A 144,179-nucleotide genomic window follows, 5' to 3' on the forward strand; every position below is an offset into this window, starting at 1 on the left:
TCCCTCACACCAAATATAAAACCCTGGCCCACACCCACACACCAAATATAAAACCCTGGCCCCCTCCCACACACCAAATATAAAACCCTGGCCCCCTCCCACACACCAAATATAAAACCCTGGCCCCCTCCCACACACCAAATATAAAACCCTGGCCCCCTCCCACAAACCAAATATAAAACTCTGGCCCCCTCCCACACACCAAATATAAAACCCTGGCCCCCTCCCACACACCAAATATAAAACCCTGGCCCCCACCCACACACCAAATATAAAACCCTGGCCCCCTCCCACACACCAAATATAAAACCCTGGCCCCCTCCCTCACACCAAATATAAAACCCTGGCCCCCTCCCACACAACAAATATAAAACCCTGGCCCCCTCCCACACACCAAATATAAAACCCTGGCCCCCTCCCACACACCAAATATAAAACCCTGGCCCCCTCCCACACACCAAATATAAAACCCTGGCCCCCTCCCACACACCAAATATAAAACCCTGGACCCCTTCTGAACACCAAATATAAAACCTTGGCCCCCTCCCTCACACCAAATATAAAACCCTGGCCCCCTCCCACACACCAAACATAAAACCCTGGCCCCCTCCCACACACCAAATATAAAACCCTGGCCCCCACCCACACACCAAACATAAAACCCTGGCCCCCTCCCACACACCAAATATAAAACCCTGGCCCCCACCCACACACCAAATATAAAACCCTGGCACCCTCCCACACAACAAATATAAAACCCTGGCCCCCTCCCACACGCCAAATATAAAACCCTGGCCCCCTCCCGCACACCAAATATAAAACCCTGGCCCCCTCCCACACACCAAATATAAAACCCTGGCTCCCTCCCACACACCAAATATAAAACCCTGGCCCCCTCCCACACACCAAATATAAAACCCTGGCCCCCTCCCACACACCAAATATAAAACCCTGGACCCCTTCTGAACACCAAATATAAAACCTTGGCCCCCTCACTCACACCAAATATAAAACCCTGGCCCCCACGTGAACACCAAATATAAAACCCTGGCCCCCTCCCTCACACCAAATATAAAACCCTGGCCCCCCTCCCACACACCAAATATAAAACCCTGGCCCCCTCCCACACACCAAATATAAAACCCTGGCACCCTCCCACACACCAAATATAAAACCCTGGACCCACCTGAACACCAAATATTAAACCCTGGCCCCCTCGCACACACCAAATATAAAACCCTGGCCCCCTCCCACACACCAAATATAAAACCCTGGCCCCCACACTCACGCCAAATATAAAACCCTGGCCCCCTCCCTCACGCCAAATATAAAACCCTGGCCCCCTCCCACACACCAAATATAAAACCCTGGCCCCCTCTCATACACCAAATATAAAACCCTGGCCCCCTCCCTCACGCCAAATATAAAACCCTGGCCCCCTCCCACACACCAAATGTAAAACCCTGGCCCACTCCCACACACCAAATATAAAACCCTGGCCCCCTCCCTCACACCAAATATAAAACCCTGGCCCCCACCTGAACACCAAATATAAAACCTTGGCCCCCTCCTGAACACCAAATATAAAACATTGGCCCCCTCCCACACACCAAATATAAAAACCTGGCCCCCACCTGAACACCAAATATAAAACCCTGGCCCCCTCCCACACACCAAAAATAAAACCCTGGCCCCCTCCCACACACCAAATATAAAACCCTGGCCACCTCCCACACACCAAATATAAAGCCCTGGCCCCCACGTGAACACCAAATATAAAACCCTGGCCCCCTCCCACACACCAAATATAAAACTCTGGCCCCCACGTGAACACCAAATATAAAACCCTGGCCCCCTCCCACACACCAAATATAAAACCCTGGCCCCCTCCCACACACCAAATATAAAACCCTGGCCCCCTCCCACACACCAAATATAAAACCCTGGCCCCCTCCCACAAACCAAATATAAAACCCTGGCCCCCTCCCACAAACCAAATATAAAACCCTGGCCCCCTCCCACACACCAAATATAAAACCCTGGCCCCCACGTGAACAACAAATATAAAACCCTGGCCCCCTCCCACACACCAAATATAAAACCCTGGCCCCCTCCCACACACCAAATATAAAACCCTGGCCCCCACGTGAACACCAAATATAAAACCCTGGCCCCCTCCCACACACCAAATATAAAACCCTGGCCCCCTCCCACACACCAAATATAAAACCCTGGCCCCCTCCCACACACCAAATATAAAACCCTGGCCCCCTCCCACAAACCAAATATAAAACCCTGGCCCCCTCCCACACACCAAATATAAAACCCTGGCGCACTCCCACACACCAAACATAAAACCCTGGCCCCATCCCACAAACCAAATATAAAACCCTGGCCCCCACATGAACACCAAATATAAAACCCTGGCCCCCTCCCACACACCAAATATAAAACCCTGGCCCCCTCCCACACACCAAATATAAAACCCTGGCCCCCTCCCACAAACCAAATATAAAACCCTGGCGCCCTCCCACACACCAAATATAAAACCCTGGCCCCCTCCCGCACACCAAATATAAAACCCTGGCCCCCTCCCACACACCAAATATAAAACCCTGGCCCCCTCCCACACACCAAATATAAAACCCTGGCCCCCTCCCACACACCAAATATAAAACCCTGGCCCCCTCCCACACACCAAATATAAAACCCTGGCCCCCTCCCACACACCAAGTATAAAACCCTAGCCCAGTCCCACACACCAAATATAAAACCCTGGCCCCCTCCCACACACCAAATATAAAACCCTGGCCCCCTCCCACACACCAAATATAAAACCCTGGCCCCCTCCCACACACCAAATATAAAACCCTGGCCCCCACCCACACACCAAGTATAAAACCCTGGCCCCCTCCCACACACCAAGTATAAAACCCTGACCCCCTCCCACACACCAAATATAAAACCCTGGCCCCCTCCCACACACCAAGTATAAAACCCTAGCCCAGTCCCACACACCAAATATAAAACCCTGGCCCCCTCCCACACACCAAATATAAAACCCTGGCCCCCTCCCACACACCAAATATAAAACCCTGGCCCCCTCCCACACACCAAATATAAAACCCTGGCCCCCTCCCACACACCAAATTTAAAACCCTGGCCCCCTCCCACACACCAAATATAAAACCCTGGCCCCCTCCCTCACACCAAATATAAAAACCTGGCCCCCTCCCACACACCAAATATAAAACCCTGGCCCCCTCCCTCACGCCAAATATAAAACCCTGGCCCCCACGTGAACACCAAATATAAAACCCTGGCCCCCTCCCACACACCAAATATAAAACCCTGGCCCCCTCCCACACACCAAATATAAAACCCTGGACCCCTCCCACACACCAGATATAAAACCCTGGCCCCCTCCCACACACCAAATATAAAACCCTGGCCCCCTCCCACACACCAAATATAAAACCCTGGCCCCCTCCCACACACCAAATATAAAACCCTGGCCCCCTCCCACACACCAAATATAAAACCATGACCCCCTCCCTCACACCAAATATAAAACCGTTGCCCCCTCCCACACACCAAATATAAAACCCTGGCCCCCTCCCACACACCAAATATAAAACCCTGGCCCACACCCACACACCAAATATAAAACCCTGGCCCCCTCCCATACACCAAATATAGAACCCTGGCCCACTCCAGACCACCAAATATAAAACCCTGGCCCCCTCCCACACACCAAATATAAAACCCTGGCCCCCTCCCACAAACCAAATATAAAACCCTTGCCCCCTCCCACACACCAAATATAAAACCCTGGCCCCCTCCCACAAACCAAATATAAAACCCTGGCCCCCTCCCTCACACCAAATATAAAACCCTGGCCCCTTCCCTCACACCAAATATAAAACCCTGGCCCACACCCACACACCAAATATAAAACCCTGGCCCCCTCCCACACACCAAATATAAAACCCTGGCCCCCTCCCACACACCAAATATAAAACCCTGGCCCCCTCCCACACACCAAATATAAAACCCTGGCCCCCTCCCACACACCAAATATAAAACCCTGGCCCCCTCCCTCACACCAAATATAAAACCCTGGCCCCCTCCCACACACCAAATATAAAACCCTGGCCCCCTCCCACACACCAAATATAAAACCCTGGCCCCCTCCCACAAACCAAATATAAAACCCTGGCCCCCTCCCACACAGCAAATATAAAACCCTGGCCCCCTCCCACACACCAAATTTAAAACCCTGGCCCCCTCCCACACACCAAATATAAAACCCTGGCCCCCTCCCACACACCAAATATAAAACCCTGGGCCCCTCCCACACACCAAATATAAAACCCTGGCCCCCTCCCTCACACCAAATATAAAACCCTGGCCCCCTCCCACACACCAAATATAAAACCCTGGCCCCCTCCCACACACCAAATATAAAACCCTGGCCCACGCCCACACCCCAAATATAAAACCCTGGCCCCCTCCCACACACCAAATATAAAACCGTTGCCCAGTCCCACACACCAAATATAAAACACTGCCCATCTCCCACACACCAAACATGAAACCCTGGCCCCCTCCCACACACCAAACATAAAACACTGGCCCACTCCCACACACCAAATATAAAACCCTGGCCCACTCCCACACACCAAATATAAAAACCTGGCACCCTCCCACACCCCAAATATAAAACCCTGGCCCCCTCCCACACACCAAATATAAAACCGTTGCCCAGTCCCACACACCAAATATAAAACACTGGCCATCTCCCACACACCAAACATAAAACACTGGCCCCATCCCACACACCAAATATAAAACCCTGGCCCCATCCCACACACCAAATATAAAACCCTGGCCCCCTCCCACACACCAAATATAAAACCCTGGCCCCCTCCCACACACCAAACATAAAACACTGGCCCCCTTACACACACCAAATATAAAACCCTGGCCCCCTCCCACACACCAAATATAAAACCCTGGCCCCCTCCCTCACACCAAATATAAAACCCTGGACCCCACCTGAACACCAAATATTAAACCCTGGCCCCCTCCCACACACCAAATATAAAACCCTGGCCCCCTCCCACACACCAAATATAAAACCCTGGCCCCCTCCCACACACCAAATATAAAACCCTGGCCCCCTCCCACACACCAAATATAAAACCCTGGCCCCCTCCCACACACCAAAAAGAAAACCCTGGCCCCCTCCCACACACCAAATATAAAACCCTGGCCCCCTCCCACACACCAAATATAAAACCCTGGCCCCCACGTGAACACCAAATATAAAACCCTGGCCCCCTCCCACACACCAAATATAAAACCCTGGCCCAGTCCCACACACCAAATATAAAACCCTGGCCCCCTCCCTCACACCAAATATAAAACCCTGGCCCCCTCCCACACACCAAATATAAAACCCTGGCCCAGTCCCACACACCAAATATAAAACCCTGGCCCCCTCCCACAAACCAAATATAAAACCCTGGCCCCCTCCCACACACCAAATATAAAACCCTGGCCCCCGCCCTCACACCAAATATAAAACCCTGGCCCCCTCCCTCACACCAAATATAAAACCCTGGCCCCCTCCCTCACACCAAATATAAAACCCTGGCCCCCTCCCACGCACCAAATATAAAACCCTGGCCCCCTCCCACACACCAAATATAAAACCCTGGCCCCCTCCCTCACACCAAATATAAAACCCTGGCCCACACCCACACACCAAATATAAAACCCTGGCCGCCTCCCACACACCAAATATAAAACCCTGGCCCCCTCCCACACACCAAATATAAAACCCTGGCCCCCTCCCACACACCAAATATAAAACCCTGGCCCCTTCCCACACACCAAATATAAAACCCTGGCCCCCTCCCACACACCAAATATAAAACCCTGGCCCCTTCCCACACACCAAATATAAAACCCTGGCCCCCTCCCACACACCAAATATAAAACCCTGGCCCCCTCCCACACACCAAATATAAAACCCTGGCCCCCTCCCACACACCAAATATAAAACCCTGGCCCCCTCCCACACACCAAATATAAAACCCTGGCCCCCTCCCACACACCAAATATAAAACCCTGGCCCCCTCCCACACACCAAATATAAAACCCTGGCCCCCTCCCACACACCAAATATAAAACCCTGGGCCCCTCCCACACACCAGATATAAAACCCTGGCCCCCTCCTGAACACCAAATATAAAACCCTGGCCCCCTCCCACACACCAAATATAAAAACCTGGCACCCTCCCATACACCAAATATAAAACCCTGGGCCCCTCCCACACACCAAATATAAAACCCTGGCCCCCTCCCACACACCAAATATAAAACCCTGGCCCCCTCCCACACACCAAATATAAAACCCTGGCCCCCTCCCACACACCAAACATGAAACCCTGGCCCCATCCCACACACCAAATATAAAACCCTGGCCCCCTCTCACACACCAAATATAAAACCCTGGCCCCCTCCCACACACCAAATATAAAACCCTGGCCCCCTCCCACACACCAAATATAAAACCCTGGCCCCCTCCCTCACACCAAATATAAAACCCTGGACCCCACCTGAACACCAAATATTAAACCCTGGCCCCCTCCCACACACCAAATATAAAACCCTGGCCCCCTCCCACACACCAAATATAAAACCCTGGCCCCCTCCCACAAACCAAATATAAAACCCTGGCACCCTCCCACACAGCAAATATAAAACCCTGGCCCCCTCCCACACACCAAATATAAAACCCTGGCCCACGCCCACACCCCAAATATAAAACCCTGGCCCACGCCCACACCCCAAATATAAAACCCTGGCCCCCTCCCACACACCAAATATAAAACCCTGGACCCCTCCCACACACCAAATATAAAACCGTTGCCCAGTCCCACACACCAAATATAAAACACTGGCCATCTCCCACACACCAAACATGAAACACTGGCCCACTCCCACACACCAAACATAAAACACTGGCCCACTCCCACACACCAAATATAAAACACTGGCCCGTCCCTGCACACCAAATATAAAACCCTGGCCCCATCCCACACACCAAATATAAAACCCTGGCCCCCTCTCACACTCCAAATATAAAACCCTGGCCCCCTCCCACAAACCAAATATAAAACCCTGGCCCCCTCCCACACACCAAATATAAAACCCTGGACCCCTCCCACACACCAAATATAAAACCGTTGCCCAGTCCCACACACCAAATATAAAACACTGGCCACCTCCCACACACCAAACATGAAACCCTGGCCCTCTCCTGCACACCAAATATAAAACCCTGGCCCCCTCACACACACCAAATATAAAACACTGGCCCCCTCGCACACACCAAATATAAAACCCTGGCCCCCTCCCACACACCAAATATAAAACCCTGGCCCACACTCGCACACCAAATATAAAACACTGGCCCCCTCCCACACACCAAATATAAAACAGTGGCCCGGTCCCTGCACACCAAATATAAAACCCTGGCCCCCTCCCACACACCAAATATAAAAGCCTGGCCCCCTCCCACACACCAAATATAAAACCCTGGCCCCCTCCCACACACCAAATATAAAACACTGGCCCCCTCCTGAACACCAAATATAAAACCCTGGCCCCCTCCCACACACCAAATATAAAACCCTGGCCCCCTCCCACACGCCAAATATAAAACCCTGGCCCACCCCCACACCCCAAATATAAAACCCTGGCCCTCTCCTGCACACCAAATATAAAAAAACACAGATATAAAAACAGAGATAAAAATCCTGTGGTCTCCTCTACATTGGAGAGAACAAACGTAAACTGGGCGACCGCTTTGCAGAACACCTGCGGTCTGTCCGCAAGAATGACCCAAACCTCCCTGTCGCTTGCCATTTTAACACTCCACCCTGCTCTCTTGCCCACATGTCTGTCCTTGGCTTGCTGCATTGTTCCAGTGAAGCCCAACGCAAACTGGAGGAACAACACCTCATCTTCCGACTAGGGACTTTACAGCCTTCCGGACTGAATATTGAATTCAACAACTTTAGGTCGTGAGCTCCCTCCCCCATCCCCACCCCCTTTCTGTTTCTTCCCCCTTCCTTTTGTTTTTACCAATAAATTATATAGATTTTTCTTTTCCCACCTATTTCCATTATTTTTAAATATTTTTAAATCTTTTATGCTCTCCCCACCCCCACTAGAGCTCTACCTTGAGTGCCCTACCATCCATTCTTAATTAGCACATTCGTTTATATAATATCACCAACTTTAACACCTCTGTGTTCTTTTGTTCTGTTGGTTGTGACATCTTTTGATGATCTGCTTCTATTACTGCTTGTTTGTCCCTACAACCACACCCAACCCCCTCCACTTCTCTCTCTCTCCTCCAACCCAAACCGCCCCCCAAACAACACACCTTAAACCAGTTTATATTTCATCCCTTTCCTGGACTCACTCAAGTTCTGGCGAAAGGTCATGAGGACTCGAAACGTCAACTCTTTCCTTCTCCGCCAATGCTACCAGACTTGTTGAGTTTTTCCAGGTAATTCTGTTTTTGATTTACGAAATATAAAACACTGGCCCCCTCCCACACACCAAATATAAAACCCTGGCCCTCTCCTGAACACCAAATATAAAATCCTGGCCCACTCCCACACACCAAATATAAAACCCTGGCCCCCTCCTGAACACCAAACATAAACCCTGGCCCCCTCCCACACACCAAATATAAAACCCTGGCCCCCTCCCACACACCAAATATAAAACCCTGGCCCCCTCCCACACACCAAAAATAAAACACTGGCACCCTCCCACACACCAAATATAAAACCCTGGCCCCCTCCCACACACCAAATATAAAACCCTGGCCCCCTCCCACACACCAAATATAAAACCCTGGCCCCCTCCCACACACCAAAAATAAAACACTGGCACCCTCCCACACACCAAATATAAAAACCTGGCCCAACCCCACACACCAAATATAAAACAGTGGCCCCCTCCCACACATCAAATATAAAACCCTGGCCCCCTCCCACACACCAAATATAAAACCCTGGCCCCCTCCCACAAACCAAATATAAAACCCTGGCCCCCTCCCACGCACCAAATATAAAACCCTGGCCCCCTCCCTCACACCAAATATAAAACCCTGGCCCCTTCCCTCACACCAAATATAAAACCCTAGCCCCCTCCCACACACCAAATATAAAACCCTAGCCCCCTCCCACACACCAAATATCAAACCCTGGCCCCCTCCCACACAACAAATATAAAACCCTGGCCCCCTCCCACACACCAAATATAAAACCCTGGCCCCCTCCCACACAACAAATATAAAACCCTGGCCCCCTCCCACACAACAAATATAAAACCCTGGCCCCCTCCCACACACCAAATATAAAAACCTGGCCCCCTCCCACACACCAAATATAAAACCCTGGCCCCCTCCCACACACCAAATATAAAACCCTGGCCCCCTCCCACACACCAAATATAAAACCCTGGCCCCCTCCCACACACCAAATATAAAACACTGGCCCCCTCCCACACACCAAACATAAAACCCTGGCCCCCTCCCTCACACCAAATATAAAACCCTGGCCCCCTCCCACACACCAAATATAAAACCCTGGCCCCCACCCTCACGCCAAATATAAAACCCTGGCCCCCACCTGAACACCAAATATAAAACCCTGGCCCCCTCCCACACGCCAAATATAAAATCCTGGCCCCCTCCCTCATACCAAATATAAAACCCTGGCCCCCTCCCACACACCAAATATAAAACCCTGGCCCCCTCCCTCACGCCAAATATAAAACCCTGGCCCCCTCCCTCACGCCAAATATAAAACCCTGGCCCCCTCCCACACACCAAATATAAAACCCTGGCCCCCTCCCACACACCAAATATAAAACCCTGGCCCCCTCCCACACACCAAATATAAAACCCTGGCCCCCTCCCACACACCAAATATAAAACCCTGGCCCCCTCCCACACGCCAAATATAAAACCCTGGCCCCCTCCCTCACACCAAATATAAAACCCTGGCCCCCTCCCACACACCAAATATAAAACCCTGGCCCCCTCCCACACACCAGATATAAAACCCTGGCCCCCTCCCACATACCAAATATAAAACCCTGGCCCCCTCCCACACACCAAATATAAAACCCTGGCCCCCTCCCACACACCAAATATAAAACCCTGGCCCCCTCCCACACACCAAATATAAAACCCTGGCCCCCTCCCACACACCAAATATAAAACCCTGGCCCCCTCCCACACACCAAGTATAAAACCCTGGCCCCCTCCCAAACACCAAATATAAAACCCTGGCCCCCTCCCTCACACCAAATGTAAAACCCTGGCCCCCTCCCACACACCAATTATAAAACCCTGGCCCACTCCAGACCACCAAATATAAAATCCTGGCCCCCTCCTGCACACCAAATATAAAACCCTGGCCCCCTCCCTCACACCAAATATAAAACCCTGGCCCCCTCCCACACACCAATTATAAAACCCTGGCCCACTCCAGACCACCAAATATAAAACCCTGGCCCACCCCAACACACCAAATATATAACCCTGGCCCCCTCCCACACACCAAATATCAAACCCTGGCCCCCACGTGAACACCAAATAGAAAACCCTGGCCCCCTCCCCCACACCAAATATAAAACCTTGGGCCAATCTCCGCACACCAAATATAAAACCCTGGCCCCCTCCCTCACACCAAATATAAAACCCTGGCCCCCTCGCACACACCAAATATAAAACCCTGGCCCCCTCCCACACAACAAATATAAAACCTTGGCCCCCTCCCACACACCAAATATAAAACCCTGGCCCCCTCGCACACACCAAATATAAAACCCTGGCCCCCTCCCACACAACAAATATAAAACCTTGGCCCCCTCCCACACACCAAATATAAAACCCTGGCCCCCTCGCACACACCAAATATAAAACCCTGGCCTATGCTACTGTATCAAAGTAAAATTTTGAAAAACATTATACAAGAGAACTCTAATGGTATATTACACACACTCTCGATTTTGAATGATTGAATTATTTGAAATAATATGTGACCTGATATTTTAATTTTTTTTAGGCATTGATTCCTTTTATTTAATTAGTTAATGATGGTATATGATGTCATGGTTGGTATATGATGACTTGGAAGATCAGATAAAGAGAAGGAAAGCAACTCAATACTTGGGAGATGATTCTTAAAGGGAAGCTTTAACACCCAGTTTAAGATGTAGACTGTGCGAGGAAGAAAATCATAAAGTCCGATTTCATAATAAATTTGTTGGAGTTAAATGGTGAGCGAATGAATAATTGTGCTGTTTTGGTTACACAGTTTGAAAATCCAGGTGGCACGATTAAAGCAGCCAAATCAGAGAAATTGAACTAAAAGAGTGGTAAAATGTGAATTTGAGTCATCCACACAGAATCCTGAGGAAATGCAGCGTTTGAATGTTTAATCCAAGTGTTTCGAACATCAGCAGCCGGCCGTCCAGCAGGTGACAGCAGAGTTCCTGAGCTCCACCTACTGGTAATTCAAACTCTTTATAATACACATATTTGTGCAGGAAAGAGAATAAGAGCAGGTTTTATAGTTTTGAGGGTAGTGTCACTTGGACGTGTATTTCCATGCAGTTGCTTTGTTAAATATTTTAGGACACTCTATTTGCACATTGCAACAGCCTATACACTTTAAAAGTAATTAATTGGCTGTAAATTGCTATGGGACATCCTGAGGTCATGAAATGCACTTTGTAAATGCAAGTCATTCTTTTGTTTCTTCCATTGTTTTTACAAGTCTCGTGTGAAACAGGCTGTTAAAGTAGATAATATTAAGTAAACAACAACAGGTGAGCATTGTTCTGCAAAAGGAAGGAAGTCTCCCCCTTTTACTTCCATAAAGGGAACATCTGGGATCCAAACTGAGCACACAACACGTTTTGTATTTCATCTCCCCTTCCCAAACACCGAAGGACCATGGGAAAGAGAAATTAACTGATGAGAATTATTTTTAACTACAATTTCCCTTTGTATTTTGCTTCAATGAATGCTGGTTCAAGTAGGAAATGCAGATTTCAGATTACACACAAACAACACTCAAGAAGTGAACTGCTCTGGAGCTGATAAACAGTGGCCGACTTCACAAGGAACAAAGTTCCAAACTTATTAAAAAGTGTCCCAGTTTTTAAAAGTGAAAAGAAATACAGGGAATAACACAGCAGTCAATTCGTAGGTTGTTGCCCAACCTGTTGTGCACGTCTGGCATTCCTATCCTTAGCTATCATTTTGAGTTTGATGAGCATTTTATAATCCCCCCCTTTCTCTTTGTAGTTCTGCCCATTATGCCACTGCAACTCTTTCTTCTGAGCAGCGGTGTCTCATTCATGAGCCCCCCGAACTGATCTGCCGATGTTCAGTCCAAGGAAACATCAGGGAGGGAATTTTCCCAGGTAAGGAGAGGTAGGCTCGGGGAGTTAAATCCCCCAATAGTCACATTGGGTCAGGATCCCAACATCATCCCACCCACTTCCAGGTTCTGCCCGGGTGGGTGTTTGGTGAGCATGGAACCCACTTGGAGGTGTCAGATTAGTAACTAAAATATATTAATAGGTAATTAACTCCTACTTTAACCAACTATTCAGGCCTTGACGGGCAATAGATCTATTTGCCGAGCTGTGTGGAATTCACAGAGGTGAGTCCACAGCACGGAGAGCTGAAACTGACAGGCTGGGAAGGCTTTGATCAGTTAAACGGAAGAGTTCCAGCCACGGCCAGGTGAGAGACTGCTGCTCACAACACGTCTTCTCAGACAGTGCACCCACTGCTTGATAGGCAATTGCTAACTTCTTGGAAGTCAGTTTAGTCTATCTTGCATGTCACTGAGCCTCAGCCGCACTTTCCTACTGCCAGCCCTCACCATAGCATGGGAGCAGACTATACAGCTCTTGCTTGCACTCTGCTGAAAAGCAAGCAGAGCTCTAGTCTGGCTTACGTGTGATTCCAGAACCACAGCAATGTGGCTGACTCTTAAATGCCCTCTTAAATGGCCCAGGAAGCTATTCAGTTCAAGGGAAATTAGAGATGGGTAACAAATGATGGCTTTGCCACAATACCCACATCCCATGAAAGAACTAAGAAAAAACAGCAAGAGCATCATTGAGAACAGCACCAGCTGCCTTCTCCTTGATCACATGTCTCTCCATAGGGCACAGAGGATGGACACAGGGAATCAGTTCCAAGGAACAGGGTCTAAAGCCAGAGGATCAGCTCTCTCAATATGCCTGAGCACAAGGGTCTTAGGAGGTTCAGGTTTTCACGGCAGGTCATTGCTGATATCAGCAGACTTCTGGAACAAGACCTCCTTCCCAGCGGCCAGGTAACCATGTATTGCCAGTGGTCATCGAGGTGCCTGTGCTGGAGGACTACCCTCAGGGTCTCTGCCTCTCTCTGAAGTTGTGTGTTCCCTTCTCCTGCATGGAGAGAAAGCAGAGGGGTAAGAGTGCTAGAAATGGCTTGCATAGAGAGGAGATGAGTGACTGTGAGGCATGGGTGAGAGATGGCAATAGCATGAGGTGGGTTTGAGTGTTGGCTGTTCAGATGGGGATGTGAGGTGCCTGGAGGAAGAGGAAGGAGTGGAGTTGTAAGGTTTGTTGGTCTGAGGAGTGCTGTGCAGGAGAATGCTGGAGAAGTCAGAGTGTGGGACTTGGCAGCTGAAGTTGTTAAACTACTCACCTTTCCCAACTTCCAGAGTTCATGGATCCTCTTGGTGCCCTGTCTCCAGGTTGGAGGGAGCACAATCCTGTCGCTGACTGAAAACAGAAAAGGCTGGAAAAACGCAGAAGGTCTGAGAGAGAAACAGAGTTAACATTTCAAGTCTGTATGACACTTCTTCAGAGATTTAACCTGTTGCTGACTTCCTCAGCCATTTCCTTCTACAACTGCTTGGTTGGGGAGGTTTCCTTTACCTCCCGTCCTTGGGTAATCTAACCTCACCGCAGCCCCTCCCATCCCACAGCAGGATCTCCGGGTAAGAGTGAAGGACCTGGGGAGCTGCCGTCCCAGGTCTCAGTTCCAGAATCGTAATGCTGCAGCCTCAGGAATCCACGTCTGGTTCAGTCTTTCTGAGATAGGCAAGGGTCCCTTTAATTCAAAACCATTCCCTTTTCAATGATTTTGAAAGGAAATTGGATGGACACTGGAGAGAAATAAACTTGCAGGGCTACGGGGATAGAACAGGGGAATGGGACAGACTGGATTTCTCAATTGAGAGCCGCAAGGGCTCAAAGGCCTCCTCCTGTGCTGTAATACTGACTCTACCGGCAGTGTTTAATGGAGGTGATGGGGAACTCGCCCACTGGCTGGAAAGCTGGCGAAAGTCCCTCTTTTAGAGGAAGGCCCACAAAATTAAATGCCACTCAGACACTTAACTGGACTGCAACGGACCCTGTTCCGAGATCAGGGGCCCCAGGGGTGGAAGTCCTGCCTGTCGAGAGTAGCTTGGCCAATAAGAGACTGGCAGCTCTATTGAATGGCAGCACCACAGGGGAGACGATAGCTGCTGCTGGTCCCACACCCCCCCCGAGGCCTAGTGTCCTTGCTGGATCCCATGCCACAAGTGAGTGAGGGTAGGAAGTAGGGGGTTGGTGGTTGCAGGGTGGGGATCACCGGGGAAGTGGGTCAGCAGCAAGCGGAAGGGGTGGCTCTGATTAGGCCCCACCTCCTTGATGCTAGGTCCCTCAATCAGGAACTATGTACCTTTGAATGAGGGCCCCACCCTGGGAACCTGCAAGCAACCCAGCACCCAACACAAGTTTGTTTCTCATGCTCCACCAGCCTGCCTGCCACCAACTTAATCAGGGTGGAGGAGGATAGACACTTCCCTCAGAGTCCCCAACCACCACCTTCCTACCTGATTAAATGCCCCTGCCCCCTGTCCCCACCACCAAACTTGCCTTGGGGGAGGGCATTAAAGCTCTTAGACTCTGTGACTCTTTGATAAATCGAGCCCGTGACCCCCATTCATTCTCTGATTGATTGGGAAACCCGGGAGCAAGATCAGTTTATCAGCTGATGAACCATCAGTTTAAAAATCTACCCATCCAATCTAGCCACCATGCACTTGGCAGACAGCTTATTTATAACGTGATTCAAAATATTAACTTCACAGGCACTCCTTCCTGACTAAATAGTTGTGTCCCTGTGCACTCATCTGGTTACTATTGTCATGACAGCGAATCATAGCCCTGAATTACTTATGGACATATTGAACTGTTTTATAGAAGACGTGTTTTTTTTAAAAAAATACATACAAACAAAAGCTGGCTGAGAATGCCACGTCACCACTTTCTGGAAAATTCCTGTGTGGATTATACTTGACTGAGTAGTCCAGAGAGACCATGGAATGTCGCAGCTAAAAAGGTGTTAAGGCCCACTTTAACTGGAGACACTTGAAAGGAAGAGGTGCAATGCAAAAGACTGAACTTTAGTCTCCTGTGGTTGCAGAGACAATGGAGACTAATTATCACATCTCAGAGTTATATATCAGGATGTGGAAATGATTGAGTTGAAGAAAGCAGATTCTAGGTGAAAGACATGTTTGTTTTTTCCCTTCCAGGAATACACAAGAAAAGGGGTTAAAAAGCCAGTTGCAAACCTGATCTGTGCGTTTTAGTTCTGGTGTGCTAGTGTGTGTGGTGAAGGTCACAGCAGAACAGCAACTAGGCATCCCTGCAACTTGCAGGTAAAAGTCCCTCTCTCTCTGTTGCTGTAGGTAAGTCAGCAAAGCCCCGGTCAAAGAGGAAACAGGACAACTCCTTTAGCTGACCTGCAGAGCCAAGTGTGTCCAAACCAACTGCTCAACTGCCAAAGTCAGCTCCACTGGAAACACCCAACTTTACAGCCATAGCGTTTCGCCATCTACTCCACATGGACAAGCCAAAGACTGATTCGCATATCTTTTCAAACTTCTACTTTTGGACTCAACTTCTCATTTTTGATCTCTGTTGCATTTTTATTAAGTTTTTCTTGGGTCTTTAGTAATTAATAAACTTACCCTTTCTTTGACTCAAGAAAGCCTAGTTAAATTGACTCCTTCTAAAACATAAATGCATTTGGATAGGGAAAAGGTATCCATGAGGGAAGGGGTCCCTTTTAAATTTAACCTTGTTGTGACCAACTGAGGGGGTTGAATAAAGAAGAGGAGCCAGTTCATTCCTCCTCACCTGGGAGCATAACAAAATTGGGGTCCCAATCGAGGTATCTCGTTCAGCGTCATAACAAACTGGGGGACCTCACGCCTGGGGACTGGTTGTAACACTCTGCAGCACACCAATCCACAGGACCCTATTAATTAATCCGGGATATAAGTAATATGCATGTGCTATCATTTTAAAGTACATGGAGGAAAGTCTATGACAGGTTTTTCAGTAAATTTAATAAGTCTATCCAGTTTATATAAAACTGAATTATTTATGTAACCTAGTCATGTGCACCAGCAGATGTAAAATTTGCTCTGTATTCATGCAATTATTGTTATTAATTAATTGCTAATAGAGCCATGGATGGTAGAATCAGAGAAGGATACAACACTCAAGGAAGCCTTTCATCCCATCATGCGTGGGCCAGCTCTTTGAAACAGTTATTCAGTTAGGCCCACGTCTCTGCCCTTTCTCAATTGCCCTGCAAGGGTTTCTCCTTGCACATATTTACCTAACAGCATTTTGAATGCTACTATTGAATCTGCTTCCGTTTCCAGATCAAAACAATTCACTGCATAAAAATATTCTCCTCTTCTCATCTCTGGTTTTTTTTGCCAATCACCTTATATCTGTATCCTTTATCAACCCTTCTGCCACAGGTTCTCTTTAATTACTGTTCATGATTTTGAATATCATTATTAAAACTCCTCTTAGCCTTCTCTGCCTTAAGGAGACCAAACAGGATTTCTCCAATCCCTGAAGTCTAGTAAATCTTCTCTCCACATCCTCTGAGACCTTGATATCTTTCCTAAAGTGTGGTACTCAGGATAGGACACTATACCCCAGCTAGGGCCTAACAAGTGGTTTATATGTTTTATGATGTTTAGGATAACTCCCTTGCTTTACTCTGTGTTTATAAAGCCAAGCAACCTGTATAACTTTTAAACAACCGTCTCAACTTCAAAAATTTGTGTACATAAAACCCAAGGTCTCGTTGCTCCTGAACCCCCTTTAAAACTGTATCATTTAATTAATGTTGCTCATTCTTCCTGCCATTATGCATGACTTGACACTTCTGTGCATTAAATTACACCTGCCATGTGTCTGCCCATTTCACCAGGCTATGTCCTCCTGAAGTTGGTTACTATCCTCCTCATTGTTTACTAACTTCCTGAGTTTTATCCACGGGTTGAGGCGTACCTCTCATTCAGCAGGCCAATATGCCGGCTTTCACTTAATTAGCCCACCAGCCTCCCACCAGGCTCGGGACAGAAAGCCCTGCTTGGGGATCTCCTGATGGTAAGACTGCCGATTTTGTTTGTGGTGGACAGGGGCTCTCTCGTGAGACCCTGAATGAACTGTAAGGAAGACCTGAGATCCTACGTATCAGGATCACATATCGCTGTCCTTCCATTTGACTTGGGGTGTTGTGTCAGAAAGGCTGACAACTTTGTGACTGTGAAAGTCACCAGAGTTAAAATTCATGGCTTAAAGATCAGATTCGAGTGCACGGGGAGTGGGGTGTGGACTGCACATGCAGTTAACATGCATGTAGGCAGCTGCCTACTGATTTTATTAATCTAGGCATGCAGCCATCACTAGCTGTGCAAGTCATTGGCCGCACATCTATTGCAGATCCAACAATCAGGAGTCTGCGACATCACTGTAACAGCACCTTTTAGAGTGTTGTGGGGTGTTCTCTCCACACAGAACAAGGAAAAACTTGGTTAAAAATTAGCTGAAGGTAGGTGCAAGGGGAGGCGGGTTCAGATTTCTCCCATGCTGCACTGGAGATCTTGGTGTAGGCAGGAGGAGGAGCATCCTCTTCAAGGGACCAGGAGGGACATCCTCCTAGAGGGTCAGGAGGAGGGAGATCCTCTTCATCCCAGGGGGTTGGAAGTCCCCTAGGCATTTTTTTTCCCAGACAGTAGGAAAAGAAATTGCCAAGTATGCCAAGGTTAAGTCCATTGCACCCAGAACTTGGCTGCAGTGCCATAAGAAATCTGATGATATAACTGAGTTATTACAATGAGAAGCTGTTCCACTTACATCCTCATTTATAACAACACTGACAGTGGGTGCAAAACTCCCCTCCCCAACTACCCTTTGTTTCGAGTTCACAGAATCACAGAAACTGGTTTAGTGTAGAAGGAGGCCATTTGACCCATGATGTCTGCACCGGCTCTCTGAGCGTTTTAACTTGATGCTAATCTGCTGCCTTTTCCCCATAACCCTGCACATTGTTTCTATTTAAATAATCATCTAATGCCCTCTTGAATGCCTCAATCGAACCTGCCTCCACCACACTTCCAGGCTGTGCATTCCAGACCCTGAACCACTTGCTGTGTGAAAAAGTTTGTTCTCACCTCGCATTTCAAAGGCAGCAGTACTTCTTAATGTCTTTCTCAATGTGAAGCCTTTATTGAAATGATGTAAAATGACATCTTACAGAGAGATTGCCTCGTGGCAGAGGTCACATGAATACAGCAAGCTAGGTAAGACATGTAGTAATGTTGCACTTCAAAACCCAAACATCCTTCGCTCTACTACAATGACTGCACCACTCATCATCACACCTTCCTCATACTCCCGCACTCACCATTATTACACCCTCATTTACCTAATACTCGCATAAAGAAAGAAAGACTTGCATTTATATAGCACCTCTCATGACCCCAGGACATCTTAGAGTTCCATGCAGCCAATTAAGTACTTTAAAGTGTAGTCACAGTTTTAATGTTGGAAATATAGCAGCCAATTTGTGAACAGCAAGCTCCCAGAAATATCAAGCGATGATCACCAGCTAGTCTGTTTTTCAGCGATGTTGATTGAGGGATAATAAGATAATAATTGCGCTTCTTCAGTATAGTGTCATTGTACCTTTGTGCCCACCTGCAAGGGCCAATAGGCTCTCGGTTTAACATTTCATCTGAAAGATGGCATCTCAAAGAGTGCAGCTCTTCCTCAGTACGGTACTGGAGTGTCAGTTTCGCTCTTTGTGCTCAAGTCCTGGAGTGGAACTTATGGCAATCTGAGGTGCAATACAACTTTAAAAGACTGTGAGCAGATTGACCATGCTACTGTAAGACCCAATAGCTGTGTAGCGCAGGCTATAATTTTAATGTTAGTCTAGAGTAGGGCCTGTCTGTAGAAGCACACATCATGTTAGTGCTCTGCTGTTGGTGTAAATAAATAGTATGTGCTTCATTTCATATTGGTCTCTGCGTCTGCAGTATGTTGTAATTGACTCGCCTGCCAACAGATAATTATGCAACCAGTTCACAAGCAAAGCGACTCCACAGTAAAACATAATAGATCTTGAACACAACCTTCTGACTCAGAGGCTAGAGTGTTACCAACTGAGCCATGGCTGACACTGTCACCATGACAACCAGGTTCTCCAAACACCTCACAAAATACTCACTAAAACATCTCCTTCTTACTTGCAGGAGGAGGTGGGGCACTATACTAGACAGCTAGCTGGAACCAGAGAAGGATGAGTCTGTACCCATATCCTCCCTAGAAGAGACCATGCTAGCTACCTTGGAAAGGAACTTTGTGAAACCGATTTTTGGCCTTCTCACCGTATTGTCTGCTCACACCACCTAACACGCCCGACGCCAGTGGGCACGGACAATTCCGACAATAGAGTCCTTTCATGGAATATTCCAATGGTTTAATACTACAATTTTACAAATAAACTTCATTTGGTTTCATCACATTGTTTAACCCTCCTTGTGCCCTAATCCAAAAATCTCTCTTAGTTGTCACATGGGTGCAGCTGCTGCAAAACATTATGAAGTTCTTGAGATGGTGATAGCTCTTTTCTCAAGATACCCATGACCTGAGATGAACATGGGATATGGGGAAGGATGACTCTTTGTCATGAACTCTGGAAGCCCTGGTTCTACAAAGCTGATGAAGCCATGATCAACCTGTACAGTCCTCTGGACAGGCCACACTTTGAGCAATCAGTCCTGTTTTGATTGACATGACCCAAGGGAGACATTCACGCGTCAGTGCAGGAAAAAGCTACAAGACTGATGCCTAGGGGTAGAATGTCGGCTGAGTTTTCCTGATCTCCCACTATAGCAGTGGTGGAAGATACCAGGATCAGCCATGATTTCAGTGAATGGTGGAATAGGCTCAAGGAGTTGAATACATACTCCTGTTCTTATTAATTGGCTGAATCCCTGCGGATACAGTCTTAGCTGCTTTATGTCATTACTCCGAGGTTTCCATCAATCTTCTGTCAAAGTTAATGGTGGACGAGCAGGAGAACCCAGCAGAAATTCCAGAGGCTAGTGCCAAAACTGAGTTATGAAGAAAAATATGGCCATTCCAGCCTGGAAGTGATCATCATACAATGATAGAAAAACCCAACAGGGAAGGAGGCCATTTGACCCTGCATGCCTGTGCAGATATATATATAATTGTAACAGAAATGACCAGCGAAATTATGAAGTTGGCTTTGGTGGGGGGGGGGGGTGGTTTAATATTTGCTTCTCGATGAATAAGTCCCACATGTAAAAGCTGCCACATGAATAAACCTGACAACCAATGATGCTGTGTTATGAATAGCATTAGGGATGTTTTCAATAGAAAAATAATCTTTTGGCCCATTTGATTTCCCAGGCAATCTCTTGAGATTTACTAATCTTCCTACCAATTTTTTAATGCCTAATAAATGAAAGGAAGTAACAGAGGAAACAGCTGCCTTTAGGGGCGGGGATATGGAACTCAATTTAAAGAGACAGTCCTTCCTACTCAGGCCGTGCTTTTAAAAAAACCTTATGAACAAAACAATCAAAATGACACAATGATTGAGTTCATATACCTCAAGAAGCACAGTGTTTTTAGGAAACATCCTTGCTTGAACTCATACAGCTCTTTGTTCATGCATTGCAGCTTATCTCACTGAGGGTTCAGCAACTGAACTTATAGACTGGGTCATTACCTTGCCTGAAAGAAGAGCAAATCTCTGCTGACTGCTCTCATAGAGTTTGATGGACATCCAGCCAGGATGCCCAGCACTGGGGAAGTGGCATGAAGAAGGCCTCAAGGAAGGTGACATCATCTTAAGGTGTTTACGTATTCTTCCCAAGTCCCTTCAAAGGACTGAAGACGTGCCAGAGAGGAGACGGGCACTGGCAGTCACTGTATCGTTGGAAGTTGCTGCAGCGGCTGCAGAGACATCACGTGGTTCTGTACCAAGTGCAATCAGGCCATGACCATCTCAAAATGTTCACAGCAGCTTCTATCGCTCAGGGAGGACCAACACAACCTTAGGTTGATGTACAGGACAAGTAGACATTGCAGGGACACCGAGTGGACCCACACATCACACCTGACCATTCCAAATAATACTTAGTAAATGGGAAGCTTTACATTTCTCCTTTGTATGTTGTACGTTGTGTGTATTTTGAGTTTGCTTGAGGAGAGGTAATAGCAGTGCTGGGTAGAGGACTGAAAGATAGGAGAGCAGCTGGAATGCAGGGAATGGACACTGTCCTCTTGGTTCTGCAATGTGTGACTGCCCATAAGGAAGACCAACGTTAGCCACTAATAGGGGGGCCCATCATTGGAAATAGTTCGGGATCATTTCCACCAAGGTTACCTGCCATAACTTCACCAGAAGGCCCAGGGAAACAGCATAAATGGTGAAGTTATGAAAGGACAACCAACCATGTGAAAGAATATGGAAATTTGCTCATCCTACACAGCAGTTCCACATCCATTTTTCTGTTTGTACATTATTTCTACCTGTCTCCTTCCTCCTTGCCTTTCTCTCTCCTGTAGGACTGCACAGCATAGGCCTCCACTCCCATCTGCTGCCCGCTCACTCCCTTTTGGAAGCCAAAATGATGCTGCTGTTGCACTCAGTGATGATCTTGCTGACTTTGGTTAAACTGTAGAGCGGCATCATACCAGAGCATTCAGTGTCCTAATGGTGTGCTCCTGAGAAACTCAGGCACTGCCTACGCTTTCATTGTACTGCATTCTACCTCTGGGACTTCGTCAGTCACAGCTGCCAAGGGTGTTATAACAGCCATTCATCGAGCCCAACCCTAATAATAACAACATATAGAGCGTTGCAGAATAAAAACATCATGGCTGCTTCCAGGGTAATACCATCAATGTGGAGAGGTCTCAGTTTGCATTATAGATTGGTATCCCTTTTTTAATTTGTTCATGGGATGTGGGCATCACTGGCTGGGCCAGCATTTATTGCCCATCCCTAGTTGCCCTTGAGAAGGCGGTGGTGAGCTGCCTTCTTGAACTGCTGCAGCCCATATGGTGCAGGTACACCCACAGTGCTGTTAGGAAGGGTTTTGACCCAGCAACAGTGAAGGAACGGTGTTATATTTCCAAGTCAGGATGGTGAGTGACTTGGAGGGGAACATCCAGGTGGTGGTGTTCCCATCTATCTGCTGCCCTTGCCCTTCTAGATGGTCATGAAGTGTTTAGAAGGTGCTGTATAAGGAGCCTTGGTGAGTTCCTGCAGTGCATCTTGTAGATGATACACACTGCTGCTACTGTGCGTCAATGGTGAAGGGAGTGAATGTTTGTGGATGGGCTGCTTTGTTCTGGATTGTGTCAAGCTTCTTGAGTGTTGTTGGAGCTGCACTCATCCAGGCAAGTGGGGAGTATTCCATCACACTCCTGACTTGTGCCTTGTAGATGTGGATAGGTTTTGTGGATCCAGGAGGTGAGTTACTAACTGCAGGATTCCTAGCTTCTGACCTGCTCTTGTAGCTACAGTATTTATATGGCTAGTTCAGTTCAGTTTCTGGTCAATGGTAACCCCTAGGATGTTGATAGTGGGGGATTCAGTGATGGTAATGCCATTAAATGTCAAGGGGCGATGGTTTGATTCTCTCTTGTTGGAGATGGCCATTGCCTGGCACTTGTGTGGCACGAATGTTACTTGCCACTTGCCAACCCAAGCCTGGATATTGTCCAGGTCTTGCTGCATTTGGACATGGACTGCTTCAGTATCTGAGGGGTCATGAATGATGCTGAACATTGTGCAATCATCAGCGAACATCCCCACTTCTGACCTTATGGTGGAAGGAAGGTCATTGATGAAGCAGCTGAAGATGGTTGGGCCGAGGACACTACCCTGAGGAACTCCTGCAGTGATGTCCTGGAGCTGAGATGACTGACCTCCGACAACCACAACCATCTTCCTTTGTGCTCGGTACGGCGCCAACCAGCGGAGAGATTTCCCCCTGATTCCCTTAACATACACATAGCAGTTAGTATGGTGCACTTGCGGCTACATGGGTTCCATTTATAACCTGGATCCTTAAGAAGCCTGACAACTGATAAACCTTCCATTTCCTTTCCAACGGGTGTCTTCTTTCCACTGAGAACAGGATAAAGGTATTTCTCTAGCAAATTGGCATCAGTCATGAGTTCTAGACATGAATTAATTGTGAAAAAGTTAAATACTACCAATACTGGAAGAAAAGCAGAAAATGCTGGAAATACTCAGCTGTTCTGGCAGCATTTGTGGAGAGAGAAACAAAATTCACATTTCACGTCATTCAAACTGGGACAAATAAATTGTAGACTGGCTTGTCTGGCAGATATCCCCTGTGGCCTTAAACAACAGGGCTCAATGACAAAGGGCAGAATCGTTCCAGATTTATACTAGGTGCGGTAGCGAGTGGGTAAAACAAAGTTTTACCCCCCAGCCATGATGGCGGGTTTTCAAGCCGCATCGTTCCAAACCCAGCACATTATTTATGCAGTCCCGGGAAACACGCCGTTCTCATTCCCCCTCCAGTCATCATCTCGCCAATCCATCACACCGGCCACCATATTTATAGCCCAGCTGTGCACACACATCTCAGTGCTTCCAGCCCATAACTGCTGCAGGGAAGGTGTCCACGAAAGGAATAAAGACTCCAGCCCCCAGGTTTAGCAACGTGTCACTGGAACGCCTTTTGGATGCCATGGGCTCCTGCCAGGGGTCTTCCACGCCCACTCTGGCCGCAGGATGGTCAGCAGCGTAACCAATCCGGCTTGAGAGGCAGCAGCAGCTGTGGTCAGCACCAACACCCTTCAGAAGAGGACAGCCACCCAGTGCCACGTGCGGATGAATGATCTCCTCCGTTCCACCAGGGTAAGTCATTCTCCTCATCACTCTCAACTCACACACTCCCAAACCCATCACACACCCACAGGGCCCTCACTCACTGCCAGTGCAAGGGTCATCACCATTCACTCTCTCACACACATTGACATTGTCCTCATCCTGTCCATGGGACCACTCACCACCCACACAGGCCAGGCACATTTATCATCTGGCCTGGCAGGCATCCTGCTTATACTCTCTCCATCTGTATCCATGCAGAACAAGCTGGCACACAACAAGAGGGAGAGGTCACAGACGGGTGGAGGAATGCCTGAGATCAAGGTCCTCACAGACTTTGAAAACAGAGCCATCCAGCTGGCCGGCGATGACCGGGACCGGTCCTGTGCTGACAGTGAGGTCAGTGCTGCTCAACCAAGTGAGGGTCCAGCAGTGCAACATCCATCAGACAACCATGCTGTGAGTGATGTGTCCTGTTTCACAGGCCACTGCCATGCACTAATTATCCCTCCTTGTTTTCACAGACACATCTGGGAAACAGCCGACAGAGTCCATGACCCAGGGTCTCCAATCAAGCCCCAAAGAAACCTCTGAAGAGGAATCTGGAGGCACCTTCCCTGAACTCCCATCACAGCGTCACCCACACCCTCCACCAGCGCAGAGACACACACCTCGGTGGGACATGGCTTTAGAGTAGCCTCAGGATCACAATCTGGTGAGCACATCGTACTTTCACAGCAATAGAGGCAGGGACTTCTCAGGTGTCCAGCACTTGGAGGGCTGCTGGAGGCCAGAAATTTGCAGTGTCCGAGTCAGATGACGACCCTCTGGACTCGGTCATGTCTCAGTTGCAGGAGCTGCAAAGACAGGCTCGGGAACATCAGGAAGGGATGTCCGCTGCACTCCTCAGATTGCAAGGCACGATGGAGGAGTCTGTCCACCTTCAGCCTGAGGTGATAGCGCCGGCAATGCCAACGCACCGAGGTCAACACTGGCAGGATGGCAGCCACTGGAGACCTTGGTCCAGGATGTCGCTCCTGCACTGCTGCTCGGGCTCAACTCCATCACTTCTGCCATAGTTGGCCTCTAACAGTGCGTATGTGAGAGGAGTGCAGGGCAGCTCGATCTCACTCCAGCCACCCCTTCTCCTCAAGGAGTAAGCCAGGGGCCCCCAGGCACCCATAGGGAGGAGGATCAACAGGTGCACACACTGGGGCCATCCATCCAGGTGATTCTGGGAGTATCCAGCCCATCCGAATCCCCTCTTCCTGTGGTATCAGCAGCTCCAGCTCCACAGGCCAAGGAGGGAGCCACTGGCACACAGCAGGACCCCAAAAGCAGGCCGGGGCCCTCCAGGTCTCAGCCTCCAGAAGACGCCCACCAAGGGTGTTGCAGTCAGCAGGCTGCCCCCACCTCCACTGTGGGTGTCTGGGGAGCAGCAAGATGTAGCAGCAGGGCTAGGAAAATTAAGGAGAATTAGTTGCACAGCCTGGGTATGAGTGTTAATCACTTGTACATATTGTTCACCATTGTAAATAAACTCCCAATAATGTCTCCCTGCCTGTGGCTCCTTGTTCTGATGAGCAGTGTTCTCATCACTCAGATGTGAAGCCTTTCTGTACAAGATAAAGGCAGGTATCTCAGTCCAGGGCCTCTTCCCCGTGCTCTATGCAACCTTCAGACAAACGTACTGATGCCTGCACCTCGATGGTGCTGGTCATTGCTGCCAGAATGTTGTGGGCAGGCATCACAGACTTCCCTCGTTCTCTCTGTGTGCTCTCAGCATCTTTAATGTGGGGCTGTCACCCATCTCTTCAGCATCTGTAACTAGTGGCGCTGTGCTCCTGAAGGGCTCAGGTGCTGAAGGCAGACAGAGGATCAGATGCTTCTAAAGTTTCATGGCTGCATCTCTATGATATGACCCTGATCACAAAGGGCAAACGAGTTGCTCTCAGCCAGACAGGAGTCAGAAATTCGCAGAGGCTGTGTGAAGATCTATGGAAAGTCTGCACTGCATGTTGTCATCATCCTCCTGCAATCGAGCGACTGTTGGGGCCTCCACTGTGTCTCCATAACAGGAACATTATCACAGAGGGTATGTGCATTGCCATAAGGCAGACTGAAGTCAAACATTCATAAATACAATGTGAGGATCTATGGTGTCACCTCACTGCATGTCATCGTCCTCCACAAATCTAGCAGCTATGAGCACCTCCCGAGAACAACTGCCTCATCTGGCCAGAGTGAGGGCCTTATCCCCTTCATCGTCGTCCACATCCTCTTCGTCAGAGAAGACCTCCAGCTCTTCCATCTCCTCCTCAGCCAGCTCCCCACCCCATTGCAGTCCCAGGTTGTAAAGGGTACAGCAGGCGACAATGTTGTGTGACCCCCTCTGTGGACGATATTGCAGGGCTCCACCAGACCGGTCCAGGCACTGGAACCGCACCTTCAGCATCCCGATGGTCTGCTCCACCAAGTTGCAGCATGAGCCTCCTTATAGTGTTACTCTGCTGCAGTCTGAGGTCGCTGCACGGGTGTCATGATCCTGATGTACTCCTCCTGCAGTATGAAAGAGAGAGACACGTGGGTTAGCATGGGTGTTTTAAGAATCTGTCCTAGTTAAGGATGAAAGCCCCTTAATACATCCTGGAGAGTGCTGGACACCACTTGGATGTCCAGAGTGTAGTGCGCTGCATTGGCTGCCCGAAACCCCACCCACCTCCCCCCCACTCCACTTTGCCCATTGGACTGCAGGCTGTGCTCTCAGCTCAGGCACAGGCATTCTCCTAACCCACACTGCAAGGCTGTACTGTGAGCTTGAACCATGGGGGAGACTGGTCCACACTGGGATGATGACATTGCAAGGGGCTGTGAGCACCTCCACCAGTGACTGCTCCATGGCTTTAGCAAGGAGATTGTACAATGTGCCCGGTCGTCCAACTGTTCTGCAGTTCACTAAAATGCTCATGACTTTGCAGTCTGTGCCAGCGGGGGGAGGTGAAAAGCTCTGGAACATTTGGTGGCTCTTTGATGCCTCTGTGTTGCTTGAGTGGGCAGAGAAGCTAGAAACCCGACTTCAATCAGATCAATGTGGCTGCGCCTGAACTGTCTCAGCTGCAGTGGAATGGTCACTTTATACAAGGTGTCCCCGATGTGTGCCCGCTTCCCTCACCCACCCTTCCCCCCATCCCAAATGCTTGTGCGCTATAGTCAATGGCAGGGCCACCCTTGCACCCCCCCCCCCACCCCCACCCCCACACCCCCCCCCCCCCCCCACCCCGCACAAGTCACCTCACCGGCAGGGCTGCCCTTGGCCCCCCCCCACCCCCAAAACAAAGTCACGTAAACCACAAGGGCTGTCCTTAACACCACCCCGCCCCCCCGAAACTAGTCACCTCAACTGCAAGGCAGCCCTTGCCACCACCCCCCCCCACTCCCCACAAGTCGCCTCACCGGCAGGGCTGCACTTGATGCCCCCTCAACACTCCTCAAACTTGAAGTCCAACAGGCGACCCTGGTGGGTGATGTGCAATGTTATTGTGCACTCACCTCCGAATTCCCCTCAAAGTGCAGCCCGCCAAGTGCACGCCTTTTATATGCTGTCGTGAAACACATCGGCTGGCAATCCCACCAGATGACCCAGCAGAGGCGACAATTCCCCGGCAGTCTGGCCTAATGTGCATCGGTACTACAATGAGGTTCCTGACATCTGATGGTGGGAAACACAGACCAGCGTGGGCGGGCTGAGTGGACGATCGCGAACTGGCTTCACCCGGTCGTGAAACCGATTGCACCATATTGTCCGCCCACGCCGCTGACCGTGCCTGACGCCGGGGGACACAGAAAATCCCAGCCATGCCCTAGTGATTGTTATTGCTTTGGAAGGAGTCATCCTAGTCATTAGCATGTGTGTAGATAAGATTGCAGCAGTTACTTATAGTTCAGTCACTGGCTCTCTTCCTAATGGAGGCATTGATATGTTTGCTCTGGTATTTCCAGGTAAGATTAACTGGGCCAGTAAGTACAGGCATTTGAGTATTAGGGGAAGTGACTTTTGAGGTAACTTCAGGTTTGAAATTGTGTCTTCATGAATTGGGCCTCCTATTCCAATTCATGGTTAGCTATGTTTTGTACTGGAGTAGGAATTGGTTTTAACATGAGGGAATATACTCCCTGAGGTACAGACTTGAAAATATTACGCCTTTATGAATTGTTCTCCACATCCAATTGACCACAACTGTATGGAATAGCCAAAGGGAACTCTCACCTTCCCAGCTTGGTTATCTGCACCTTGTTCAACTGTAGCAATTGCCAAGAGTTCAGCAAAGTGCATCTTACCTGAATTGTTGTTTTCCATAATGACATTCCCATGTAATTGTCCACAGAGCTTTGGATATAACTTATATGTGAAGTTCCTTTCCAACTAATATTGTGCTCCCTACTCTTGCCCAAATCTGCACTAACATCTATGAATAAAGATACAAATGACCTGACCCAGGAAATTTGAGTGTGTTTAAGACATTACCACCCAACTGGAACCAACACCAACTTTTAACCTTTCAGATATCACTTGCCCCTTAAAGCTTAAACATTTTAAGCAACTACAGAATAAAGCAATCCAAATCAAAAATGTCCTAGTTCACTCATGATGTTCAATAATTCAGAAGTGTTAACTTGCTCGGTGTTGATTGTACCTCAAACTTTTTACAGTATAAACACAACAAAAATTTGCATCTTTAACTGAAGCACCCAGAAGAGACTGTGATTAATGTTTCAGGATCACATTCTGTAGCTCCTCAACACAGGTCACTCCAAGTTGTAAGGGTGCACCAATATTTCCGTATTATCTACCAAAAACAGGAACAGTTTTATCAAAGAAAGATAAAAGTATATTTAGCTCGGAAATACTTTTTACAAAATGTCAAGCAAACCTTAACAGGAAGGTGGGTGGTATTACTACCTGTACAACCTCGTAAATCTGTATTTCTCCTAATTTCTAATAGTCAGTGTAAGCAATTTAATAATTGAATGTGTTCACTGATCAGAGCACAGAATTTCAGGCCCTGATTTCATTGATTTCCACACCAACCACCAACATCCCCCACCTCCCAAACCCCACTCCAAACCCCACCTAACCCCTAATCTGGCAGAAACAGGTTCAAGGGCTCCTACACACCTTACTCGCTCTCCCCCATCGCCTCTCTTTAAAATCAGACATTGATTGTTTTTATTCATTCATGGGATGTGAGCTTCACTGGCTGGGCCAGCATTTATTGCCCATCCCTAGTTGCCCTTCAGAAGGAGGTGGTGAGCTGCCTTCTTGAACCGCTGCAGCCCATGTGGTGTAGGTACACCCACAGTGCTGTTAGGAAGGGAGTTCCCAGCAACAGTGAAGGAAAGGCCGATATATTTCCAAGTCAGGATGGTGAGTGACTTGGAGGGTTGCTTCCAGGTGGCAGTGTTCCCATCTATCTGCTGCCCTTGTCCTTCTAGAGGATAATGGTCACGAGTTTGGAAGGTGCTGTCTAAGGAGGCTTGGCGAGTTCCTGCGGTGCATCTTGTAGATGGCATATACTGCTGCCACTGTGTGTCGGCAGTGGAGGGAGTGAATGTTTGTGGATGGGGTGCCAAACAAGCCATGTGACTCTGGTCTCGAGGACAATTAATGTGACCCAAACCTCTGCTTGTTTTGATCAAGGGAGGACAGTATATGTGTAAGGTGCATGTTCCATGCTAAGCCAGAGTTTAACTTGATTAAAACTTTAAGAAAGCCTTTACAAACTGAACTAGAAGTAAGTAAATGGCTGCTGTTGGTTGATTATGCATTGCCAACTCTGTATTGTATTTGGACAGTGTTAGTTCCTGGCAATAAGATGAAAATGCCACTATAACACTGCTACGTTATCCAGCGTTCAGGGCATGAAATTAGTCTATGCCAACAGGGTGAGACTGACTCGTGATGAATCAGCAGCAGTTTCTAATTGCTGTATTTACCTGCTCTTGTTTGGTACAGTGTTGAGCAAAAGAAAAAGAAGCAAATTGGGCAATATTTGTATAAAATGTAGAACTTGGTGTATATTGAGATGCCATCATAGGACAATCTAAACTGCTACTTCAATCACAGATGTCTGTTAAATGATAAAAGCAAAATACTGCGGATGCTGGAAATCTGAAACAAGAACAGAAAATGCCGGAACAACTCAGCAGGTCTAACAGCATCTGCAGATCGAAGAACAGCGTTAACGTTTCGAGTCCGTATGACGCTTTTTCAGAGCTAAAGAGAAGTCAAAATATGATGCAATTTATACTGTTTAAGGGGGGTGGATCAGGTGAAGCTGGATAGAAGGCCAGCAATAGGTGGGGGAAAAGGAGAGATTGACAAAGACGTCATGAACAAAAGGTCAAAGGGGATGTTAATGATAGTGGTACGGGCTAAAGGAGGTGCTGATGTGGCATTAAGGTCAGAAAGCAGAATGTGATAATAGCAGGACAAGGGTAAGCTGTCTGGAAACAACAACATGAACAAATGACAGATGGCCCCTGTGGGGGTGGGGTGGGGGGAGGGGATGGTGTAGGAAAAGGATTGAAAATTGGATAAAAGATGGGGATAAAGCAAGGAATAAAAAAGAAAATAAAAATAAGTGGTTAAAAATCAAAATAAAAAAATAAAAATGAATATTGAAAAAAGGGATAAAAAAGGGGGTGGGGATGGAGGAGAGAGTTCATGGTCTGAAGTTGTTGAACTCAATATTCAGTCCAGAAGACTGTAAAGTGCCTAGTCGGAAGATGAGGTGCTGTTCCTCCAATTTGCATTGGGCTTCACTGGAACAATGCAGCAGGCCAAGGACGGACATGTGGGCAAGAGAGCAGGGTGGAGTGTTGAAATGGCAAGCGACAGGAACGTCTGGATTATGCTTGCGGACTGACCAAAGGTGTTCCGCAAAGCAGTCACCCAGTCTGCGTTTGGTCTCTCCAATGTAGAGGAGACTGCATTTGGAGCAACGAATGCAGTAGACTAAGTTGAAGGAGGTGAAAGTGAAATGCTGCTTCACCTGAAAGGAATGTTTGGGCCCTTGGGCGGTGAGGAGAGGGGAAGTAAAGGGGCAGGTGTTGGACCTTCTGCGTTTCCATGGGAAGGTGCCATAGGATGGGGATGAGGTGTTGGGGGTAATGGAGGAGTGGACCAGGGTGTCACAGAGGGAAAGCTCCCTACGGGCTGCTGATGGTGGTGAGGGGAAGATGTGTTTGGTGGTGGCATCATGCTGGAGTTGACAGAAATGGTAGAGGATGATCCTTTGAATGAGGAGGCTGGTGGGTGAAAAGTGAGGACAAGGGGGACCCTATCATGGATCCAGGAGGGAGAGAAAGGTGTGAGGGCGGATGCGCAGGAGATGGGCCGGACACGGTTGAGGGCCCTGTCAACCATTGTGGGTGGGAAACCTCGGTTAAGGAAGAAGAAAGACATGTCAGAGGAACTGTTTTGGAAAGTGGCAAAATCAGAACATATGCGACGGAGGTGAAGGAACTCAGAGAATGGGATGGATTCCTTACAGGAAGCGGGGTGTGAGGAGCTGTAGTCGAGGTAGCTGTGGGAGTCGGTGGGCTGGTAATGAATATTGGTGGATGTCTATCACCAGAAATTGAGACAGAGAGGTCAAGGAAGGGAAGGGAAGTGTCGGAAATAGACCTTGACAAGTTGATGGAGGGGTGGAAATTGGAAGCAAAATTGATAAGTTTTTCCAGGTCCAGACGAGAGCATGAAGCAGCACCGAAGCAATCATCGATGTACTGGAGAAAGAGTTGTGGGAGGGGGGCCGCAGTAGGACTGGAACAAGGAATGAACTACATACCCCATAAAGAGACAGGCATAGCTGGGGCCCATGCGGGTACCCATAGCCACACCTTTTTTTTGGAGAAGTGAGACGAGTTTAAGGAGAAATTGCTAAGTGAGAGAACAAGTTCAGCCAGACAGAGGAGAGTAGTGGTGGATGGGGATTGTTCGGGCCTCTGTTCGAGAAAGAAGTGGAGAGACATCCGACCATCCCGGTGGGGGATGGAGGTGTAGAGGGATTGGATGTCCATGATGAAGAGGAGGCGGTTGGGGCCAGGGAACTGGAAATTGTTGATATGATATAGAGCATCAGAGGAATCGCGGATGTAAGTGGGAAGAGACTGGACAAGGGGAGAGAGAATGGAGTCAAGATCGCAAGAAATGAGTTCCATGGGGCAGGAACAGGCTGACACGATCGGTCTGCCGGGACAGTCCTGTTTGTGGATTTTGGGGAGGAGGTAGAAGCGGGCTGTCCAAGGTTGGGAGACTATGAGGTTGGAAGCTGTGGAAGGAAGATCTCCAGAGGAGATGAGGTCAGTGACAGTCCTGGAAACAATGTCTTGATGATCAGTGGTGGGGTCATGGTCCAGGGAGAGGTAGGAGGAAGTGTCTGATAGTTGGCACTCAGCCTCTGTGAGGTAGAGGTCAGTGCGCCAGACAACAACAACACCACTCTTGTCAGCAGGTTTGATGACAAAGTCAGGGTTGGACCTGAGAGAATGGAGTGCGGCAAGTTCAGAGAGAGACAGGTTAGAGTGGGTGAGAGGAGCAGAGAAATTGAGATGCCCGATGTCACGCCGACAGTTCTCAATGGAAAGACCAAGGGCAGGTAAGAGGCCAGAAGGAGGGGTCCAGGTGGAGGGAGAATACTGGGGGTGGGTGAAAGGATCCGTGGAATGGTGGGAGGACTCCTGCCCAAAGAACTGAGCCCGGAGACGAACGTGTTCAGCATCGTGCCGAGCCTGAAATTCATTCAGGTGAGGGCGTAAGAGTATGAAACTGAGTCCTTTGCTGAGCACTGAAGGTTCAGCATCAGAGAGGGGAAGGTCAGAGGGTACGGTGAATACACAGCAGGGACTGGGATTGGAAGAAGGGATGGGGTCAGAGGGACAGGAAGGGGTGGAGGGTCCTGGGTGGGCGGTGGTATCAATGAGTTGTTGGATCTTGCATTCCTTAGCATCTGAAAGGAAGAGACAAAGTTTCTTGTTAAGGTATCAGATGAGGCGAAGAATAAAATGAAATGGGGACAAGGACAACTTTGAGATAGGGTGAGTCAGTGCTGCTGGAGGGAGAGATCAAGGTCCACTATCCTCACCCCCTTTATATCCCTTTTTCAATCATCAGTTTTATTTTTTATCCACTTATTTTTATTTTTATTTGTTTTCATTTTTATTCATTGTTTTATCCCCACCTTTTATCCTATTTTCGATCTTTTGTCCCCACCACCGTCTCCGTCCCCCACCCCACCCCCACAACAGTCATCTGTCATTTGTTCATTCCAGAGTGCTTACCTTTGTCCTGCTTTATTACATTCTGCTTTCTTATCTTGATGCCACCATCACCACCTTTTTTAGCTCTTACCACTACCATTAACACCCACTTTGTCCTTTTGTTCATGACACCTTTGTCAATGTCTCTTTTGCCCCCACCTATTGCTGGTCTTCTATCCAACATCACCTGCTCCACCCCCCTTAAACAATATAAATTTCATCACATTTTTACTTCTCTCTAACTCCACAGAAGAGTCATACAGACTCGAAACAACTCTGTTTTTCGCTTCACAGATGCTGTTAGACCTGCTGAGTTTTTCCAGCATTTTCTGTTTTTGCATTTGTTAAGTGATATTGGAAGTGCTAGACTTGGAATATGCACTCAAACCTCAGCTCAGAGCTGAAATAAGAATATGCTGTCATTGATTCTTTTTTTTTAAATATAAAGAAAGGTATTGACACCTTACAAATTAAGATTTTATTGAAATTATTCTATCCAGAAATGTTGTTATTAGATAAAATGTGGTTGACTGACATTCTCTTGCCACCCTGTCTAACAGTTTATGACTGGTTTCTACAAATACCATGATGATGCTGTCAGTCTTTGCCTCTACAATCAGCATGTCTGCTCTTGCATGCCAATTTATGATGGCAACTTGGTTTTAATCAACACATCCACGTGATAGCGCCATTAAGGCCCCTCCCTAATATAGAAACTCCTTCGCTTCTAATTAAACCATGGCCCTTTCTTCTCCTCCATCAAGATTACAAGTCTCTCACAATTGTGCTCTGAATGTAATGGAGCCATTGTAGAAATCCAGATAATAGGTTCCAAGGACCCGCAGCTGGTTTCTGACGTGCGTAACTGACTTCAATTATTCCTCTGCCTCTCAGCTCAATTGACTTGGCCCTGGTTTATAAACCTCCTCCGTTCAAGTGCTGCTGCGGAATAAGCAGTGGCACAAAGAAAGTTAAGTGCACAGAACGGTGATAAGTGAGAAAAAGATGTAGAGATAATTGAATAAGGTAAGCTGATAAAATGTAACAGAATGAGGACAATCAAAAAAGAAAATCCAGTAAGGAATGCAGCAATAGAAACTTAAACAATCAAAATCACCAATTTATCAGTTTGGATGCTTTAGTGAGAAGGTTGATTAAAACTAACACTCTGTGGCACTGATTCAGTTCAGAAGACCATGCACAGGCTGCCACCTATAGCAGACACCAGATTGGACACAGGTAAGTGCCAGATCTGATTTTTTTTTTAAATATAGCATATTAAATGTCATTCTGAAATAAATCACATTGCCTGTGACACAAAAATTATAAACTACCCTTTAGTAATAGTTTGATACATATCTCAGCCAGGTCACATCTTCAAATTTTTTATGGTTCTCTACCCGTATTTCAAACATATCTGGAGATATAAAGGTGAGAATGATGAAATGATTAAATGTTTTCTGTTTCTTTGATTAGAGGTTAGAACAATAAATCTAAACAGATCGATATGTTTTCTTAGAGAAGTATAAAAAAGTCAACAAATGGGTCCAATAGATGATTTCATTAAGAATGTTCTGATGAATTCCTCCAATGGTTCAGCAAGATTGCAGAGTGATATAGATCACAAAGGTCTAAGATTCAATCTTTTATCTATGCTGAATTAGCTGATCTCAGTCAGTGTGACATTTCAGGTACTACAATCGAATACCTTCATCCCCCCACCACCCCCCCCACCCCCCACCCCTCCCTGCGATTGGAATGGGAATGCCAGCAACCCCTGCTGGAAAGTGTGGTGATGCCTCCTTTGGTTGAACAGCCAACAATCACTGGCAAGGCACATGTAGTTTTTGTCAGGTAACAGTCACAAAAGCTTATTTAAGACCGTCTGAATGTTGCTGCTTTTTCCAGAACTTAGGTTACATATTCCTCTATTGTCTCCAAAAACTTGATACCTGCGTCTCTCAGATCCTCCAATCTACGCAGGGCTGGACACAAGGTCTAACATCTATTTCATCTGGTCATCTCTCCTAATAGGTAGCATTCACTTTGGAGGAGGAAAATGAGGCAGAAAGCACAATTATATCCCTCAGAATCAACCACACAGGAAACTAGGGAAATCTCAGAGGAACGCTATATTTAAGAGTCCAGAAATCAAGCTACGAGAGCCACTGGCTATTGGAAAAGCAGTGTGACAGCACCGAGGCAGTGCCCTCCCTATAGCTGCTGACCTGCTTTCACCTGGCATGGAGGCTGCGTCTTCCCAGCTCAGGTCTGTGTGAAAAGGCAATCAGTGTGCCAATGAATGTAAAAGGACATCAGTTTACATTAATTAGGCTTCTTCTACCTGCTGATCAACAATAAAATATTGGGTTAAGTTACAGGTTTGAGTAATCAGGGAGAAATACAATAAAAATGTTTCACTACTTCTCCTGAAATGAAGGAGCGTGATCTTGTTTAAATGTGTTTCTTTGTTACAGGTCATTCATTGTAAGTAATGTTGTGCGATGTTGAGTACTGCATGTCACACAACCAGGGCCAACCTTGTTTCACAGCCTGGGAATGGTCTGGTCCTGGGTGCAAAGCAGAGGGAAAAAGTGACCTGAAAACCATGTAATTAATTGGATCTCTGGTTTAAATTCTTCTGGGATGTCTCTGGTTTCCCATTTAGTTGAGGCTGGAGGGATATAAAAGGGCTTTCCATCTGAATTTGCTCCTCCAGCTGTTTTTGGGTACCCATTAGAAAGGATGATCAGAAGGAGTGGGTACTGGACCCTGTGCCCAGGCCTCTTTAGATCAGAGGAAAACTCATGGAGGTGATGAAGTTAAGTGTCACCTTTGTTCTGTGGTGAAGAGTAACATTCTAAGCAATAGAGACCTTCTGATGGCTGTTTTTGGACAATAGACATTATCAAACAGGGGCATCCAGCAGGCCTCAGTCCTATTCTCCTGCTTATTCATCTATCCTTCCTACTGTTGACAATTAGTACGGTCAGTTATTCATTCACAAGATGTGAGCATTGTTAGCAAAAGCAATGTTTATTGCCCAACCCTATGTACCCTTGTTCCTCAGGGATGATGTGTCCAATTGTTTGATAACCTTTGGATAGACAAATACCTGGAACATGCACAGAAGTGGCTTTACAACTCTGTTAAAATTCTACCCCATTCCCCACACCCACCCACAGACAAACACAAACAGCCACAACCTCTGAGCTCCGCAGTGTCAGATTTGGAGGGGACCCCAAAGATCACAGAATTGTTACGATGTAGAAGGAGCCCATTCAGCCCATCATGTCTGCACCAGCTCTCTGAGCATTTTAACTTAGTGCCAATCTCTTGCCTTTTCCCCGTAACCCTGCACATTGTTTCTATTCAAATAATCATCCAATGCCCCCTTGAATGCTTCAATTGAACCTGCCTCCACCACACTTCCAGACAGTGCATTCCAAACCCTAACTACTCGCTGTGTGAAAATGTTTTTTCTCAGCTCACATTTGCTTCTTTTACAAACACTAAAACTGTACCCTCTGGTTCTCGATCGGGTACAGCTTCTCCCAAACTATTCTTTCCAGGCCCCTCGATTTTGAAAACTTCTATCAAGTCTCGTCTCAGCCTACTCCTCTCCAAGGAGAACAGCCCCAACTTCTCCAACCATTCTCGTAAGCCCCTCCTGCACTCTCTCCAATGCATTCACATCTTTCCTATAGTGTGGCGCCCAGAACTGTACACAATACTCCAGCTGAGGTCTAACCTGTGTCTTATATAAGTTCATCATAACCTCCCTGCTCTTATACTCTATGCCCCTATTAATGAAGCCTAGAATACTGTATGCTTTAGAAACAGTTCTCTCCAGCTGTCCTGCCACCTTTAATTACTTATGGACATATAAACCCAGGTCTTTACTGTCTCTCTATGTCTTTATACCAAAATGCATCATCTCACACTTCTCTGCATTGATCTCTGCATTCATCTGCCCCCTATCTGCCCACTCCACCAACTTGTCAATGCCCTTTTGAATTTCCAAACTATCTTCCTCACAGTTTACAATTCTCCCAAGTTTTGTATCATCTGCAAACTTTGAAATTGTCTCCTGCATACTAAGATCTAGATCATTTATATATATCAAGAAAAGCAATGGTCCCAATACCAACCCTTTGGGAACTCCACTACCAACCTTCTTCCAGCCCGAAAAATACTGATTCACCATTAGTCTCTGTTTCCCATCCCTCAGCCAATTTTATATTCATGTTGTTACTGTCTTTGTTACTGATCGATGACTTTCCTCACAAGTCTGTTGTGTGGCACTGTATCGAATGTCTTTTGGAAGTCCATATACACCACATCAATGGCCTTGCCCCCATCAACCATCTCTGTTACCTCTTCAAAAAACTCCAGCAATTTAGTGAGACACAATTTTCCTTTAACAAATCCATGCTGACTGTTCCAAATCAATCCACATTTTTCCATGTGACTATTAATTTTATACAGAATAATTGTTTCTAGAAATTTCTCCACCACTGAAATTAAACTGATTGGCCAGGACAGATCTTTCCAACCTTTTTGAACATGGAATTAATGTTTGCAATTCTCCAATCCACTGGCACGTCCCCCAAATCAGGGAACATTGAAAGATTATTGCCAGTGCCTTTGCAATGTCCACTCTCACTTCCTTCATTATTCTTGAATGCATCTCATCTGGTCCCAGTGCCTTATCAGCTTACCCAAAACCTCCTCCTCATCAGTTTTAAACCCTTCTAGTGACTGAGTTTCCTCCTCTGTCACCATGACCTGGGCAGCATCTGCCTCATAGGTAAAGACAGATGCAAAGTATTCATTTAACACCTCAGCCATGCCTCTTGCCTCTATGTGTAAATCCCCTTTTTGGTCCCTAATCAGCCCTACTCCTTCTTTTACCACCCTTTTACTACTGATGTGCTTATAGAATACTTTGGGATTTGCTTTTGCGTTAACCACCAGTCTTTTTTCATAATCCCTCTTTGCTTCTCATGTTTGCTTTTTCACATCCCTTCTGAACCCCCTGAACTCTGCCTGGTTCTCGATTGTATTTGCACCTGTCGTAAACACACATTTTCTTCTTTAACTTAATTTCTATCTCCTTTGTCATTCAGGGAGCTCTGGATTTGTATGTTCTATCCTTCACTTTTGAGGGAACATACCTTGACTGTACCCAAACCACCTCCTCTTTGACAGTAGCCCATTGTTCAGCTACTGTTTTTCCCACCAACCTTTGGTTCCAGTCTATCCGGCCCAGCTCCGTTCTTGCCCCATTGAAGTCCGCTCTCTGCCAGTTGATTATTCTTACTCTGGATTGACCAATGGCATTTTCCATCATCATCCTAAACCCTATGATACAATGATCACTGTCCCTTAAATGTTCCCCCAGTATCACTTGATCTACTTGGCCCATCTCATTCCCAAGAACCAGGTCTACCAGTGCCTCCTTTCTTGTTGGTCTGGACACATACTGCTGTAGGAAATTCTCCTGAACACAATCTAGGAACGCTTGCTCCTCACTGCCCCTTACACTACCACTACCCCAGTCTATATACGGGTAATTAAAGCCCCCCATTATAACTACTCTATGATGTTTACACCTCTCTGTAATTTCCTTGCAGATTTGTTCCTCTATATCCTTCCCACTAGCTGGTGGTCTCTATATTACACCAAGAAATGTAATGACACCCTTCTTATTCCTTAGCTCTATCGATTCTGTCCTTGAATCCTCTGACACATCCTCTTTCTCCAGTACTGCAATACACTCCTCAACCAAAAACATCACCCTTCCTCCTTTTTTCCCTTTCCTATCTTTCCTGAACACTTTGTAACCAGGAATATTTAACACCCAGATCTGCCCTTCCTTAAACCAGGTCTCCATCATCTCCACAACATCATGATCCCATAAAGCAATCTGTGCCTGTAACTCCCCAATTTTATAACTATACTCCGTGCATTCACTTATATGCAGTGAAACCCTGATTTAGACTTCATTACTTGCTCCCTTATTCCAACTCTATTAACTTACTATTCTCTAGTTTAGTGCTATCTGTTTCTCCCAGCATTCTGTGTGCACCCTGGTGTTACTTTCTAATCTCCCCTCCTGGTTTCCACACCCTTGCTGAGTTAGTTTAACCCCCCCCCCAACAGCACTCTCAAAACAACCCGCAAGGAACTCAGTCCCAGCTGTATTCAGATGTAACCCGCCCGGCTTGTACAGGTGCCATCGCCCCCAGAGCTAGTGTCCCAGGAATCTAAAGCCCTCCCTCCTGCACCATCTTTCCATCCAGGTATTCATCTGTCTTATCCTCCTATTTCTGTACTCACTTGCATGTGGCACTGAGAGTAATCCAGAGATCACTATTTTGGAGTTCCTGTTTGCTCATTTTATACCTAACTCCCTAAATTCCGATTGCAGGACCACATCCCCCTTCCTACCAATGTCATTAGTACCAATGTGGACCACGACCTCTGGCTGTTCACCCTCCCACTCAAGAATGTCCTGCAGCCATTCTGTGACATCCTTAACCCTGGAGTCACGTTGACGGCTGCAGAAATGCCTGTCCACTCCCCTAACTAAAGAATCCCCTATCAGTGCTGCCCTTCCGCTCTTCTCCCCCCCCCACACCCTGTACAGCTGGGCCACCCATGTTGCCATGGGATTGGCTCTTGCTGCCCTCCTCCAAGGATCCATCGCCCTCCCCAATAACCAGGATGGGAAACCAGGTAGTGAGCCGGACCTCTGGAGACTCCTGCACTACCTGCCTATTTCTCTTGGACTGCCTGGCAGTTCACATATTCCCTATCTGCCTGCTTGCCCCTAACTTGCGGTGTGACCACCTCTCTGAACGCACTATCCACGTAGTTCTCTGCCTCACAGATGCGCCTCCGTGATTCCAGCCGCTGCTCAAGCTCTGAAATGTGGAGCTGCAGCTTGTGCAACCGGTGACACTTCCTGCACATGGGCTCCTCTGGGTCACGAGAAGTGTCCACAGCTTCCCACATGTTACAAGACAGGCATTCTGCTTGGCTGAGCTGCTCTGCCATACCTTAAACTTTTAGTTCACTTTTTTACTTAAACTTTAGTTAATTTTACCTACTTTAACTTACTTTAGCCTTACTCTTGTACTATTAACTCTAAACTGGAGATTAGTAGAAATTTTTCTCCCTTACCCACAAATCAGCTCCCTCTCCAGTACCTATAAATACTTACTTTCCCTGTGCTGGTTTAGAAATTTACATTTCTGTACCCATGCTGTTTTCAATCTCCTCACCATCTCTCCATTCGCATTGTTTTATCCCCTGAACTCTCGCTGTTTTATCTCCTGAATTCTCCCTGTTTTATCCCCTGAATTCTCACTGCTTTATCCCCTGAACTCTCCCTGTTTTATCCCCTGAACTCTCCGTTTTATCCCCTGAACTCTCGTTGTTTTATCCCCTGAACTCTCCCTGTTTTACCTCCTGAACTCTTGCTGTTTTATCCCCTGATGTTGGATCCTGGTCACCAGTTTGTTGGGACTTAGGGATTCGGATCCCAAAACAAACATCCCCCTTGTTTTGTGATGGCCAAGTTGATACAATAGACAGAGTTGATCAGCAGACAGTTCTTAGGTGGAACACATTCTGTTTATTTACAAGGGTACTCAGCAGCTACACCTGTGTGCTTTCAACTCAAACCCTGTCTCCGTACTTCTGACTACTAACTCAGACAACTGACTACAGTGGTAGCCCATGCTACTCCTCTATTGGTTACATAAAATCATGTGATTTCCTTTATAACATCCCTCTTAAAGGTATACTACACATTACATAAAACCATAATTACCACACCTGAGCTCTCGCTGTTTTATCCACTGAACTCTCGCTGTTCAGGGGATAAGTCAAGCAAAAACTCATTTTAATTGGACCTACTAAATAAACCTTACCTAAAGTACAATTCCTTCTTTATTCCAAACCTTTTGAATAGAATAAACTTTAAGCACTTACTTACACACCAGGTACTCAGCAAACAGCTAGCATCTTCCCCAACCAGTCAAATTACTTCTTTCCTGTGATGTCACAATGTGGTTTTTTTTTTCAATTTCTTTTTGGACTCAGCGCGGGCCGGTTCTGAACAGCTGACAGGTCCAGCTCTCCGACTGCTCTTCCCCAAGGTGAGTGATGGGGAAAGATGGGCTGGCGAATCCCTCTTGGAAGTTCCCAGGTAAGAGTTTGCACGGCAGTTGCCCAGAATTGCACACTTCCTCTGGACAATTGCCCGAAAATAAGGTTTAAATCGCAAATGTCGGATAGTTCTGCCAGGGTTACACCAATAGTTACTCAGAAAAAGTTAGAAAAATTAAAACCTCTTCTAACTTCTAGGTAACTATTGCAAACACCCAGACCAACCCCATGGGTCTCCCCCCACATTCCCGATACCCCCCCAACTGGACTGCCAACACACCCCCTACTTCAGGTTTGGTTTAATTGGCCTCTGGGTGGGAAGACCATTCTCCATCGTTCCCATTCAAAGTTTGATCGGGTGGGGTGGGGGTCAGGGCAGCAGTGGAATCTTCACCCCGGACTCTCACACCCAATCAAACGGTCTCACTTGCCTCCAAACTCACCTCCAAAGGAGGAAGGAGGGGGTGGGGGTGGGGGGGGGCATTAAATTTCATCCAATGTGAACGGAATACATGAAAGTAAACGAACATATTCAGGATCAGTGTTTTTAGATTAGCACTGCGGAGGGGACAGTATCAATAATATTATAGGCAGGAGAGACAAAAGAAAAGTTGCCTTCAGAGGTTAATATTTTTCTCAGCTGAAATGAATGACCTGTCAACCTTTCTTTATTAATGAAGTATATAAATGCTGCTTTTGGGCTTCAAAAGAACATGTCTTTCCTGTGTGCCAATACTTATTTCCAAAGGAATAAGTCAATAATTGTTGTGATATTGTCCTTCCGGAAGTTATTTCTATACTGAGAGAGGGAATTCCATTTACAATGTATCAGAGGATTTGTGTGAATAGGAAGGGGGCAGGCAGGTGAGCACAATATTTGTATTCTCTCAGCTTACCCCTGAGACCCAGTCTGGTTTATTGTTCATTACAGTTTTATTATAGACCCAGTTAGACACTTGTGACAAATATGAGAAAGCAGTTTGGTGGGTACAGCTGGATGACCTGACAGTCGAGGTTCCCACACTTCGAAGGAAACCGAGTCTCTATATCCATAGACCTGGCCTGAGGAAGCGGCTGCAGGCACCGAGGGACAGGCTGTCTAGGGATAACGGGGACAAATGTGCCAACTATAATTAAACTTTTATTGTGTAACTGTTTGCTTAAAGCTCTAGTAAGGAGAAGTGACCTTGATGCCAATTGTGACAATAAGGGAATAACTGCCTCTTGTCCCAGCAGTTTGCAAAGTGCAAAGTAAGAGAAGCTTGGGCCAGAAACTCTTAACAGTTACAGTAGGTTTTTTTTTTCTGCACAGCTGTACAATGTGAAACGCAGGAAAAGGATTTTCCTTCTGGATTTACTGATGCCCAAGATTACTCCTGGTGGTGTATATATATATATATGCTATTAGGGCACAGGTCAATTCCAATAAATTAGAACTGAGTGTAATTCTGTTAATTGTACAATGTACTACACAAAGCACATTTCCTCTTGCTAACATAGGGCTCGTTGCTACATCACTCAACATTTCAGAGGACACACAGAAGGCACCAAGTTTTCCGAAGCCCGGACCCATTATGTGCCATGTGTTGGGTATAAGAGGAGTAGCCCACCTATCAGCCTATAGATGAAGAGCTGGAATGTTCAGTAGGTTATAATACTGACTTTCACCCTCTAAAACTGGAGCTTGGATCCAATTCAGACTCGCAGGGCAGAATTTTCCAGTCCTGCCATTGACGGGTTTCATGGTGGCTGGGGGCAGAAAATTCAGAGAGAGGCCAAAAATCTGAATTCCGCCTCCGGGAAATCAATAAGGAACTTACCCTCATCACTTCCGTGCAGGCTGACGGTTGGTCGGTTTTCCCGCTGGTCCATGTCGGTCATATCATTTGCAAGCGTTACCATGTCATGAACACTCATTAAAAATGCTACTTGCCAGAATGCATTCCCCCTCCCAATTACATGTCACACCAGCAGGAAGTTAGACCGGTCTAAATCAGGATCGGATCTAAGTGGTGTGCAGCTGTCCACCCTCACTTTGCTCGTGACTTCGAGGTGATTCAAAGCCTACCTGCAACCTCCAGCTTCACATCAATGCCAGTGTTACACTGGTGGGAGTGGAGGTTTGGTCTGTTCACCGTGTTCCACCATACTCTGGGAGGGTGTGTTCTGTGGGTCTCAGGCGGGGCTGCACTTTGAAACAGAGATCAGCACTGCAACCAGGGTTGGTTGGGGTATAGAGGGAAGGATGATGGAAGACATGGGGGGTCAATGGGCTATGGTAGTGTTAACTGGGGGGGGGGAGAGAATGATGGCAGACAAAGGGGGAGACTGAGGGTGGGGAAGCTGGAGACCTACATGGAGGACTAGAAGGCAGACACAGATGGGACTGGATGGGGAATGAACTGTTTGAATGGGAGGGGATGCACGCAGACTCCAGAATACGAGGGGTGGGGGGTTGTGTTAGTGTGACACAAGAGCTTTCTGTTGCACAGAGACCCATGGAGGTGGGGGAGGGGAAAGGCTTGCACATTGTGAGAATGGATGTTATTTTAAAAATATTTTGGGGTAATATTGTGCTATTCTGTAAAGAAGGCTGTGTGTGTGTGTGTGTGTGTGTGTGAGAGAGAGACTAGTTTAATTAGACAGAAGACAGTCAGACTGCAAGGTTTAAATCAGCAAAGGTTAAAGGTATTAAATGGTGAGGTACAAGTAAATAGGTTAGAGCTAACATTTGTATTTTTAGATAGGTTTGGAAGTTCTTTGAATTTCAAAGGAAAATGTTTGCACATTGCAGGAGTTCATAGGTAAACAATTAGTGGCGATATCATATTTTTTTATTGACCCAAAAGCAAAGACAAGATAGAAACATGAAAAATCTTTTATTTGGAAGGGGTTGATTTTCAAAGGGGTGTGAGAACAATGGGTTTAAAGATGAAAGAGGAAAAACATATTTAAGGAAAAATTGAAAGCTGTATGGGAGTGACCATGTGAGATCTTGAAAAGTGGGCTGTGTGAAAACAGACCTGTGAAAAAGCAGTCTCTAGCAGCCCCAGAGAAATATTTGGTTGTTCCAGAAAACAAGGTTTTGTTACAAGCCTTGCATTTCCATTGTCATGTGAGAGGGAGAGAGAAGTTTGTGAAATACCTCCCTTATATTTCATTGTCATGTGAGAGGGAGAGAGAAGTTTGTGAAATACCTCTTTTATAGCAACCTAGCCTTGAGGTAATATTGCTGGATGTTTTATAGACTAAGAATCTATAGGGACTGTTACCTGAAAAGGGTGTTTATTTGTGAGTCTAACTAAGTAGACGTCTTTTGGGAAATGTTACAAGACTAAATATAATTGCATAACTTGTGTGTTTAAGCTTTCCTTTCTTTTGTGGAAGGAACAGTGTTCCATTAGGCTATGTTTGCCAAGATAATCTGCTTACTATAAAACAAATTGAGCAAATTATTAGCTGTAGCTAAGTGTTAACTACCTGACGACACAGTGTGAATGTTCATCTTCACTGTGAGGGCAGTAGTATCAATGGATTGAAAATCGGGCGGCTCCTATAACAGGCAGGTCATCCACACCACTAGATTACTGCCCATGTGGTGAAGACAAAAATTTACCCTTTTAAAAATTGCAAAGTTAAGGAGTAAGAAAAAAATGAACTATTTTCACTCAAGGGATAGTTGAGTCTTTGTGACACCATTCACGTGTAAGTTGACAACGACCAGGTCAACCTCCCCACCATCTCTCCCAACTCTTCTGCTGCTTTGATATGGTCAAGTTGCTTGTCTGACACCCAACCTGGGATGAGCAGCAATTTACGCCGGTTAACTAAAAATGGAAAATGCTGGAAGTACTCGAAGGTGATGTAGCACCTGTGGAGAGAAAGAGAAAAAAACAGAGATAACATTTCAGGTCAATGAAATATCACCAATTCTGAATCTGCTTCTCTCTCCACAGATGCTGCCTGACTTGCTAAGCATTTCCAGCATTTTCTGACTTTAATTCAGATTTAGTTCATGAGTTTGCTTTCATACTTCAGTTAAACACCGGGAAGACTGAAGCCATCATCTTCGGCCCCATTACAAACTCTGAGCTACTGGTGCCACCCTGCACTCACCTACCACCACCCCCACCCTGCCCCATCTGCTATTGTCTGACAACAATGACCTGAGCTGAGCTTCTGAACCCAAAACCTCTTCATTGCCAAGACCACATACCCCCACAACCATAAAATATCTCCTGATAGAGCCTTCCCTCAGCCCATCTGCTGCTGAAACCCTTGCCTATTCTTTTGGCACCTTCAGTTTCTTTTATTCCAATGGATTCCTTCCATCCTCCACCTTCAGATCACCCAAAACGCTGCAGACCGTATCCTAATTTGCGCCAAATCCCATCCACTTACCAACATTGTCTTTGTACCTACGCTGGCTCTTGGTTCCCCAATGCCTCCAATTTAAAATTCCCATCTTCTTAAATAAATTCTTTCATGGACTTGTCCTTTCCTATCTCTGTAACATTGGCCCTCCTCCCCACCGAACCCTTTGTCCTATTACGGACAGGGTAGAGATGGTAGGATGGTCTTCCATTTTGCACCACTTGGACTAACTGTAACAAGATGTGTTTTAAAGAAGTGTTTGAACAGTTCAGGTGCTGTGACTTTCAGGAACAGACACTAAATAGGATTTCTTGTAAGTTTTAAATAAAAAGAAAGAATAAATGCTTATTCCCCAATGCCGGAAATGTAATCACAACGACATTCACACACGACAAACACACAGACACATTAGTTCTCACAATGGTAGCTGGAAACGTTGCAGGCCTGATGACTCACTTTTGGTTCACTGAAGACAAGGGAGATTGGGAGTTCCTGGCGATGAATTTGCAGTGGCTTACTCTTGGCCACAGGAGTTTTCGGGCTTGGTTTTTGCAAATCAATAGGGAAAAGGATAGCTCCACGTTCTCTGCCTATTAGGCTTCTATGCAGGGTCTTTTCTTTTGCTGGGTGAGATTTCTTCCCTCTGTGGTCTCTATCTAACAGAATGGCCAACCTGAGCTGCTCAAGATCTGAGTGTTCCTTACCAGAATTTAGGTTCTGTCATGCAACCATGGTAATGGTGTTCCCATTTTCCACATAATTGGTTCCTAACAATGTCAGCATGGGCATACAATGGGATTTGAAACTTGGCCACTAGCAACTTCTTGTGGTAGAATGGTTTTCTTCACATCCATCTTTGTGGAATTTCAGTTTGCAGCCACTAAGGCTGGGTGGTTATTGTGTAACACTTTCTATAAGCATCTAAACAAGAGTAGCTTCAAGTCTGCAGCAGAGAGCTATTGCATTTTTATTATCCTAACAAAGGAATCTCAAAAAGGGCATTTACGTTTTAATATCCTGACCATACAAGCTACTTCTAGAACCTCAGGCATTTTCAGGCAAGGGGGAAGGCCACTGGACTCCATCTGTCAAAATAAATTGTCCATTTTCATTCTGCTTTTTAAAAGTAAAGTGTTCACCTTTTCATAAATCTGCAGATCCCCCCGACGTGTGCATGACAGTTCCTCTAATACTGGTTTCTTTCCTTTCTAGGATGGGAATTTGTAACTATGCCTTTAGCTACCTAGGCTCCAAGCTGTGCAATTTCCTCCCTAAATCCCTTTGCCTTTCAGCCTCCCTTTCCTCCATTAAGACCCTCCTTAAAATGAATTTCTCTGACCGAGCTTTTAGTCACCTATCCTAATGATTCATAATTTACTATCAAAATAACAGGGAGGCTAATAACCTTGCCGTTATTTATACATAAATACAGATACTTCAGCTGAGGCTCGATGCCCATTTGTGAAAATCCTAAAGTTACCATCCAAGATGGATCACTATGCTGTTAGCTTCACAACAACTGCATCTCACACCTGGTTCACCACTGAAGTGGATTGAATATCATTAAGTTGCTGCAGTTACACAGTAGATACAAGTTAAACTTGTCAGTAAAAGTTAGTGTTGGTCTATAGCGATGATAACAGCTTGTTTTGAAGCCATTTAAGGTCTTAACATATTTTGTTAAACCTGGATTAGTCGTCATAGGCTCTTCAATGGTGTTCTAATTCCTGATTACTGTCAATCCAACACCTGGCATCGCAAATTTATTATTACAAGTGTAAAGCATCACTCCTTCAGATTTTAGCTGTTGGATATTTTTAATCGTGACTTTTTTAAAAATATTTTCCTTTCCCTCAGTCTATTTCTCTCTCTGTACCTGATTTGATATTGAATTCATCCACTGTCATTTACACTTTCTTTTTAGTCCGTGTGTTGTTCATTTCACGATTTTTCAACCTGATTGGTTAAGGAGAAAGACAATTGTTTGCCCTGTTCACTGAGGCCACAGAAGCCTGATTTTCTTCACCAGTACAGTATCAATGGGAATTTCCAGCAATGCTGGCACAAAGTATTGCCAAGATTAAATAAACAAAGGCAAGTCTAACTAATAGCAGATCTGTTACATAGACTCTAATTTGCTGCAGGAGTATATTATCTCTTTCATTGACTCAGAGTCCATTTTTGTCTGATTGCACGTCCATGAAGTGAATTGGGATATTTTTCTATATGAAAGACATTCCATAAATGTGAGTTGCTATTATTGTTGAACAGGTTTTTGGGATGATCGCCAAACTGGACAGTGTAAGTAGATTCAGAAAATAATTTTTGGACAGAGAAAGGATTGGTAAGAACGTGGGTAAACAAGATGGGTTTCTGAATAAGGAACACAGCTGTTGGCCTTTTTCTGTTCCTAACCATTCTTATTAAAGTAAGAGGAGCATCAGATATTATTTTAATTTAACTCCTTTTATCTTTTGGTGGAATTTTGCAGGCTCTTTTATGCTGTAGCCGAATGTAGTTATTGATGCAATACACCACCTTTAAGAGTAACAACTTGTCTCTGTTAATTTTACACTACAAGTTTCCTGGGGTGAATTCCAAACCCAGTGCTGGCTTTTCTTTAGCAGTGAGTGTAGAGGGGCTGGGACCATTGATAAGTTGGGTAGGAATCAATCAAAATAATTTACCGTCCCTAAGAATGATTTAAGTTCAGAAGTGTTCTTCGGTGCAGGTGCCTCCCTGATTGCATTAACCTTGTCTTCAACAGGGTGTAACCCTTGGACATCTACCCAGTGGCCCAAAGAAATGACTTCATTTGCCTGAAAAGTATACCTTTCCTTCTTTAGGCACACTCTTGCTTCTAAAAATCGTTTCAGGACTTCTTCCAGATTAACCAAGTGTTTAGTTTCCGTGAATCCAGTTATTAGTACATTGTCCAGGTAGACCACAGCTTGAGGTAATCCTTGTACCTCCATCGTCCTTTGGAAAATGGTAAAGGCCAAAGAACTACCGAAGGGCAGGCGTCTCTATGGATTTGGCCATTATGGGTGTTTATGGTCACAAATTCTCAGGAGGCATCATCCAGTTCCCGTGGCTGATACACGTGACTCATATCTAGCTTGGTATGCGTTGTCCCACCGGCTGGTTTGGCAAAGCGGTTTTCAGTCTTGGGAATAGGGTGCTTTGTTGGCTGTTAGCTTACAGTTCCCACAGATCCAAACGGCCTGATCTGGTTTAAAGACAGGGACTATAGGTGCTGCCCACTCTGAGGACTAAACCGCTTTTATGACACCCAACTCTCTAGCCAGTTCAACTCATAGTCAACCTGCTCTCTCAGAGCATATGGCAACAGCGTTGCTTTCAAGAAATGAGTAGTTGCTTCTGAGTCAACATAAATCTTGGCTTGTAGGCCTTTGATTCTCGCCAGCTCATCCTGGAAGATGGTGTCATTTTTTTTTTTAGCAACTCTAGCAGGGCTCCTGCTTGCAACTGGAAGATTTCAGACCAATTTAATTTAATTTCTTTCAACCAATCAAGATCTAAAAGCCTTGGTCCTTCGCCTTCTACTGCCATCACTAGTAGTTGTGCTGTTTGGTGTTCATAATAAACAGGTACACTGGTAATACCTTTACTCGGATTGCTTCATCATTTTCAACTTGGCAGAAGTTTGTTCCAAAGTTAATTGTTGAGCACCTTTATTTAAATATCTGAAAGTGTGTTCTCCTACTACAGTGGTAGCAGCACCATTGTCTACTTCCATTTGTAAGGGTTTCCCATTCACCTGTAAAGTGATAGTAATCGGCATCGTCCCCCCTTCTTTCATGTTTAATTACGAATAAATGTCAGAATTGGTTGTTTCTGCTTCTTCCATATTATGTATTTCATTTGACTTTGTTTTTTTGCCTGGAAGCCTGTTTTAATTTTGCGTTTCAATATGTGCCCTCTTTTGTAGCAAAATTTGACTCTACCTCTTTAAATCGGCAATCGTTAGGAGTATGATTGTTTCTAAGTCAATAACAATTAGGTTTTGAATTTGCTGCTGAGCTGGTTCCAATAAATTTTTGGTTAGCGGTGACTGTTTCCCGCTTTGCAGTGGACTCCAGGCTTTTCACGCCACTTTTCACTGACCGCTAGGAAAATGATGCTGCTTTGAGCAGCTTGAGTCGTCTGTGAATCCCGTCCAGCACTTTCCACCACAAGAGCTACATCTAACGCTTTCTTAAAATCAAGATCCACTTCAGCTAGCAATCTTCACTGAAAAGCATCATCTTGCACACTATAAACCAATCGATCCTTGAGCATATCATTCAGGGTTTCACTGAAATCACAATATTCTGTTTGTTGCTTTAATTTCACCACGTATATAGCAATGGTCTCCCCCGGGGCTCGAATCCATGAATTGAACCTCAACCTCTGCATTGTGACTGAGTGTTTGGGTTGAAAATGTCCCTCAACGAGGTCTACCAATTCATTGAAGGTCTGCAAATCGTGGGCACTGGGGGCTGTCAAGCTTCCAATTAGATTGTAGGTCTTGGTCCCACAAATACTTAGGAGAATTGCTCTCCTCCTTTCCTCCCCCATGGCTTGAAAGTAGAACATGAGACATTCTATATGTTGAGACCAGTCATCTGTGGCTGGCTCACAGGGATTGATGCTGCCAAATTGTGGCATCTCGGATTAGTATATATTCCTTTCTTTTACTTATCTTGGATACTCAGAATCGCTGGGTGAAGGACAACGCCAGGTCTGATTTATCCTCGTCACCAGTTTCTTATAGAGTTGATTTTCCAGGCAAATGTACCTGATGGAAAAACTTATTTATAAGGCAGCAGCAACAACTATATGCATGCATCAAGTTCCATAACTGAATAAAGAGTTCCCTCCTAAATGTTCCCCGGGCTACCAACTGATTGTAACTTTAAGAATAATTTTGTGTAAACCAATCCTACGTTTATCAAAACTATAATTAGGGACAGTGTGTACCAGCCTAACAACAGATACATAAACCAGAAGCACTTTCAAGCACCCGACATTGATATTGCTTCATTTTAATGTGCTTAAAATTGCACAAGCTTTGAGGGGTCATTTTTTGGAGGGAACCTTGTCCTTTGCCAGTGCCAAGACTTAACGGAATGTGCCTGTGAGGTTTGCCACTGCCGGCACTTACTCAGGAACCGTCCCCCCAAAAAACAACTAGTCATATAATTGAAGCTTCACTTTCTGAGGATATTGTAATTACATGACTTGCATTTACTATGAAAACTATTATCCAGACACCTAGTACACTCTGCAGCTTTCAACAGCAACATGCCAGCAATGAAGGAAATGAAAATTTACCTTATCAACCAAAAGAAATTCACATAATTCTTTAAAAATAGATATTAAAATTAGCAAAGAATTAGGACAGCCACATCTTGCCATCCCAAAGCCTGATAGATTTAGAATAACATTGTGTCAAGTCTGAGATTATCCTTTGTAATCTCACCCTGAATCAGGCAGGATAGTGATAAAGAATTAAATAAAATTCAAGCACTAAAGCCTACCGCCAACTCATTGTCCGACTCTGTGTCCTTGGTCCAACCATCTTCAGCTGCTTCATCAATGATCTTCCTTTCTTCATAAGGTCAGAAGTGGTGATGTTCGCTGATGATTGCACAATGTTCAGCACCATTCGCGACTCCTCAGATACTGAAGCAGTCCATATCCAAATGCAGCAAGACCTGGACAGTATCCAGACTGGGCTGACAAGTGGCAAGTAACATTCACGCCACTCAAGTGCCAGGCAATGACCATCTCCAACAAAAGATAATCCAACCATCACCCCTTGATGTTCAATGGCGTTACCTTCACTGAATCCCACACTATCAACATCCTGGGGGTTACCTTTGACCAGAAACTGAACTGAACTAGCCATATAAATACTGTGGCTACAAGAACAGGTCAGAAGCTAGGAATCGTGTAACAAGTAACTCACCTCCTGACCCCCCAAAGCCTGTCCACCGTCTACAAGGCACAAGTCAGGAGTGTGATGGAACACTCCCCACTTGCCTGGATGAGTGCAGCTCCCACAACACTCAAGAAGCTTGACACCGTCCAGGACAAAGCAGCCCGATTTATTGGTACCCCATCCACAAACATTCACTCCCTCCACCACTGACACACAGTAGCAGCAGTGTGTACCATCTACAAGATGCACTGCAGGAATTCACCAAGTCTCCTGAGGCAGCACCTTTCAAATCCATGACCACTACCATCTAGAAGGACAAGGGCAGCAGATGGATGGGAACACCACCACCTGGAAGTTCCCCTCCAAGTCACTCACCATCCTGACTTGGAAATATCTCACCGTTCCTTCACTGTTGCTGGGTCAAAATCCTGGAACTCCCTTCCTAACAGCACTGTGGGTGTACCTGCAACACACGGACTGCAACGGTTCAAGAAGGCAGCTCACCACCACCTTCTCAAGGGCAATAAATGCTGGTCTAGCCAGCAACACTCACATCCCATGAATCAATAAGCAGCTGACTGCTACTTGTTTCTTCTTCCCCCTCTATCACATAGAGCAGGGTCTATGGATTTCCCTCCCATCCACCTGTGTCATTGACACCTCCCAGGTCGGCTGTAAGGAAGGTGGAGTTGGATGCTGTGAGTGGCAGTAATGACTGCGAGGTTGCCTCATGGAGAGAGAGCCTTGTAATCGCCTTCAGTTCCTTGATTTTGCACCCTCACCGTGCTCAGCGCATAGTTGCTGAAGGCCCTAGCCAACGCTGAGGCCTTTGTTGGTAAAAGTTGTCTCCAATCTTCAGAGTGTCTTTGCCCCTTTAAAGTACACTCTCCAGCTTTTCTGATGCTGCAGCATTCTCACCAGTGCAGCACCATCATGATCCTACTTTTAGCACTGGCAATCTCCCTCTTTGTGGCTGGAACTTGCCAGACATTACAGGGAGACAAACCTCTCTGTTTTAAAACATAATTTTGGCTGTCCTGTTTACATTTTAGTTCTTTCTGACCAGCTGACTCAAGAATTGCGTGCGTGATCACCTACACAAGTGAAGCAGTAACTTTGGGACATAAACTTTGCAATATTGCAATGTATGAACCACCTTCGGGATCACAGATTACCCCACCTATCATCACCCAGAGGATTATTTCAACAGATCTTACAGCTGCTGTGCTTATTATACATTCCGGTTGAAAGGCACTCTGCTGTAATATTGGGCTTACAATCCACACAATATTTTCTTGGTGTTAATACAGTATTACATTTTGAATGTCTAATCTTTTGAAACCAGTAGTACTGATTTCAACAAATATTCCTCAGATACTGTTCACTGCTGGGACATGACAGAAACTAGACGGATACGCTGGTTAATGAGGGGGTTGTTGGTTGCTGTACTGCCACCCAGTGATCAGATCAGCTTATTGAAAAATTTCAGTAAACTGTGAATTCCTTTCACTGCGATCTTCCCTTGGAGAATAGGGTGAAGCAGTGGAAAGATTCCGGATCTGACGGAAAACTCCTTCCATGGCCATTACTATTTTTACACCAGGCCTCCAACATCCTATACAGGAGGTGTGGTTTTAAGGCCTCCGAAAACCCATAGTCAGGGGGGAGAGCAATATTACGTCTACCTGGTGGGAAATTGACATTGGCCGCCCGTTTTTGGATCCGACTTTATTTTACTTTGCTTTGAACTGAATGGAAAGTTAAATGCCCTTGTTTTAGTCAGTCCTTTTTGCAGGAGCGAATGAGAGTGCTGTGGAGTATACAATAGGGATATTTTTTGTTTTGTAGGCCGTTTAGAAAGGGCACAGATTGCTTGGTACGTTCCCATTTCTAGATGGAGATTGCACAGCATATGCTTCAACTGGCATGAGTCTGCGAGCTATTGCACATTTTTTGGTGGGGGGAGGTTACATCTCTAACGTGTCAGTGAGTTGCACTTTCCTATCTTTGGCAAAAATGACATTAGTTTGTGCACCTGATGAGTCAATCCCAGGAGACAAAGGGGAGAATTTTTAGGTTGGCGAGCGGGGGCGAGGCCTACTCCCTGACGTGTAAAATGATGCGGGATGGCATCGAGTGGAACTCCCAACCTCACCCCGCCTCATCTCTATTTTCAGGTCGGTGGGGGTGCAGCCGAATCAGCTGTTCACCTGCCGACCTGTCAATGGCCAATTGAGGCCATTTAAAAAGTCATTAACCTCATCAGCGGAGCTGCCCGTCCAACCTCAGGGTTGGTGGGTAGGCTGGGAGACCTGGCGGGCTTCAGAAAAAACAGGAAAGCCCATCCACGGGCAGCATGAGGTTTTCTGAGGGCTTTTAAATATTTAATAAAAGTTTCAGTAAAATTGATGAACATGTCCCAACTCATGTGACAGTGTCACATGACAGGGGGCCGTGTCAGGGAAATGTTGTCATCATTTGCTTACCATTTTTAAATTTGGAGCTGATTCTCCCTGAGGCAGCACTTAGCCTCAGGGAGATCAGTGTGCTCTTTCGCACGTGCTCTTGGCTGAGGGAATCCACCCCCCCCCCCCGCTCGCACAGGGAGCGCATAGTCTTAATTGGCCCACCCTTGTAAAATGGCGACACGCCCCCGATCAGGGGCGCCGATCGGAGGCGCGTCTGCCCACGCCCACTCCTGCACCATGATGGGAAAATTGAGTTGAGGTCTGGGAGAAGTTCAGTCTTGCTCGTGGCCTTCATGAACCTCAGAGTGTTGACTGGAATGGAAGAAAACTCACCTCTGTCGGGTCAAAGTCATAGCATAGATTAAATCCATTTTACATCCATTTTAAGCTAGTCTGTCAAACTGTTAAATAACCTCCAATGATGGTATCTCAGTCTCGCTCCTTTGGTCATATTGGCATGTGTCCTGTGGGTAATCACTGTGGCAATCTCAGGGAACAAACAATTACATACATCTCCATCAAAAGACACTAAAACTCCAAACTCAGATGACCTTAAGCACAGAATGGAGATCCGACACAAGGAACAAAGCATAAACAGCACAAATTCAGCACAGAGGGCAGCTAAAGAATAGGATCTTCATTGCAAAATGAAGACACACAGAGATAGTGAGAAAGAAACCCATATCAGCTTATTGTGTCACATAACAGCTAGTTCTGTTACATAAACTTGTGATTAATGATCTGTTACATTAAAGGTTTTTCCTACAAATGAAGAGTTAATCGAGGCTCAAGAACATTTTAAACTACCTAATACTCCAGTCTGTACCATTTCATCTTGCAGAGCTGGATTTGTTTATTTTGAATGGGTAGCTGTTACACCTTGGGGTTTGTTTTACTTCCCTCCCCCACTTCTTCCCAAAGAGGCTGCAATTGTACTGGCCCTAGTTGTGCCAAATGTTCTTGTCCCGGACCATTCATGTGGCCCAGGACAGCCCCCAAAATGGACCTGTTCCAGGCCTCAGAGATCTTCAGCTGTGACCACCAGCCTCAGGGCCTCCTGGCTGCTGCAGGATAGCAATAACCAGTAGGTATTAAAACATGTTAAAGCTTACCTTGGGACTTCTCTTCAGCCTGTTGCTGGGTGACACAGAACCAGTCCAATCTGGTCAAAGGCCAATGTCAGTTTATCAGACCAACCTCTATCTGTCCATGCTAGGAGGCTGGGGATTCAGGCTTGCCCTCCTGCGACCATACTTACTTGACAGTGAAGGGCCCACAGCTTTACAGATTTAGGCCCAAACCCATTTCAACCTGTGAACCTTGACGCTTCCATGATCCTTGCCGACCGATGACAGATTTTTGGAACTCATTTATTTCAATCAATGGTGAAAATAGTGGGCAGCTGTGCCTGAATTCCAACGTGTGCATCATATTTCAGGAATTTTCAATATGTCACCATGGAGAAGTTTATCACTGAGCTGCACTTGAGTTCACAAGCCTAACGGAAGTAAGATGTTACACCCTGAGCTGAAGGCCAGAATACTAGGGCTCAGTTTCTCACAGTCACAGTCATAAAGAAAGTAAGAAAACTCTGAAAGTAGGAGTGGAACAATCCACCAGCATGACAGAAAGAGATAGAAATTGGTTATTATGTACAGAAAGCAGGGTGAAACCAAGTGGAATAAGTGAGCTTTGATCACAATCAGTGCTCTATGTTAATGTGTATTTAAATAACAATTAACAATTCATATCTGGTGGCTTCTCACCAAGTGTTCACTCTGTCCTCCTTGAGCTAGATTGAGAAAATTCATGAGCAAAAGACATGACGTTCTGGTTCAGATCACAAGGAGGTGCTGTTGTTACATCCTCAGCTTATGCTGCAGTATAACTTGCTATGGGACAGTGTGCACTAACATAAGGGTAAATGATCCAGAGTGATTGACACCACTAATCTCAAAAAGGTGTCTACAACAGACCACAATTTGTAATGATGCATGTGCACTGAAGCCATCCAACTTGAAACATGAAGTTAGAAGATTAACCCTAAGGACCCTTTAAGAAAAATCTAACTAAAAAATGACTTGATGACTAATGATAGTTAGTGTTGGAGTTGAAACTTTGCAAGGAGGGACAGAAATATTTGTTCTGGGATTTGAAAATAAACACAACTAAGATCAGCAACTCATACAATAAAGAAATCAATACAATTGCTATTTTTTGCAGTTCGGTTATTCGTAACTAATTTAATCATTTTTATATGTTGGCTTTACTAATAACTGTGTCGTTGTTTGGAAGACGAGAATAAAATAAATAATGGGCTGAATTGTGAAAGTGGGTCTGCCGGAACCCTGCTGAAGTGTAATATCCGGTCTGATGACATCAGGTCACGGACCCAGCATCATCACACCAGTCTGAGTTATAGGAAGGTGGACAATCTGTAAGGAGTAAGAGGCTGTGAAGGGAAGGCAACAGAAGGCACTCAGATGCGGTTGAAAGCTGTACCTTGCCAAGATTTACAGGGTGAAAATGTCATCTCTTCAGATGTCGGACCGACAGTGTCCCCACGGACTTCGCCTTTCTTGAGAGACTGTCGCATCCCCTGTGTGACATGCTTTCCCCTGAGGTCACCTCCAATTGTTTGGGTGGCCACTCGATGGCTGTGGCATTAGAAGTCACAGTTGCATTGATTGAACTTCTTATGGTCAACTGTGGAGAGCCGAGTGCGATCACCCAGCTCACAGCACATCATTGCACAAAGGTATTCATGATGTTATATTTAGGTGTGCCCATCAATATATCTCCTTCACAACCAAAGACTTTGCAGCCATGGCTGGTTCGCTAAGAATGCAAGGGATCATTGATTGTACCCGTGTAATCATTAAAGCACCAGCAGGGCAGCCAGGGGCTTTTACAAACTGCAATAGGTACCATCCCATGTGCAGATTGTGTGGGGCCATCATCACCGAATCATGCAAGCATGGGCAAGGTACCTAGGAAGCAGCCACAACTCAGATGTCTTCAGACTCACAAGTGTTATGGATTGTTTACAGGCCTGGATGCATTGGATAGTTGGCTGCTCGGGGACAAAGGTTACTACCTGGAGAGGTGGCTGATGACTCCAGTCTGAAGTTCTAGGACAGAACCTGAGCACCATTATAACGAAAGCCACACAACGACCAGGCCCATCAGTGAGATGAAATTAAGATGCCTGGATAGATCTCTCCAATATGCACCAGTCGGAGTCTTCCTCATGGTAGTTGTCTGCTGTCTGCTTGTCTGCTGTTGTAGTTGTCTGCTGTAGTTGTCTGCACGGTAGTTGTCCTGCTGTAGTTGTCTGCACGGTAGTTGTCTGCTGTCTGCTGTCTGCTGTCTGCTTGTCTGCTGTTGTAGTTGTCTGCTGTAGTTGTCTGCACGGTAGTTGTCACGCTGTAGTTGTCTGCATGGTAGTTGTCATGCTGTGCGCTGAACAAATTGGCCCTCTAGAGAGGGGAAACACTTTCAGAAGAGAAGTCAAGGGAGGACCGGCCCATTCCTCCTGATGAGTCAGAGGAAGAGGAGGCTGAGCCACAGGGAGCAGACAGCCGGAGCTCAAATACCCAGAGGTGCGTGGTATCTGCGCTGGTGCCGGGTACGGGGTAAGAATATGACACTGTGCCCTCTGAGGCATTCTCTTCCTCCTTAGAGGTTAATGTTAGTCTTTCAGGGCTAGTGCCAGCAACTGCCAATGTTGTACCTAGGTAGGAAACAGAAGAAAAGAGCGTTAGGGGTATTTTCAACCTCCAAGGTGAGTGCACTGAGACACACTTCCTAATTGCAAACACTTGAACCATTGGGAGAGATGACTCAGTATTTGAACCTTACACCATTCAACATAGATTCACACCTTCCCCCCAGTACAGGAAAAGCCTCAAAGTCAAAAACCATCAATCCTTCATTCCTGACAGTTTGCCCAGTGTCATGCACCCTGCTCACCACACCCACCCCCCCACCACCCCTTCCCAACACTTCCCCCCCACCCCCCAGCCCTCTTAACTCATCCGTTGGATGTTGAACAGAAGTACCACCCCGGGGCCTTCCTCCTATCTCATCTCAACTGATTGGCCGGGCCAATCATTGGCTGCCAACTGCAGCATCAATGGGAGTCAATATGGCCGGATTTGGAAAACCACCTCTGGTCCTCCTTCTCTCCCTGGCATTATGGGCCCTCTTCTCCTGCAATTAAAGAGGGATATTGTAATGATGATGATGCTGTGCTACAATCATACCTTCCAATGTATGGCCAAGATGTACCCTATCGGCAGCACATTTTTCTCAACGTTGTCTGCCAACTATGTGTTGCATTCTACACACCCCCTCCCTTCGTAACCCACGTAGCCATGCAAAGTGGCATGTGTGTGTCAGGCCACCTTACACACTTGGTTAACAAACAAGGCAGTCCAATAACGGACCAAGAACACAATCTTCCATAGATGTCCAGCCCCTGAATGATGATAAACTCACCCTTGCAGTTCTCAGAAGGTCATTGAGGCATTTGCAGCAGATTCTCTGGATGACCCTAAGGCTGCTCACCTCCTCTGCGATCTCCGCCCAGGCTGCTTTGGTCAGGCTGGGAGGTCTCCTCATCCCATCAGCGGGCAGACATGAGGACCTCCTGCCTGTCATTTATAGCCTGGAGGAGGGCACGCAGGACGTCATTGTCAAACGTTTGGCCATCTGTGGAGAGACACAGACAGTTAGCAGCCTGATGTTTGATAACTCCCTAAATACTTGATATTCCCCAGGGTTATGGGTCAGCTGCATTACAATGCTATTTGTTCCCTGACAAAGGTCCTGATTGCTTCCCAGCTAGAAGGACAATCACACACATTTATAAATCATCATTTACCTACTGCAATGGTTAAAATAAATTCAAAATCTCCAACATAAAGTTTTGATGCACCCACACAATGTTTCCTGGTGCTGCTGCCACAGTCCCAGTGTCTTCATTATCCGATTGGGCACGCTGCACACCATCTCCCAAAGCTCCCCACCAGGCGCCATTAATTGGCCATCATACGTATTATTTGACACATTTCAAAGGCAGAGGAGGGAGTCGGTGGTCCTCTGACTTCTGGAACCGACCCCCCCACCCCCTCCAAATGCTGACTTTTAAAATGAATCTACCAAAGCACATTCGGAATACCGAACAATGTTTTAAGAGATTAACTGAAAAAGAATTTATTTTACCTGCTTTTATCAATCTGTAAATTATAAATCCAGCATTCACTGAAGATTCAATGCATGGCCTAAAAATCACAAAAACAAAATCATGGATTTCTTATAGCATTAATCATTTGATTTTACATTCCGGAGAACCTAAAGACTGTCAACTGGATTTGCGGAGAGGGAGAGAGAGGGAAGAGTATCATAAATGACATTATATCTGTTTTGAACCCCATCTTTATTTAAAAATCACTAAAGCTCTTGTCTATTATGAAGAAGCCTACTTCTGGGAGGAGTTGACTGGTCCAGTGCACAGCCTGCATTCACTTCAGACTGATGGGATGCAAATCTCCTTTGTCTGCTAACTGCAAAATGTGTTTACACAGTTTTACACCAGTTCCTAGTGGACACATTCCTATAGTACGAAATTGCCCCTAATTTGCCCTAAATTGGAAATATCATCGAGAAAGGCCGTGTGCTGGCACATGTGGGAAATGGAGAAAATGTCAAAAACATTGCTAGCAGATTGACTGACAGGCAAAGCTCCTGCCAGGAGTGTAAAATATACCAAATTAAGACACCAGGAAGATTTTGTGCCAGAATGAATTGAAGCACTGTTCTTTTCCCACAGACATCATCTTCCCATAATGTCTGTCATTTCTGTGTCCGGTCTATTCCAAAGTAATAGCAAGAACAATTTAAAAGCAGTGAGCTGTAAGACAGAGCGGAAAGAGCAAAGCAGGTAGGGGCTACATACATATTGTCATTCTCGGGTATATCTAAATCTTTATTTATCATTATTTTGCTATATTTTCCAGTTTATGTTCCATAGGAATATAGGAACAGGAAATAGGATATTCAGCCCCTCAAGCCTGTTCTGACATTCAATTAGATTATAGCTGACCTGCATCTTAAATCCATTTACCTGCCTTTGATCCATATCCCTTTATACCCTTACATAACAAAAGCCTAATAACCTGTGTGGACAATTTCGATTGACTAAGCCTTTTGGAGGAGAGAATATCAGGTTTTCAAGACCCTTTGCGTCACTCCAGCCAATGCTTAGTGCAGAGCTGACCACCAAGGAGCAAACCATCGTCCCACAAGGTGGATGGCTGCCAAAGAGTTGTGTGGAAAAGTACTTCCCGATTTCCTCCTGAATGGCCTGGATCTATTTGTTCCACCTTGTTCTGAATTTACCCACCAGTGGAAATAATCTCTCTGAACCTACACTGTCAAAACTCTGAGTCATTTTAAGATCAGTGGGAGTAATGAGGCACAGAAGAATGGAATTGGCACATATTGGCTGGAGTTTTACACCCCAGCTTCCTCCCCGAGACCGGGCTGGGAGGTGGAGGAAGTGTAAAATTGGGTGGGATGGCAAGAGGTGCCGTGCCGGTTATCTTCCTGCCACTGCTGACTTACCAAAGGCAGGGTAGGTGGCTGGTGGAATGCTCAGGCCAATTGAGGCCCATCAGTGGCCAGTTAAGGGCAACTTTACCAACGGTGAATAGGCAGTAAAATCTGGTGGCCTCCCTGTGGGCTTGTGTGGTGGGGGTTCCCTCCTGAATGGGCATCCTGTGATCCATGACCCCCACCCCCACTACAGCAGCAAGTGCTGCCCCCACTGGACCAGTTCCACATGCCCTTGCGATCACCACCTTGTCTGGCCAGGGTGTGCCTGGTTGGTCCTGGCAATTCCTGAACATACTTACCTGCACTCCAGGTGTTGACAGCTGCTGCACCAGTGTCTGCTTGTGTCCAAGTAGTGACCACTATTCCCAGTGCCTTGGTGAGGGATTGGCCAGAATTTTACAGCCCGTGGGCTGAATGGACGTGAAATAGCGCAAGATGACGGGCGAGCGTCCTGACATCATTGCGTACTCACGCTCGGTGGGAGACAATTAAATTCATTAACGATGCAACTAACAGCGATTTGACTCGGGCCCATCCACATTTTCGATTGGCGGGTGGGCCGTTCTCCCTGGCCGGCAGCATTCACATTTTTGCTCAAACCTTGATCTAGAGCGGGGAAATTAAAATAAAGAGAGATATCTGGGGACTGTGTTTTTATGAGCTATGCTTTCAGGTGTTTGACTGTGCTGCATGAGGATATCTTGCAGCATTTTTATCGTTTCCTTTACCCTGTGGAGGTCTGCAGCTCCCTGGGGGCAGCTTCCTGTCTTCAGGGAGCTCACTAGAAGCACTCAGTTAGGTCAGCGCCCACCATCCTACCACCTCCGCCAATCAGCACTCAGCATTTCAGCATGTGTTTCATGCTGGCTGGCCGCTAATTGGCTGCTAATTGGCCAATAATTGGCTGCTAATTGGCCATTATATGGCCACTGATTGACCAATAATTGGCCAGCCAGCATGAAATCGCGGTCAGGGGCTGATCACGGCCAGAGGCCCATTTCTCATCCACTCCCAGGCCCGCTGATCGGGCACACCCACGAACAAAAAAATTCATGCCCATGTCTCCAGGGAATGAGTCCAGGCCTCTGGATTACTGGTCAGTCATTGAACCACTTACTATTGTACCCCATGATATACTTGTCTGTACATTTGGCTTGCAGCTCTTTTTGATTTAAGAAGTCCATAACATTTCAATCAATTCAAACATTTTCTGAAAAATATTCTCAGCATGTCTTCTGACTGAAGTCATCACAGAGGGTTAGATAGGCCAGTACTGAGCCATGAATATTCAGGAGCACATTGACATGCAAAGGTTAACATTCAGGGATTTTGTGACCGGTCCAGTCTATATTTCAATTTAGGGCAGAATTCCATGATTATTGTTTTTCTATCTTCTGAGTAGGGATGGTTAAGTGTGAAAATCTTATAAACCTACAATGTGTCATCATGTTTGTTCACTTATCCTTTTCCTATCAATAAGCCTGTTTGTCAATTTATTACCTGAGCTGCTGACTAGTGCAGTGCTTCTCCTGCCCCATTTCAAGGTCCATGTGATATAAGCAGTGGCTGAAATACAGTAACAAGGAACAAAAATACAAAATGCTGGAAATACTCAGCAGGTCTGGCAGCATCTACGGAGAGAGAAAAACCGAGTTAGTGTTTCAGGTTGTGACCTTTCATCAGAACGGAGGGGAGGGATTTTCCCCTTGTCGGGCGGGTACGATGGGCAGGCTCGGGAGTGGTCCTGCTTCAGTCTGCCACCCGCGATCAGGCCCTGACCACAACTTCACGCTGGTTGGCCAATGAGCAGCCAGTGTGAAACAGGCGCTGCTAATCTCAGCGTTGCCGAGGGTGGGGGTGGGGGGGCCAGGGGAACGAGGGCTGAAGCGTGCGCATGCCCATGGGGGAGTGCACTCTGACTGCTCCCTGAAGGCACTGAGCTGCCTCAGGGAGCGGAAGATTTTTAACCTGAAAAATAAAAGATCTTACATGTGAGATAAACATGTTGCTGCATGTGACTCAGTCACATGAAGAGGGACATGTAGAAGAGGAAGCTGGAAAACTCTTGTGTTTGTTTTAGTCACCGTTGGAAACCTCATCCAGCCCGTGGATGTGGTTTCGTTAAAAATACAAAGGCTTCTTGCCCATCGTACCCGCCTGACAAAGGGGAAAATCCCTCTCCTCTGTTCTGAAGAAAAGTCACAACCTGAAACACTAACTCAGTTTTTCTCTCTCTGTAAATGCTGCCAGACCTGCTGAGTGTATAGATTAATTTGAGTGGTCAGTGAAGGTTATAAAACTGGAGCTCCCACTTGAACATTAAGGTGTTACGATAGATTGAGAGCACTGTATGATTCATTTCGGAAGAGGTTTGCCCTGTATTGCAGCTGTTTTATAGCGAGCTGAGCTAAAGTAATCAGCAGCCCCAGTGGTTCCAACAGAGGGGTCAAAGTATCAGAGTATGTTGCTGGAGGTTTACTGATGTGATTCTCCTTATAAAAGGTTTGTAAAGGATTGGTTGTATGGCCAAGGTGTCATCCGGGGACTTACCCAGGATTGTGATGAAACGGAAGAAATGACCACTACTAATGTGGCTAGAAGTGCAGAAGATTATGTTACGTCTTTGGGCCTTTACTCTTCATACTTTTCAGACATTGATCAGTTCAGACTACTCCTATAGTTAAGTCCTCTTTCTCTGGGACTCCACCTCCACCTTCCCTATAGCTAGATGATTTGTAGTAAGCCCAGGGATTTAATAGGACTCCTTGTTACTGTACCGAAAGCAAAATACCGTGGATGCCGGAAATCTGAAATAAGAACGGAAAATGGAAATATTCCATAGAGCTGGGAGTTAACTGGTGTCTCCCATCTTCTGCCCTATCACAACCTTCACTCTTGTTCTCTTTCCCACCCTCTCCCATTTCACCTTCTTAAAAGCTGTTACATTTCCAACTTTTCCCAGGGCAGAATTTTTTGTCTCGTTGGCGAGCAGGTGCCCAACCCAAATGGGAGTGAAACAGAGTGTGATGAGGTTGGGTGAGCGCCCTGACATAACTGCGCACTCTCGCCAGCGTCAGCGGGCACGCGTTGAAGGCAGCAGTGTGCCCACTGACAATCAAGAAGCTTATTAAGGCCCTTAAGTGATTGATAAGGTTGGATTTTTTGCTGCCTCAACAAAGAGTTAACAAAACTGAGGAGACCTCGTGGTCCCAGGTTGCATGCATCAAGGAAGAATATGTCTTAGGCCAAAACATGGAATCCGCTCATTCGACAGACCAGTTTGGTCAGCCGGAGTTATACATTCAGCTTGCAACAGAATGATTCCTCTATGTGTTGTATCTTTTAGAGGTAATTTCTGCAAATGCTTTAAACACGTAATCACATTAAGAAGCCTGAGGTATTATTTTCCCTCCGTTGGAGTTTTGAAGCTGACTGATTTCACTTCAGAAGTTCTGAACTAGAATCTCATATAAAGCATGGAACTGAATCAAGTTTTCAACTGTCTTACAATTATTCAGAGATTGATTTCTACTTGTCAGCCCACAATTAATCTTAAAACTAAGCTGACCTTAATAGGCTTTCTTCAGTATTTGCATAAGTAGCTTCTGCGATAATGCAACGAGGCAGATTTTCTGCTCCCCTCCCCACCCCACAGCTGGACAGGAACACCTCACCCAAACTGCACCTACTGCTTTCCAGTCACAGGGTAGTTAGGAACTGCTGCAAAGTGTAGCTCACAATCAGTCTGGAAAATCTTCTCACACTCCCAACTCAATTCCAGAACAGTGGGATCAAATAAGGTCAGCTGGACTTAATTCCTGTGCCCAGCCCATTAGACTCGAGCATCATTGTCATCAGGAGTGGTCTGATGAAAACCATCCTGAAATATGTGACCTTCTCGAAATAAACAAGCAGCCTTCATTGCCTGACAGAACAACCCAAGCTCACAAGGCAGCATTCCAATAGCTCAAGGCTGATGCACAAAAGCAAATCTGGAAGAGAAAGGACATATGGTGGGAAGAGAGCCTGAGAAGGTCCACCAACATGCTGACTATCCTGACATGCAAAGCTTTTTTTGAAACTACCAGGGCCATCCATAGACCAAGAGCAAATGGACAAAATTCCTTTGCTCACAGGATTGTGTTTCTCTTCTTTAGGATGACAATGCCATCCATCAACACTGGGAGGAACATTTCCAACAATTCCTCAATCATGAATCTACAGTGGCAGCTAATACTCTCCAGACCATAACAAAAACAGAATTACCTGGAAAAACTTAGCAGGTCTGGCAGCATCGGCGGAGAAGAAAAGAGTTGACGTTTCGAGTCCTCATGACCCTTCAACAGAACTTGAGTGAGTCCAAGAAAGGGGTGAAATATAAGCTGGTTTAAGGTGTGTTAAACAGACCTTGTTGTAGAATCCATGGATGAACCACTATCGCTGGGAGAGCTGCAACAAGCAAATAGATAAAAAACAACAAAGTCTGTGGTCCAGCTGGGATTCCAGCTGAGGTGTTCAAAGCCGATGGACTTTTGGTCACAAAAAGTCTCCATTCACTCATCCTATAGATCTAGGAGGAAAAAGAACTCCCCTGACTTCAGGAATGAGACAATTGTAATTATCTTTAAGAAGGAAGATAAATCATATTATAGAAACTATCAAGGTATTCCCTCTTGTCCAAAGCAGAGTCAATCCTGACATGCATTCCCCTTAATCCCCTTCTTCCTGTGGCTGACAAAATCCTTCCAGAGACAGAGTGTAGTTTAGACTTTCCAGAGGAACCTTTGACATGGTTCTTGTTGCCAGACAAATCCAAGAAAAGTGTCAAGAACAACACCAGGAAGCCTTCATTGCATTCACCAACCTGACCAAAACAAAAGCAAATCATGAGCCTCTGTGGATGTCTAAAAAACTTCATCACAATCCTGCAATTGCTTCATGATGTTATGACCACCATTGTGTTGAGTAGGAGATCTGAAACAGACACCTTCAAAATCTGGACTGGGGTCAAGCAACACTGTGTGACAGCGCCCATACTGTTTACAATCTATCTGACAGTAGCTATTCACCTCATCAAGGTTCAACTGCCCTCTGGTATGTCACAAAAACATGCATTATGCCAAATAATGATTTTTAATCCGCTGTCTGGAAAACTGAACCAAACTTTTAAAATCAGAGACTTTTAAAACACTGGATAAAGTGTAACTTGGGCTTGCTACACAGATAGCTACCTTAATTTTCATCACTGTGCCCTCCACATTGCAAACCACTGAGATGGAGACACCATGTCTGCAAAGACCTATCAAGGACAATGACCTCAGGCGAATATGAATGAGCCACAACATCTGTCTCCATTTAGCAAAGCATCAAGTCAATCACCTGGGATATTCAACACAGGGTTGCCAGGCATGAACTGATTAAGTTACAAGGGGGAATACACTAGTTATTGCCATGTTTGAATCACTAAGTGTTGGTCATGTGATAGAGTCACTCTGTGTGTTTAAACCTCTGCTCTCTCAGCAGTAGCAGGACAAGCAGCTGAGACACAGGCAAGAGAAGAACCAAGTGGGCTCTCTCCTCCCACTCTATCTCTCCCACCCTGTTGCAGTCAAGTGAGGAAAGGAAAAAGAGGGGAGCCATTTGACCCCTCCTCACCTGATCCTAACAGAGGTTAGTATTAAATACTGCCTAAGTGGAAAACTCTTTAACCTCAATCACCTCTGTGTCAAAACTAAACCGACCATCATTGACATACCTGATCTACAGTTTGTGGAATACTGCAGTGCAGATGCCCACTCTGCACCAGTTGTGTAAGCCACTCTCAATATCTTCAATTCTGCACACAAGAAACTCAGCCTGCCCTTGAATGTTGCCCAAACAAACTCATGTATCAACCCAAATTTGGTCCGCCAAATATTCCACCCCCACTTATATGTTGAAGGATGGACTCTAGATTATTTTGAGCACTTCCCATTCCTTGGCGACCATCTCTCTCAAAAGGCCACCATTGACCAGGAGATCCTACACTGGATCAGCAGCACCAGCTCAGCCTTCCACAAACTTCAACAAAGGCATCCACAAGTCAACAGAAGTGAACAGTGCAGTTGTCACCATCAAACTCCTTTTACTGAGTGTGACCTGGATTACGTATCAGCGACACATAAGAACACTAGAGAGATTCTATTAGCAATGCCTCTGCAGCATCCTCCAGATTCATCGGGGGGATTGTTGAGCAGACACTAGTTCCCTTCTTGAAGCCAGCTCTACAGCATTCAGACTAAACTCGTGCAAAATCAACACTGATCGACTGGACACTGCCCAGACGGCTGAAACCAGGTTCTGTTTTCTCAACTCTCACATGACTAACATTCTGGGGAGGACAAAGAAAACGCTTCAAAGTCACTCTGAAGTTCTTGAAGTGTGGAAGCATTGACATGAGCGACAGGGAGGAGCTTAGTACCAGTTGTTCAGAATGGCGACAGCTTGTCCATCAAGCTACATCATGCACCGAGTCCCAATGCCTTAATTATGAGGCAGAGCAGCGGTGAGGAAAGAAAGAAAGGGAAGTCAACCCTGCACATTGGATCCCACTAACTTGTGGATATCCAGCCCCATGTGCTCAAAGATCTGCAGGTCAGGAATCAGCCTGTTCAGTCACATGAAGAGCCATAGCAGAAACCCATGACCCTGAGTAGATGTTATCCTCGAATCAACAGACACCCGACGATGAGGAACTGCTCTTCCCAAGGCATTGATGTCGGCCTTGCACTAGCAAAAGGGGCAGGTAAATGAGGTCCAATTGCAGCATCACATCAGGCCAGGGAGCTTAGGACCTTCTGCCTGACAATGTGGATTGGTAGCAATGTGGTCTCAATCCAATGTTAAAGTTCTGGCAGTTTCAAGTCTTTCACCTGCCTCTGGACCCCACAGAATAGAGGACAGTGCGTCAGGCCACAGCGTCTGCTTTGGATGCCCCTGCCCTCAGGTGCCCAGCAAATGCAAAAACAGGGAAATGAGGCAGAAAAATGGGAAGAACCTTTCCTACCCCATTATTATAGCTGCGACTGCAGTTGCAGGCCCAAGTCCCACAACTAGGGCAATGTCGAAATCCAAGGGCCCAGGGAAAATGGATGGAGACTTGGTGATCAGAGTTTGTGGACAAGCGATGGAGCAGGACGTTAGTCCAAGCCATTATTTAATGGCAGAGGTGCTGCTGCATAATGTGGTTGCTGGGAGGGTTCCCCAGTTTCCTAGGGCACCATCTCCTGAAGGCAGTGTTTGTGACAGGAATTGGGAGCTGCAATCATCACCAGTGACTGCTGTAACCAGATTGCCAGTACCAGATGGACTTCATCCTAGGGTCTTAAAAGAGGTGGCTAATGAGGTAGTAGATGCATTGGTGTTAATTTTCCAAAATTCCCTCAATTCTGGAAAGGTTCCATCAGGCTGGAAAGTAGCAAATATGAAACCGCTATTCAAGAAGGGAGGGAGGCAGAAAACAGGAAACTATAGGCCTGTTAGCTTGACGTCTGTCGTGGGAAAGGTGTTAGAGTCCATCATTAAAGAGGCTATAGCTGGGCGCTTAGAAAAGCTCAAGGTAATTGGGACAAGTCAACAAGGTTTTGTGAAAAGGAAATCATATTTAACCAATTTATTAGAGTTATTTGAAGGAGCAACATGTCCTGTAAATAAAAGGGAGCCTGTAAACATGCTGTACTTGGATTTCCAGAAGGCATTTGATAAGGTGCCACATCAAAGGTTACTGCGGAATATAAAAGCTCATGGTATAGGGGTAACATATTAACATGGATAGAAGATTGGCTGGCTGGCAGAAAACAGAGAGTATGTATAAATGGGTCTTTTTCAGATTGGCAGGATGTGATGAGTCGAGTCCCACAGGGGTCTGTACTGGGGCCTCAATATTTTACAATTTACATCAATGACTTAGATGAGGGGAACGAAGGTATGGTCGCTAAATTTGCAGATAACACAAAGATAGGTAGGAAAGTATGTTGTGAAGGGGACGGCCTGAATCTTTGGGCATGCGTATTGATGTCACCACACATCATTCCGGTCTTCAGTTCGGTGGGTGTGCACCGGAGTCGGCTGTGCTGAACTGTCAAACGCCTATTAAGGCCATTTAAAAACTAATTCAAAGGATTAACAGAGCTGCCCATCCAACCAGGAGGTTGGGGGGCAGGTGAAGAGCCCAGGCGGCCTTTGCATTTATCATGAAACCTCATCCAAGGGCGGGGTGAAGTTTCATAAAGGATTTATAAAACAATTGCATTTTTAAATTAAGATTCATTGACATGTCCCAGCTCATGTGACACTGTCACTTGAGGGGACACATGTCTGAATTTTTCTTTTTCTTTATGTCAAAGAGTAATAATCAATCTAATCTCCCTGAGGCAGCTCCGTGCCTCGGAGATTTCTGCGCTCTTTCGTACGCATGCGCATAAGAACGCTCCCTCCTCCCTCCCCCCCCCACCCACCACCCACCCACACAGGGACCCGCTCAGCAGTTCTGGGTCTGCGTCACGCTGGGCAGGCTTTAATTGACCCGCCCATGTAAAATGGCAGCGCCCAGCCAGTCGTGGGCGGTGACCGGCTGCCCCCTGCCCGCCCCCCCCCCCCCCCAACTCCCCCCCGCCCCCCACAACGGAGAGAAAATTCTCCCCGTAAGGAATTTGCAGACAGATATAGATAGGTTGAGTGAGTGGGCAAAAATATGTCAGATGGAGTCTAATGTGGGAAAAGGTGAAGTTGTTCACTTTGGCAGGAAGAATGAAAGAGCCGAATATCACTTAAACAGAGAACAATCGCAGAATTCCGAGGTTCTGAGCGATCTCTGTGTTCTAATGCACGAGTCACAAAAAGTTAGTATGTAGGTACAGCAAGTAAGCAAGAAGGCTAATAGAGTTATTTATTACAAGAAGAATTGAACATAAAAGTAAGGATGTTATTCTTCAGTTATACAGGGCATTGGTGAGACCACATTTCGAATACTGTGCAGTTTTGGTTTCCTGTGTTGGTGACAGTTCAGAGGAGGTTTACTAGATTGGTACCGGGAATGTTCGAGTTGTCTTATGAGGAAAAGTTGGACAGACTGGGCTTGTTTCCACTGGAGTTTAGAAGAGCGAGAGGTGATTTGATTGAAGTATACAAGATCCTGAACACTCTTGACAAGGTGGATGTCAAAAGGATGTTTCCTCTTGTGGGTGAGTCCAGAACTTGGCGGCACTGTTTTAAGATTAGTGTTCACCCTTTTAGGACAAGATGAGGAGAAATTTTGTCTCTCAGAGGGTTGTGTGACTTTGGAACTTTCTGCCTCAGGATGTGGTGGAGGTGGGGTCATTGAATATTTTTAAGGCAGAGGGAGATAGGTTCTTGTTAGACAAGGGAACCAAAGGTAATCGCGATTAGATGGGAATGTGGAAATTGCAACACAAGATCATCAGCCATGGTTTACTAGACTGATACTTGGAATGAGCGAGTTGTCTTATGAAGAAAAGTTGGACAGACTGGGCTTGTTTCCAATGGAGTTTAGAAGAGTGAGGGGTGAATTGACTGAAGTATACAAGATCCTGAATGGTGTTGACAAGGTGGACATGGAAAGGAAGTTTCCTCTTGTGGGTGTGTCCAGAACTAGGGGGCACTATTTTAAAATTAGGGGTCGCCCTTTTCAGACAGAGATGAGGAGAACCTCTCTGGGGGTTGCGTGAATTTGGAACTCTGCCACAGAAGGTAGTGATGTTGGGGGTCATTGAATATTTTTAAAGCAGAGGTAGATAGATTCTTGTTAGACAAGGGAATCAAAGGTTATTGGGGGTAGATGGGAATGTGGAACTCAAAACACAAACAGATCAGCCATGATCTTATTGAATGGCAAAGCAGGCTCAATGAGCCAAATGGCCTACTTCTGCTTCTATTTCATTGGTTTGCACATTCATAATGCACCTTCACTGCTTAGTGTCTGGCTAGACAAATTGAGACATTAAAACAATCAGCCCTCCTAAGTGAATGCAAAAGATCCCATGGCCTGATTTGAAAACGAGTGGGGAGTTCTCTAGATATCCTGGTCAATGCTAATCCTTCAACGCCTAAAACAGATGAATAAAAGGAGAAAATGCAGCTAACACTCAGCTGGTCAGGTCGCGTGTTTGGAAAGAAGAAAAGACTTAACATCTCGGGTTGATGACCTTTTGTCAGAACAGCTGATTTGACAAGTTATTTCATTATTATTTGTGGGAACTCTGCGCAAATTGACTGCTATATTGTCTATATTGCAACATTACTTCTTCAAAATTACTTCTTTGGTTGTAAAGCACTTTGGGATGTGTTGAGGTCACACAGAGCACTACATCATCCAAGTCTTTCTTTCTATTGCTCCTCTCTCCACATGAGTAACAAAGATAGCACTCTGGCATTGTTCTGGGTGAACGATTATTAGCCAGAGTATTACTTGCAATGTCCTCTCTCCCTGCTCCTGTACCATTACCTCTGGTGTCTCCCAAGGATCCATCCTTGCCCCCCTTCTATTTCTGATCTATGTGCTGACCCTCGACACCATCATTCAAAAACTCGGTGTTAGTTTTCACATGTATGCTGGTGACATCCAGTTTTACTTCATCCCTACCTCCCTTAACTCCTCTGCTGTTGCTAGATTATCAGACTTCTTATCTGACATCCAGTGCTGAATGCGGAGAAATTTGCTCCAAGTAAATGTTGGGAAGACTGAAGCTATTGTTTTTGGTCCCCACTCCAAACTCTGTTCCCTAGCTACCGACCCTATCCCTCTCCGTGGCAACAGTCTGAGACTAAACCATACAATTTGCAACCTTGGTTTGAAAGAGATGGCCTTAAGGAACGTAAACATGTGTCTTTAATTCCCACATTTTTTCTCAGCAATCATCTCATTAGGGCTGGAAGGCACATGAGCTAATTTCCTCTCCCCTAGATTCTGAACCCTTGCTGTTGCGCTGCTTGTCCCATTCCCCTATCACCCATGCTCACTGACCTACCTTGGCTTTCACTCTTGATTTTAAAATTCCCATCCCTGTTTTCAAATCCCTCCTTGACCTGACCCCTCCCTGTCTCTGTAAACTCCTCCAGCCCCATAACCCTCCAACATATCTGCATTCATCTCCTTCTAGTCTCTTGAGTGTTCCAAATTTTAATTGTTCCACTATTGGTGGCTGTGCCTTCATTTGTATTGGCTCCAAACTCTGGAATTCCCTCCCTAAACCTTTCCACCTCTCTGGCTGCCTTTCTTCCTCTGAGGCAATCCTTAAAACCTACCTCTTTACCTCAATCCTTAAAACCTACCTCTTTACCTCAATCCTTAAAACCTACCTCTTTACCTCAATCCTTAAAACCTACCTCTTTACCTCAATCCTTAAAACCTACCTCTTTACCTCAATCCTTAAAACCTACCTCTTTACCTCAATCCTTAAAACCTACCTCTTTACCTCAATCCTTAAAACCTACCTCTTTACCTCAATCCTTAAAACCTACCTCTTTACCTCAATCCTTAAAACCTACCTCTTTACCTCAATCCTTAAAACCTACCTCTTTACCTCAATCCTTAAAACCTACCTCTTTACCTCAATCCTTAAAACCTACCTCTTTACCTCAATCCTTAAAACCTCCCTCTTTACCTCAATCCTTAAAACCTACCTCTTTAACCAAGCTTTTGATTACCTGACTTCCTATCTCCTCATGCAGCTGAGTGTCATACTTTATTTTATCATTTTAAAAGCCTTTGAAGAACCTCAGGATGTTCAATTATGTTACAGGCACTACATAAATATAAGTTGTTGTTGTTGTTTTAGCTAAACCTAGCAAACTGATTAACACTCTCAGTCCTGTTGAAGGGTCATGAGGACTCGAAACGTCAACTCTTTTCTTCTCCGCCGATGCTGCCAGACCTGCTGAGTTTTTCCAGGTAATTCTGTTTTTGCTTTGGATTTCCAGCATCCGCAGTTTTTTTTGTTTTTATATCAGTCCTGTGGGTGTTCATATGCACAGTCCAATGCCTCAATCTCTGGCAGCGAGCATTCACCGTTGTGCCTAAGTCAGTGCTTTTCCCTGGTTTATTTAACGCAAAATGGGTATTCCATCCCCTGACTGAAAACAAAGATTATTCGCCATGCTGACGGCTGGAAATGCTTCTCAATGATATGATCACGCTTTAACTAACTGATCCTGTGGGCGGGGGAGGGAGCTCTTCCTATTGTCTCAAAGCCACAATAACATGTAATTATAAAGAGTGTCACAGCTGGCCTGCGATGTGCCCTCCCAAGGAGCATTTTATCATCGTGAGGTGAACTATTAAAAATTGCACCCAACCATTTCTCATAGTTTCTTAATTGACATTCTCAGCTTCTATAGCAACATATTGAATTGGAAGTCTGTGGTATTTAATGTTAAAACAAAATGCTGATTTTATTATAAGAAATATTAACAGAGAGACAGACAAAAGCCTAAAATGCTGCTGGATGGTCCCTGTGTTTAACACCGCAGGGTGCCATCTCCTGAGGGCAGCAGTACTGCAGCCTCACCAGGAGGTGGCAGGCAGAGTTAGTGCTGGGTTTCTCTCAGGCTGGCAACCTGAATGCAAATACCAAAACGATCATACGAAAGTTGCGAAGGTAAAATTATCCAACAATACCATCTACCAGGTACTTGCGGAGCAAATCTGCATAACAGAAACTGTTAACCATCTGTTGACCTCTTCCACATTTACACATAATCCGTGTCACACTCTCACACAACTTTAACTGTTCTTCCATCGCTCAACCTGCTGGGATGTGCTGGGAATTTCCTCTGTGCATCTCCCACTCCACCACTGTAACTTTGGCAGGAGAACCTAAGGAGGTAAGAAGGAGGAGCAGGAGTGGGCCAAATGCTCCACCATTCACTCGATCATGTCTGATCTAATTGTGGCTTTAACTCCACTTTCCTGTCTATCCCCATAACCCCTGACTCCTTCATGGGTCAAAAATCTGTCTAACTCAACCTTGAATGTTTACAACAACCCAGGTCTCCAGTGCTCGCTGGAGAAGAAATTCCAAAAATTAACAACCTTCAGAGAAGAAATTCCTCCTCATTACGAAACTCCCCCCACCCTCCCATCCCACCCCATAAAGACCAATAAACTTAAAGGATCAAATCCACCAAACAACCCCATGGACAAGATTCCACTTTCTATAGCTTTTACTTTGGCAATCAAACCAAAATCAACACACATTAAATGTGAATTCAGAGATAAATTGCAGTCAATTTAAACAATAAGTTACACTTAAAATAGCAAATTACAACCAAGATGGACCTGGCTGACTTTTAAAAATCTTTCATGGGATATGCATATCACTGCCAAGGCCAACATTAATTGACCATCCCTGACTGCCTTTGAAATGAGGGGCTTGTTAAGCCATTCCAGAGGGCAGTTAAGAGTCAACCACATTGCTGTGGGTCTGCAGTCACATGTAGGCCAGACCAGGTAAGGAGGGCAGATTTCCTTCCAGATGGGTTTTTACAACAATCGAGATAGTTTCATAGTCACCATTACAGACACTGGCTTCTAACTCATTGTATTAATTAGTTGAATTCAAATTCCACCACTGCTATTGTGGGATTTGAACACATGTCCCTAGACCTTATTTAGGGAGGGATGTCAAGTCTAGGCCTCTGGATTACTATTCCAGTGACAGTACCATTATGCCACCATTTTCCTATTTACTGTATGGGCAGTCCAATTAGCAAAAAAGGCACAAATGACAGCTCTAATGTCCTTCAAAGTGCTTCACTCCTCAGATAGAAATTTCAGCTTCTCTTCTCGGAGGATTATTCTCCAATCCTCAGCTGACAGGAGCACCCAACCAATCCGGATTGTACAGCTTGGTCTTCCCAAAATGGCACATGTCTGCAGAACCCCCTCAGCGCTGCTCATGATGGCATGGGTTCACCAGGATTATCCTTTTCAGGACCCACAGGGGCAACCCTGTGTCCTCTCTGGCCAGTTAACATTGGTCAGTTACTCCAAATAGAGAAACAGTTACCACACTCATGTCTTGCCTGGTGCCACCTCCTGAACCCAGCCTTCATTTTTCACCTTTTTTTCCAACTGCACCACCGTGTCTCCTCCTTCTTTACAAGCAGCCCTGGTCATGTGGATCCCATTAACACCACAACCCTTGGTCATGCCCTTTGGGAGACAGGGCCAACGTCTCAGCAATGCCCGCTTTTGTCTGCACCGATGATATACACAATGCTGCCCACCGCCTGTGCGCGTCGACACTTCAGGAATCAGCACTGTGAAGCTTCACTGAACTAAACCAATGCAAGTGCATCCCTCCCTAAATAAGGCAACCAAACCTGTATCCAGTGCTCCAGGTGAGGTCTCGCCAATGCCCTGTACAGTTGTAACAAGACTTCCTGACTTTTATACTCCATCCCCCTGGAAAGCCAACTTTCTGTTTGCCTTAATTATTTGCTGTACTTGCAGACTGACTTTTTGTGATCTTGTACAAGGACATCCAGCTTCCTCAGCACTGGCATATTCTGCAATCTCCCTCCATTTAAATAATGTTCTGCTTTCCCATTCATCCTGCCAAAATAAACAACTTCATATTTTCCCACATTATACTCCATCTGCCAAATGTTTGTCAATTCATTTAACCTCCCTATATCTCTCTGCAGACTCTTTGGGCCGGATTTTTTGCTATGGAGGCAGAAAGCTCAAGTTGGGAAATCTCCCATCTTGGCAGGCCCATCTCCATGGAAACAACAGCCACAAGCATGATATTAGCTCCAGGGGAAATGGGTGGGGGGTGGGGGGGCGGGGGGGATCGGGAGCCTGATCAAGCTGGGCCCTCCTGCCTCTGGAGGCAGTTTGAAGACAGGTAGTCAAGTGAAAAGGCAGGCTGGTAGGCCGGACGCGATTCTCTAAGACTTTGGCCCAGTTTTATATAAAGCTATTAGGCCCTACAGCCCTTACCCACCCAACCCCACCCACCCCCATGCCCCCTCATGCCTCCTTGCCACCTCCATGGCCACTTAAACCCCCATGAACTCTCCATGCCATCTTGTGCCACTTCCATAGCCACTCAGCCAGTATCCATTATGGAAAGACCTCAGGAGCCACGTGGAGATGAAAAAAAACTTCTAACAATCTAGCAAGCTTTCACTCATATACACTTGATACCAAAAAACTTTCTTGAAACCCTTTAAATCCTTTCAAGTGATCAATTTGTTATAAAAACGAACAATCTTCTATTCATGAACCACATCAAAGGCAGCAAATCTTTCAATAGCGGGGAGGGAGATGGCGTAGTGGTATTGTCACTGGCCTGGTAATCCAGAGACCCCGGGTAATGCTCTGGGGACCCAGGTTCGAAATTTGAATTCAATAAAAATGTGCAATTAAAAGCCCAATGAAACCATTGTCCCTTTGGGGAAGGAAATCTGTTGTCCTCGCAAGGTCTGGCCTACATGTGACTCCAGATCCACAGTAATGTGGTTGACTCTTAAGTGCCCTCTGAAATGGCCTGGAAAGCCATTCAGTTGTACCAAATGGCTACAAAGTCAATAAAAAGGAATGAAACCAGACAGATCACCTGGCATCAACCTAGGCACCAGAAATGACAACACCACCAGAAACGCAAGCCCAGCCCTGCCGACTCTGCAAAGTCCTCCTTACAAACATTTGATGGCTTGTGCCAAAATTGTGAGAGCTGTCTCACAGACTAGTCAGGCAACAGCCTGACATTGTCATACTCACTGCATCATACCTTACAGATCGTGTCCCAGACACCACCATCACCATCCCTGGGTATGTCCTGTCCCACCAGCAGGACAAACCCAGCAGGTGGTGGCACAGTGGTATACAGGCAGGATGGAGTTGCCCTGGGAGTCCTCAACATCAACTCCGGACCCCATGAAGTCTCATGGCATCAGGTCAAATATGGGCAAGGAAACTTCCTGCTGATTATCATGTACTGCCCTCTCTCGGCTGATGAATCAGTGCTCCTCCATGTTGAACATCACTTGGAGGAAGCACTGAGGGTGGCAAGGGTGCAGAATGTAATCTGAGTTGGGGACTTCAATATCAATCACCAAGAGTGTCTCAGTAGCACCACCACAGACCGAGTTGGTTGAATCCTAAATGACATAGCTGTTAGACTGGGTCTGCAGCAGGTGGTGAGGGAACCAACAAGAGGCAAAAATATACTTGACCTCATCCTCACCAACCTGCCTGTCACAGATGCATCTGTCCATGACAGTATCGGTAGGAGTGACCATAGTACAGTCCTTTGGAGAGAAAGTCTCGTCTTCACATTGAGGATACCCTCCATCGTGTTGTGTGGCACTACCACCGAACAGATCTAGCAACTCAAGATTGGGCATCCATGAGGCACTGTGGGCCATCAGCAGCCGCAGAATTGTACTCGAGCACAATGTGTAACCTCATGGCCCGGCAAATCCCCCACTCTACCATTACCATCAAGCCAGGGGATCAACCCTGGTTCAATGAAGAGTGCAGGAGGGCTTGCCAGGAGCAGCACCAGGCATACCTAAAAATGAGGTCAACCTGGTGAAGCTATAACACAGGACTACTTGCTTGCCAAACAGCATAAGCAGCAAGAGACAGACAAGGGCTAAGCGATCCCACAACCAACGGATCAGATCTAAGCTCTGCAGTCCTGTCACATCCAGTCGTGAATGGACAATTAAACAACTCACTGGAGGAGGGGGCTGCACAAATATCCCCATCCCCAATGATGGAGGAGCCCAGCACATCAGTGAAAAGATAAGGCTGTGGGCCAGGTGCAGGAAGGTGGGATTAGAAAGGGCACCTGGGTGTCCTCGGGCTGGCATGGACAAGGTGGGCTGATTGGCCTCCTTCTGTGCTGTAACCTTTCTACAGTTCTATGGTTCTAAAGCATTTGCTACGTTCTTCAGCCAGAAGTGCCGAGTGGATGATCCATCTTGGCATCCTCCGGAGGTCCCCAGCATCACCGATGCCAGTCTTCAGCCAATTAGATTCACTCCACATGATATCAATAAATAGCTGAAGTCACTGGACACTGCAAAGGCTGTGGGTCCCAAAAATATTCTGGCAATAGTACTGAAGACTTGTGCTCCAGAACTTGTGGTGTCTTAGCCAAGCTGTTCCAGTACAGCTACAACACTGGCCTCTACCCGGCTATGTGGAAAATTACCCAGGTATGTCCTGTATACAAAAAGCAGGATGAATCCAACCCAGCCAATTACCGCTCAATCAGTCAACTCTCCATCATCAGTAAAGTGATGGACGGGGTCATCAACAGTGCTATCAAGCGGCACTTGCTTAACAATAACCTGCTCACTGACACTCAGTTTGGGTTCCACCAGGGTCACTCAGCTCCTGACCTCATTACAGCCTTGGTTCAAACATGGTCATACCTAGCACAAAGGAAGATGGTTGTGGTTGTTGGAGGTCAATCACCTCAGCTCCAGGACATCACTGCAGGAGTTCCTCAGGGTAGTGTCTTCACACCAACCATCTTCAGCTGCTTCATCAATGACATTCCTTCCATCATGAGTTTAGAAAAGAGGATGCTCGCTGGTGACTGCACAATGTTCAGCACCATTCACGACTCCTCAGATACTGAAGCAGTCCATGTCCAAATGCAGCAAGACCCGGACAATATCCAGGCTTGGGCTGACAAGTGGCAAGTAACATTCACACCACATAAGTGCCAGGCAATGAATACCTCCAACAAGAGAGAATCTAATGATCACCCCTTGACATTCAATGGCACTAACATTGCTAAAACTCCCACTATCAACATCCTGGGGGTTACCATTGAACAGAAACTGAACTGGACTAGGCATGTAAATACTGTGGCTACAAGAGCAGGTCAGAGGCTAGGAATCCTGTGGTGAGTAACTCACCTCCTGACTCCCCAAAGCCTGTCCACCATCTACAAGGCACAACTCAGGAGTGGGATGGAATACTCCCCACTTGCCTGGATGAGTGCAGCTCCCACAACACTCAAGAAGCTTGACACCATCCAGGACAAAGCAGTGCCATCCCATCCACAAACATTCACTCCCTCCACCACCAACGCACAGTAACAGCAGTGTGTACCATCTACAAGATGCACTGCAGGAACTCACCAAGGCTCCTTAAGCAGCAGTTTCCAAACCCATGACCACTACCATCTAAAAGGACAAGGGCAGCAGATAGATGGGAACACCACCACCTAGAAGTTCCCCTCCAAGCCACTCACCATCCTGACTTGGCAATATATCGCTGTTCATTGAACATCGCTGGGTCAAAATCCTGAAACTCCCATCCTAACAGCACTGTGGGTGTACCTACACCACAGGGACTGCAGCGGTTCAAGAAGGCAGCTCACCACCACCTTCTCAAGGGCATTTAGGGATGGTCAATAAATGCTGGCCCAGCCAGTGATGCTCACATCCCAAAAATGAATTAAAAAAACTATCAATCAAAATATGAACTCAGCTCCCTTGCTTAGATAAATGGTTTTAGAACTTTTGAAACTTAGCCAAGCATTCATAATGGGCTCATCTATAACACCAGTCCTTTGGAACAAAAACAGAAACAGAAATACCTGGAAAAACTCAGCAGGTCTGGCAGAGACCTGCTGAGTTTCTCCAGGTATTTCTGTTTCTGTTTTTGTTTTGGATTTCCAGCATCCGCAGTTTTTTGTTTTTACCAGTTCTTTGAAAATGTCCACAATGATGTATATTGAAACTGCAGGAACAGATGGTGATTTTTTTTTTCAGCTACACCAGATAGCCTGTCAGTCAATGCACTCCAGCAGTCGGTGTTTTTTTTAACCCTAACTGACAGTTGTAACCTGTTTATGCTCCCTCCATAAATTAATGACTCCCACACTGTGGGTTACAGCCTTTGGAACAGTGAAAATGGGGTCTGCTTGAATGTAGTACTAATTTCAAATGATCCTGCTGAGTTTGGGTTTCCTTATTGTATTATTCATGTCCTGCCACCTTCCCCTTCTGGCAAAAATGGGATCTGCCACAAATGGAGGTGAGATTTCTGCATTTGGGTCCCACCCACTATTTTTGAAGAACATACGAGCAAGGAGCAGGAGTAGGCCATTCAGCCCCTCGAGTCTGCTCCACCATTTAATAAGATCATGACTGATCTGATGGTAACCTCAAATTTGCATCCCACTTACCCCCAATAACCTTACCCCCAATAACCCCCACTTACCCCCAATAACCTTATCAAGAATTTATCCACTTCTGCCTTAAAAATATTCAAAGACTCTGCTTCCACCACCCTTCCAGGAAGAGATTTCCAAAGATTCACGATCCTCAGTGAAAAAATTTCTCCTAATCTCTGTTTTAAATGGGTGACCCCTTACTTTTAAAAAGTGACCCTAGTTCTAGATTCTCCCACAAGAGGAAACATCCTCTCCATATCCACCCTTTCAAGACCCCTCAGGATCTTATATGTTTCAATCAAGTCACCTCTTACTCTTCGAAACTCCAGAGGATAACAAGCCTAGTCTGTCCAACCTCTCCTCATAAGCCAACCCGCCCATTCTAGGTATTAGTCTGATAAACCTTCTCTGAATTGTTTCCAGCTGGCTCAACTCCAGAAATATCCAACCCATTGTGTCCTCCTCACAATGTGTTTTCCCACCTGTTTTTTGATCATCAGCAAATCTGAAAAATACACTCTGTGCAGAATCGTCCCACGTTTGCACTGAGTGCGGTGGTGGACGGGTGAAATGATGTTTTACCCTCCGGCCGCAATGGTGGCTTTTCACACCATATCATCCCGAACCAGCCGCATTAATTATGCATTCCTGGGAAACACGGTGTTCCCATGACAGTCAGGAGGCTCTTATCCCCCACCACGCCATCACCTCACCACTTCATCATGCCAGGCACCATATTTAAAATGTAACTGTGCGCACACCTCTCAGTGCTTCCAGACCACGACTGCTGCACGGAAGACTTGGCCCCTAATGGCAACAAGTTCAATGATGCATCCCTCGAGTACCTTTTGGACGCAGTGGAGGCTCGTCATGATGTCCTCTACCCACCCTCTGGCCGCAGGATGGGGAGCAACCTTATTAATCTGGCTTGGGAGGTAGTGGCAGCTGTGGTCAGTGTAACACCCTTCAAAAGAGGACAGCCATCTAGTGCCGCAAGAGGATGAATGATCTCCTCCGTTCCGCCAGGGTAAGTCACTCTTCTCATCACTCTCAACTCAGTCACAAACCCATCACACACCCACAGGGCCCTCACTCACTGTCAGTACAAGGGACATCACCATTCACTCTCTCACACTCACTGTCATTGTCCTCATCCTGTCCATGGGACCACTCACCACCCACACAGGACAGGCAAACTTATCATTGGCCTAACAGACATCCTGCTTCCACTCTCTCCATCTCTTCATGCAGGACAAGCTGGCACACAACAAGAGGGAGAGGTCACAGACTGGTGGAGGAATGCCTGAAATCAAGGTCCTCACAGATTTTGAAAACAGAGCCATCCAGCTGGCCGCCAATGACCGGGATCGGTCCTGCGCTGACAGTGAGGTCAGTGCTGCTCTACCAAGTGAGGGTCCAGCAGTGCAACATCCATCAGACAACCATGCTGTGAGTGATGTGTCCTGTTTCACAGGCCCCTGCCATGCACTAATTATCTTCCCTTGCTTTCACAGACACATCTGGGAAACAGCCGACAGAGTCCATGACCCAGGTCCTCAATTCAAGCCCCAAAGAAACCTCTGAAGAGGAATCTGAAGGCCCCCTCCCTGAACTCCCATCACAGCGTCACCCACACCCTCCACCAGCGCAGAGACACAGTTCGGTGGGACCTAGCTTTACAGTAGCCTCAGGATCACAATCTGGTGAGCACACTGCACAGTCTGATCCACAGTTGGCAGAGGCAGGGACTTCCCAAGTCTCTGGCACTCGGAGGGCTGCTGCGGGTCAGAAATCTGCTGAGTCCAAGTCAGATGATGAGCCTCTGGACTCGGTCATGTCACAGTTGCTGGAGCTGCAAAGACAAGCTCGGGAACATCAGGAAGGGATGTCCGCTGCACTCCTCAGATTGTAAGGCATGATGGAGGAATCTGTCCGTCTTCAGGCTGAGGTGATAGCGCCGGCATTGCCAATGCACCAAGGTCAACACTGGCAGGATGGCGGCCATCGTGGATACCTTGGTCCAGGACATCACTCCTGCACTGCTGCATGGGCTGAACTCCATTGCTGACGCCATAGTTGGCCTCCAACCATGTGTACATGAGAGGGCACTGGGCAGCTTCCCCTTCTCCTCATGCACAGAGTCAGCCAGGGGCCCTCGGGCACCCATAGGGAGGAGGATCAACAGGTGCACACCCCAGGGCCATCCACCCTGGTGACTCTGGGAGGCACCGGCCCATCTGAATCCCCTCTTCCTGCGACCTCATCAGCTCCAGCTCCACAGGCCAAGGAGGGCACCACTGGCACACAGCAGGACCCCGAAAGCAAGCCAGGGCCCTCCACATCTCAGCCTTCCAGAGGACGCCCACCAAGGTCATCACAGACAGAGTGTAGCAGTCAGCAGGCTGTCTCCACCTCCACTGTGGATGTCTGAGCACCAAGATGTAGCGGCAGGACTAGGAAGGTTAAGTAGATGTTGGTGCACAGCTTAGACACAGGTGTGCATAACGTTGACTATTGTCACTAAACTCCCAAGAATGTCTCCCTGTATATGGCTCCTTGTTCTGATGAGCAATGTTCCTGTTACTCAGATGTGAAACCTTTCTGCACAAGATAAAGGCAGGAGTCTCAGTCCAGGGTCTCTTCCCTGTGCTTTGTGCAGCCTTCAGACCAAAGTGATGGTCCAGCCTCACACTACCTGGACACATTACTGATGTCTGCACCTCGATGGTGCTGGTCATTGCTGCCAGTATGTCATGGACAGAGGTCACAGAGTTCCCTCATTCTCTCTGTGTGCTCTCAGCACCTTTAAGGTGGGGCTGGACCCCCACCTCTTCAACATCTGTGACCAGTGACTCTGTGCTCCTGAAGGGGTCAGGTGCTGAAGGCAGACAAAGGATTAGATGCTTTTAAAGTTTCATGGCTGCGTTTCTAAGATATGACCCTGATCACAGAGCGAAAGTGAGCTGCCCTCGGCCAGACAGGATTCAGACATTCTCAGAAGCTGTGTGATGATTTATAGAGTGTCCTCACCGCATGTCATCATCATCCTTGACAAATCTAGCAACTATGAGGGCCACCTGAGTGTGTCCGTCTTGTCTGGCTAGTGCAAGGCCTCATAGCCATTGTCGTCACCTTTGAGGACCTACTCACCCTCATCCCTATGGGCATCCTCCTCATCAGAGGAGCCCTCCAGCTCCTCCATCTCCCCCTCAGCCAATTTCGCTCCCCATTACAGCGCCAGGTTGTAAAGTGTGCAGCAGGTGATTTTGATGCATGACACCCTCTGTGGACTGTATTGCAGGGATCCACCGGTCCAGGCACTAGAACCACATTTTCAGCATCCCGATGGTCTGCTCCACCAAGTTGTGAGTTGCAGCATGAGCCACGTTACACCATCGCTCTGCTGCAGTCTGAGGCCACCACACGGTGTCATCAGCCACGACCTCTGTGGGTGGCCCTTGTCCCCGAGGAGCCAACCCTGCAGCCTCTGTGGACCCTGGAAGATGTCAGGGATCTGTGGCTGACTGAGAATGTAAGAATCGTGCACACTCCCTGGAAACTGTGAGCAGACCTGCAGGATGCATTTCTGGCAGTCGCACACCAGCTGCACATTCAGGGAATGGAATCCCTTGCGTTTGACAGTTTATCATGTGTTGTGATGGAGATCTGAGCACCACATGAGTGCAGTCAATGGCACCCTGCACCGGTGGGCTACCCGAGATCTGGGCAAATCCAATCGCTCTTGCATCCTGGCTGTCCTGGTCATGGGCGAAATGCATAAAGTTCTGTGTCTTCATCAAGATGGCATCCATGACCTCATGGTGGAGGCTTTCTATCTCCCACAGAGGTCACCTGTGGAACACAGAAAGGTGCCATTGGCGTAGAAATTGAGCACCAATTTCACTTTCACGACCACTGGCAGTGGATGCCCTCCATGTCCCTATGGTGCAAAATCCTGCAGCAGCTGACAGGTGTGACCGACCAGTTCCCTAGTGCGCAGTCTTCAGCGACACTGGTTCTCGGTCAACTACAGGAAGGAAAGCTAGCATCTATAGACCCAGGGTCCCGCTTGGGACTGACCAGTGAAGGCTCACTGTGGCTCTTTGGTGGTGTATGCGGAAGCCCCAGACGCCTTTTCTTCCAAAGAGTGCTTCTCCTCCCTCTGCGCAGCCAGGCACCTCAATCACTATCTTCTCCCTTGTCTTCGCTCTCTGTATACCACAAGGCATAAGGCTAGTTCACCAGGCTCCATGATCCTGATATACTCCTCCTGCAGGATGAAAGAGAGAGACACACATGGGTTAGCGTGGGTGTACTAAGAACTTGTCTTGGTTAAATCTGAAGGTCCCTTAACACATTCCGGAGAGTGCTGGCCAACACTTGGACGGCCAGAGATAAGTGCGCTGTATAATGGCTGAAATTCCACAAATCCTCTGCCCCATTCCACCTGACCTAAGGTGCAAGCATCAGGTCCAGAGGACTTGTTAGCCATTAGCTTTCCTCGTACTTTTACTCTGGTGGCAGTTATTGCTTTAAGATTCTCCATCTATTTTGCGCTCTGATTTTCCACTATTCTTTGGATGCTTCTGGTCTCTTCTACCATGAAGACAGGTGTAAAATACTTGTTGAAAGCCTGTCATTTCCTTGTTTCCCATTATTGATTCCTCAGTCACATCTTTTCAAAGGACCAATGTTTCCTTTAACTGTTCTCTCCCTTTTTAAATAGTTGTTGAAGTTCTTACTGTTTGTTATATTTCTGGCTAGTTTACTCAATCTCATTTTTCTCATTTTTTAAAATTGATCTTTTGCTGGTTTCAAAAATTTTCTCAATCTTCTGGTATACCACTAATCTTCATATGATTTTATGCCTTTTCTTTCAATTTGATATCATCTTTAACTTGCTTAATTACCTACAGATGGTTCATCCTTCTCATAGAGTCTTTATCAACGGAATATATCTTTGTTGATGGTTATGAAATATCTCCTTAAGTGCCTGCCATTGCTTATCTACTATATTACCTTTTAATCTCTTTTCCCAGTCTACTTTAGTCAATTCTGTCTTTAAACCTTTGAAATTGTCTTTATTTTAAGATGCTAACTTCAGACCCAAGTTTCTCAGCCTCAAACATAAGGTAAAATTCTAAAATGTTCTGAATTTAGAACATCCCCAGAGGATCTTTTACAATGAAATCATTATTTAATCCTCTATCATTATACATTACCATATCTAAAATAGCCTTTACCCTGGGAACATATTGTTATAAAAAACTGTCCCAAATACACTCTATGAACTTGTGCTCAAGGCAACCTTTGTCAATGTGATTCGTCCGACCGATATGAAGATTAGATTTATCCATGATTATTACAGTACCTTTCATACTCCTCCATTATTTTTTGATTTATACTCCGTCTTACAGTCCAGGTACTGTGGGCTCAATTAAAGTTACAGCACTGGAACAGGTAGAACCCTAAGGAATTTCCAGCCATAGTTTCCATTATAGCTGCAACATACCATTAAGAACTTCTACACACTTACACCCTCAAAGGTCCTTATACATAAAATCATCGCAACACAACTTAGCTGCATGATTGACACTCACTTACTGACACACCCAAACTGCCTGATGGTAAATTCCCATCACTCCGCATTTGCTCCTTTAATGTGTCAAAGAAAATCAAATTGGAGGAGGTTTCTGAAATTATGAACCCTTCATTCCTTTGGATGGTGAGGGCCTTGAAACAGCTTCCTCGCTTTCCAGACTAGTGTCCAACACTTACCTTTCGCAGGTTCCGGTCTCAGCTGAGGCTTTCGGTGGGACAGCTAATCTAATCTTCTGGGCACCTCTGCCTGTCTAAGGTCACATGGAAACTCTGCTGATACTGCAGCAGCATTGCCTTTTACAGATACTGTTGGATTTTTTGATTCAAATTTAGTATTTACATCGGGAGGGGCAGATTATGTATTACCATGTGTTAATTACTCAACTACAGCAATATTGAAAACGAATTTTCAGTTTAACATGTGATCCTTGAGTTTCGCGGTCTTCCTGAAACTCAACAGTAAAAGCAAGAATGCAACAACAATTGAGAGAGTCAGTCAGACTCAGAGAAACACATTCAGTGTTCACAGCTGCTTTCTCATTGTTAGTGGGGAGGACTTTGTTCACAGTAATTTGCTGAGAATTTACTTCCTATGCTTCAAAGGTTTGATTATCTGATCAGGATGGATGCCGCACATGCTGCCTTAGATTGGACCTCAGACGAGGACCAAGGTAGTCAGATGCAGCAGTAGTAGCCTACTGGTCTCAGAGGTGGAGCTGCGCAGCAGAGAAGGGAGTAGCAGCAAGGTTTGGACCTGCAGGAGACCAAGATGCAGAGTGTGGATCCTCTTTGGAGGATTCTAGGTGCTAGTGAAGTAAGAAGAGGAATGTGGTGAGTACAGTGAATCATCAGCTGCACACATGCAATCACCAGTTTTTTGCCCTCCCCAATGTCACTGACACAAAGCAGTTCTGAAAACAACCAACATTTCCTCATTGGTTACCGTCAATTAATGTCTTCCATTTGTCTTTAAACAACTTCAAAACCCAGTTACTGGCCAGCATCCAAGAATGGGGAAGTTAGGAAAGTGAAGCAAAAGATTAATATTTACATGTTTCATGTGACAAAGCTTAACAACATAACAACGTCTAATGAAGACAACTGTACACATTTCCTTTGGCACCTACTCATCTTTAATCTTCCCTTTTCTACCACTTCTAGATAGTATAACCTTTGTCGCTTGGGCAGAGGTACATACAGGCTGCTGAGATCTCTGCTCTGATAGCTGAGATGTTCTTGGTCCACATTCTCAAGGTTTTAAAGCCCAAGAGGGCTGCACCAAAGGAATGTTCATTGAACTTCTTATGGCAACATCCAGGTCCATTGGGCTTGACCGTCATGGTTATCTGCACCCACTGCCTACTGACAGTGTGACTGGAGGCCTCTGGCCCCCTGCGAATACAGAACATCTTTCACTCCTTTCCACGTCTTCCACCAATACCTCCAGGTCAGTGCCCAAAAATCACAGGGACCTTTCTATCCCCTCATTGTCCCATTCTTCAATCTCTCTGTGATCAGATTCTCTTTGGCACAATTCTCAGCACCTGCTTCAGCCACAATGCTTTAAACAGTGTCGACAAGCTTTAAGTCTTGATATTGGCCCCCCTGCTGCTGTATCCAGTCAAGGTTGGTGGCAACTGGACCAGAGTTCATTCAAATTAAAAGCAGGAGAGCGATTGCAGAACTCTGAGGTACAGAGGGATCTGGGTGTCCTGGTACATGAATCACAAAAAGTTAGTATGTAGGTACAACAAGTGATTAGGAAGGCAAGTGGAATGTTTATTGCTGTTTATTGCAAGGGGAATGGAATATAAAAGTAGGGATGTTTTGATACAATTGTACAGGGCGTTGGTGAGACCACGTCCAGAATAATGTATACAATTTTGGCGTCCTTATTTAAGAAAGGATATAATTGCATTAGAAGCAATTCAGAGATGGTTCACTCGACTGATTCCTGGGATTCCTGGGATCCATTGAGGAAACTTTGGAAAGGTTGCGCCTGTATCCATTGGAATTTAGTTGAATGAAAGGTGATCTTATTGAAATACATAACAGCCTGAGGGGACTTCATAGAGTGGATGCTGAGAGGATCTTTGACTAGAACAGTTTAAAAATAAGGGATCTCCCATTTAAGGCAGAACTGAGGAGAATTCTTTTTCTCTCAGATGGTCATGAGTCTATAGAAATCTCTTCCCCTGAGAGCGGTGGAGACAGGGTCATTGAATATCTTTAAGACACAGGTAGGTTCTTGACAAATAAGGGATCAAAGGATACAGAGGGTAGGTAGGAAAATGGTATTGAGTCACAATCAAATCAATCAAATCTTATTGAATGGTGGAGCAGGCTTGAGGGGCTGAATGGTCTGCTCTTGTTCCTAATTCATGGGTTTGTATGAGCAGGCAGCATGATTTGACCTGCTGCCTACACTGTGATCAACAGCCACGGGTTAATCACACATTCTAATTCCTACGCTTATTGGCTATCCAGCATAGTCCCATGAAACTTTCTATACTAACCACAAAATAATGACAGTTGGCAGGACCGGATGCTAATAAATTTCACCTTAGGGGCTCCTATATTTTTGAACCTATCATTTGTTTCCAGCTTGGCTGGTGTGTTTGCTCATCTTGTGAACAATTTGAAATGTGCGTATGGAAAACAACATGCTAAATCCTGTAGAGGGTTCGATATTTTTCTCCCTCAATAGAGCACGATGGTGGCAAATTCCTGTCAGTGTAAAAAAATTCTAACGCATATGTACAAGATTAGAAATTTTGTCATTGCTCTATTGCTGTAAGCCCAGGTGAGAAAGATTCGTCTGGGAGGAATATAATAACACAAAGAAATAGAAACTGCTGTGTGTTATACCTGTTACTTGGATGTAAAATGAATGCAAACACTACCAATTTAACAATGGGAAGGTTTGTGCTCAATCTGTACAGATGTTGGCTGTACTGCTAAATTCAAGAGGGCTTTTTTTTAGGCATCCCAGCAGATGTTGAGATAGATATTAGGCTGTGTGATTATCTAAATTAGGGGCCTAAAGGCTGTGGATTGCGAGGTCCACACTCACCTCAAACCCAGTCCACCCGATTTCTGCCCCAAGTTAAAGTTGGAGCTACAATTCATCCTCTATAAAAGATAGCTCTTCATTCTAAACTTGGCTTATGTTTCTCAAACAATAGTAAACTTTGCAGTATTTTATACCGACTATTAGTCACTGACAATGTTTAAATTGCTGAACAATAGAACAATCATCCACTTTTCAAAGGGAATGAAATAGGATAGCTGACAATGGGAAAAATCAATCTGCAGATTAAAACCTATAATACAAGCCAATTTGTAAACTCTAACAGGTTCCACATAAAAGGCAGCAGTTTCCTGGGTTTATATTTAAGAACACACAAACTATTTTCTTCATGAGCTTTTAATTTTTTTCTTCACAGAATGACAGAATGGTTACAGCGCAGGAGGAGGTTATTTGGCTCATCATGTCTGTGTGGGCTTTCTGAAAGAGCAACTCACAAAGTGCTTCCCCTGGTCACTACTCATTCTTCATTTTCAAATAACAATCCAATCTCCTCCCGAAAGAACCTATCTCCACCACACTCTCAGACAATACATTAGATGTTAACCACTCACTGCAGGAAAACATTTTCCTCATGTCACAGTTGCTTCTTTTACTGAATACCTTAAATCTGTGCCCTCATGTTTTCAATCCTTCCACCAATGGGAACAGTTTCTTCCTATCTACTCTGTCCAGACCGCTCATGATTTTGAATACCTTTAGCAAATCTCCTCTCAACTTTCTCCCTTCCAAGGAAAACTGTCTCAGCTTCTCCCATCACTGAAGTTACTCACCCTTCTCGTGAATCTTTTCTGCACTCTCTCCAATGCCTTCACATCCTTCCTGAAGTGTGGCATCCAGAACTAGACGCAATACTCCAGTTGAGGCCAAACTAGTGTCCTATACAAGTTTAACGTAACTTCCTTGTTTTGGTACTCTATGCACCTATTAATAAAGCCTTGGACACTGTATACTTTATTAACCACATTCTCAACCTGTCCGCCACCTTCAATGATTTGTGCACATATACACCCATGTCTTCTGCTTCTGCATCTCCTCTAGAACTGTACCCTTTATTTTATATTGTCTCTCTGTACTCTTCTCCCTAAAATGAATCACTTCTCTGCATGAAATTTCATCTGTCACTTGTCCACCCATTCTAACAATCTGTCTTTGTCCTTTTGAAGTTTGACACTATCTTCCTCACAGTTCACAGTTCCAAATTTTGTATTGTCAGTAAATTTTAAAATTGTGCCCTGCACACCAAGGTCTAGGTCATTAATATATATCAGGGAGAGCAGGCATCCCAACACCGAGCCCTGGGGAACTCAACTATACACCTTCTCCCAGTCCATAAAAAACCCACACCGCTATTCTCTGTCACTCAGCCAATTTCGTATTCATGTTGCTTCTGTGCTTTTTATTCCATGAGCTCTAACTTTGATCACAAGTCTGTCATGAGGTATTTTATCAAACATCTTTTGGAAGTCCATGTACACCACACCAACAGCATTACCCTTATCAACTTTCTTTGTTACCTCATCATAAACTCCAGCAAGTTAGTTAGACACGATTTGCCCTTAACAAATCCATGCTGGCTTTCCCTAAGTAACCTGCATTTTCCCAAGTGACTAGTCATTTTGTCCCAAATTATCATTCCTAGAAGTTTCCCCACCACTGAAGTTAAACTGACTAGCCTGTAGGTGCTGGATTTATCTTTACACCCTTTTTTGAGCAAGCATTTAACATTTCCAACTTTCCAGTCCTCTGTCACCATCCCTGAGTCTAAGGAAGGCTGGAAAATGATGGCCAGTGTCACTTCAGTTTCCACTTTCACTTCTCTCAGTATCCTTGGCAGCATCTCATCTAGTCCTGGTGCCTTATCAACTTTAAATACAGTTAGCCTATTCAATACCTCCCCCTTATATCAGTTTTAAACCCTTCAAGGGTAAACTTTTTAGCTCAGTGGATGGGCACACACCCAACCTGACCAAATGTAAAATGACGACTGATATTTCAGTCAGCGGGCGCGTGCTGGAGTTGGCAGTGTACCCGCCGACAATTAAATGGCCCATTAAAGCCATTAAAAAGTCAACCAAGCGGCCTTTACACTTTTTTGGAAATCTCGTCCATGGGCAGGATGAGGTTTCCAAAAGCAAATAAAAATCAAATAAAAACATTGTTTCTTCATTAATAACACATCCCTGCTCATGTGACAGTCACATGAGGGGACATGTTTCATGACATTTTTATTTTTTTAGTTATATTTTTTCATATCTCTTCACCTCCCTGAGGCAGGTTATGTAGCACGTGCTCGTACCCAGCTCGCCTTCCTCCCCCTGCCCACTCGGGCAGTGCTCAGCGCTGCCACTTGCCTTTCATGCTGCACGGGCCTTAACTGGCCCGCCAGTGTGAAACTGCTTTCCGGGCCCCATCGCCAGCAGCAGTCAGCTTTCCAATTGCCCCACCAAGCCCGCATGCCAAAGGCAAAATTCTGCCCCAAGTGCCTGAATTACCCACTGTTTCACCATGACCTGTGCAGCATTGTCTTCCTTGGTAAAGACAGATGAAAAGTATTCACTTAATACTTCAGCCTTGCCTCCTGCCTCCACTTTTTTGTCCATTTTTGGCCCTACTCCTCTTTTTACCACCCTTTTAACTATTTATACGGCTTTAGAAGATTCTTGATTCCATTTTATGTTAGCTGCCAGCCTCTTTTCATACATTCTCATTGCTTCTCTTGTTTGCTTTTTCAATTCCCCTCTGAACCTTCTATATTCAGCTTGTTCTCAGTTGTATTATCCACCTGACATCTATCATAAGAATGTTTTGTCTTCATCATCTTAATCCCTATATCTTTTATCATCCAGGAAGTTCAGGATTTGTTTGCCTTAGCTTTCCCCTTTGTGGACGTATACCTTGACTGTGCCCGGTCTATACCTTCTGTAAACGTAGCCCATTGTTCAATTACAACTTTGCCTGCCAACCTTTGAGTCCAATTTATCTGAGTCAGAACCATTCTTACCCCCACTGAAGTTGGTTTTCCTCCAGTTAATGATTCTTACTCTGGATTGTTCTCTGTCCTGTTCCATAGCCAACCTAAACCTAATGATACAATGATCACTGTCCCCTAAATGTTCCCCTACTGGCACTTGATCCACTTGGGCCCACCTTATTCTTGTGTTACTTATTCTTGATTTAAAGGCTAAAACACAGGAAGAGTGTAGCAAGTTTCTTTCGACCTGGTTCCATGGTGTTCCATGTATTTGTGTCGACAGCCATATGGTGGCTGACATATAGATCCAAATTGTTTTCCATGATCTAATAAGGAATAGACGATGTTGCAATATCAATCACCCTTAAGTAAGAACTTGAGGAAAAGGCCATGCAAACATTAAAATCTACCTCACCAAAATACACTCAGGCACAATGATAAGAGAGTAGAATTAAGCGAGTTACAGAGATGGAGAATACCTAATGGGCAGATGGGGTGGCGAGGGAAAGGGAGGTGGGGGCAGAAGGTGGTACAATGCAGGAAAATTAGAATCCAGTACTTCATAAACATGTTACAACTTGCCAAGAGAGAAAACCTTCATCCATAGAGAGAATGCTGCGTGAAAAAGGCCTGAGTTTGCAATGGCCAGTGAGAGGGATCAATGGAAAAGAACAGTCAGAAATTAATGACAAGAAATCAGGGGCTGTATGTTCCACCTTTTTAAAATAAACCTCTTTTTGAAGAATTTATTGACATAAGTAAATAACTGATCAGATAACTAGGCCCAGAAGAAGATAAAAAATATAAACAATTTTTCATTATTCCATAAATTTTCAAATTAACTGGCAATGAATGTGTTGAATACATCAGTGGTTTTAATCACTCAAATCAATTAAGACACCCTCCAGCCCACTCCTCGATATCTATTTTATTCCATTAAAATAATTAAAGGTTAAATTTACCAAAGCTTTCAAGGTTGAAATATAGCTCTTTCTAAAAATGGTTGGCACTGTTTATAAGAAATAATGGTCTTGAAATGTTTAGAAGTTCTATTGCATTCACTGCAATCAATCCGTAGTTAATTATATTATCAGTTTATTATTAATGTGACTCATTTGTGTAATTGATTCCATGACACATCCTCGACAATCTACAGTTGAACGTTTACAATATTTACCAGATTTGGGGGATATAAAAGTGCTGCACGCTTAATAAAATATTGCTATTAAATTATTCTGGTCATGTATGATATATTTATAATCCAAAGTACCTATGGCATTGTTTTATTATTGGAAAGCATTTAAAGAGTCGACAGGTATACAATGGGTCTATTCTCTATGATTCTATATATGGATTGTTTTGAAAGAAAAAGCATCAGATGTCCTGGTATTTGTAAATAATGCCCTTCCTTTGTACAATGAGCAAACTGTTCTGAATTGGAGTTCAACTCTCTCCCCAATACCCAAATGCCAATTTTGCATAACCTTCTCAGAGTGGCCCTCCAAAAATTCTTAAGCTATATTTCTTCACTAATTCACTTTTTGTTCTTTTTATTATGGAAGCAACACTGAAAAATAGGAAGACCAAATGGCTCTCATAGTAATTATGGCTTTATTTAGTGTGCAATGTACCTTTAAGAATAATACTTGTTAGGCAAGATCACATGATCTGTAGTAACCAATAGGAAAGTAAAATGAACTACCTCAGCAATCAATGTAGATATTGAAAACAAAAACAGAATTACCTGGAAAAACTCAGCAGGTCTGGCAGCATCGGCGGAGAAGAAAAGAGTTGATGTTTGAGTTGGAATTGAAAACATGTGTAGTTGCTGCTGAGTATATTGTAGATAAACTTAAAGTTTCCACCCAAGAAGTGAATGCAGATCAACTCTATCACTAATAGCACAACTCAGCTGCTCCACAACAAATAGATGTCGAGGATGAAACAGGATTGAGCAGAAGGAATCAAGTTAAAAGGAAATTGGCACTGTATCTCGCCCAGTGATTGCAAGTAGCAAGCTCCGTTATAATTAAAGAAATTATTCCCTCTCAAAATGCCACAGTTTGGGAGAATGGATCCTTTTGAACCTGCCATAGACAATTGGTCTCAAAACATAGAACGCCTCACGTTCTTTTTTCGAATGAATGCAGTTATGGAGGAAGGGAAGAGGTGAGTGAACCTCTTGCCTACTTGTGGGAGCAAAACCTACAGTTTGATTCGAAATTTGATGGAATCCAGTGCCTCAGAATCGAAGAATTTTGATGAATCGGTGAACCTTGTGAAGGGTCATTTCCAAACAAAGCCCTCAGTCACGATGCAGAGGTTCAAGTTTTATTCTCGATACAGAGCCCCGTGTGAGACAATTGCATGCTACATGGCAAATCTGAAGCAGCTAATGGAACATTGTGAGTTTAGTATGACTCTGAACGACTTGCTCAGAGATCGTTTAGTTTGTAGTGTGAAAGAGAACATAATTCAGAAAAGATGATTGTCCGAAGTGAATTTGGATTTCATGAAGGCGCTAGAGACAGCATTGGCCATGGAAAGCACAGCAAGAGATTCAAAAGCAATACAGAGTGCACAAAATGGCGCCTTCCTGCACATCAGGCAGGATACCTCAACCGAAAGAGGCGCAAAAATGTGAGACGCCACCAAGAAGCGGGCAACAGCAAGCCGAAGAATAAAGGAAAATAACAACAGCAAAATTGAAGAATTATTTTAATAGAGGTGAAAACAATCTTTTAGTGATTAGCAGTTTTAAAAAATTGAATGCTGCTATTGTCACAGAAATGGACATATGATGAGGCAGCTCAAGGAAAGATTCAAGCAGGTTTGTAAACAAAGAAAGAAGCCCAATGAAATCTACAAAGTAGAGGAACCTGAAACAACAAATTCTGACATTTACACACGTTTAACCTGAAAGTTGGAAAGACAGAAACAACCTTTGTCACAGTGAAAGTAAATGGCAAACCTGTTAGAATGGAAGTGAACACAGGAGTTTCCACTACAGCAATTGGGGAACATACCTTCAGATATTTGAATAATGGTGAACACCAATTAAGCTTAGAAGAAACAGATGCCAAGCTAGAAACATATACGGGTGAAGATATTCAAGTGAAAGACACAAGAAGAGTAACGGTCCATTATGGAAGCCAAGCGGCAAAGCTACCCTTGATGGTGGTAGCAGGTGAAGGGTCAAGCCTCCTGGGGTGAAATTGGTTAAAGGAGATTAAGTTAGCATGGGCTGAAATTTTCCAGTTGAGAGCAAGTGGGTTACCTAAGCTACTTAGAAAGTACGCCACCATCTTCAAGGATGAACTGGGAAAAACCCAAGGCCTGCAGGCCAAGATTCATGGATGTGGATCCGGAAGCAAACCCTCACTTCATGAAGGTGAGACGGGTGCCATATGCCCTGAGAGAAAAAGTCGACATTGATCTGAACAGACTCGAGAAACTGGGTGTTATACAACCTGTTCATTTCTCAGAATGGGCGGCACCCATAGTCCCCATCCTTAAACCTGACCAAAGCATCCAAATTTGTGGAGACAGCAAACTGATGGTTAATAAAGTAGCTAAGCTAGACAGGTACCCCATTTCAAAAATTTAAGACATGTCTGCAGGGGGACAACATACACAAAACTTGACATGAGTCATGCTTATCAACAACCAGAGTTGGATAATTCCTCCCGGGAATTTGTTACAATTAATACCCACAAAGGGTTGTAGCAATATACTCGATTGCCTTTTGGTGTCTCATCCGCTTGTGCCATCTTTCAGAGAACAATGGAAAGGTCACTGCAGGGACTGCCCCAGGCTGTAGTCTAGATGACATGTTGGTGACAGGATTCACAGAAAAAACTTTTGGTAAACTTAGAAGAAGCCTTAAAACATTTCTTGCAAGCTGGAGTGCGTTTAGAAAAAGAAAAGTGTACATTCCAAGCGAGGGAGGTAATCTCTCAGAATCACCGGGTAGATTCACAGGACCTTCAGGTTGAGGAGAAAGTGAGAGCCAGAAGAGAGGCACCTGCACCAAAGATCACATCAGAGCTCAGATCATTCCTAGGAATGATCAACTATTCTGGGGCATTCTTACCCAATTTGTCCACAGTGCTGGACCCCTGCATTCTCCACTCAAAAAGAACCAACACTGGTCTTGGGAGGTGCCCCAGAAAGAAGCTTTTATAAAGGTGAAACAGTTGTTGCACTCATCCAATCTATTAGTGCATCATGACCAGACGAAAGAGTTAGTGCTGACATGTGATGCATTTCCCTACAAAGTGGGAGCAGTGCTCTCTTATTGGATGGACAATGGCACGGAACGGCCAATAGGTTACGAATCAAGAACACTCACCACACGGAAAAGGGATACTCGTGTATAGAAGAAGAAGGCCTGTCCATCATCTTTGGTGTCAAGAGATTTCCCCAGTACGTACACGGCCATCATTTTACAATCATTTCAGACCACAAACCATTGCTAGGATTGTTTAGTGAGGTCAAGGCTATACCACCCATAGCCTCAGCAAGAATACAATGATGGGCTTTAATACTGGCAGCGTACAAAAACATGTTCATACATAGGCTTGGCAATCAAATTGCAAATGCTGATGCCCTTAGTCATTTGCCTTGACAAGAAAATGATCAGCATGTCCCAGTTCCATGGGAACTTGTTTTACTGCTAAATTTCTTAGATTCCTCACCAGTATGTACAGGACAGGTCAGAGACTGGCCAAGTCAGGACCCAGTCCTATCTCAGGTACAAGAACAAGTGCTACATGGTTGGTCACAGGAGCCCATATCTGACGAAATGAAACCATACTTCAACAGAAGACGTGAAATAACCAGTCAGGATGGCATCTTATTGTGGGGAGCACGAGTGATCGTTCCTCCAAAGGGAAGGGAGGGACTTTTAATTGAACTACAGAGTGTCCATCCAGGAATTTCCTGAATGAAGACCACAGCTCGCAGCTATCTATGCTGGCCTGGGATGGATGGTGAAATGGAGAGTTAGTAAAGCAATGTCAGTAACTGCAAAAGTTGCCAGTGACAGCTCCATTACACCCATGGGAGTGTAGATCGTGGGTAGACCCTGGGTGCGGTTACACATTGACTACGTTGGACCTTTCCTGGGAACAATGTTTCTGCTCATTGTCAATGCCCATTCTAAATGGTGGCCGCTACAATTGAGAAACTACTTCAGAGTTTTGCCATTTACGGACTAACAGAAGTAGTCATTTCTGATAACAGTACAGTATTTACGAGTGCTGAGTTTCAACGCTTTATCGGCCTCAAAGGTATCACTCGTGAAAACTGCACCGTACCACCCTTCCTTAAACAGACTGGCCGAAAGGGGGGGATCAAATGTTCAAGACAGGCATGAAAAAGCTAACTAGCAATTCCTTGACAACCAAGCTAGCACGCTTTCTTTTTCATTACAGGACTACCCCTCACACAACAGATGTCACACCTGCAGAGTTATTGTTGAAACGTTGTCTCAAGATGAGATTGAGCTTAGTAATGCCGAATTTAGAGGGGAAGGTGGAAAGGAGTCAGGGAAGCCAGAAAACTAGACATGACTAGCATTGTCAAGAGAGGAAATTTACTGTGGGAGAGCCGATATATGTGAAGTCCTTCAGGAAAAGATCAAGTGGTTACCGGGTGAAATAAGTGGTGACTGGACCTCTATTTTACCACATGGAGGTGGAAGGCCAGATCATCCATAAACTAGTGGACTACCTAAGGAGGAGAGAGACAATTCACCAAGATTTGGTTCCTCCAGTGATCATGACCAGGTCTGTGTTTCCTGTTGAGGATACTGAACCCAGGACTGACAAGTCTGATGTTCCTGTAAGAGTTGAGGATACAGAACTGCGAGTGTCCACCGAAGCACCTGATGTTCCGGCAACTCCGGAAAAGGAGGTTCCTGACACAGAATCTGAAGTTGTGGAGCTGCGATGTTCCACATGTACCAGGAAACTGCCTGAAAGACTGAACTTGTAAATTCCTTACCCAGTGTAGATATTATGTTGCCTTGAAAAATATATACTTTTAAATATAGTGGGCAGAATTTTACCATCAGTGAGCAGGGGGTGGAGCCCACTCACTGACACGTAAAATGATGCGGGATTATTGCGGGTGGAACCCCCCGACATCACCGCGCCCCATTTAAATTTTCAGGAAGGCGGGGGCACAACAAAATCAGCTGCGCGCCTGCCGACCTGTCAATGGCCAATTGAGGCCATTGACAGGATCAATAATGCAATTAAAGGACCTGCCCGTCCAACCTTAAGGCTGATGAGTCAGCCAGGAGTCCCGGCGGCAACTAGAGAAAACATGGAACCTCATCCACTGGCAGGATCAGGTTTCATGTGGGTTTTAAACAGTTTAATAAACTTATTATGTAAATTATGAACATGTCCCACCTCATGTGACATTGTCACATGAGGGGGGCATGTTAGGGAATTTTTTTCTTTCTATTAATGTTTTTAAAAGTGTCGGTGATCTCCCTGAGGCTGCACTTAGCCGCAGGGAGAAGTGCGCTTTATCATGTGCATGCGTGAAAGAGCGCCCTCTCGCTTTTGGGGAATCCCCACCCTACCTGCACAGGGAGCACATGGCGCTTCCCACCGGACATCACGCTGGGCGGGCCTTAATTGGCCGCCCATATAAAATGGCGGTGGGGCCCACTTCTCCAGTGGGGATCAACTCCCCACCCGCCGGAGATTGGGTCAGGCCCACCCACCCGACAGGCAGAAAATTCTGCCCTGTATGTATATCCGAGTTAAAGGAGGAGGAATGTAGTAATTGTGGTTTTATTTAGTGTGCAATGTTCCTTTAAGAATAGTACTTGTTAGGAAAGATCACATGATCTTTAGTAACCAATAGGAGAGTAGCGCAGGCTACCTCAGAGTCAGTATAGGGATAGAGTTGGAGTAGAAAGCATACGTGTAGTTGCTGCTGAGTACATTGTAAATGAACTTAAAGTTCCCACCCAAGAAGTGTCTGCAGATCAACTCTATCATTAATAGCATAACTCGGCCACACCACAACAGCTCTATTTTAATAATCAGGCAAGTGTGAGCTGAGGTATGCCCCCCTCCTCAGTTTAGCCCCCCACCCCCCTCTCTAACCCCCACATTCCCCGCAACTCCCCCAGTAATCACAGAAGGTTGAGGCCTGACCTTCGCTTTGCAGGTTGGGGGTTTTGGGTGGGTGATCAGGGAGTGGAGGAGCCCATGTTAGGGAAGGCAAGTTTCTCATGGGCATGGTGCAGTTCTCCTGCTCCTTCTGGCTCCACAGAGAAAGTAAAACGTTCAAAAATCTCATCCCTTTGGATCCCTTCCAGCCCCAACTCTTCTTCCTGTTAGCAAACTGGGACTCCGCTGGTGGACTCCCATTACCCAATATCCCACTCTCACTTGCCAGCCAATATCCTATTACCCAATATCCCACTCTCACTTGCCAGCCAATATCCTATTACCCAATATCCCACTCTCACTTGCCAGCCAGCTGTCTCTTGCTGCTGCTGTTGGGCAGGCAACTGACTGGTAGCACGAGAAATACAGTCAGGCCTCAACCTCTGTGACCAATGGGCAGGGCCTGTGTAACCCTTCTTCCTGTTAGCTCCACCTGGTAGATAAAGCACAACGGCTTTCTCACTTAAGCTGCTGATTAAAAAGCAGTTTCACCAGAACCCCATTTAACCACGTTATGGAATGACCCCACTGGTTGAGGTGGGTGTCCTTGTCATCAGTAGGTTAACATCAAAGACTGCAAGACAAGAGTGGGACTTTGGCTGGTAAGGCTCCTTGGCTGATCTTAGCTATCTACCAGATACTAGTATCTTCCAGAGTTAAAATCGACCTTATGGCTACAAAAATGCATGGCGAGCTTGGTGGTGTATCGATACAGTGTATTGTAGCGCTAAGATACTGTACCACTGATAGGTGGGATGTGGCTTCACGCTTGGAATTGCTCCCACTCTATATCATAAGTTGTCTGATCTCGACACATAATCTTCTGAAAACCGTCACTTATCTTGCTCGACCTCAGCCCTGCCACGGGAAGGCAGGATCTAGGGAAGATAAAAGAAACAATGGGCAGAATTTTCCATTCTAGTGTGTAGTGGGGGGTGGGATTAGAGACACGTTTCCCCCTGGATGGTGGGCCGGGTTCTCAGACCCGATTGTACACTTGGAACCTTATTAATTATGCATCACTAAGCCGGTCTCTGAATCACATGTTGGGGTGGGCATTGATGCATCTTGCCTGCTGTCACCTTATGGGGTCGAAGGTCGCGGCACCATATTTAAATGCCACCCAAACACACACATTCACTCTCTGCAGTCCTGCTGTATGGTTTCCACATCCTGAGATGGCCCCCAGGAGAAAGAAGCCATGCACCCCAAGGTTCAGCAGTGATTTTCTGGTGGCTCTCTTCAACGCCGTCTGCAAACACCATGATGTCTTCTCCCTGAGGGATGGAACCACCAACGTCACCTCGCCAACCTGGGAGGGGGTTGCAGCAGAGGTCTATACTACTGAGACCCAAAAGAGAAATGCCCTGCAGTGCCAGAAGAGGATGAATGATCTCATCCACTCCACCAGCGTAAGTCAACCTTCTGCTCGCTCCAATCTCACACTCTCATAAAGGCATCATGCACTCAATGGGTTACACTCCTCAGGGATCTCACACATTATTAGCAGAGGAGGCATTAGCATGGAATGTCTCCCACACACCATAATATCATCACCATCTCATCTATCATCCTGCACAAAAGGCATCTTCAGCCTTTACTAGGGGGGGCTGTGGGGGCTCAGCACACACAGCAGGTATAGGCTTCCCAACCTCTCCTGCATCTGTTCTCATATCATTCCATCCATTTGTCTTCATGCACACCAAGCTGGCCCACAACAGGAAGGAGAGATCTCAAGACAGGAGGGGGGATGGCGGACATCCAAGAGCTCACTGTCCTTGAGGAGGAAGCAGCCGAGTTGGCAGGGGGAGGACAGGGATCATTCCTGTGGGGAAGGCGAGATTGGCCTCCATTATTTGATCACATTCTGACATTCACTGTGAGTGACATGCAATGCTGCATTCTGTCTGCCCATAAACTAAATCTATCTTCTTTCTCTAACAGACGCCAGGAGGACTAGACACAGGGTCCAGCCAGCCTACCAGCCCCAATACCCAGTCCACCTCAGGTGAGGATCTTTTCGATGAAGACCCATCACTGCCTTCACCAGCACAGAGGTGCTGACCTTTCCAAGAATGAGGGCTTTGTGATCCTTGGGGGTTATAGGTCCAAGGCCGAAAGCTGACCTTGCCTGTGATGTCACTGCTTGTAAAGGCCTTTCCAACCACTGGCACGGGGCTAAGGGACAGGAGAAATACGCTTGGGTCCCCTTACTCCTGCTGGAACCTTGTGGCTATCAGTGTGTCATGGACTTATCTTCCATGTTGTGCCACTGCAATGGTCTCCTCACATGAAAGCTGACTATCATCACCCTCTTCAGGATCCATCCCTTCCAAGTCCTACTTATCTGAGGAAACCTGTGCCTCTTCCATGTCTCCCTGTGACAAGTAAATTCCCCTGTGAAGCGCCAGGTTGTGCTAGGGCGCAACAGACCACGATGATGCAGGACACCCTCTGTGGAGAGCATTGCAGAGCCCCACCCAAAAGGTCCAAACAACGGAATGCATCTTTAGGATGCCAATAGTTTGCTCAACAATGGATCTTGTCACAGAGTGCTCCACGTTGTGTCTCTTCTCCGAGGCACTTTGAGGACGATGCACGGGTATATGAGCCATCTCTTCAGCGTGTACCCCTTATCACCCAGCAGCCTACCCTGTAAGCACTGCAGCCCTTTGAATATCTGCAGCACCTGGGAGGGACTCAGGGTCTAGGAGTAGTGAGAACACCCAGGGTATCTGGCACAAATGTGCAAGATCTGCTTCTGATGTTTGCACAACAGCTGAACGTTGATGGAGTGGAACCCTTTCCTGTTGATGAAAATCAAGGGGCTGTCGCCAGGGAGCTCCTAAAGCGAGGTGTGTGCAATCGAACACACTCTGCACTCTGGGGAAGTCAGAGGTCACTGCAAATCTGAGAAATCTAGCAGCCTGGCTGCTTACATCCATAGTGAACTTTATATAATGATGAGCCTTACTGTAGAGGGCATCCATCACCCCTTTCATCCATTTATGTGTTGAGGCCTGAGAGATGCCACATAGTGGGGTCCCCTGTGGATCCCTGGGACGAGCCGCTTGCACATGGATTGTGTGTGGCACTGACCTTCAGGGGCACTGGCAGGGAATGGCCTCCCAGTCCAAGTTACGTCAGATCTTGCTGCAGAATATGGCAGATATGAGCCACCACATCTCTTGACAATCATAGGCATGCACAGCACTGTCTCTCATTCATCTGAAAGTAGGAGAGGCGTCTTTGGTATACCCCCTGGTCATGCCAACCCCCTCTGTGGGAATAGGTCTGACCTCCTCAGCCTCTGGGTTTGCCTGGACCTCAGGTCGAGGCTCTTCTCTAAGCTGTGCTATATTCTCCTTCTCAATCTGAGCACTGCCACCAGGAAGGCAGCATTGAGTGCAACCTCCAACCTGCAATCTTCCTCCTTCCTGTGGACAGATAGATCCAAGAGATGAATGTATCTCACCCGACAATTACACACCTCCCAGTCCAAGCCAGAAAGCCACTGTCATGTCTTTGGACTGCACCTGTGCTACTTGCCCTTCCCTGTTCCACTCTTGTAGCTGAGACGCTCCCTCACAGATCACTGGCGTCTAAGAAGCCACCCCAACAACTTGACATCTCAATCCCACATAGAACAGAAGAGGGTTCAGCACAGCCATGTCATTTTAAGTCTCTCTAAAGGCACTCATATGCTGCCTAATTTGGATTTGAGATTACCCCTGCCTTGCACTTTTGAAAAGATTGGTTGCCTTGTGCCCAGTGACTCCTGTCAAATGGACAATGCAGTTTGCAGGGTTTGACAGAGCTTCTTCCTGTGCTCCCTTAATGGCTTACTCTCTCTTCCCTTCTTCCATTCCTCTAGTGGTTAAATGCTCAATGACACTACCTCTAATGTGACCCCAATGCCGAGTGTAGTCTCGTATAGAAGCTTATGGTGAGCTATTGGTTCCAACTCTAACTTTTCAATAAAGTCTTCATGAATTCTCTCAGCTAAGTATCATCTCCATGTCGAAATTGTAAGAAGTATGAGGTTCTCCCTTGAAAGGGCACCAGAGTCCAGCTGTGGACTCCTCCCACACTGCTTCAGATGCCCCTACAACCCCACCCCCCCCCCACCCCCCCATGGCAAACGTTTCCCAGTTTTGTTTTTAAACTCCATCATTGATTCGAGTTCTCAACATGGTGTTACTGGACCTCTATTTTCAAACCAGCTTGAACCTCCCCCGCTCACCATTCATGTCTCTCTGATCATCCTGGAACCCCACAATGTGCAGATAGACCTCCCTCCAGTCTTACTCCAGTCTAGCCCAGTAACCCTGGAGTCCATAGTGATTTTTGTGGACATTCTGCTGCCCCCTGTGAACCCATCACTGTGGATGTCCCTTTGCCCCATCTTGAGGCTATAAGCATGGTTGCATACAGAGGGCGCCCACACCTCCCACCACAAGAGTTTTGAGTACACCCCACTTTATTATGTTGCCCCCATTTACAGGCTGCAGATGCCCCTGCTGACCGTGACTATTACATCTGCAGCCTCGTACCAAGCCAGTTAACCCCAAGACCACCGTTCATGAGGCACAGACTGTGCCCTGCACACCATGCTGTGCACGTGCCATGTTGAGCAAACAGGCCTTGCCCCTCTCTGGACTGGAAGCACAACACACACGCCCCATGCACAGCCCAGTAGCATGACCCACAAAGCCCCAGGTGTGCTGTTAATCTCTCACCCTGACAATGTGGTTGACAGACTGCAGGACTGTCTTTAACCTCTCACCGCCACCATTTGTCTCAGTCTCCGGACAATGTGTGTTTGACACTCATCCCCCAGCTTCCTTCAGGACTCACACTCACCCCCTCCACCCCCACCTCAGTCATGAATCTGCATGCAACCCTTCTCTCTTGTGCCATACTAACCCCACCCATCTCCCTCCTGAGTCTCCGTGCATTCCTTCTATGTCAGGTTCCAGCTCTCCCACCCCCAGTCATCCCTCTGCCTGCCATTCCCCCTCTCCCTCCCTTGTTCCTCATATCCACACACACCCCCAAGGCATCCCTCTGTCTGCCATCCGCCCCTGCATCCTTCACCCTCATGTCTCTGCCTATTCGCCTGCACAGCACCATTCACCCACCCACCCCAAACCCCACACCCCCCACACCACCACCACCGTCCCCACATTGGTCTCTGCTGGTAGAGTGCAGCTCTGCCTGCGCCTCACAGCATCCAGTGCAAACAGTCCTGCCTGCAAACCCCACCAGTCTCACCTGAGAGAGCAGCTTTGGCGGTGGTGATGAGTTAGGATAGCGCTGTTTGCGGGTAGGCTTTCAATATTGAAGTGAAAGTGGGCAGGTGCACACCACTTATATCTGGTTGTGAATCAGACCCCAGCTGGCATGGCATGTAATTCGGAGGGGAAACGTGATTCCAGCGAGTTGCATTTTTAATGTTAATGCTTGCAAATGGAGTTCCCGACATGGATCAGTGGGAACATCAACCCACTTTTAGGCTGCCATGAAAGTGCTGAGGGGACAATTCCGACTTGTTTTTCCGCCAACTGACATCTGAGTTTTGGCCTCACTGTGAATTTTCCACGCCCAGCCTCATGAACCACGACACTCACCACTGGCCAGCCCAGGGAAATTCCGCCCAATTTTACAAATAGATGGAAAATCATGGGGAAGTCTTCTAAAGTTTCCCAGTCAGGAGTGTGAATTGGTCCCAGTAAACTAGAATCTGGGAAATAATGAGGAGATTCATCCCAAACCCTCCTCTCAGCCTCCCTGCAGTGGATGGATGGAACTATAAGAGCAAACAAAGGAACCAAACAAATACTGTTACTTTTGTCCCCCACCACCCAATTCACAACAAACCCGTCCAAATCAACCCCGTCCAAATCAACCCAGTCCAAATCAACCCCGTCCAGATCAACCCCGTCCAGATCAACCCCACTCAAATCAACCCCACCCAAGTCAACCCCGTCCAAATCAACCCCGTCCAAATCAACCCCGTCCAAATCAACCCCACCCAAATCAACCCCGTCCAAAACAACCCCGTCCAAATCAACCCCGTCCAAATCAACCCCGTCCAGATCAACCCCGTCCAGATCAACCCCTTCCAAATCAACCCCTTCCAGATCAACCCCGTCCAGATCAACCCCGTCCAAATCAACCCCGTCCAAATCAACCCCTTCCAGATCAACCCCGTCCAGATCAACTCCACTCAAATCAACCCCACCCAAATCAACCCCGTCCAGATCAACCCCGTCCAGATCAACCCCGTCCAAATCAACCCCGTCCAGGTCAACCCCGTCCAGATCAACCCCGTCCAAATCAACCCCGTCCAAATCAACCCCGTCCAAATCAACCCCGTCCAAATCAACCCCAACCAAATCAACCCCGTCCAGATCAACCCCGTCCAGATCAACCCCGTCCAAATCAACCCCGTCCAGATCAACCCCGTCCAAATCAACCCCGTCCAAATCAACCCCGTCCAGATCAACCCCGTCCAGATCAACCCCGTCCAAATCAACCCCGTCCAAATCAACCCCACCCAAATCAACCCCGTCCAAAACAACCCCGTCCAAATCAACCCCGTCCAAATCAACCCCGTCCAGATCAACCCCGTCCAGATCAACCCCGTCCAGATCAACCCCTTCCAAATCAACCCCTTCCAGATCAACCCCGTCCAGATCAACCCCGTCCAAATCAACCCCGTCCAAATCAACCCCTTCCAAATCAACCCCGTCCAGATCAACCCCACTCAAATCAACCCCACCCAAATCAACCCCGTCCAGATCAACCCCGTCCAAATCAACCCCGTCCAGGTCAACCCCGTCCAAATCAACCCCGTCCAAATCAACCCCGTCCAAATCAACCCCAAACAAATCAACCCCTTCCAAATCAACCCCGTCCAGATCAACCCCACCCAAATCAACCCCGTCCAGATCAACCCGGTCCAAATCAACCCCGTCCAGATCAACCCCGTCCAGATCAACCCCGTCCAAATCAACCCCGTCCAAATCAACCCCGTCCAGATCAACCCCTTCCAGATCAACCCCGTCCAGATCAACCCCACCCAAATCAACCCCACCCAGATCAACCCCGTCCAAAACAACCCCGTCCAAATCAACCCCGTCCAAATCAACCCCGTCCAGATCAACCCCGTCCAGATCAACCCCGTCCAGATCAACCCCTTCCAAATCAACCCCTTCCAGATCAACCCCGTCCAGATCAACCCCGTCCAAATCAACCCCGTCCAAATCAACCCCTTCCAGATCAACCCCGTCCAGATCAACTCCACTCAAATCAACCCCACCCAAATCAACCCCGTCCAGATCAACCCCGTCCAGATCAACCCCGTCCAAATCAACCCCGTCCAGGTCAACCCCGTCCAGATCAACCCCGTCCAAATCAACCCCGTCCAAATCAACCCCGTCCAAATCAACCCCGTCCAAATCAACCCCAAACAAATCAACCCCGTCCAGATCAACCCCACCCAAATCAACCCCGTCCAGATCAACCCCGTCCAAATCAACCCCGTCCAGATCAACCCCGTCCAGATCAACCCCGTCCAGGTCAACCCCGTCCAGATCAACCCCACCCAGATCAACCCCGTCCAAAACAACCCCGTCCAAATCAACCCCGTCCAAATCAACCCCGTCCAGATCAACCCCGTCCAGATCAACCCCGTCCAGGTCAACCCCGTCCAGATCAACCCCGTCCAGATCAACCCCGTCCAGATCAACCCCACCCAAATCAACCCCGTCCAGATCAACCCCGTCCAGATCAACCCCACCCAGATCAACCCCGTCCAAAACAACCCCGTCCAAATCAACCCCGTCCAAATCAACCCCGTCCAGATCAACCCCGTCCAGATCAACCCCTTCCAAATCAACCCCTTCCAGATCAACCCCACCCAAATCAACCCCGTCCAGATCAACCCCGTCCAAATCAACCCCGTCCAGGTCAACCCCGTCCAAATCAACCCCGTCCAGATCAACCCCGTCCAAATCAACCCCGTCCAAATCAACCCCACCCAAATCAACCCCGTCCAAAACAACCCCGTCCAAATCAACCCCGTCCAAATCAACCCCGTCCAGATCAACCCCACTCAAATCAACCCCACCCAAATCAACCCCGTCCAGATCAACCCCGTCCAAATCAACCCCGTCCAGGTCAACCCCGTCCAAATCAACCCCGTCCAAATCAACCCCAAACAAATCAACCCCTTCCAAATCAACCCCGTCCAGATCAACCCCACCCAAATCAACCCCGTCCAGATCAACCCGGTCCAAATCAACCCCGTCCAGATCAACCCCGTCCAGATCAACCCCGTCCAAATCAACCCCGTCCAAATCAACCCCGTCCAGATCAACCCCTTCCAGATCAACCCCGTCCAGATCAACCCCACCCAAATCAACCCCACCCAGATCAACCCCGTCCAGATCAACCCCGTCCAAATCAACCCCGTCCAAATCAACCCCGTCCAGATCAACCCCGTCCAGATCAACCCCACCCAAATCAACCCCACCCAAATCAACCCCAACCAGATCAACCCCGTCCAGATCAACCCCGTCCAAATCAACCCCGTCCAGATCAACCCCGTCCAGATCAACCCCGTCCAGATCAACCCCGTCCAAATCAACCCCGTCCAGATCAACCCCGTCCAAATCAACCCCGTCCAAATCAACCCCGTCCAAATCAACCCCGTCCAAATCAACCCCTTCCAAATCAACCCCGTCCAGATCAACCCCGTCCAGATCAACCCCGTCCAGATCAACCCCACCCAAATCAACCCCACCCAAATCAACCCCGTCCAGATCAACCCCGTCCAGATCAACCCCGTCCAAATCAACCCCGTCCAGATCAACCCCGTCCAGATCAACCCCGTCCAAATCAACCCCATCCAGATCAACCCCGTCCAGATCAACCCCACCCAAATCAACCCCACCCAAATCAACCCCGTCCAGATCAACCCCGTCCAGATCAACCCCGTCCAAATCAACCCCGTCCAGATCAACCCCGTCCAGATCAACCCCGTCCAAATCAACCCCATCCAAATCAACCCCGTCCAGATCAACCCCACCCAAATCAACCCCACCCAAATCAACCCCACCCAAATCAACCCCGTCCAAATCAACCCCGTCCAAATCAACCCCATCCAGATCAACCCCATCCAGATCAACCCCATCCAGATCAACCCCATCCAGATCAACCCCGTCCAAATCAACCCCGTCCAAATCAATTGAGGAAAATTCATTTTTCCAGGGGTGACTTCAATGAACTAAACTGGTAGCAAATTGTCAGATTAATAATGAACTTTGTGGAATTCTATTATTAGGCAATGGTTGTCATGATAAAATGTCAGTTGGGCTGGAAAGTCCTGAGCCTACCAATCAGTAGTATCTTAGTGCTCCAACACGCCACACCCACATGTTACCAAGCATCTTAGAACTATAGGGGTGATTTTAACCCTGTCTGTCCAGCAGAAACTAGATAGGTGGGTAGGTAGTTAAGATCAGTCAGGAGACTCACCAGCCGAGTCCCATTTCCATCGTGTAGTCTTTGATTTTAATCTGCAAACGACAAGGACACCCACCCCCTACCAATGGAGCCAGCTGGCATTGATTCACCAGGAGTGTGGTGGAATTCTCAGTTATACACATAAAGTGGGTTTCCACCACACGTCATGGACAGAGGCAGCCATTCCCTCCCAGAACCATAGAAACATCACGGTGCAGAAAGAGGCCATTCAGCCCATCATGTCTGTGCCAGCCAAAAAGAGAAAAAAGAAACTAGCCGCTGCTTTTAATCCCACTTTCCAGCACCTGGTCCATAGCCTTGCAGGTTACAGCGCTTCAGATGCAGATCCAGGTACCTGTTTAAATGAGTTGAAAATTTCAGCCTCAACCACCAGCTTAGGCATTGAATTCCAGACACCCACCACCCTCTGGGTGAAAAACATTTTCCTCGTGTCCCCTCTAATTCTTCTACCCCTGGTAATTAACCTCTCAGCTAGGGGGAAACAAGTCTTTATTATCGACCCTATCTAGGCTCCTCATCATTTTGTTCACCTCAATTAGGTCACCCCTCAGTCTCCTCTGTTCTAAGGAAAAAACACACTAGCCTATCCAATCTCTCCTCATAGCTGCAATTTTCAAGCCCTGGCAACATTCTTGTAAATCTCCTCTGTACTCTCTCCAGATTAATTATGTCCTTCCTATAATGTGATGACCAGACTATTTATAAAATTCCAGCTGTGGCCTAACCAGCGTTTTGTCCAGTTCCAGCATTACATCCCTGTTTTTGCATTCAATATCTCCCCCAATAAAGGAAAGCATTCCATATGCTTTCTTGACCACCTTGTCCACCTGTCCTGCCACCTTCAGGGACCTGTGGACATGGTCTCCAAGGTCTCTCACTTACTCTACCCTTCTCAATAACCTCCCGTTTATTGAGTATTCCTTTGTTTTGTTTACCCTCCCCAAATGCATTACCTCACATTTTTCCAAATTGAATTCTATTTGCCACTTCTCTGTTCACTCAACCAAACCATTGATATCATTCTGGAGTTGATAGCTATCCTCTTCACCATTAACTATTTGGATAATTTCTGCATCATCTGCAAATTTCCCAATCGTGCCTCCTACATTTAAGTTTCAATCATTAATATATACAACAAACAGCAAGGGCCCCAGTACTGAGCCCTGTGGAACACCATTCACAAAAACATTCATTGCCCATTACCCTTGTTTCCTGTCCCTGACCCATTTCTGGATCTAACCTGCCACCTTCCCCTGTATCCCATGAGATCTCACTTTCCTGATCTGTCTGCCATGTGGGACCTTGCCACATTCCTTACTGAAATCCATGTAGACAACATCCACTACACTACCCTCATCAATCCTCCTTGTTGCTACCTCAAAAAAATTCTATTAAGTTAGTAAGACATGATCTTCCCCTAACAAAACCATGCTGACTATCCCTGAGCAATCTGTGCCTTTCTAAGTAACAGTTTATCCTGTCTCTCAGAATTATTTCCAATAATTTGCCCACCGCTGAAGTCAGACTGACTGGCCAAGAATTTTCTGGCTCATCCCTCGCACCCTTTTTAAATAATAGTACAACATTCGCAGACCTCCAGTCCTCTGGAATCTCGCCTGTACCTAGTGAGGATTGGAAGATGATCCTCGCAGCATCTGTTAATTCTTCCCTGGCTCCCTTCAACAGCCTGGGATACAACACATCCGGCCCTGGTGATTTATCCACCTTCAAGGATGTCAGTCCCTCCAGTACTTCCTCTCTCACTGTGCTTATTGTATCTAACATTTCACACTCCTCTTTTACTAGAATATCTGCATCATCCCTCTCCTTAGTGAAGACAGAGGTAAAGTACTCATTGAGAACCCTGCCCACATCTTCTGCATCAACCCACAAATTACATGTACATCACTGTTAGGCCCGAACAGATTAGTGACTGACTAATTTCCACTAGTGTCCTTTTCATTCAAGGACTTAAGGTCAAATCCATTCATGGGCTGGAGGTAAAGGATCAATCTCTATTACCCTGTGCACCTCCCACCCACCCCCACCACCACTCCACACCCCTATTAACAATACCATCCTGTAGCTACTGAACTTCATTTGATCTCACTTCGCTTTCTGAATGTTGGTGACTCTATTTAGGTTCCACTGTATGAATTTATCAACTAATTAGTCAACTTTTCACCAACTCAGAAACTCTCAGTAAAAAAAAATCACACAGGTGCATCTCATGACCTCACATCTATTTAATTCTTAGCAATTACTCATATTTACTAGCTTCATTCAGCTGGATTTACCACTGGGAAATCAGTGTGAATGTTCATTCCACACTTTAACTTGCCTGCAATATGCAGGAACAACCTCCTTGGCAATGCTGACAAAGCACTTTTCTACTCAGTGAGGTTTCACACTAGCACAGCTCCACTAACCCATACCATTTTGATAACAGTTGAATTATAAATATAAACAGAAAATATGATGGCTATCAGAGATTATCACATTAAATCTGTTAATTTCATTTTAGTCAACTGCACAAAACTGCTAAAATTCACCCCGTTCTTAGTCAATTTCCTAGGTTCCTTTTTCCAATGCCTTGGCTGAGTCACTAACTGTACCTTTGATGCTGATGTCATTCCATGCTTAGCTAAGAAAAGGTATAACTGTGATGAACAGTGCCCTGGAAAAATAATGTATTTGCTCTGCATGTGGCCAAAACATTTTACAGTTTTAGGCACATGCACATATTTTAATATCCTATGGATAGAACTAGAGTTATTAGTAAAGGCATCAATTGACAGAAACAGTTTTAAACCCGAGGATATATTTTAAGGTCTTATGATTATGATTACATTTAACAGATTTGGTTTTACTTGTTGAATCATTATCTAACATTAGTTCTAGTGCTGCACTTAGCTCCTTGAAAATTTCAGTCCTGTATCATATCTCTCTTACTTAAAACAATTCTGTATGTGCAAGTATTGGTGTTTATGGAGTAGAAAAATATCAAACATCATGGTGGACATGAGTCAAAAGCAGGGTTGTTGATATAAATATGCTATTGTGAGAACTCCATTCTTCAGACTATTCAAAGCAATTTTTTATTATAACAAAACAGCAGGACCTTTGCATAACAAAACAGTACCAGCTCTATCAGCAGCATCATCAGCACTTTTGGATCTTTGAAAGCCTGAACATAATGCCGTAGGCCCTTTGGTTAACAAGAATGAATAAATAAGTTTGTCAGAAATCCTGCCTCTTGTCCTATGAGACTACCTCTGTATTATGTCTTTTGGCCACTTGACAACAGAATGACTCACTGTTTGGCATTTCTCCCAAATGCTGACTCTGCTTGTGACTCTGTTGCCAAGTGGCAATCAGCATTGTGTTCAAACACAAAGATAAAGAATCACCATTTTGCAATTGGAAATTCAAACACAAGTAAAATAAAAGATGAGTGTGCTGTTCACTTGAACAAATGGCCAACGGTTAGGAACCAGGAGAATTAGCACAATCTTATTACAAAGATTTGAGAAAATGGCCAAATGGATACAGATGGTTGGAAAGTGGAATCTGAGGGGTAGGTGTAAAGCAAAGTTTCTCAGACAGGAAATATGTGGTGAGTGGGGTTCAAGATGTAATAAAGGTTATAATAAGGCAAATGGTGATAGATTGTTTCCACTGGCTAGTGAGACTGTACCAAAAATGGACAGGTTTATCATAATCACAAAAAATTAAAGGCAGGATTGGAAAAAAATTATACGGATGTTGTTGAAGTAGATTCCAAAAATTCTGTTGAAAGGTAATTGGTATTTTGAAGGTCAATGGGGATAAGTTGGATTAGTTTGAGTAGCTCATGTAGAAAGAAACACTGGCACAGGTCTGATGGACCACTTTTAAATGCAGCAACATTCTGAAGGGAGGATTTAGCCAAGAATGTTAAATCATATGGCTGGTTCGCTTATGGCCCAATATTCCCATGAGGAGATCAGGGTTATTTCAAGGACCAGGCCTCATTTGAATCAGATTGATGGGCTGCAGCCAGAAACCAAGCATGCTGGGGCATCACCATGGGCTCCAGTCCTGCTCAATATCGGACAATCAGTCCTGACTCTAGGCTGCATGGAAGCAAATTCCATATCAATATTCTCTGTCACCTCAATGGATGCCTCAATGGTAAACCTGAATACAAAGAAATCACAAAACCACAGAATCTTTACAGTGGAGAAGGCCATTCAGCCCATCAAGTCCGCACTGGGCCTCTGAAAGACCATTCTACCTAGTGCCACTCCGCTGCCTTATCCCTGTAAACTTGCACATTCTTTCTTTTCAGATAGTAATCCAATTCCCTTTTGAATACCTCGATCAAACCTGCCACCTCCACCTTCTCAGGTATATCGTTCCAGACTCCCGTCACCTTCTGGGTGAAGGAATTCTTCCTCACATCACCATTACTTGTTTTGCCAATTATTTTCTATCTGCGCCATCTAATTTTTGATGCTCTCTCGAGTGGGAACAGTTTCTCATTATTTACCCTGTCCATACCCCTCAGGATCTTGAAAACTCGATCAAGTCTCAACTCAGTTTTCTCTTCTCCAAGGTAAACAATCCCAACCTCACCAGTCTATCCTCATAGCTACAGTTCTTCATTCCTGGAATCATTCTTATGAATCTTCTCTGTACTCTACCCAATGCCTTCACATCCTTCCTCAAGTGTGGCACCCAGATCTGGACACAGTACTCTATGAGGCGTAACTAGTGTCTTATACAAATTCAACATGACTTACTTACTCTTGTATTTAAGGCCCCTATTAATAAAGTTTAAGATACGAATGGGCAGAATTTTATGAGTTGGCGAGCGGGGGTGGGGCCCACTCACCGACGTGTAAAATGACGCGCGGTGACGTTGGGGGGAACTCCCGAAATCATTCTGCTCCATTTAAATTTTCAGGAAGGTGGGAGCACTGCAAAATCAGCTGCCCACCCGCCGACCTGTCAATGGCCAATTGAGCCATTGACAGGGTCAATTAAGTAATTAAAGGACCTGCCCGTCCAACCTTAAGGTCAGCGGGCAGGCCAGGAGCCCCAGTGAGAACTAGAAAAAACATGAAACCTCATCCACGGGCAGGATGAGGTCTCACGTAGGCTTTAAAAAAATTTAAGTAAAGGTTTTGTGACAATTATGGACATGTTCCAACTCATGTGGCATTGTAAGGGAAATTTTATTTTTCTATTTTTGTTTTTTTCACGTGTAGAGTCGGTCTCCCCGAGGCTGCACTTAGCCTCAGGGAGATGAGTCTGCTCTTTCATGCACATGCGTGAAAGAGTGCAATCTCGATTTTGGGTTCCCCCCACCCCCCCCCCCCGACATCACGCTGGGTGGGCCTTAATTGGCCCGCCCACGTAAAATGGTGGCGCGCTCCCAATCGGGGGCGCCAATCAGAAGCGCACCCATACACGCCCGCCCATCAACTTCCCCCCCAGCAGGGAGAAAATTCAGCCTTATATGTTTTATTAACTGCTCTCTCAACCTGCCCTGCCATCTACAATGACTTATGTACATTTACACTGTCTCTTCATATTCTTCCTGCCAAAATGAATCACCTCACACTTCTCTGCATTAAGCTTCATCGGCCACTTGTCCGTCCAATCTGCTAACATGTCTATGTCCTTTTGAAGTTCAAGACTATCATCACAGCTGACAGCGTTTCCAATCTTCGTATCATCTGCACATTTTGAAATCATGCCCTGAACACCACAGTCTAGGTCATTAATATATATCAGAAGAGCGAGGGCGCCAACACTGACCCCTGGGGCATCCAAAATACTCCAGCAAGTTAGTTAAACATGATTTTCCCTTAATGAATCCATACTGGCTTTCCTTAATTATCCTGCAATTGTCTAAGTGACTAATGATCTTATCCTGAACTATAGTTTCCAGACGTTTCCCTACCACTGAAGTCAAACTGAGTGGTTCTGTAGTTGCCTGCTTTATTCTTGTGCCCCTTTTTGAACAAGGGTGTAACATTCGCAGTTCTCCAGTCTTCTGGCACCACCTCTGTGTTTAAAGACTGGAAGATTATCATGAGTGCCTCTGCAATTTCCACTCACTTCCCTCAATACCTTTGGATGCATCTCATCCGGTCCTGATACCTTCTCAATTTTAAGTGAAGAGAGTTTTTCTAACACGGCTTCCTTCACATTTGTAAATTCTTCTAGTGTACCAGTTACCTTCTCTCTCACCTCGGCCTGAGTAGAATCTTCTTCCTTTGTAAAGACAGTTGCAAAGTATTCATTTAATACCTTTGCTATTTCTTCTGCCTCCATGTGCAAACCATTAAGTATCGAATAAAAAGAATAACTAATAAAATATTTCACTGCTTTGAACACTCACATCTGATGTCATGAGGCCATAATTCTCATTTTGTATTAGATGAAATTATAATCATTGATTTATGTTGAATAATTATCTAAGGGTTGTATAATAAATAAGATCATTGTAATTAACTTTAGACTGATGCTTCCCCAATATCCAGTGATAAATATTTGGTGCAGAGCTTAGATTAATTAGTTATTGACCATAATGAAATCAAAGTTTCTTGACTTCTGCAAATTAATGTTTAGTTCTGATACACTATGAAGTGCCTAACATCGGTGGTAGGGAAAAGCTAGAGTCTATTATAAAGGATCTGCTAACAGGACACTTAGAAAATATCAATGGGAATGGACAAAGTCAATGTGGATTTATGAAAGGGAAATCATGTTTGACAAACCTACTGGAGTTTTTTGAGGACATGACTAGCAGAATAGATGAGGGAGAACCAGTGGATGTGGTGTATTTGAATTTTCAGAAAGCTTTTCATAAAGTCCCACATAAGAGCCTAGTGTGCAAATTCAAAGCACATGGGATTGGAGGTAATATGTTGGCATGGATTAAGAATTGGTTATCCAACAGGAAACAGAGGGTAGGAATAAATGGGTCTCTTTTGGAATGGCAGGTGGTGGCTAGTGGGGTACCACAGGGATCAATGTTTGGGCCCCAGCTATTCACAATATATATCAATGATTTGGATGAAGGAACCAAATGTAATATTTCCAAGTTTGCTGATGAGACAAAACTAGGTGGGAATGTAAGTGGTGAGGAGGATGTTAAGAGGCTTCAAGGCGATTTAGAAAAGTTGAGTGAGAGGGGAAATACATGGCAGGTCCAGTATAACATGGATAAGTGTGGAGTTATCTACTTTGGTGGGAGAAAAAGAATGGTGGAGTATTATTGAAGTAGTGATAGATTGAAAAATATTGATGTACAAAGGGACGCGGGTGCCCTTGTACACCATTCACTGAAAGCGAGCATGCAGGTGCAGCAAGCAGTTAAGAAGGCAAATGGTATTTTGGCCTTCATTGCGAGAGGACTTGAGTACAGGAGCAAGGATGTCTTACTGTAGCTGTACAGAGCCTTGGTGAGACCACACCTGGAGTACTTATGTGCAGTTTTGGTCTCCTTACCTAAGAAAGGATATACTTGCCATAGAGGGAGCGCAGCAAAGCTTCACCAGAATGATTACTGGGATGGCAGGATTGTCATATGAGGCGAGATTGGGCTGATTAGGCCTGTATTCACTGGAGTTTAGAAAAATGAGAGGAGATCTCATTGAAATGTTTAAAATTCTGTCAAGGCTGGACAGCAGCCTGGGATGCAGAGGATGATGTTTCCTCTGGCTGGGGGGGTGGGGAGTGTCTAGAACAAGGGTTCACAGTCTCAGGATACGGGGTAGGCCATTTAGGACTGAGATGAGAAGAAACTTCTTCACTCAGAGGGTGGAATTCTCTACCACAGAAGGCTGTGGAGGCCAAGTCACTGAATATATTTAAGAAGGAAGTAGATAGATTTCTAGACTCTAAAGGCTTCAAGGGGTATTGGGGAGAGAGCAGGAGTATGGTGTTGAGACAGAGGATCAGCCATGATCATATTGAATGACGGAGCAGGCTCAAAGGGCCAAATGACTTACTCCTGCTTCTATTTTCTATGTTTATATGTAATAAAGTCCCCTTTTTTATCCCTAATTGGTCCTACTCTTTCTTTTACCACCCTTTTATTATTTATATCTTATAGAAGACCTTGGATTCCCTTTTATGTTCGCTGCCAGTCTCTGTTCATACTCTCTCCTTGCTTTCCTTATTAGTTTTTTTTTCACTTCTCTCTGGACTTTCTGTATTCAGCCTGATTCTCCATTATATTTTCTACCTCACATCTGTCATCCAGGCACTTCTCCCTTTCCATCTTCACCTCTATCTCTCTCATCATCCAGGGTGCTCTGGATTTATTTGTCCTATCTTTTCCCCCTTCAAGGGAATATACCTTGACATTTCCTGCAAAACTATTTCTTTGAAGGTGGCCCATTGTTCAGCCACCATCTTTTCTGCCAACATTTGATTCCAACTCACAAATTATGATATGAATCAATAAGCTTTTTGAATTTACTGGCAAGCATTTTTTGCGTCTTGAAATGATTCTTTTTTAAAAAATGTTTTTTTTAACGATTGCTCCTCTGTTCTATTTTTTTAAGAGCCTGTGTGTTTTTTTTTAAAAAAAAACAAGCCCTGGGTTTGTTCCAATATTTTAAAAAAGAAAGGTCATGATCTGTTCCTATTTTTACCATAGCCCTGACACTGCTGACTTTTCTTTTAGAAATGCCGCAGGTGTTCCAGTATTTTTCCACAGTTAGTTTTATTTTGACTCTGAAAGTTACTGGTATACAGAAGTTCCCTGTGCCCTTGTTCAACGGAGAGTCAAATGCCAATAAGTACTGATTACAAGCGGTATAGCAAATCCAACTGAAGGTTTCTCACGTTAATAGTAGAATTTAACAAGACAGTTATTACAATTGCTATGTATGTTTTGTAATTACTAATCTTGTGTGCAGAAGCAAACATAAATTTATTAAGAGAACCGTTTTAATGCCAGGCTATAGCAAAACAATCTAAAATGTCATGAGCATGATCATCATTTCAATTCTCGGGAATGATATAAAAATGTGCAAAGTACGACATCCAGAAACAGCCAAAAACCTATAACTTTCTCAGGCCAGTGTTGAAATGTTTATGTGACAGTCTTAATTATGTTTCTCTGTGGTCATATTTTAAGCTGAATCAAATGAACTCGTTGGTCTTGCACTAGGGACAGAAAATAATAAAATATTTACTTTTTCCATATGTCAGTATAGATTCCACTTTCGTAATGTTGAAAGGGTGGTTTTGATTGGTTGTTGATCTTGCTGACTCAGCATGTCCCAGGACAGAACTCCAAACACAAACCAATGACTATTTTGTGTAAATACCCCTGCAATGCAGCACTTCTCTTCAGAGAGAGTTAATAATTATCACCTGAAGCATGCAGCAAATGTCTCTGCTTTTTTATTGGCCCTGACAATTCATTTACAAACTATTAAGTATTGAATCAAAAGAATTACTAATAAAATGTGTCACTGCTTTGAACACTCACATCTCATGCCATGAGGCCATAATTCTCATTTTGTATTAGATGAAGTTATAATCATTGATTTATGTTGAATAATTATCTAAGGGTTGTATAATAAATAAGATCATTGTAATTAACTTCAGACAGATGCTTCTCCAATATCCGGTGATAAATATTTGGTGCAGAACTTAAGATTAATTAGTTATTGACCATAATGAAATCAAAGTTTCTTGACTTCTGCAAATTAATGTTTAGTTCTGGTACACTAAAGTTGCCTAAAATTTCTGCGTTTACATAGTTAATGTGTAACCCAAATCAGTTCCAGTACTAAAAATCTTATAAATTGTCTATGGAAGTTTAACTTTTTGTGCACAGTGATGCATATAATATATAAAGTGCAATTAGGAAGGACTGTAAAATTCCCTTGTCCTCTGGTCAAAGGGTTCCAAGATGGAATTAGATAGGCAAATAGAAGACACAAATAGGACCTTGAGTCATTCCTACAAAAGCACTCAAAAATAACCATGAATATACACTAAAAGTATGTCAAAGATCATGAAAACATTCACTGATTGAAACCACATGAACACAATCTCCTTCAATTAGAAGCCCAAAACACAAAGAGAACAAATATCAAAACAAAGTTATCACCTGTCCTGGCTGAAGATAACATTCTACACAAGGCTTAAGAGGATATATAAGAAGGTAAAATTAACTACAAAATATATAAGATAAATAAGATTCTATTTAATTCTGGAGCTTAATATTTTACTAACTTTTTATTGGTTAAACTCCAGTCTTCCTAAAACTGGAAACCTCCAAAGATCGCATACTTGTGCTCAAGTTGACAGCACTGTTTCAAACTTTACAATAGTGAGAAACTATTCCCACTCAAGACAGCATCAAGAACTAGAGGGCACACATTCAAAATAATTGGCAAAAGTCCTTAAATTGACTGTAAAGTGTTTTGGAATATCCGGAGGTCCTGGAAGGCACCATATAAATGCAAGTTCTTTCTTCTTTTTCTTTCTCCCATTGAGAAAAAAAGGGAGGTGTTTGATGCTTCCGGCCAAGTGGTGACAATAGAAGTGTCCCGCCATATATTGATAGTGGAGAAGCTCTGTATCAGGTGAGTGATTTCATTAAATGGGTATCCTGGCTCACAGGTCTTTGTAGTATAAGGATCTGCCATAGAAAGTGTTAATGTGGGATTGAGCACAGTACTGGCAAAATGTGATGTAAAGGAACACATGAATGACCTGAGTCTAGAGGGCAGTCTTGTACTGGACAGAGATGTGTGTAGAGGCAAGCATGGAGACATCTCCTAGCTTAGATCTTATACAGTATACATTGTCACGACTCACTGGGGATAGTGCACTGTAATATCAGCCCCACTGTTCCCTGAGTTGCGACAAATATGAAAAGTTTGACCAAACCACCAGATTGCCCCAATTGTATCTAACAGTTTAATTAGAATTAACAGAATATGATCACCAGATTTGCAAACTTAATAAGTAATTAACTGTTTATTGAACAAACTGTCATTAACCAGTGGCAAAAGAAATATGAACTGCTAATTTCTAACACTATAACTTAAACTCTACCCCTTCTTAAATAACTATACAGACACATACAAGACACATCAGACACACACAAATATGGATTTTAAGTGTGGGATAAAACAGCTCAATAGCACCAATTCCAGAGTACAAGGTTCGATGGGTTCATTTTGATTGATGTTTTCCAAATTCCTTTCAGTTCTTGTTGATGACACGAGGTGCTCTTCCAGCACTTTCAGTATTTAGCTCACTGGTTGAGCACTTGCCTTTTAATGTCTCGACAGTGACTTTCCCCTTTGCCTCTTGACAGGGATTTTCAGAGAGATTGTAAGTTATTGAGATATGAGGAGGAAAAAAGCCAGCTAGCTATTACTGTAGGATTACTAGAATCTTCCACACACAGGAGAAAGAGGTTTGAAGTCTTTTTCCTTTCAGTCTAAGAGCTAACCTGCTGCACTGCTCTCACACAAAACCTGGTCCCCTGGCCAGGAGCCAATTAAAACGTTGTTGCTAGGCAGCTCCCTTTTTCTAGGACTTCTTTCTGGTCCTGTCTTTCATGGCACACTCTGTCCCAGGACTGCAACATCGTATATATCTCTCATCCTGTTCTAATAGACATGTCTTTCAAACTGCGGCCATTGTAATTTTAATCCACATTCCAACAGAAAATAAAAAGATATGTTCTTTATAACAGCCAACAGAAATAAGAAGAAACGTTCCTTACAATGCATTAATAGTTAAGAACAATTAATAAACACTTACTGTTAAGCTACACAAGACCCAGAACCTCTTTGTGAGACCTACTTAACTACACGCATCTTACAACAGTCTTCAGTGTGATGGGCTGGATGTTGTCAGAGCCCTTAGCTTTCAATGTTTTTAATGTGCTAACCTGCTTCTTAATATTATGTAGAGTACATTAAATTGAACGAAAATTGGCATTTATGAAGGTGGGAGCTTAGAAGGTCAAAAGGGATGGAAGAGCAATTTATCATGAATTGTGCTCTGGGGAGGAAAGACTGTGCTGCAGCCTGTGTAGCCTGCTGGGAGTATGTGGTATCTACCATGCAAATGCTTTGCACTGCCGGAGCATCTGAACGTTCAAACCACTGCTGTGAGACATTGGAAACCTACATAAAAATTGCCCACTCAGCCTGCCTCAACATCTTAGTGGACAGCTTCAGGCAGCCTTAAGGCAAGGATTCACTGATTTCATAGGTACCCATAGTTCTACATACAGCAAATTGGTGCATAGTTTTAAGAGGACTCATCAAATGTCATTGTCAATAGTCAGGCAATTGGCTCTCTCAATGTCATCGCCAAACTTTAGTTCATGCGTGTGAAAAGGATAGTGAGGTACTGTAGAGCATCCAGGAGCTGAAAGGTTATAACCAATGTGTCTACTATCACTGCAGTCACTTGTTCTAAGACCTAGGATGCAGACTATCAGGTCCTCAGGACTTGTCAGCCTTAAGTCTAACTGGTATTCCCATTAACTTTTTTCTAATGTTTGCATTTGTTCCAAGCTCCTCCTTCCCTTTTCCCTCTTGATTTTCAACTATTTTTGGGATACATTTTTAACTTCGGCTGTGAAGACTGATACGAAATACTTGTTCAAAACCTCTGCCATTTCCTCATTTCCCATTATTAATTCCCCAGTCTCACACTCTGAGGGGACCAATGCTCACTTTAGTTACTCTTCTTTTTATACTTGTAGGAACTTTTACTTTCTTTTTTTATATTTCTTGTTTTCTCTCGTTCTCCAATTTCTCCCTCTTTTATTTTCTTCATCATCCTTTGCTGGTTTCTAAAACTTTCCCAATCTTCTGCTCTACCATTAATCTTCATAGTATTATGCACCTTTTCTTTCAATTTGATACCACCCTTAACTTCCTTACTTAGGCATGGATGGTGCATCCTTCTGATAGAGTCTTTCTTTTTCAATAAATATATCTTTGTTGACCATACAACCCCTGCCCCCATCCTAACTACTTACCTTACACACTTGCCTTCTCCCTGTCTTTTCAAAGTGGCTGGAACTTTAAACTTACCTGTTTTATGGCAGCAATGCTGTAAAAAAGGAGACGTCTTTCTTACCTCTGACTCAGGTGACCCTGACAAAAACCCACTACCTGACATGGTTCTCACCCAGCCTGAGTGGAAGGTCAGATGAGAAAGGAGAGGCCGGATTTCCAGGTTAAAAAACTAGGAGCAGAGTGACAATTCAACTTTGGTTGCCACACTGCGAAAGTTACAGCCCAGCATGTGGTATTGTCAAACAGTGAGTTCGTTATTGTGGCAATTCTGGAACTTTTAAGAAAGAACGATGTCTGAAAACTTGATGCGAACATGTTTTCTCTACATTGAGAGGTCTCCAACTGTACAATTCACAGTTTTCCTCCTAATACATTATTCCATGTGTCCTTCACCATGGTGAAAGACCAAGGTCCAGGCAACTGGAGTACTGTTTGAAGATTCCAGTGGCACTGTATATGATTCACAATATGGACCGCATTGTATTGTGCTTTAATTCAAAAGATTCATGGCTACAAAAAATAACCCAAATCTCTCAGCAACCAAACTTCCACCTTCCTTGAAATAGTCGAGGTGCACAGCTTCATTTATCCAGATGCCAATGGCTACATAGGGAAACCAGAGGACTTGCAGATTGATGGTTCTGTTGGTCGCTAGGTAAGTTAATGCAAGAATTAGGCATCTATCGCATCATTGAAATGCTTATGCACAGCAAACTGGCTGATGTAAATGCCCCTCATGTTAGTCTAGGGCCAGGACGTTCTGGCCCCGCTGTGGTGGGACCCACTGTGGGGGATGCGGCAGCCCAGACAAAGTCCTGTCGGTGGGTGGGGCTGGAAATTCCAGTGAGGCACAGAAGCGGAGGAATGTGGTAACTTTCATGGCCACTTGTGGTGCAATGTAAATGACAAAGGTTGTCTACACGTCCTGACGGTGCTCCACTGCTGCTTTTATATTTAGGCTAATGTCCTAAGACATGGGGTGGGATTTTCCCAGCCCACTGACGGCAGGAGTGATAGGTGGTGTGTGCAGAAAACATGGCGTGACCCCCTACATGACAGCGTGAAGGGAGGTCACGATCGTCCGCTCAGCCCATTGACAGCGGGTTACATTTCCCACCATCGGTCGGCGGGGAGCTAATTGTAATACATTAGCATATAATTAAAAGGCTATCCCACCAGGCTCTCGGAGCCCCTGCTGTATCGTCCGTCCACACACCGACATGTTTCACAACAGCACACATGGTACATGTACTTGGCGGCCTTCGCTCTGGGGGATCTGAGGTGAGTGAGCAGCAGCGTTCTCCACAGCTCACCCGCTGTTTACAGGCCTCAGGGGCGCCAGGGGGTGGGGGAAACTGATGCCTGTTCTCAGAGGTGACTGCTGTGGTGGGAGGGGCGATCGGGGGGCGGGGTGTCCACGGGTAAGTGCTGGCCAGCCTCAGAGGCAACTGTCATCAGCGGGGGGGGAGGTGGGGGGGAGCGGGGGCTCAAGTGCTGCCCTGGCGCTGCATCTCACACACAGGCAATTGGGGTGGGGGTCAGGGTAAGTGAGGGAAGTGGCCACACATTAGGGACACCTGTATAAACTGACCAGGCCTCAGCAACTGATACAGATCAGACGCAGCCACAGGGATATGATTGGGGTCAGGCTCCCAGCCTGCCTGCCCATGCAAGCAACACGGAGGCATCAAAGGGCCACCAAGCGCTCCATACCTTACCCCCCACCCCCGCACAGACTTCGAGTCCGCCGCCACTTTATTGGACCACGGAGCAGTTGGACAGCACATGTTGTACAATCTCCTCGCCCACGCTGGTCATGTATCAGTCGCTGCTGGAGGTGCTCACAGCCCCTTGCAATCTCAGCAGCCTGGTTTGGACCAGTGACACAAGTCGCAGGTTGACAGGGCAGCCATGCAGCGCACTCATCTCTGGCCATCCAAGGGGTGACCAGCACTGTCTGGGAAGCATTAAGGGGCAGTCACACAGGGCCAGGAAAGGTGTTAAGTGCAGCCATGATAACCACGTCCCTCTCTCTCCCTATCTTTCACGCTGCAGGAGGACCACATCAGGATCATGGATCCTGGTGACCTAGCTGTGTGCCTGATGCCTACAGAGAGTGTAGAATACGGAGGAGAAAGTGACTGAGGCTCCTGGCTGCACAAAGGCAGGAGCAGCAACCACATGAAGAAGGTGCAGCAGGGGCTCCCGCACACACTGCCCAGGAGTGACAGTGAGCCATGGCTGGTCAGCGCCGAGTGACACCCAGGGTCTATAGACACCACCTGCCATTCCTGCAGATAAGACCATAAGACATAGGAGCAGAAATTAGGCCATTCGGCCCATCGAATCTGCTCCGCCATTCAATCATGGCTGATAAGTTTCTCAACCCCATTCTCCCACCTTCTCCCCGTAACCTTTGATCCCCTTACCAATCAAGAACCTATCTATCTCAGTCTTAAATACACTCAATGACCTGGCCTCCACAGCCTTCTGTGGCAATGAATTCCATAGATTCACCACTCTCTGGCTAAAGAAGTTTCTCCTCATCTCTGTTCTAAAAGGTCTTCCCTTTACTCTGAGGCTGTGCCCTCGGGTCCTGGTCTCTCCTACTAATGGAAGCATCTTCCCCACGTCCACTCTATCCAGGCCTTTCAGTATTCTGTAAGTTTCAATCAGATCCCCCCTCATCCTTCTAAACTCCATCAAGTATAGACACAGAGTCCTCAAACGTTCCTCATATGTTAAGCCTTTCATTCCTGGGATCATTCTCGTGAACCTCCTCTGGACCCTCTGCAGGGCCAGAACATCCTTCCTGAGATACCGGGCCCAAAATTGCTCACAATATTCTAAATGTGGTCTGACTAGAGCCTTATAAAGCCTCAGCAGCACATCCCTGCTTTCAATTGATCATCAGATGACTGAGAACCAGTGTCGCCGATGACTGCACATGTCTAGGGACCTGGTGCCTCACATCTGCCACTTACTGCAGGACTTGTCGCCAAGGGGACATGGAGGGCATCCACTGCCAGTGGCTGTGAAAGTGACGATGATGCTCAATTTCTACACCAGTGGCTCCTTTCAGGGATCCACAGGTGACCTCTGTGGGTTTCACAATCTGCCACCCACAAATGCATCCATGAGATCACAGATGCATCTTCTCCATGGCAACAACTTTGTGCATTTCGCCCAGGACTGGGACAGCCAGGATACAAGGGCCATTGGATTCGCCCTGATCTCAGGATTCCCACAGGTGCAGGGTGTGATTGACTGCACTCATGTGGTGCTCAGGTCTCCATCGCTACACTCGATGGACTTCATCCACCACAAGGGCTTCCACTCACTGAATGTGCAGCTGGTGTGTGACCACCACAAACACATCCTGCAGGTGTGTGCACGGTTTCCAGGGAGTGTGCACGATACCTACATCCTGAGTCGCTCGCAGATCCCTGCAGTCTTCCAGGGTCCACAGAGGCTGCAGCGTTGGCTCCTCGGGGACAAACACTACCCGCAGAGGCCGTGGCTGATGACACCGTGTGGTGGCCTCAGACTGCAGCAGAGCGACGCTATAATGAGGCTCATGCAGCAACGTGGTGGAGCAGACCATCAGGATGCTGAAAGTGAGATTCCGGTGGCTGGAGCGGTCTGGTGGAGTCCTGCAATACAGTCCGCAGAGGGTGTCACACATCATCATCGTCTGCTGCACCCTTTACAACCTGGCACTGCAACAGGGAGAGGAGCTGGCTGAGGAGGAGATGGAGGAGCCACATGTCTCCTCCGATGAGGAGGACACTGATGGGGATGAGGGTGAGGGGTCCTCAGCGATGACGATAGCGGCGATTAGGTGCTCATACTGATTAGACGAGGCAGGCACACTCGGGAGGCCCTCATAGCTGCCAGATTTGTGGAGGATGATGACGACATGCAGTGAGGTGTCCCTGTAGATCCTCACATCGCAGTTGTGAATGTTTGACTCCAGTCTGGTTTATGGCAGCACCAATACCCTCCGTGAGAATGTTCCTGTCATGGAGACGCAGTGGAGGGAGTGAATGTTTGTGGATGTTCTGCCAAAGTGGGCTGCTTTGTCCTAGACGGTGTCCAGCTTCTTGAGTGTTGTGGGAGCTGCACTCATCCAGGCAAGTGTGGAGTATTCCATCACACTCCTGACTTGTGCTTTGTAGATGGTGGACAGGCTTTGGGGAGTCAGGAGGTGAGTTACTCGTTGCACGATTCCTAGCCTCTGACTTGCTCTTGTAGCCACAGTGTTTATATATTCAGTTTCTGGTCAATGGTAACCCCCAGGATGTTGATAGTGGGGGATTCAGTGATGGTAATGCCATTGAACATCAAGGGGCAATGGTTAGATTCTCTCTGGTTGGAGATGGTCATTGCCTGAAGCTTGTGTGGCAAAAATATTACTTGCACTTGTCAGCCCAAGTCTGGATATTGTCCAGGTCTTGCTGCATTTGGACATGGACTGCTTCAGTATCTGAGGAGTCGTGAATGGTGCTGAACATTGTGCAATCATCAGCGAACATCCCCTCTTCTGACCTTATAATGGAAAGAAGTTCATTGATGAAGTAACTCAAGATGATTGAGCCTAGGACACTACCCTGAGAAAATTCTGCAGTGATGTCCTGGAGCTGAGATGACTGACCTCCAACAAACACAACTATCTTCCTTTGTGCTAGATATGACCCCAACCAATGGAGAGTTTTCCCCCTGATTCCCATTGACTCCAGTTTTGCTAGTGCTCCTTGATGCCACACTCGGTCAAATGCTGCCTTGATGTCAAGGGCAGTCACTCTCACCTCGTCTTGGGAGTTCAGCTCTTTTGTCCATGTTTGAACCAAGGCTGTAATGAGGTCAGGAGCTGAGTGGCTCTGCTGGAACCCAAACTGGGCATCAGTGAGCATGTTCCCATTAACTCTAGTTTTACTAGGATTCCATGAGCAGAAGGGGTGGCTGGAGTGAGATCAAGCTGCCCAGCACCCCTCTCGCGTACACACTGTTGGAGGCCAACTTTACTATCAGCGATGGAGTTTAGCCCGCGCAGCAGTTCAGGAGTGATGTCCTGGACCAAGGTCTCCATGGCGGCCACCATCCTGTCAGTGTTGACCTCGGTGCGTTGGCAATGCCGGCGCTATCACCTCAGACTGAAGGTGGATGGACTCCTCCATCGTGCCTTGCAATCTGAGAATTGCAGGGGTCATCCCTTCCCGAGCTGCCTTTGCAGCTCCAGCAACTGGGACATGACCTAGTCCAGAGGCTCATCATCTGACTTGGACTCAGCAATGTTCTGGCCTCCAGCAGCCCTCCGAGTGCTGGACACCTGGGAAGTCCCTGCCTCTGCCAGCTGTGGATCAGACCGTGCGATGTGCTCACCAGATTGCGAGCCCGAGGCTACTCTAAAGTTAGGTCCCACCGAGGTGTGTGTCCCTGCGCTGGTGGAGGGTGTGGGTGATGCTATAATGGGACTTCAGGGAGGGTGCCTCCAGATTCCTCTTCAGAGGTTTCTTTGGGGCTTGATTGGAGGCCCTGGGTCATGGACTCTGTCGGCTGTTTCCCAGATGTGCCTCTGAAAGAAAGGAGAGATAATTAGTACATGGCAGCGGTTGTCTGATGGATGTTGCACTGCTGGATTCTCACTTGGTACAGCAGCACTGACCTCACTGTCAGCACAGGACCGGTCCCGGTTATCGCCGGCCAGCTGGATGGCTCTGGTTTCAAATTCTGTCAGAACTTTGATTTCCGGTATCCCTCCACCTGTCTGTGACCTTTCCCCTCTGTTGTGAGCTAGTTTGTTCTGCATGGATAGAGATGGGGAGAATGTAAGCAGGATGCCTGCCAGGCTAGATGATAAATGTGCCTGGGCTGTGTGGGTGGTGAGTGGTCCCATGGACAGGATGAGGACAATGAAGGTGTGTGAGAGAGTGAATGGTGATGTCCCTCGCACTGGCAGTGAGTGAGGGCCCTGTGGGTGTGTGATGGGTTTGTGAGTGTGTGAGTTGAGAGCGATGAGGAGAGTGACTTACCCTGGCGGAACGGAGGAGATCATTCATCCTCTTGCGGCACTAGATGGCTGTCCTCCTCTGTAGGGCGTTGGCACTGACCACCACTGCCACCGCCTCCCAAGCCGGGTTGGTGACATTGCTGCCCGTCCTGCGGCCAGAGCGGAGGTTAAGGCACATCCCGGCAGCCTCCATAACATCCAGCAGTCGCTCGAGGGAGCCTTCGTTGAAGCAGGGGGGCTGCATTCTTTATTCCTTTGTTGGCCAAGTCTCCCGGGCAGAGGTGGTGAGCTGGTGGCGATGAGCGCTTTGCTGGCGGCTGACGTGATGTAACAGCGGGGTGATGGTGAGTGGGTGAATGAGAGCCCGCCCACCATGGAAATGGCATGTTACACGGGGGTGAATATATAATGAGGCGGGCTTGGGAAGATACAGCGTGAAAACCCACCATTTTCGTCGGCGGGTAGGACTCCATTTTACCTGTCTGCTACCACACTTAGTGCAAATCTGGGAAAATTCCACCCATGGCCTCTCTCAAATTGCCCCATTATTCCATCCAGGACAGTTTATATACAGTTCTTGATATTGACTGGAAGGTATTGCATGCCATCCAACATTGTGGCTGGCCTTTCTTTATCTTCATACTCCTTACGCATAGGGAAAAAGTGCACTTAATTTCTATTCCCAATCTTTTGTAAAGTAGCCTTCAGTCATAAACTGCAACTGACAAGTTGGTATTGAAACAAAGCAAGAACTACTGCAGCATCCATTTGATATGGGAGGAGAAAGGCAGTGTGGATGTATCTGAAAGGGACTCTGGAAATGGGAACCAGTGCCTCAAGAAATAATAATCCCTTCTTCATTCCTTTTAATTTGTGTCACACCTGATCTGGACCCTTCAACTGACAGGTGCCACTAGCTCCATCAGCAATTTCATAAGCTTCTAAAACAGGAATGAATCACACAAAATGCACACAGGCACATAAAACTCCTACCCTGTAAACTTTTTACAATGTGCAAAATGTTTGAACTGGAGTTTGAACTAACTTCATAAATGATTGTACTGGACACATCCAGTGGTATTAGGGGGTTTCCACCTACTATAAACTGGGTAGATTTTCAAGTTGCTGCTTAGATGCAAAGTGTTTTTTTCATCAACCACCTGGTATACAAACCACCTAATCTTCACCTCCATTGCCAAGTGCAATACCAGTTTTATGCCAGGATGCAAGTTAAAATTTTACCCCAATGTGCCAAACAGAGGGCTCAGTTCTGTACCTCCTTTTTTTAAAATAAGTTCTATATTTTTTTAATGGGACAATTTTTAGTGAATAATGCAGTTTAATGAGCCATTACATATCAGATGTTGCATCTTTAATATTCCATTTCTTTGTGACCTTAGAAGGTAGTGCTTCACATTGCTAACCAAGTAAATTTCACATCTACAGAATTACCTGGAAAAACTCAGCAGGTCTGGCAGCATCGGCGAAGAAGACTTCTCTCCCCCCACCTTAAACCAGTTTATATTTCACCCCTCTCCTAATTTTACTCAGTGCTGTTGAAGGGTCATGAGGACTTGAAACGTCAACTCTTATCTTCTCCACCGATGCTGCCAGACCTGCTGAGTTTTTCCAGGTAATTCTGGTTTTGTTTTGGATTTCCAGCATCCGCAGTTTTTTGTTTTTAAATTTCACATCTTCCATTTCTCCCAATCACCAACTATTGTAAACAAAATTGGATAGTTATCTATTTAAGTGGAAGTAAATTCTGGTTATAAATAATAGTTTTGATAAGTTAAAAGCACCCCCAAAAAGACTTATTCCAAAGGGCACACCCTACCCACAAATTACCCAAAGCTAATATAAGGTGCCACTGCTAAATCTTTGACTGACTGACTGACAGCCCAGTGCTTTTTGGTACAAGAAATAAAGCCACCTGGCAGACTAATATTTGCACCAGGTGTGGTATACATTAGATCTGGTGCAGAGCCACATTTAAGTATCCAGAGCAATTCTCTGAGCTTTCTATAAATTGAAGCAAAACTTGATGCAAGCATGCATTCAGAAACATTTCGCCTGGCAGAGCTCACTGGGAGGGCCTGACAATGTGCAGCTTGCAATATAACTCTGGCCTGTGAGATGCTCAGTGCTATTTACACAAACTGGTCTTAGGCCAGTATGCAGTATAGATGCAGTACAACGGCAGTTGTGAGAAAAAGCAGTACAGGCTTCAAGTTGCTTTAAAAACTCTGATTCATTGTTGCACTCAATGTTCTTAGGGCACCTGAAACATGACGACACAGATAAAAATAAAACGAAATCCAGACATTTACTCCTTATGAGGGTATCCGCTTGTCTCGAGAGACAATGGACTGCGCCCAGGGTGTATTCTGTATTGAACAGCGTCTGTAGTGGCTGAATTGTGAGTGGCACTCCCTTCCTCAACTGGCACCGATGAATAGTATTGGCCCGAGGTCAAGGACTTTTTTTCCTTCCGGCAGGTTCCCTTTCCTTCCATCTGGTCATTTCTTTTGAGCTCTGCTTAATAAAATATAATATTATGCTTAAATATAAAAATGGTAGTTCATTACGAATTATGATCATGTCCTGATTTATAAGCATTGGTAGTCCAAGGCACACTTATCGATCAGTGTATACTTGCATTTTTTTTTGTCAGCCTTGGGGGCTGTGGGAACACATCACCACATTTTAAAGTCTCCAATCAAAGCTCCTGAGAAATGCCCAGAGGTAGAGTTTGTGTTTGGGCATACGTTGTCATGGATCAAAATCCTGGAACCCTGCACCTAACAGGACTGTGCGAGTACCTTGACCATATGGACTGCAGGGGCTCAAGAAGCAGGCCCCCACTAACATCTCGAGAGCAAATGAAGATGGACATGAAATGCCAGCCATGCCTATATCCCAAGAATGAATTTTAAAAATATTAACTTACATTTGGAGTTTGATGTCACTTAACATAAGAACAACCAAAAACACCCATTGGGCTTTCTCACTGTAGTCCAAAAGGAATGAGTTGAAGCTAAAGTCAGCAATTACTTACACTCTAGTTATTGATATGAATCAACAATTGAGGCAAACACCCAATTTTATCTTTCAATTAAGGCCTGAAATCCCCTCCAGTTCCCTTCAAAACTGTCATCCTACACTTGAGGAAACTCATCAATGATCCCTTCTATCTGATTGGTGATTGGGGTCCATTAGATTTCCAGGTGTGCCTGTCATCTTGAGAAAAGCAGCAATACAGTGCTTTCAGATGAAAGCAAATTATGCAAAATCTGGAAATCTGAAATAAGAAAAGAAAATGCTGCAAATACTCAGCATGCCTGGCATCATCTGTGGAGAGAGAAAAACAGAGTTGACGGTTCAGGTGAATGATCTTTCTTCTGAACTGGAGAGAGATAGAAATGTAAGACATTTTAAGCAAATGAAAGGAGGGAAGAAGAACAGGGTGATAGGGTGAAGGATGCTGACAAAAGATTTCATGCTACAAATAGCAAAGGGAGTGATAATGGTTGTTGTAAAGAAACAAAAGATTTGTCCTGAGTGGGTGTGAATTGCAGAGTAATGATCAGTTGTGCCTGAAAACAAAAACATGACAAACAAGATGTGGGAGTTTATGGTCTGCAATTGTTGAACTCAATGTTAAGTCCAGAAGGCTGTAAAATGCCTAAAAGCAAGAGCTTGCATTGACCTTCACTGGAACAGGATAGCAGGCTGAGGATGGTGATGTCCACATGACAATAAGGTAGAGACTATGGCAAGCCACCAGAAGCTGGGGCCATCCATTTCTTTCAGAAGTGCCCAGCACAGAAACCCATAGACAATTCCTTACAATATCAATGCGACCAGATTGGACCTGCATCAGTTGCTGAGGGAACCAACACCAAGTAGAAACCTTCCTGGCCTCATCCTTACCAATCTACTAATCACAGACACATCTGTTCACAAAAGCATTAGCGATAACCATGGTACAGACCTGTTGAAAGCAAAGTCACAACTCATAGATAGGATAATCTCTATCCTGGGCAGATTAACCACAAATCTAGCAGCACAAATACTGGGCATCCATGAATGCGGCAGGCCATCACCAGTAGCAGGATTGGATAGGACCACAATATGTAACTTCGTGGCCTGACATATCCCTCAGTTCTCCATTAAGCAGGAAACCAGTCCATTAGAGATTGCAAGTCTCATTAGAATGAGCCATCAACTTTGCGAAGCTACAATATCCATCATGCTAAGCACCAGAATTAGCAGACTACAAGCTGAATTAAGTAATCACATAACCAACAGATCAGATCTAATTTCTGTAGCCCTATCACATCCAGTGGAGAATGTTGGTGGATGATCAGGCAACTGACAGGAGGAGGCTGTTTGAACATCCCCAATTTCAAACATGCCATGAGTGCAAGAGACAAAGCTAAGCACTTTATGACTATCTTCAGCCAATAGTGCTGAATTGATTATCCTACTTGCCTTTCTCCCAGAGTCCTATCATTGTAGATGCAGGTGTTCATCTACTTTAGTTACTACATATTAAAAAAGTGGTCTGCTTCTTTTTTAACAACTGCAAGTCAGAATTTTCCAGTCCCATTGGCACTGGGCATCATTACGGGTGGGGGACAATGTGGCAAGAAGGCGAAGAATCGGTTTCTCGCTGTCATGAAATCAGTTTGCGATTGTCTGCTCCACCCATCGATGGCAGGTTGCGTTTCCCGCTCCCACACACCAGGAACCCAATTTCAATGCTTTAGCATCTCAGCATAAACCCTGCTCATCAGAGTCACCTCCCCATGCTGAATCATCTAGGCACAATCACGCTGACATGTTTCACAACTGTACTTAAGCGACGTGCACCTGGTGAGCTGCACGTCACTAGGGACTTCGAGGTTAGTTTGCCTACCTTGCTTCAGGCAGCACTCACAGTCTCAGCTCCAGGGTTCACAGACAGCACCACATCACTGCTGGGGGCTCACAGACAGGTCTCTACCTACCAGACCTGTGGGTAAGGCAGGGGTGGCTTATCATTGGCTGCAGGGCTAGGGCTTGTTTGGGGAAGGGGGAAGTGGCATCAGGCTGGGGAAGAGGCTGCAGGGTGAGGGTTGTACTGGGGAAATGGGGGTATCCCAGGGTGTGTGTGGGGCACTTGTTGGCCTGTGCAAGTGGCCTCGAGATGGTGAGGGCTGAGGAGGCAGTTTCCAGAGGAGATAAGGCCTGGTGGAGATGTTAAGGGTGTGTGTGTGAGAGAGAGTGTGAGTGGTGATGTCTCTTGAGCTGACAGTGAGTGAGATGCCAGTAAATATATGATTGTTATGAAAGTATAATAATTTTCATAATATTTTTCTGGTTTATTGTAAAGTAGGTTTATGGAAGTTGTGTTTATTTGTTTGTGTCTGTGATTTAATTACATTTTGTAGCCAAGCAGACTACAAGTTGAAGTTATTAAAAGAAGGTATAGAAGTGTCTTTAATATGTTAATGAGTAAACATGGTTTTGGTCTTAGCATGTAAGGTGTAGAGGGAATTTGTATTTTTAGGTAGATGAAGGGAGATTTGAATTTCAAAGAGGCTAATGAGAATAGTAGCAACATGAAAAGATTTATATTATAAGGTAAAGCACCAAAGACAGATGGAAACAATGGAATTTACATATTTAAAAAGGGAGAAACCTATATAAAGGAGAATGAGGCTATTTGTCAGAGGAAGGCATTGTCGGATCACCAGAAGTGTGTAAAGCCTCCAGTATTTGTGTATTAAGCCTGCTGTCTACAGAAACCGAAGCTGGAGAAAGCCATTTTGAATTCCACTGCCCAGCGTATTATGTTAATTTGCTGGATCTATTTAAAATCTAAAAATCTATTTTTAGACCGTTGTCTTAAATGGGGGTGTAACTGGGAGCCAGGTTAACTAGGGATTTTTGGAGTTATTATAGTAGTAATTTATAGTTCCATGTATGTGCTTGAAATCTCTTTCATTAATAAATATTTTAATTTTAGTTTTTTAAATAATCTCTAAAGTCTTAATGGACTTATTACTTCTGAATTCAGTGCATGCATCTCGAAATAAATACAAATTGCAAAACCGTTGTGATAACACAATCAAGTTTCCCTCGTGGATTTGATCTGCTTGGCACACATCACCTGCCATGTGATAATAGTGACGGCCTTGTGAGTGTGCGAGCTTAAAGTGATAAGATGGCTGCCTTACCCTGGCGGCACGGATGAGATCCATCATCCATTGTCTGCACTGGATGGCCAACCTCTGGCATGCAGCATTGGCACTGACAACCACTGCCACCACCTCCCAAGCCAGAATGATGGGCTTCCTGCAGCCAGAACAGGGGTAGAGGACATCACCCCAGTCCCCCACGGTGTCCAGAAGGCATCCCAGGGATGCGTCACTTAATCAGGGGGCTGCACCCTTCTTGGCTTTTGGGGCCTTGTCTTCACAGGTTCCCTCCTGGGCTTTTAAAATTAGCTTCATCTATACAATTTGATATACCTTATTTTCTCTTCTGTTCTTTCAAACTTGGTAGTCTTCTACACGAGGGACTTTGCTGCCTTTAACGAGGCTTGTCCATTTGAAGAAAGAAAGCAGATGGTAATTTCCACACAGAAACACCATAGTTTTGAGTGGCTAAGATACAAGCTATCACTATATGAGACTTGAAGTAAATTGGATCAAAGCAAGACATGTCTTGTTCATGTATACACATATCATGCTGCAAAATAAGTCAGAAAAAGCATTTCAGTGCTTCAGAAGTAAATATAGTAAACATAAACTTTAATCTCTCCAGTCTGGAAATGTATTATTCAGAAACACCAGTTGTCCAGATTTTTTTCAAGCAGACCCAAGCACCTCATGGACTCACCACTCAACAGTTTAGGGCACTGCACCAAACCAAGAAAGGAAAGGGTTCAGTATCCCACTACTTTCTTTTTATTGTCCCACCAAAATAGCAGGGATGACCTTTAGCCCTATCTCCTTGACTGAAGCCAAGTTAAAATCATTTGTGCGACACATCCTTGATGTCTTCAATCTTAAACTGCCGGTAGCAGGCAAGGACCTTCTTTAAATATGCAGGTCAGGGTAAATGGGATCCAAATGTCCTTGAGCCAGAGCAGAGAAGTGTTGTTTCTTTCCCAGCAAATGTCCACCGGCAAGCTACCCCATCGCACCCATTTTGGGATAATGATGAACCCCAAGAGTTATAAATGCCCATGTCTCACACAGCCGAGGTCAACGGAGCAGGGTTTGCTGCTCAGCTTGTGCAAGCACACACCCCCCACCCACCAGCCCGCACCCAACCTCCCAGACCACCCCACTGTCCCTCCTCCATCGCCATTTTCATTCCTGAGTTAAACTGGCTTTGTATCTCTAATCAACTTATTGGCTATTCTACATTTTTAATACTTTAATGCATCCCTCAATGTCGTCAGCATCAATTTAGTAACGTACCTTGGGAGCAGAAACTCTGAAGGTAGGGTATTTGGATAAGTAAAACCATTTTTTCACTGCTTTAATAATGTTTTGTCGCTGTTGGTTTCAGGTAAATATTTATATCGATGGTGTTTTCCAGTTCACACACTTGTGGTTAGACATTCTAATGTCATTCGATAATCCAGAAAATTCCAAAATCTCGAAATGACTTTGCCCCCCAGCATTCGGGACTGGAGAGGTTACAGCGTGCCAAGAGATGGGAGGAGAACAAGAAATGAACACAAGATTGTGACAAAGAGCTTCATTTTTAAACCAGACCCCCAGTTAGATACCTATCTTTACAATATTGGCAAAAAATTAGATTATTCTTCAATGTTTATTGAGGTAACCATCCAAGATTGTTAAATTTTGCATCAGCAAACAGAGAAGACTTGAAAATGTTTGTGGGAGACCACTTCAGGAAATTGAGCCCAAAAAGTACTTGAAATTGTGCTGGTTAGGTTATGGCCCAAGTTTTCACTAAAATTTGCCCACATAATCACACATGTGAATTAGTTAGCGTAATAGAGTGTATTTGTTTCCTTTTATTCCCAGTATAAGGTGTCCCTTCATGTCTGTGCACTTGCTGCAGTTTTACTAGAATAGCTGAAAACAGGTTTATCACAAAAATAAGCATTTTTATTAAGAATCTGGTCCTCCAGCAGTGTTTTGGAATCACTGAAAAGTACTTTGCAGAACAATAATGAACCTTTTAATAGTTTCATTGGTGTATGCTGGACAATTTCTTGGTGAATTAAATATTCTTTGATACACTTAAGATATTTTTAAAATGTGCCAACTAGTGTCTGTGTGCCTAATAAAAGGAGTGCAGTTTGAAGAGCCTACCCTAACCAGTGCAAATTTGAGGAATTCCTCAAATTGAATCTGGGAGCATGGCCAGTTTATAATAGAGATGAAGCATTAACCCCTTGCAGTCTGCACTTGCATAAAAATGGTTGACAATTTGCATAAAAATAGTTGACAATTTGCATAAAAATAGTTGACAATTTATGGATAGAAAATCCTGTTTTCCCTTCAACATTATTAACTAGGAATAGTCCGTCAGTATTTTTAAACATTAACCTTAAGCGCCATCGATACCATAGAGAAACATTATGTCCTTCCCACCTCTGTGAGCGTCAAGGTGTGAGATCCTCTTGTGGAGCTTCCTCGAACCTGTTGGCCGAATGCAGTCTTCGTCTTGGCAGATGGCACCGAGTCATTTTCCAATGCCCTGACGTTTATTTTATTGAATCAAATTCAATCTCGTCCCACGGAATTCATTCACCACCACCCCGCCTCAGTTAAAAACGTCAATTTTAAAAATAGCAAACATCAGCATTGCCAAGTACTAAGTTATAACCTTGGGCTATAACAGTTCTGGCCGGGCCATGTATAGACTGTCCGTGGACACGATAAGAAGATGACCTTGGGCTGAATTTTCAAGCCCTGCCAGACCCTGAAACAGTAGTGAGGAAAATTTGTAGTTTCTTTAAAATGTCTATAGAAAATCTGTAATTGGTTTTTAAGTGTGTTTAATTAGGACACTTAAGAGTTGCATCAGGAGTAAAGAGATTTATTGCACCTTTCTTGGATAATAAGAAATACTGGTCCGTGTGACCTGGCGACCCTTGACCTGCAAACAGTACCAACAGGAAGGAAGTTAAGATGCAGAGAAGCCGTGAAGTTGACAGACACAAAGGACAGCTATACACACGAAGGAGAGCAAGAAGCAGATGTGTTCGAGGGCAAAGGTGATCAGTGCACTGATGTAGACACAAAGAGAAAACAGACAGAGAAACAAATTAGAACACAGAATTTTTGAGGAAAAGAAATAAATCACTCTCGGGAAGAGGTCAGTTTTTCTGGTTGGCAGAAAAGGAGACACAAGCTCTTGAAGGTGCTGTGTGAGCTGGCTAAAAAGGTCTAACACCTGAAAATATGTTAATAGCTCAGATGCTAAAGAGCTGGGTGTTTTCCTGGAAGTGGCCAAACCGAGAACCTGGCTCATTGGTTGGTCGGTTGTAAAGGAACTCTGGAAAGCTACGGCATGCCGGGACTGTCGTGAAGCGTGCCTTGTTGATGATGATCATACTCACGCAATTCAGAAGTGAAGGCTGTTGTCAGATACGCCTCCTGACCTGCCGTGTGTGAATAAGGAGCAGCATATACCGTGGAACTGTGCAGCTACATGGTGCCACATTTCTGTGGGGAATGAGGCAAATGCTTGTGGTTGGGTTAAGACATATCATTGTTGTTTCGACTATTTAAAGTGAATTTACCTTTTTACTTGAAGTGTCATTTGCCTGTTAGTAACTTGCACCAGTTTCTGATTCGTGTTGAAGTTAAAAAGGTCCAAAAAGTGGAAGCTTGCTGCTAATTTCTTCATTCGGGTGTCACTTGGTAAGTTTTGGTTTACAGTTTCCCATGGGGTGCAGAACAAGAGGCAGGCAGGGTCTGAAGTCTGAAACTACCAATGCCGGCTGACACGTCGGTTTCCCCGCCCCGTTCCTGGCACGGGCCATTTCTGTTGAGCTAGATTCGGGGCTGGCCGGGTTATCCGCCCCCATGTAGTGGGTAGACAATTAGGCTCATTAACAGCCTCGTTAAGCCCACTTAAAAGAGGCTGAGGGGGATTTTCCAATCAAAGTTTCCTGAACCGAAGGGGGGGGGGGGGGGGGGCATTAAATCTGCCTGGAGGAGGCACCCAGTGGCAGACCAGGGAACTAATGCTCCATCAGGCCTACAGAGCCTCCCTGCCCGTCTGGGTGCGAGTACAGCCAAAGGCCACCGTGTAGAGGGATTTCCCCCAGCTCCCACCCCTCTCCTGCACTGGTGAGCTGGCTGCTGTATCTGCCTTGTACTTAAACTTTTTCAAAAATTGATGAGAGGGAGTCTCAATTACTTACCACACATTGTGTTAGCTGATGCTCCTCTCAAGCTGGGAGACCTCTGATAGGCCTGGCCAGCTTCAGGAGCTGCCGGGCACCTTAGTTAGAGTCTCCGTGTTAAGGGCTGCCTTTGTGAAAACCCCAAAGGGTGGTTGTTTCCTCCATGGGACAGGTCTGGGACCTGGAAACAGCTCTGAATCCTGTTCCCCCCACCTCACCCGCACCCCCACCAAGTGGAAATCCAGTCCATTCTGTTTGGCTAGTTAGGGTGTTTGTTTTAATTTCATAGCTTAACCTAGTATCGGTGATAAATGATGAGAATAAGGAAATGTGATAGGAATTTGTTAACCAACTGTGGTCAATACACACTTACAGCCAAAACACTCAAAGAGTCTTTACGGCTGCAGGTAAGACCACTGCAACCCTAACGTTTAAGTAGGTTTACAATCTGTCTCACTTTGTTTGTCACCAATTACTTCACTAGCCAGGACCTGACCTTCATCATCGCTTTCCAGATCATGGGAAATATTCTTTAGATATGAATATGTAAGTGTAAATGTTGCCCCCTACTGTTGGACACTATAAAAATGAAGCACACTGCAGAATTGCCTTGAGTATTGCAGAATGTCCAAAGTCAGGTCTGCTGCTGTAAGGTGTTGAATACAAGTGTCTTAGATGGTGTGTTGCCATGGTAGCTCAACCATTCCTATATAATTTTACAGGGGTGAATCTAGACAAATAAAGTACTCTGGTGAATGGTGCGATTGCAATTGGCAGTTTCATACCAAAAAGGCCTTTACCTGTTTGTTCCATCAATATCTTAAAGGGTATAAAGAAAAATAAAGCCAAAAGTAAAACAAATACACTGGTGTGTCTGGAATTAGACAAAAGATCTCCAGATTCGGAGTGTAATGGAAACATCCACAGGTTGACAGAATTTCCTTAGCTGCTTTGGACATTTTTGAGAGGGCAGCTCAAACACTTCCATTTCATCTCTTCTACATGAGGGGCCCAACTGCTTTCTCAACAAGACTGACATAATATTTGTTGGGGAAGAAGCGATAAAGGTGCACTGATTTCAGCTTTTAAAAGGTTGGCACTGAGAACCGACCAGTGCAGCTCTTGATTTTTTCAAGATGATATTGGGAATGTTTTGAAGAACTGTTAAAAAAAATAATTATTCAGAGCATCAGGCTTGACTCAAGAGAAACTTTAGTGCGGTGGGTGAGCATGTCGCTTTTTCACTGACACAGAGTTGATTAGAGGCAGTTTAGTGCCATGGGGCCGACTGCCACTTGGTTATTTGGCTGACAAGGCCCCGAACCATTTTAATAAGATCTGTTGACAAACTGTACCATTTTCTTCCTCCTTCAACAGATTTCAGTTCATTTTTGAACTAATAAATATAACCCTTCAATTGTCAATTGACACTTATCACCATTTTCTTTGCAACAAAACAATAACATTCTGCTAAGTATAGTGGCATTGCGAAAATTATTTTCTTATGGCGTCTAATTTGGGGAGCAAAACATCTTTATCCGTCGCTTTGAAAGTTGTGGATCAGCAGCTCCTCCCTAGGCCGTCCAGATTTCAGATACTCCACACGGAGATGACACGCAGGCCTGAGTGATGAAGGAGCGGCGGGGGTTTGGGGCGGGGGGGGGCGGGGAGAGGGGTGGTGGGGGTGGGGTGGACAGCACACCTGCCTCGGTAACAACGACCTGCTTCACAGCCATAAAGCACTATGGGTGGGCTAATGAGGGCCAAGTGGGACTTCTGCCCCTCGTTGGGGTGGAGGTCCCGCCCTCCGGTCAGGAAAGTGCCTGGACAGCTGGTGAAGAAAATACCCTAAGGTCTTGGATCTCCGGAGCAGGTAAGTCCTGGTAGGTTAGGGAGGGGGCTGGGTGGGGGGGTGGTGGTGGTGGTGGGCCGGGGCGGGGGGGTGTGGGGGGGTTTGGGGGGTGGGGGGGTGATGGGGGGGTGGGGAGGAGGTGGGTTTAAGGGAGGGAGTGGGTAGGAAGAAAGGGGTGGTTCCACCTAAGGGGGACTACGTTGGCAGTGTATTATTATAGTCAATTGGCCTGATTAGAAGCCTAACTGACCCTTGACTATTCATTTAAATATAGCGGGCAGGCTGCCGATTTCAGAAGGTGGGGGAGTGGGCCTATTTTATGTACCCTCACCCCCACCCCGGGAAACACATCCACCGGGGGCATGTAAAATTCAAGCCCCACTCTGTGACTCCTTCACCGTGGTAATTCTAGGCACCCGCGCTTTCATCAAAGCATTACACAGACACCTCTGCCATTTTCTCATAGCTAATTCAAAATCTTCACTTGGGCAAGCTACCTTCTTCCAGCATTACTGACATCAGAAGTGGGAGGTAGGGAGAGGACATGTGAGGGCTAGTCCAAAGGTGGATAGCATATTGGGTAAAAAGCAAATGGTTGTCAAAAATAATTGGCAACAGAGTAGACACAGAAGACATTTTTACAAAAAAAAATCAATCTTTTTTTCCATGAAACCCATCTTTCACTTTACTCCAGAGGGCCAAAGCGCCAAGAGACATTTTCCTGTTCCTACTTTGTTTCTTGTTAGGTTTTGAGCATTAAATGAAAGGATAAAAGTTTTAACAACCACTTGTTCATCCTGCTAAAGGAAGATGCTGCACTGCAGGACAAATATACCTGCTACTGTTTGCTGAATTATTTAGTCCCTGGCCAGAATTTTTAGCCAGCCCACTGATTTAACAATCAAGTTAGTCAAATGTTCATATTCCGTGAGATTACTGGATTTTCCCGCTTGGTATTTTAATTCTTCCCCCTCACACTTCCCATAAAGCACTTTGGGATATTTCACTATGGGAAGGGTGCTTTTTCAGTGTAAGTTCTTCTTGTTAATGGCTGCCCAACAATAGCCTTTCGGCAACACTTTTGGGAAACCCCTGACATTCTTAAAATCCATCAAAAATTGACAACCTTTTTCACAACAAATTGGTAGATGCAGCATTGCTTTCCTTACTATTAGTTGGCTGTCAGAAACTGACACCTACTCGCTCCTCTGAGCTACTATTGTTTTTTACTAATCACTCTGGCCACGCAGAAGTCATATGTGGAATGAATATCTGCTGCCTGATTCTACTGCCTAGGTGGTATTGTGTATGACAGGAACACCACTGCTAACTCAATTAACCTTGATCCTGGACTGGCAGAAAGGTATGGATTTAGGATCGGTCAACCTAACAAAGGTTGGCAAACAGAGAGACCACCATATGTCAAGAAGTTCAGATTTGATGCTACTTCTGAGGCTTGAATAAGAACGGTGTCCCCATATGGTCCACATCAGCCATCGTTGAGTTTCACTCTCATTGGCCTTACCTACTGGAGGCACTTGGGTCACTGGCGGAGGGGAGGAGAAGCAGCAAGTCACCCTTGGAGTGCCCTGAACTGATATCTTGCCTGTGCTTCTACCCCCGTCAGTGCATGATGGCATCTCCCTGACTCCAGGAGAAGGGCACCTGGAGAGAGGTCGAACTGTCTTATCCCTCTCTCCTCTAGTGAACGGTGTATACAGCCCATGGTGGAGTGTTGGAAATATAGGTCTGAGTGTAGATTCGGTAGCCATTGAGTGTTCTGTTGAATCTGGTTCCCATGGCCGACGCCAACCTCTCCATGGAGGAAGCCATGTACTCACATATGCTGGAGCCATTTCAGAACACAGGACTTGGATGGACACCTCCACCGATCGCTCAAGGCTGCGCATACTCTGGCATCTCTGTCAGATGTTCACCTATCTGTCTCTGCATCTGCAGCAAGTTCCTTGCAGCTGTGCTCAGATACGCATCATCTGTATGGGGCTCAGTATGGGCCTGGTCTCCAGTCCTCCGACTGTCAGGGATCTCAGCTATCACATCCTCCACCAGTTGCTGCAACGTGTCTGTGACCTGAGCCCAATCACGAACGCATTCCCATCGAGGTGACTGTCTCTGCACCGGGGTACGTTGTGGGGAAATGATGTGATGGTGCATCCTCTGTGTGTTCAGTGCCATCATCCCCAGAGGTGGAGTTCTGGTTTGCTGCCAACTGTGGCTGGCGTGAGTCTGACTATGAGGACCAGTCACCGAGAACACAAAGAAATAGCTTGTGGTTCTGCACAATACCAGTTCCCAGTGCAGTGTCCCGTATGCCTGTTAACAGCTCCAGGTTGGAGAAATCCTCACTCTGCTATGTTGACACTCTGGCCTCGCCATCCATAACTGAGCGTCCACCCTGCTCCTCAGCCAGTTTGTCCGCCTCCTCCTTTGCAGGGGTCATTATGCGGAGCGAAATCAGCTGTCCGCCCTCCGACCTGTCAATGGCCAATTAAGGCCAATGACAGGCTGGTTAAAGTAATTAAAGACCGGCCTGTCCAAGTTTAAGGCTGGTGTGACATTGTCACATGAGGGGGACATATTAATAATTTTAATATTTTTCTATTTTTAGACTTTTCTTACCTGTCACCAATCCCCCTGAGACAGGACTTTGCCTCAGGGAGCAGTGGGTGCATGCATGAAAGAGCGCACTCTGACAGCTGGGATTCCCTCCCCACCACCCCCCACCCTCCCCCCCACCCCAGCACAGGAAGCGCCTTAATTGGCCCGCCCACTCAAAATGGCGGCAGGCCCCGTTTCGGCGGCAGGGGTGGGCTGTCTGTCCACAGCCGAGCCGGTGGGGCCTGCTCACCCACCAAGGGCAAAATTCTGCCCACTAATCCTACCCCCCACATAGTCATCTATGTCGTTTATATAAATGATGAATAATAGGGGACCCAGCACAGATCCCTGTGGTACGCCACTGGACACTGGCTTCCAGTCACTAAAGCATCCTTCTGTCATCACCCTCTGTCTCCTACAACTAAGCCAATTTTGAATCCACCTTATCAAATTACCCTGTATCCCATGTGCATTTGCCTTCTTTATAAGTCTCCCATGTGGGACCTTGTGAAGTATTAATACATATATTTTTTGGTGCCTTATCCTCACTAATTGGCACATACAACATGGTTTAGGTGAGAATAAGAGCAAACATTAGAAAATTATTGTATCTTTTGCTGCAACTTAGTGCTTATTGGGACACCCAGACTTAAATTTGAATGTAGAGTTTTATTCAACTGTTTTCAATACACTGGAATAGGTTTCCACATTTCCAACTGTTTAGGAAAAGGAGTACACGACAGGCTGCCAATCCGCTCCTGTTCTGGAGCTATCAAAAGCAAAAATCTACTCTATTATCTGTGTAAACAGGTCTAGTAAGGCAATTTGAGACACCTTTAGCCATTATAGCACAGCCATGTCTTACTTCTGAATACCTATTGGGCAAGAAACCCCAGTGCCACCCAATCCACAATAACCACCTGGGTTCTTATCCAAGTACTGCTGATGGTAATCTTCAGCAAAGTAGAACACTTGCGCCTCACGGATCTCTGTTGTGATTTGACCATACCCACTTCTGTTCAGCTCCTGCAAAGACATGTAACAGTCGGAACTCATTAGATACACAGAGCAATTTTGACTTAGAAAACCACAATAAACCATTTTTATAACTCTCATAGATATTATCTCTGTCCACTTAACTTCAAATTTCAAAGATTTCTCCAATGTAAAACAGCAACATGGATCGAGAACTGGATTGAGTTAAATCAATTAAAATAAACTTGTTTGGGAAAAGACATTAACAAATATGAAAAAGTGCAGGGAGGAAGGAACGAAAGGACAGTTGTCATAGCTGCCAAAACAGGCTTGATGGACTGAATGACTTGTTCTTCATTCTTAGATCATCC

The 144,179-nt window shown here is 45.7% G+C and overlaps 1 protein-coding gene and 1 long non-coding RNA gene across 4 annotated transcripts in view; one reads left to right on the forward strand and one right to left on the reverse strand.

Moving 5' to 3' along the window:
• The first annotated feature begins 34,783 nt into the window (after nucleotides 1-34,783).
• LOC121278430 lies at nucleotides 34,784-119,440 on the forward strand. Its single transcript, XR_005943142.1, has 3 exons — nucleotides 34,784-34,936; nucleotides 41,810-41,915; nucleotides 119,411-119,440. It is a non-coding gene; the product is annotated as an uncharacterized LOC121278430 (long non-coding RNA).
• Nucleotides 119,441-143,487: 24,047 nt separating this feature from the next.
• The window catches only part of msra (methionine sulfoxide reductase A), a 475,363-nt gene continuing 474,671 nt past the window's right edge, over nucleotides 143,488-144,179 (reverse strand). For all 3 annotated transcript variants that reach the window (XM_041188603.1, XM_041188606.1, XM_041188604.1), the window contains exon 6: nucleotides 143,488-143,859. In XM_041188603.1, coding sequence (XP_041044537.1) covers nucleotides 143,695-143,859 — 165 coding nt within the window. In that variant the 3' untranslated portion in view covers nucleotides 143,488-143,694. The remainder of the gene's footprint in view (nucleotides 143,860-144,179) is intronic.

Source organism: Carcharodon carcharias, chromosome 5, assembly GCF_017639515.1.
Source record: "Carcharodon carcharias isolate sCarCar2 chromosome 5, sCarCar2.pri, whole genome shotgun sequence".
In the NCBI taxonomy this organism is placed as follows: Eukaryota; Metazoa; Chordata; class Chondrichthyes; order Lamniformes; family Lamnidae; genus Carcharodon; species Carcharodon carcharias.